Below are 142,584 nucleotides of genomic sequence, written 5' to 3'. Positions count from 1 at the left end.
CCCCTGGATGAGCTCTGGACTCTAAGCTACTTTCTGGAGCTGCTGGAGCCTGCGGGTGGCAGGTGGGTCTCTTGCCTCCAGTCAGCGGGGCTCCACCTGCCCAGCTGCTTGCCCCGGTCCGCTTGGGTCTGATCCAAAGCAGTGGGGCTGCAGAATCAATGGACTGTCCTTGTCAAGTACTTTCCGTGCTTGGCCTTGCACAGCACGTGGGATAGGCAGCGCGGATGAGGAAACTGAGGCTCAGAGAGGCAAAGGGCTTGTCCAACTCAGCATGTACCAGGAGCTAAGCCGGAGCTGGAACCTAGAGCTCCCAGTGCTCTGTCACCCCTCTTAGGCCAGCACCACCCCACAGAACTTTCTGTGATGATGGAAATGTCTGATATCTGCCCTGTCCAATGTTGTAGCCATCATCTACACGTGGCTCTTGAGCACTGGAAGTGTGACTAGTGCAACTGAATAAATGAATTTTTGTCATTTAACAAAATGGACTTTGTTGAATTTCGATTCACTTAAGTTTAAAGGGCCACATGTGGCTGGTGGCTACCATACCGGACAACACAGCTTTAGCCTCTCAGATCCACTAAATCATTGTAAACTCATCAGCTCCTTTGCTGAGCAGGGCAGTGCTGGGGACACGGATCAGTTGGGTGGCTGCAGCCTTGTGTCATGTGCTGCCCCAGAGGTCAGCCAGGGAAGGAGTGTGACTCACCTAGGGGTCGTGAAAGGCTTCCCGGGAGCAGCTGGTTCTCAAAGGATGAATAGGGATTGGTCAGGTGTGAGAGAGGAGCGGCATTGTGGGCCGAAAGAATAGCAAGGACAGAGGTGCAGCCCTGGGAAAGAGCAGGATGTGCTTTGAAGCTGCAGCCTGGGTGGCTGATAAGGCGTGTGCAGTGGGTTGTGAGCAGGTAGGAGGATGGTCAGATCTGTGCTTTAGGGACCCTGTGGGTGGTCAGTGTAGAAGATCCAGAGTGGCGGCAGGGAGAACAGAGAGCCGCAGCCACCCACAGCAGGACACAAGAAGCCTGCGTGGTGAGAGGTGGGGAAGGTTGGTTTGTTGTTTCCACAGAGTCAGAGAGCAGGTTACATCTGAGAGGAGCGAGACTATGGTTCTATGACCCTACGACTTGGAGGCAGGGAGCTCAAAAGAGCCCCCAGCAACCAGGCTTACTCAGCTCTTTCTTTTTCCCAGCATACTTCCCCAACCCACCCATCCATCCCACCACTCTGCTTCTGTCCTTGACAATGCCAGTGCCCCAGGGGAGAGTGTTCTTGAGGCTCTGATGTGTCAGAGTAAAGAGATTTTACATAAATCCTCTGTGAGGAGCAAGCTTTGGCAGAGTGAGGCTAAGGGCCCCAAGATCCCAACCTGGGAAGCTCAGAAAGAGGGTGTGAGTCACCTGATTCAGCGTCACATGCACTCAGCGTTCTGCAGTTTATGTCAAACAGCTGTGCTTTCACATCTGTTGTCCCACTGACCCCTCCTAAGAATCCAGTGTGCAAGGGACAGTCACTCCCATTTTACAGATGAGGAACACTGAGGTCAGAGAAGTGAAGTGATTTGCCCAAGGTAAGGTGGCTATGAGAGAAGTCTAACTGGAATTCCGTCCCAGGCTGTTTGGAGAGCCAGTCCCCGTACCCCATAGCAAGTGAACCCCCGAATACTGCCATGATCACTACCAATAAGCACCACACAGTCCCAGACCATCAGGGCAGGACTCCACCGAGGGGAAATCAGAGGAGGGCCCCACCCCCGTATACCGGGGGGCGGGGAGGTTTGGCTATATGTAATTTCATGTGTTCTCTGATTTAGAGGAGACACAATAAGTCAGGAGAGACTCAGTCTCAGTTATGCAGATGGTGATCTGAAGATAACATCACCTGCCCCTGCCCAGCGCCCACCCCCTTGCCATCCCATGACCAAGTCCCCCAAGACCCCTGCCTTTCCGAGACCCAGTGGAGCTACGGGACCACGTTGGAAAACCCTTTCCCACCCCATGCTTGGTGACAGCCCAGCCAGCTGAGCCCTGGGAGCTCAGGGTCCTCACCCCTTCCCAGCTTACCCTCTGCAGCCTGGGACCCGCCGTGCTCCTGTGTCCCAGGCTCTGCAGGATCTGGGGGCGGGGTGTGGGGGTGCTGGGCCTTCTGCCCTCTGGCCGTTCCCACACAGCCCGTCCAGGCTGCCTCTCTCAGAGCTCCTCCCCTCTCTGGATCAATCCCCCAGGAGCCACCATGTTCAATGGGCTATCGGGCTTCCCATCACTCTCACGCCCCCCTCCATTACCCCTGAATGGGTGAGATCCAGACAGACACGGGCACTCCCAGCCCCAGCCCCTGCCAATCTCTCCCAGGACCGCCTGGGACTTCCCAGCCTGATGTGCTACCTGCCTAACCGCGCTCAGGACTCAAGTCCTGGGAGGCTGGCACTCCATGAGTCTTCCCTTCTATTGTTTGCTAATGCACAATCTAGAGCCGCAGCCTAAACCAGAGCCACACGCTCGGTTTGTCCCGGTCTATGATGCCAAGATTCTGCTCTGTGAGTCTGGCCACAGGTAAAAGTTGAGCTCCCTAAGCCCCTAGCAGTTGCCATGCAGGGGCTGTATGCTTCTCTCGCTCCCTTCAGCTTTTTGGCAGCTACAGCGGCTTCTGGCCACAGCCCGAGCAGAGGCCTGCGGGCGGGGCGGGGTGGGCAGGACAGTCGGTGGTTGCCTGGTGTGTTTTTTTTGGGGGGGGAGGAGGATATTGGCCAGGGGCCCCTTCAGGGTCCACATCTGCTGGGTTGGGGCTGGGCCAAAGCTGGGCTGGCCGGTCCAGTTGCCGGGCTGCGGAGGTGGCGGCAGGAGCCGGCTGGCAGGCTTTCTGTATGATGCTAATGAGGGGAGGAGGCGCCGCTTTTGTCCTGCACTTGTCCTTGCTGGAGGGTCCTCAGAGAGAGACAAGGTCCCTCCTCAGACCCAAGTGGCTGTGATTAGCCTTCCATCACTCATTTTGATGGCTCGCAGTGCTCTGAGGGGTGTGGACAGGGATTCAGGGAGGGAAGGGGAGAATCGTGATCCTGTACTGGCCCGGCGCTTTCCAGGGAGTGTCCTAAATCACACTGGTTCATCGGAGTGAAAAACACTGCTCCATCCTCTCCCCTCCACCCTCCCTTAAGGGCCCATTGAGCTCCCCAAGTGATCCACACCCATCCTCTCTTACTTCCCAGCCCTAAGCCTTTGCTGTGCCTGAGATGCCCTCTCTGAAGATCCCCACCTCCAGGAGCAGTTCTGTCTGGTAGACTTGGTCTTGGATGCTACATCTGCTGGTCCCCAGCCCCGCCCCAGGACTGGGGCCTCTTCTACTTCTGAACACACAAAGCCCCTTGAGCCCTGTCTGGGCGCTGCTCACCATCCACCCATATTTGCGTCCTGGCCTCATCTTCCTGTTTGTGAGCTGCTCAGAGCTGGGCAGTGTGTCACAGGTCACTAGTGGCCCCATCCTTCTCAGTGAGTGGTTGTCCCCATAGGAGGTGCTTAGTGAATATGATCTCATCGGCCCGAGGGTGGACGAGCACAAACGGATCATCACCTTCATTGTACAGATGGGGAAGGATGTGACTTGTGCAAGGTGACAAAGGGCAGTGACTGACTCAGCCTCCCAGCCCCAGGTCCAGACCTCTTCTAGAGCAGGGCATCTCAAACTTGGGTCCAGGGACACCCACGAACTCTGAGGAGAGAATTCAGGCAGGACATAAACCTGAATGGGGAAAAAATAGTACATCTTTATTTTCACCACACTCTAACTGAAACTTAGCTTTTCCTTCCATTGTTAATATAGACAGCAAATCACAGTAGATTAGCAGTGTCTGTGACTTTTGTTACAGACATCCTATTCTGTATGATTCATAGAAATCATATTCTAGTAGTGGTAGATAATCTCGAAGTATCATTTCCAGTCATGACCATTTTGAAATTATGGTAGGTATTAGACCTGTTGCTAGGATGTTGTTATTTAATCCATTAATAAGGAGGCACAGGTATCATTGTATCATAAAAATTTAAAGTATCTTGACAGTTGTATTTTGGTACTACTGGTTTTCATTATAATTGTATGTATTTTATTTTATGCATTTAAGGCATTAATTTTAAAAGGATCATAGACTCTACCACACTGCCCAAGAGGTCTATGGCACACAAAAGGTTAAAATTCCGGCCCAAAGGAGTTCCCTGATTAACCTTTCAGCCCAGAGCTTGCATTTTCCCCCAGCCCAGGCTCTAGTAAGGAAGGGTTTCCTCTAGGCACTTGTGTCCCTATTGTGCAGGGAAGGCTGGGGGAGCTGTCAGGGGCCTGCTTGTGTGACGGGTGGGGGGGGGGTTGGGGTAGTGTCCACTGCTCCGCACTTTTTAAATGTAACCAATACTTGCCGAGCACCTCACGCATGCCAGGCACTGCTCTCAGCAAGAGCAAAGGACAAAATATTCCTCCTCTCATGAGCTTTATATTCTGGTGGAGAGACAGATAATCAGTAAGAAACATGAGTTAAACAAATAGTGGATTCGATGGGGAAAAATAGCAAGGAGAAAAATGAAACAGAGAAAGGGAATGGGGAGAGAGAACGTGTGTGTGTGTGTGGTGTGTGTGTGTGTGTGTGTGTGTGTGTGTTAGGGGGTTATGATTTTAGAAGGGAGGGCCTTCTTTAGAAGTGAGCATGAGGGCATCACTGATGAGGGGACACTGGAGTGGAGACCTAGAGGAGATGCGGCAGCAAGCCATGCAGGTGTTGAGGGAAGAGCATAACGGAGGGGAGAACAGCTAGTGCAAGGGCCCTCGAGGCTGCAGTGTGCCTGACCTGGGCCAGGAGCAGCAAGGGGACAGGTGTGGCTGGAGTACAGAGGAGAGGAATAGGGGGATGGGTCAGGGACGTACCGTGGGGGACTCTAGGCCATTGTAAGGACTTTGGCTGTTACTTCAGGTGGGATGTGAAGCCACTGGAAGATTGTGAGGCAAGAGACATAGTCTGACTTAAGTTTCAGAATAATCACTCTGGCTGCCACGTTGCAAGTAGACTGGACAGGGCTCAGGCAAAATTGGGGAGACCAGTTATGTGACTATGGCAGTAAGTCTGGTGAGAGATGGGGGAGCCTCGGCTATCAGAGCAATGGAGGTGGTAAGAAGTGTTAGAGGTCTGCATATATTTAGGAAGAGCCAAGAGGATCTTTGGATGGAGCCAGTGCGAGGTGTGTCAGAGAGAGAAGTCCAAGTCAACTCTGAAGTCTTTAGTCTGAAGCTGGGAGGATGGAGTGCCACATGCTGAGAGGGGAAGGCTGAGCGAGGGGCCAGGTTTTAGTGGGGTGGACTCAGAAGCTCAGTTTTGGACATCTTATTTTTGCGATGCCTGTTTGGGGACTGGGCTGGGCTGGAATGTAACTCTGTGAGATACCCATGTTTGGATGGAGTATGCCATTCAGTGAGCACCTACTAGTGTCAGGCACGATGCCAAGTGCATTCGAGGCACCGTCTCACCTCACTCTCCCAGCAAACCCAAGAGGAGGGTGCTATTACCATTCCCATTTTACAGATGGATAAACTAAGATCCAAGAGGGCAAGGGACTCATTAAACTCACCCTACCCGGAAAAAGCAGAACTGGGATTCCAACTTGGATCTGTCCCATTTCAGCACTCAAGCTTTTTAACCCATACCATACTAGTTCTTCTTTTTTATTTTATTTTATTTTATTTATACATAATACTTGTACATATTTATGGAGTACATGTGGTATTATGTTACATGCACAGAATGTGTAATGATCAAGTTAGGGGATTGAGGATATATTTCACCTTGAGCATTTATCATTTCTATGTGTTGGAGATATTTCTTCTATTTTGAAATATACAATACATTGTTGTTAACTATAATATGATCACTCTACTCTGCTATCGAACATTAGAACTTATTCCTTCTATCTAACTATATGTTTGTACATACTGACCAACCTTTCTGACGTGTCAACCCCTGCCACACACTCACACTCTTTCCAGCCTCTACCTCCGTGAGATCAATGCGTTTTGTTTTGTTTTTAGCTCCCACATGTGAGTGAGAACATGCATATTTGTCTTTCTATGTCTGGTTTATTCCAGTTAACATAGTGTCCTCCCATTCCATCCATGTTTCTGCAAATGACAGGATTTCATTCTTTTTTATGGCTGAATGGTGTTCCATTGTGTATATATATCATATTTTCTTTATCCATTTATCCATTGATGGACACTTAGGTTGATTCCATATCTGTCTATGTGAATAGTGCTGCAATAAATGTGGGAGTGCAGGTATCCTGTTGATAAACTGATTTCTTTGCCTTTGGATAAATACCCAGCAGGGATTGCTGGATTGTATGGTAGCTCTATTTGTAGTTTTTTGAGAAATCTCCATGCTGTTTTCCATAATGGCTGTACTAATTTACATTCCCACCAGCAGTATGTAGGAGTTCTCTTTTCTCTGCATCCTCACCAGCATCTGTTACTTTTTGTCTTTTTGGTAATAGCCATTCTAACTGGAGTAAGATGATATCTCATTGTGGTTTTGATATGCATATCCTTGATGATTAGGAGTGTTCAGTGTTTTTTCATATACCTGTTAGCCATTTGTATGTCTTCTTTTGAGAAATGTGTATTCAGATCCTTTGCCCCACTTTTTAATGGGATTTTTTGTTTGTTTGTTTTCCTTTTGCTGTTGAGTTGTTTGAATTCCTTGTATATATATTCTGGATATTAGTCCCTTGTTGAAAGAATGATCTGCAAATATTTTCTCTCATCCAACAGGTTGTCTCTTCACTCTGTTGATTGTTTCCTTTGCTGTGCAGAAGCTTTTTAGTATAGTATAGTCCCATTTGTCTATTTTGTTTTTGTTGCCTGTGCTTTTGGGGTCTTAGCCATAAAGTCTTTGCCTAGCTCAATGTCCTGGAGTGTTTCCCTTGTGTTTTCTTCTAGTAGTTTTATGGTTTTGCATCTTATGTTTAAGACCTTAATCCAGGCCGGGCGCGGTGGCTCACGCCTGTAATCCTAGCACTCTGGGAGGCCGAGGTGGGCGGATCGTTTGAGCTCAGGAGTTCGAGACCAGCCTGAGCAAGAGCGAGACCCCATCTCTACTAAAAATAGAAAGAAATTATATGGACAGCTAAAAATATATATAGAAAAAATTAGCCGGGCATGGTGGCACATGCCTGTAGTCCCAGCTACTCGGGAGGCTGAGGCAGTAGGATTGCTTAAGCCCAGGAGTTTGAGGTTGCTGTGAGCTAGGCTGACGCCACGGCACTCACTCTAGCCCGGGCAACAAAGCAAGACTCTGTCTCAAAAAAAAAAAAAAAAGACCTTAATCCATTTTGAGTTGATTTTCATATATGATGATAGAAAGGGGTCCAGTTTCATTCTTCTGCATATAGATATCCAGTTTTCCCAGCACAATTTATTGAAGAGGGTGTCCTTTCCCCAATATGTTCTTGGTGCCTTTGTTGAAAATCCGTTCGCTGTAAATACATGGCTTTATTTCTGGGCTCTCTATTCTGTTCCATGGGTGTATGTGTCTATGTTTATCCCAATACCGTGCTGCTTTGGTTACTATAGCCTTGTAATATATTTTGAAATCTATAGTAGTGTGATGTCTCCGGCTTTGTTCTTTTTGCTGAGCTTTGTTCTCTTTGGCTATTCGGGTTCTTTTCGGGTTCCCTATGAATTTTAGGATTTTTTTCTTTGTATTTCTGTGAAAAATGTCATTGGTATTTTGATGGGGATTGCATTGAATCTGTAGATTGCTTTGGGCAGTGTGGTCATTTTAACAATGTTAACTCTTCTGATCCATGAGCATGGGATGTCTTTCCATTTATTTGTATCCCCTTCGTTTCTTTCATCAGTGTTTTGTAGTTTTCCCTGGAGAGGTCTTTTGCCTCCTTGGTTAAATTTATTCCTATATTTTATTATTTTTGCAGCTATTGTAAATGGGATTGCTTTCTTGATGTAATTTCTTTAATTTCTTCTTTTGAGCTTCATAGTTCATTTGTTTGTTCATTCGTTCCCTCTCTCCCTCCCTTCCTTTCTTTGTCTTTAAGATACTTAACCTTTAGCTTTCTAATATCTTTGCTAGAGGTTAAACTATAGTTAGAATTAATATTCAGCTAATTTAAAATTTTTCTTAAATTTTTTGATTATTGGCATTTTCAAACATATATGAAAATAGAGAGAATAAGATAATAAACAGCATGAATTCATTATCAACTTCAACAATTGCCAACATGTGGGTCGTCTTGGTTCATCTATCCCTCCATCCCTTCCCATACTCCCTGTTTCTACAATGGGTTATTATGAAGCAAATCTTAAGCATCATGTTATTTCATCTGTAAATTTGGTTAATATCTTTATTAGTTTAGTTAATTAAAAAATTTACTAAATATCCATTCTTTCAGGTTGTATGCTACATTCTGATAAATTCCTACTCACCTTTCAAAGCTCAACTCAAATGTCACCTCTTCCTAGAAGCCTTCCCTGGTCTTTCCTTCCCCCAGGAGTTTAATGGCTCCTTCCTGAGGGTTCAGATTGTATACCTCCTTCACAGCATTCACTGTTTTTTAGTAATTGATTTTTTTTTAATGTGAGGAGAAAGTACAATGTAATACTTAAGAAGTTTGGTATCAAATAGACTTAGATTAAAATTCTAGATCCACTTGTTTTCTGAATTTAATTTTTCTGAACCTCAGTGTTCTTGTAAGTAAAATGGGGATACAGTACTCACCTCATATTGTGAGGAATGGATGAGTTATGAATTCAAAGCACCTTGCATAGTGCCTGGCACATGGCCTTGACTCGGCTCTTCTGAGTGCCCCACTCCAGCATCCGTGCAGTCTGCTTATCCTGCCTGCTCTACCCCATAAACTGCTCTTCCATCCTCCAGTTCTCTCCCTGCACTCTGGTAACCCCAGGTGCCGCCATCCTCCTCCTGGATGCCTCCCACAGCCTACTCACTGCCCACAGCTGCCCAGCCCGTTCTTCAAGCTGTGGGTGGAGAGAGCTTGCCCAAATGCAAGACTGCCCAGGTCACATCGTTGCCTGTGATGGCTCTGCATTACCTGTGCAGTAAAGACCACGCCTCTTAACAGGTCCTGCAAGGCTCATGGGACCCCTTTCCCGACCACCCCTTGTTCTGCTCCTCCCACACTCAGCCCCAGTCACTGCAGACCTTCTCTTTCTAGGTCCCAGGGGACTGGGACCCAGGCTGCAGCGACACTTCCTAGAGGTAAACCTCCAGATTCACATACCCAACTTCAAACCAAACTCGCGGATCCTGCGCTCCTGCCCCAAAACGCAGCCTGCTGCTGCACTCTTCCCAATCTCAGTCTGCTCTAGCTGAGCAGACTAAAAACCTCGGAGCCATCCTTGGCTTCTCTCTTTCTGTCACATTGCATATCATGTTGGCCTTACCCTCAGAATATACCCAGACTCAAACCACGGCTTCCCAGCTCCACAGCTCCTCCCCGACCCCAGCGGCTGTCCCCCCTTCAGTGGGGGCTCTTGTTGCCCCCACAGTCTCTTCTGCACATGGCAGCCAGGTCACGTCTTTTGTGCTTAAAACCCTCCAGTAGCTTCCTGGTCTCAGCTGGAGTAAAAGCCAAAGTCCTTACGGTCACCCACAAGGCCCCAAATGAGGGGCCTCCCTGCTTTCCAACCTCTTCCCCTCTCTCTTCCCTCAGCCACAGTGACATCCTCCATGCTCCCTCCTCAGGGCCTTTGCACTTGCTGTTCTCCTTGCCTGGAGTCCTCTCCTCTCTCCCACTGAGCATCTTGCTCCCTCACTTTCAGCTCTCCGCTCAAACGCTCAAATGCACCTTCCCAGATGCATCTATACAAAATAGCACCCCCCCTCCTTGTGGCACCCATTCTCCTGATCCTGTCTGGACTTTCCCATATTGCCATCTGACCTACCTTATCTGTTGGTGTGTTTCCTGGCTGACCCCCCTTAGAATGTCAGCTTCATGAAGGCAGGGGCTTCATTTTGTTCATTGCTGTATCCCTAGCATCTTGAACAGTACCTGGTCCGTAGGAGGCTCTCAATAAATATTTGTTGATAAATGAGTGAATGAATGTTAGACTTAATGCTACCTATTTGTGACTTCCCAGACTAGATGGCATCCTCATTTATATGCTCTTAGCACCCATACATCCCCTCTGAAATATTTAGTGCAACTATAATTACACCATTATATAATGTAAGTGCTGTCTTGTTCATTACAGGTTGAGCATCTCTAATCCAAAAATTCAAAAGCTGAAATGCTCCAAAATCTGAAACTTTTTGAGCACTAACATGATGCCATAAGTGGAAAATTCCACTCCTGACCTCATGTGATAAGTCTCAGGCAAAATGTTGTTTTGTGCACAAAATTATTAAAAATGTTGTGTAAAATTACTTTCAGGCTGTATGTATAAGGTGTATGTGAAACATAAATGAATTTCATGCTCAAGGCTCAGCGCAGTGGCTCGCTCATGCCTGAAATCCCAGCACTTTGGGAGGCCAAGGTGGGATGATACTAGAGCCCAGGAGTTTGAGACCAGCCTAAGCAACATAGTGAGACCTTGTCTCTATAAAAAATAAAAAAATTAGCCGGGCATGGCACACACCTGTAGTTCTGAGGCTCAGGTGGGAGGATCGCTTGAGCCCAGGAATTCGAGGTTATAGTGAGCTATGATCTTGCCACTGCATTCCAGCTGGGGTGACAAAGTGAGATCCTGTCTCTAAAAAAAAAGAAAAAATTATGCTTAGACTTGGGTCCCATCTCCAAAATATCTCATTATGTATATGCAAATGTTAAAAACTCCCAAAAATCTGAAATCTGAGACTTTCTGGTCCTAAGCATTTCAGATAAGAGATATTCAACCTATACTGTATTTCTAGTCCCACAATAGGCACTAAACATGCATTGAGTGATGAATGAAAGGAAGCCAGGTGTTATTTGAGAAACTGACCTATAGCAGGTACTTGACAGAAGGACTGAGCCCTGGGCTGGACACACGGATTTCCGAGGTTTGATCCTATCTCTCCCACTAACTTACTGTGTGACCTTCAGTTGGGGACTTTTGCTTTCTTTTCTTTCTGTCCCTCGCTGAAAAATAAGTAGCAAGATCACACCATTCAGGATGAGCTTTTAGGCCTGGAGAGACTGTGATTCTAGAAACCGGTATGCCCAGCTCGGTTCTACTGCTGGCCTGCAGCTCTGTGTAGGGGACAAGGGTTGTACTGGAACCACTGGGCAAAGATTTGGCCTTGGGACCTCTGCTGGTAGGCTGGGCTCCTGGCACAGGGCCAGCTCTTTAGTTTCTTGGTTGGATGAGTGGGCAGCAGGAGGGTTGATTGATCTTCCCTCACTGGGGGGTCCTGGCCATAAATCTCCCTAGCCCGGTGGGGTCGCCAAGGACCCAGGATTCACAGCCAGTACATTCCTTGGCTTGGCTGGCTCCCGGCTGATGCTTTCTGCCCCTCCCAGCTCCCAGGCACTAGGGCCCTCTGTGGGAGTAAGCACCGTTCGATCTGATCAGAGCCCCAGCTCTGAGTCCCAGAAAGCCTCTGTGCAGAGAGTTGCCAATCGTTCTCCAGGTCTGTTCTTGAGATCACGTGGCATTGCTTTGAGCAGACCCGCCCTAGGCTCCTGGTGAGTCAGGACTTCTTAAGCTCCTGGGAACCCTTGGTCTGGTGAAGCCTATGGACCCCTGCTCAGAGTAATGTTTTTAAGTGCATATAATAAAAGGCATAGTTTGCAAAGGAAACCAATGATACTGAAATATAGTTATCAAAATGTTAAAAATATAAGTTTGTGGTATAGTAATTTATGTATATCTTTATAATGCATTCAAAGACAAGATCTTGTGGAAGATCCAATGACTATTGTACTTCCATAAGGGCGAGCATAAATGATATATCAGATATCTGCAATAATTATATGGTGATATGAAAATATCACAGAGGGACTGTGGGTTATTGCCTTCATTCCTAACAGAAGAAAATGGTAAATTTTAGTTAGAGACTAGTGAAATACAGATGTGTTTTCCCCGTCCAAGTTCATGAGCCACTGCGTTCTGCCCATGGGCCCTTGGGCAGGGCAGGCGGAATGAAGGGGGCCAGGTGGGCGAAGTCTTAGGTCTGAGAGGAGGGGAGCTCCCCACAGTCTTAGTCAACCTGCTTTCTCAGGACCTGACTAAAATGTGAAAACCCCTCGTATTCCGTGAATGGAGTCACAGAAGCATAGGCTTCCAGAGCTGGAAGGGCTATAACCCTGCTTTGGTCTGCATGTATGTCCCTCCAAAATTCCTACGTGGGAACCGAAGCCCCACGGTGATGGTGTTCAGAGCTGGGATGTCTGGGGAAGGGGTAAGTCGGGAGGGCTCCCCACTCAGGACTGCATTAGTGCTCTCATGGAAGAGCTTGGAGGGAGTGCCCAAGTTCCTTTGGCCCTTCCGTCTCTCCTGCCATGTGAGGACACAACAAGATGCACCATCTAGGAACCAGAGAGCAGCTCTCACCAGACACGGAATCTGCCGGTGCCTTGATCTTGAACTTCCCAGCTTCCAGAAATGTGAGAAAATAAATTCTGTTCTTTATAAATTACTCAGTCTAAGGTGTTTTCTTTAAAACAGTACCAACAGACTAAGGCAGATCCCTTCTGCAGACGCCCCCATTGGGTGACCCAGTCCTTGGCCTCTGCTCGTCCTCATCTAGGGATGGGGAGCTCACCCTCTGGACTCCCTCCTTTCGGGGCTGGTCAGCTCCACCTCTCCCAGGCTTTAGCAAGACTTGGAGGATTAGTTCGAGGGGCAGAGCGTTCAAAGCAGAGGGAAGAGGGAGTGAGGAAGAGCGTGGCTATTGTTAGGAAGTGACAGGAAGCACTGGGGCCAGATGAGGCTGGAGAGAGGGGAAGGACAGATTGTCCAGGTTTTCAAGCCCTTGCAGAGAAGTTTACACAGTATTTTAAGTGCTGATGGAAGCCATTAAAGGGTTTAAGCAGGATATGTTAGAATGAGTAAAACAGGGTCTCCGGGAGCTCTCAGGCTTGCAGCAAAGGTATTAATGAGATGAAATACTATAAGAATGAGTGAAGAAACCTTTCATTTCTGTGTTCTAAACACACTTCTTGAACATATGTCCCTTTTTCTCAAGCTCAGCTCTCTGCCTGGATTGCCCATTCCAAGCTGTCTGTCCAGCCCAACAAGCCAGCTAACTTGTTTTCTGATCGCCTCCGCCAGGGCACTTGCCTTGACAGTGCAGGCCTCCACGCTGCCCTGCACTGCAGCCCTGAGCATGCCGTGAGCTCTGTTCCCAGCACCAATGACTATGGACACATCAACGTCCACCTTCGCTTCTCCAAACCACCCCTGCAGGAGGGGTGGAAAGGCGGGCTGGAAGGAGAAGTTGCAGAATCTTCAGCTGCAAACCGGCCCCCTGCCCTCTCCAACCAGTGGGGATTGGAGCTAGACACTGCCACCTGCTGGCAACAACTGGAATGGAATGGCAGACGAGACCAGTGGGGAGGAAGAAACTCCTGGCCACCGTCCAGGCCCACTTTGGCTTTTCTGAACGGTAATCACACGAGGTCTAGTGGGATGGAGGGCTTTTCTAAGGGGCCTGCTGCTTCCGGGTGGCAGAGCTGGGCTGGGAACAGGAAGGAGGAACCGAGTGTTGATGGAACAGCTGCTCAGGACGCAGGGTCCAGCCCTGTGGGGCTGCTGAGACCCGAGTCCAGAGCCTGGACCCAAGCCAGACCAGCAGGGGAGCCACCGCGTTACCATGGGGACTCGGGCTGTGTCCATGCAGCTGGGGAGATGACCCGGTGCCCGAATGAGGACCTCCGGGGAGCAGGAACCAGCCTCAAAGCCAAGTGTCCACCCACACCCCCCTTTTCTGGAACAACTTGTTTTGCTCTAAAGCTTGGGACTTTGACCCTGGAGATGTGTTTTCCTCCTGTTTGTCACCTGATGTCCTTCCTGCTCATCCTCCTCCCCCAGCACTCCCAAAGCACGGCCTAGGGAGTCCTTGCTTTTCCCCAGGTTTTTTGGGGAAGTGAGGGATGCTTGGGTGAGGAAGGCAGAGCCTGGGGTTGAGGGCTGAGGGCAGAGGCTGGGCTGCTCCAGGGGGGCACTGTCTGGAGGGGGTGTCGCAGCAGTGACTTCCCTGCCCACCTCTTCTCAGGTCTCTCCTTCCTTGGCTCTGGGACACCCCACTCTTCTGGAATTTCTTCTTCCTGCTCCATCCTGCCTCCTCTTCCTTTGGAAGACCTTTATGTGTTGGGGCTGTGTCCTGGTCCCTCACTCCTCTCCTCTCTCTGCTCTCCTTTCAACACACACACACACACACACACACACACACACGGACACGCTCACACATGCACGCATACACACGCATGCACACATGCACACGTATGCACACACACCTGCAACCTTCTAGATGTGTCTCTCTGGCTCTTCTGAGGTATTACTACCCACCCAGAGCCCAAGCCAGAGACCTGGGCATCACCTCCACCCCTCGCTGAGCACCCATTCCCAGCTAGTCACTGTGCTCTAGCAACCACGCCCTGGCCTTTCCACCTCCACAACAGGGCTCAGATCCGCTCCCTGCCACTCCCCGATGCAGCCCCATCACCATCACCGGGGCTGTGGCCACTGCAGCAGCCTCCCTGCTCTCCCTTTCTCCAGCCTTTGCAGGCCCTTTTCACTCTCCACCTTGCATGGAGAGGAGTTTTCTGAAACCCAAAACTGACCATGTGACTACTCTACTTAAAACCCTTGGAGAAGGCTTGGGTGGATGTTTGTTAAATTCAACCCCATTCTTTATATTCCAAGCAGTGATTCCCTGGCTCTTCATTAACAGATACAGTGCCTACTCTGGGCTGTGCCAGAAGATTCTGAGGACACAGAGTTGGGGCAGGGAGGGAGAACAGGATCTGCATGTACAGGAGACATCACTCAACTCCAAGCAAAGTTCCCCTGGATCGCCTTGAGATACCCCATTTTTGGATGGCAATGGGTCCCACCACACTCGCATATGAACACACACGCTCACACACACACACAAGAAGCAGGCATGGGGCATCATGTCTGAGTACTCTCACTGGCAGAACCATCCTGCTAGAAAGGGCTGCCCGGGAGGCCCTGCGAGCAACAGTTTGGTGCCTTCCCGACAGGAAGGCTATGGAGGGGCCTTCTGCTCTGGCCCTGGCTTCTGGGGACTGTCCATCCCTGAGACTTTGCTCCTGGTCAGCTGGCTCCTTCTTTCTATGGAGTCAGCATCTTGGCCCCCTGTACTCCCAGGGTGGCGTGGGGCACGGAGACCCAGCATGACCCTTGTTCTGGGGCCTCCACAGGTACTTGGATTGTTCTCAGACCCTGAACTGGAGGGCCAGATGGATGCCATGTGATCCTGGGGGGACTTTCGCCTCTTCTGAGGAGTCTGACTCCAGGGCCTCCCTGCTCCAGGGGACAGGTGTGCCTTCTTCAACGCTGCCCTGGCCATGAGAGCTGAGGGTCCAGGGATTCTGGGCCCCATCTTGGACCTTGCTGCCTGGGGTGTCCTCCCTTTGCCCCCCAGCTGGGCTGCGTTCACATCAAATGATGGGCAGAGATGGCCCTGAGAGTAGGTGCTGAGGCCTCACCAGGCCCAGATCTAGGGAAGCCCTGCCTGGTTCCCAGGGACATGTCTGGGGCCAAGAGGAAGAGTTGAATGGGGCCCGAGCAGCTGGGCGGGGTCAGGGCTTGGCCATGGGCTGAGAAGGGCAGGTAGCCCCCCATGAAGACCCCAGCAGGAGGGGGCAGATTTAGGAAACTACTGGGCTGGGTCAGAGGAGGGGGTGGGCACAGCACTGGGTCCCCTCATTGGAGCCCCAGGGTCTGGCTTGCTGGGGCAGGGATAGGTGAGGGGAGAAGAGGAAATAGGCCAGGCTCTGGGGGCGTTGAGCTTCTGGGGTTTTCCCAGGCTCTGCGGCCAGCCAGCAAATTTCTTAATCCCGCTGTCAGCCTTCCACGAAGCCCCGCCCACTGGTTTCAGTCAAGGCAGGTGTGACAACGTGTCACTCCTTTCCCTAGAGCCCAGCCCCACTGCCAGAAAGGGGGAGCTCAGGGACTTGGAGGCGAGGCTGGGACTCTCCCCACCCCTGCCTGGCCCTGGGACCCGCCCTTTAGCTGGCCCCTGAAAGGTGCCTGAATGAGCCCTGGGCCCAGGCCAGGGGAGGCCAGGCTGGCAGCTCATTACCATGGGAGGGAGGGCAGTTTCCCTCTGCCGCCCACCTTCCCTTCTCCTCCCCTCGCCTTCTTCCCTCCCAGCTCCTTTCCTCCCAGGCCACACAGAGCCCAGGTTGATCTCAGGCCGACACCAACAGACTCCACAGCAGCTCCAGGAGCTGGGACGCCAGCAGCAGGAACAAAGCCCGGGAGCTGCCTGCAGCCATGTCAGCCCTCAGCCTGGTCATTCTGGGCCTGCTGGCAGCCGTGCCACCAGCCAGCTGTCAACAAGGTAGCGCAGGACTGGGCCAGTCCCCGTGGCTGCAGGGAGGAGGGGGCCGGGCTGGGCACTGGTGACCCAGGGGCTGATGGGTGGTGTTCCCTGTAGTTTCGGGGGGAGCAGAGACCAGGCTAGCTGGAAGATCCTCCCAAGGCAGAGACCTCTGAGCCAGGCCTCTGTCTGTAACTTAATTTCCATGGATAATAAACGGGGCAGCAGGGAAGTGTTGGGTTTAGGATCTCAGGGAGGGGCAGGAGTTGGGCCCAAGCCCCAAGAGCGGGCATTGCCCTAGAGATGGCTGGTCCTGAGTGCAGGGCCAGGGGTGGCCGAAGCCACCCCTTGGAGGCAGGTTTGCTCCAGGGAGGGGCAGTGCTGCCAGGGGTTTGCCCATGGCTTTGACCTAAGTCCTCGCTGTCTTGGCTTCCTGGGCTTGGGTAGAGAGCGGTGCCCCAGGGTGGTCCTACCACATATCTGAGCTCTTCCTCTAGCTCTGCCTGTCTTGCTGCATGGCCTTGAGCAAATCACAGCCTCTCTCTGAGACTCAGTTTTCTCACCCATAAAATGAAAACAATAAACCCCACCCTGCCCACCTCCCGGGGCTGCTGCCAAGGTCAGGGTTGTGGAAGGGCTTTGCACTAGATGAAGTACCGCGCCCTAAGATCTGGCATCTGCAGCCAAAGTCTGGTGACAGCAGGTGGGACATAGGTCCAGAGCGGTCCGGCAAAAATGCTTCCAGAGCATCCCCACCCCCTGAGCTCTCACTTACATCTGCTTCAACTCTGTCTCCCAGATCTTGGAAGCCCTCTGGGGAACTGAAGACCAGAGAGGTTGAGTAGCTTACATGGGTCACACAGCAGGGCAAGAAAGGACAGGACTCAGACCACTTTCCTTCTGCCCCTTGCTCTAGGTGCTAGCCCCAGAGCCACATGGGAGGAGGAGCAGGGAAATGCAGTTTCTGTTGTGACAGGAGGGACTTGGCCGCAGGGTCTGGAGCAAGCAGGGAGGGGCCCTCCCAGGGTAGAGCCCTAACTCTCAGTGCTTGAGCAAGCACTGGCCTGAGTGAACAGTGAGTCTGAATCATTGTTTCTCTGGGGGAAGTAATGAATCCAAAGCATTGCATTTTGGCAGGTGTGGAACTCGCAAGGTAACCGAACTGTGTCTCTTCTGCTCCTCCTGGAGACAAACAAGGTCTGATCTGGCCACAGGCCAGAATTCCCAGCCTCCGCTCTCCTTCCCAATACCTGCCAGGCTCAGAGAAGAGGCCAGGACTTCACTGCAGCAGGAGAGCTTTAGGGTAGACTCAAGGTAGGACTTTTTGAGTGGGAGTGAGGCAGTGTAAGGTTTTTGGATGCCCAGCCTGGGCCCTTCAAAATATAGGATGGCTCTAGAGATGCAGGTGTTTTGGCCTGGAGGCAGGACTCCTCACAAGCCTCCTGTAGACCTATGTCCCCTCCTGGGACCTCTACCTTCTGAGTGTCTTTCCTCTGTAGGACTGAGCTCTCTCAGGCTTGTGGATCACAGTGCGGCCAGGCAGAGAGGGGAGACCCTGGGGCTGCCGGTGGCCTGAGGGTCCAGGCTTCTGGGAAATCTTGAGAGTTTGAGTCAGTGTCAAGGGTTGAGAAGAGGAGGAGGGTGCACGTTTGGGGCCTCCACCTGGTCTCTCACCTGAGGCCCCAGGACATCCAGCTGGAGGAGCCAAAAGGGGCTTGGTTTCCTTCCCAGCCCCCAAGACCCAGAGGGGAGCTCGCCCCTCTGGCCAGGCTTTCTAGGGACATCCTGGTCCACTCCTCCCTGGGCAGCCCGGACACCTCCAGCTGCCCGCCCCACACACGCACACCCTTCCCAGCACCAGAGAAACCTCTTGTTACAGAACAGGATCTTCCAGATGCCAGCCTAGTCTTGCCAGCGCTGGGCCCTCCTCGGCCTTCTGGGAGCCCCTCCCAGCTAGCACAGCCTAGGCGGCTGTCCAGGGGGCTGCCCTTTGGTCCCTAGGGCCCAGGCACTCCCTGGGGGGTCCTCCAACTCCTGTCTTTTTTCTGAGCCTCTGTCCTTCCTCCAACTCCACCCTTTTCTTCAGCTCAGTGGGGGTCAGTGAGCCCGCATCCCCACCCCTGCAGCCCCGGAATGCCTCCTCTGGTCCTGGCCACTGCTGATGGCCTCCAACACAGGCCCCAGCCCTTGGGGCATGAGGCCCCTCCCTCGCTGGCCTGCTACAGCCCCCCCGCCTCTTTCCAGGCCTGGGGAATCTTCAGCCCTGGATGCAGGGCCTCATCGCCGTGGCAGTGTTCCTGGTCCTCGTGGCAATCGCCTTTGCTGTCAACCGCTTCTGGTGCCAGGAAGAGCCGTGAGTGCTGCCCGAGGGCCCCAGAGGCTGGGCTGGCCCGAGCAGGCAGGAAGGGCCCCAGAACCACTGCTCTTGCTCTATTTGCTGTGAGAAGGGCCTCAGAAACCCTGGGTCCAGTCCTGTCATTGTGTGGAAGGGAAACTGAGGTTCAAGGTCATGGGGTGAGTTGGTGAACTAGAGCTCAGGCTTTTTGGCTCCCATCCCCGGGCTGTTGGCCCCACAGCTCTCGTGCCCACTCCCCGTGGGTGCTGAGGAAACATCTTCTCTCCTTGGGGTCTCTCAATGTTTCTGTCTGCAGAGTCAGGGCCGTGCCCACCTGTGAGGGGCTGTGAGAACCTCTGGAAAGGGAGGCCCCGTCCTTCTTGAGGGCCAGTGGTGGTAAGAGGGGCCGTGGGACAGAGAGACTGCTGCCCTCACGGGCCCAGCCCGCACGAGCAATCACGGGTTCCAGTGTTGCTGCCACCGGGGAATGCAGACAGCACGGGGGGCCTGGCCCAGGTGGGGGGTCAGTCGGAGGCTTCCCCGTTGCTCATTGATCGGGAAACCTGGAGGACAAGGAGTCAGTCACAGGATACGGTGGCCTGGGAAGAGCCGCAGTGGGGGGAAGAGTACCCCCAGGGCCTGGGCCAGGAGCAGGGGACCAGGGCTGGTGCGGACACACAAAGGGCAAGAACGGGTGGGCTGAAGTCCAGGCCAGGACCTGGGGGCAAGGCTACCTCTGTCCCCAGGGGTGTCTTTTCCCAGCTCTCACAAAGGTGGCTCAGTAGCCTGGGTGCCAGCAGCTGCCTTTTGCGGGCTGCCAAGGCAACCCAAGCAGCTCAGGGGTGTGGAAAGAGATGGAGAGGCCTGAGATGAGGCCGCGAGCAGGCAGGATCCGGGCCAAGCAAGCCCTTGTGCACCAGTGACCTGAACTTTGGCTTTACCTTAGTGCAATGGGAGGCCAGTGACAAGTCTTTTTAAGCCAGTCCCAGGATGGAACCTGCCTCAGAAGAATCACTCTGGCTGCCTCCAGGCGGGCGCATGGCCAAGGGAGGTGGGGCCAGTCAGTCTACAGGTGTGAACCAGGAGGCTGGGCATGAGGTCGGGGGGAGTCCGGGTCTGGCCATCGGGGGACAGGCCCGCGAGCCGTCTAGGAGGGAATCCCTGCGAGCAGCTGGATGGAGACCGGAGCGGGGTGTGAGGGGAGGAGGGCAGGACTGACGCTGGGGTTTCTGACTGGGGGCCACTCACTAAGGCACAGAGCACAGGAGACGAGCAGATCTGGGGCAACTGCTGAGTTTAATTGGGGGCATAGGAGGTCTGAGGTGCCTGTGGGATGTCTGAGGAAAGATGAGCAGGGCTAAGGTCCTGTTGGAGCGGTTTCCCCTGGCCTGGGAGCAGAGCCCACGGCAAGGAGTGTAAATCTGAGTAAGAGGCAGCTTTTGGCTTCACCTTCTCCACTGGCCCAGGGATGTCCTGCTGGGCCTGCTCTGGGGCAGCTGGGGGCGTGGAGAGGGGCTGGCATGTGGAGAAGCCTTTTGCAAATTCCTGGCCCCCATGGTGGAGCCCAGACAGGGGCGTGAGGCCCTATGGGAAGGCCCAGAAGCAGGGCCCGCGGGACAAGGGTGCTCTGGGAAGGGGCTGCCACACCCTTTGGGCTTGTGAGGACCAGGACCTGAGATGGGGTCTGCTGGGATGAGGGGCCCTGCTGATGTGCCCACTGACGAGCCCTGTCCCCAGGGAGCCCATGCACATGGTCATGACCGTTGGAAACAAGGCCGATGGGGTCCTGGTGGGAACGGATGGAAGGTACTCCTCGATGGCGGCCAGCTTCAGGTGAGGCGCCACACAGGGCAGGCAGGTCCCAACAGCCTCCGGGGGACCTCCGGACCAGGTGCTGCTGAGGGGGAGGGGCTGGGGAAGACAGGGACCCATGCAGGGAAGGACCAGTGAGGGTGTGGGGGCTCTGTGAGCTCTGCAGGGCTCTGTGGGGAGAGGTAGCCTCAGTCTGGGGTCGGGGCTCAGCTAGGGCTGGGGACTTGGCAGCGGAGGGTTCAGCAGGCGGACTGGGGCTCACAGGGCAGTGGGCGCTGTGAGGGAAGGGGCTCGATGGGGAAGGGGCTTCCGTGAAGGGATGCATGAGTGGGGGACTCAGTGTGAGGCAGGGCTCAGTAGGGGGCGGCGCTCAGGGGGGATGGGTGCCATGGGGGAGGGTTGCTTAGTGGGACCCAGGGGTAGAGCACCCCATGGAGGATGGAGGTGGGGCTCAGGGGTGCTGAGAGGCTTCCTGTCTCAGGCGCACAAGCCCAGATGGGGTCGGGGAACCCCCTTCTGGGAGTCAATGTTTATTCTGGAAGGTACTATCCTCACATGTGCCAGACGGGCAGGGAGAAGGGGATGGACTGGGAGGTCTGATGACCCACCGGGACCCTGCGATCCACTTTCAGGTCCAGTGAGCATGAGAATGCCTACGAGAACGTTCCTGAGGAGGAAGGCAGGGTCCGCAGCACCCCGATGTGAGCCTGGCTCGTGTGGCCCCTGCCCTGAGGCTCCCGGGCACCTGTGAGGGATGCCCACTGCCACCACCGGAGCCTCTTCCTTCTCTGCGCGGGAATCCACAATATGGGCCGACTCCCTCCATCCCACACCCCCCCCCCCTCCGAATTATCGCCAGCTGAAGCTGGAGCTCAGACTCTGTCCAGGTTGGGGCTTGGCTGCGGCCCTGGGCCCTCCCGCCCCGGTCAGAAGAGCCTTCTGAAGAGGACAGTGAGCGCGGCACCTCCCATCCTGCCTTTTATGTCTTTCCCCGTAACTGTGGAAATGGCCCTTATTTCTGTGAAATAAAGACTTTTTGCACTTCTGGGGCTGAGGCTCAGAAACAGCCCCTCAGGCTTCCAGCGAGGCCCGATCTTGCTTTCTGAATTGTGACAATTGCCTTCCGGAAGCCGCTGTCACAGTGGCTTTGGAGGATCGCCCAGGAAGCCCCGGCACCCACAGGGCAGCTGAAGCCGAGGGGGTCCAGGATGGGAGGAGCAGAAGGTCAGTGTCCTGGGTGGGGGTAAAGGAGGGTCGGTGTCTCTTCTGGTGTCTGAGTGTGAAGCACCCTCCAACGACAGTGTCTGATGAGCTCCCTTGCGTGGAAGAGCTCGGAGGCTGTGAGCCAGGGGCGGGGGCGCATCCCTGCCAATGGGGCAGCCCTTGTCCCCTCAGGCTATCCCCTCCCTTTGACCAGGGTAGTCCGGAGAGGTTTCCCGGGGTAGGGCAGACCCTGGCATGAGCCGGGTGCCTTTAGTCCTGGGCAATTTGAAGATGAGTCCCAGATTCTTTTTCATGTATGAAGGAAGAGTGTCAGAGGGCCCATGGGCCAGGCGCTCACCCACTCTGCCCTTGGTCCCGTCTGCAAGCCCTCGTCCCCCAACCCACCCTGCACACCTGCGATTCTGGGCCCTTCCTTGTGCAGGAGAGATGGTGGGCTTACCATCTCTCACACATCTTACAGATCTAGCTCTATCCCCCTCTACACCTGTCTGTGCTGAGCTTTGGCGTAGGAAGTGCCAGAGTTTAGGGTTGAGACTCAGGAAGCCCAGATGTGTGTCCCCTGCCAACTTGCTGTGTGACCTCGGGAGAGTTGCTGAGCTCAGCTTCTTCCCTGTGGAGGATTCGGCCAGTCTCACCACAGAGCTGGAGTAGAACCCAGTTCCCACCAATTCCCCTGACTCCCAGTCCTGGGGTGGGAGTAGGGGTAAGGATGCTGCGTCCTAGTGGGGGTGAAGCAGGAGGCAGAGGAGAGGGCAGGCATGACTTGCTGGCCAACCCTGGAGGCCCCTCACCTCTGTGACTGTTGGTCTTCTGGGAACAGATTCTGTCTCTCTGCCTGGGGTGATAGCCTGAGACAGCTTACCCAGGAGCAAACCCAGACCCAGAGGAGCGGGGCTAGAGAGCAGGAGGCAGTCCACCTTGACCCACAGATCTTCCTCTGTTGCTGTCTCAGCTCCCTGTAGCCCCAAGCTTCACCATCACAGTCATTCTGTTGCTGTTCCAAAGTTCGTGCAGAAAGCCCATTTTGAATCAGAATTATCCTGCCTCACCTCACTGGGGCTCAGGATGCAGCCTGCAACAGCAGGAAGAGACCTGTCAGGGGCAGCATCTTTGCCCCAGCCTAATCCCTCCCTTGCTGTGTGTCTTGGGGTAAGTTCCCTCCCCTCTCTGGGCTTCAGCTTAATAAATTGTGGCTGTTGCTCTCATGATTTCTTTTCTAGTCTTTTGCTCATGTGGCTTGGCTTTCTGGGGTTCATGCCTTTCTACCCCACCTCTGCCAGTTTAAACTCGGCCTGTTTTTTTTCTTGGCCCAGCCAAGGTTCCTCTTCCTCTGGGAAGACGTCCTTGATTAGACCAGGGTCAAGCCAGGCCACCGGCCCACCAGCTTCTCACTCACTGGAGGACAGGCAAAGGTTCCTGGAGGTGAGGCCTCTGCTAAGGCACAAACACCTTCCTTTCCAGCCTCTGGCCGAATCTGATTCTCCTTGCATGAGGCCACATTCACTCCCACCTCTGTCCCCAGTTGTCCCTGAGGGCATGGGAGTGGGTTCAAGTGTGGTTCTCCCACCAGCCTGCCGGGGTCTGAAGGCAGAACCATCGGCCCCTCTTCCTGCAGCAGGTGAAGCCCAGCCGGTCGCACCTGTGAGGTTTTACCAAGAGGGCCTTCTTCTGCCCGGACTCTTCCGGTTCCCCGGCAGCTGCCTGGGGTGGAGCCTCCGTGAGAGCCCCCTCGGCCCCCTCCCCATTCTGTCTCTCTCAATTTGGGCAGGACTTGGACGGTGGGAGCGTGGGGGCCTCTGCGGGAGCTGGGCCGGCACTGACCTTACAGCCCCTCACCTCCACCCGGTGTTCCTGCCCTGACCGGGGGCTGGGAGCAGGGAGCTGCCGGCCCCAGAACCGCGAGACCCCCAGTCCTTATCACTCGGTCCCACCTGCCAGCCCTGCCGGATCAGGGAGGGAAAGGAGGCTGGGCCCGGGCCAGGACCGCCGCTTAATGACCCTCCGGGGGCCTAATCTCAGACTGGCAGCCGCTGAGTGGCTCAGGCTCGCTCCTGGAGGAGGCTGATAACGCACCAGCTGGGCCCCCAACAATCTATCGGGCCCCCAACCAGCCCCCAGGGGGCGGCCTCGGAAGGCCTGGGGAGGGGGCGCCTCTGGACTGGGCGGGGCTGGGGACGAGCCCTCCGCCGGCCTGGGGGAGGGGACTCTGAGCTTGAGCGACAGAGAGACAGACCCAGCGGCCAGAGGGGTGGGCCAGGCAGGAACCCCGAAGGCCTGCGGTGGCTGTCCTCTCTTCCTGCTGCCTCCCAGCCTTTCCTCCCGCCCAGCCGCTCTCCCTTTGTCTCTTCCAGCCTTTGTCCATCCCTGTCTGCTCCCCCGTCTCCGTCTTTGCCTGTCTCTGTCCGTCTCCGCCTTCTCCTCCGCGGGAGCTCAAACCCCACCTCCCTCCCTCCCCGCTCGCATCTCCTTTCCCTTCCGGCTGCCTCTGCCCCAGCTCACCCTTCCCTTCCAAACTGCCCTCATGCCACCCCTTGGCCGGGCAAGTCCCACGACCTCGTGGGATTGTCACTTCTTTTCGTGGCATCATCTCCCCCTGTCCCCTTCCGCCTCCGGCGGCCACAGCGCTCAGGCTGCCCAGAGCCCTGGCTCCGGGATCCGGACGGTCTTTCACTGTTTAGCACATTCTTGCTCTTCCGGCTTCCTGGAGCAGGACTGGCACCTTTCTTCCCCCTCCTCTACCTAAAGTGTGTCAGTCTCACAGGTGTACATTAGAGGTCGCACCCCAACTCGGACAGGAAAGAAAGGCCTGGGGGGCTGCACGGTGGGAGGGAGATGCAGCGCTGCTTACTTCAGTTTGACTTGAAGAGGAACTTCCAGCCAGGAGTTAGTTTGGAAAAAAGGCTATGGAGTTCTCTCTCCAGAGTGTCACCTGTTCTATGACGGAGGGCCAGGTGGTCACTATGAGTGTCAGGATTACATCCCTCATACTCAGAGTAACATGCGTAGACATACCGTTGGTTTATTGTGCTTCGAGGGCCATCAGGTGAAGACTCCTGCTGGGCAGAGCCCCCTCCCCCAGCCAGAGGCAGACGGTGCCAGGGGGTGAGGCCCAAGTCACACACAGTCTGCCCTGTCCTCTTGGGCCGACTTCGCAGGCAGTTCAGATGGCTGGAGGTGTCAGAACTAGCTCTCGGAGTGGGGGAGCGGTGAGGGTGAGGCTGTCCAGACCTGGCTGGGTGGCTTGACTCCCCAGCTTAGCTCTCCTCCCAGTTTTTTGTCCCTGGCAGCGTGCATAGTGGCCAAAAGCTTGAGCCTGGAACTCATGCAGACTCTGGTTTGAATTCCAGCTCTCTTCCTCTCTGCCTGTGGGACCCCAGCCCTTCAGACCCTCCCTTCCCTTGGCAGTAGTATCTTCCCCGCAGGCTGCTGGGAGGAAACCGAGGTAGCGCACCTGAGACTTGTCAGAAAGCCCGGTAGGGTCAGCGTAGGTGTCACTTCTTCTGGGATGCTCCCCCCACCCCTGGGTCAGGCACGGTGTCTGGGCAACTCCAGCCTCGCTGTCTCCGCACCCCTCACTCCTGCTGTGCTGTCTACTTATCTGTGTCCAGCCCCAGCCTCAGGTCTAGGAGCTCCTCATGAATGGGTCACATCTCTCTTTGTGTCACCACTACCCAGGACAGGGCTGGACAAGGGAAGGGAAGCCCAAGGAGTGGTGAAGAGACCCAAAGGAAGGGGACTAAACTCCAGACATCTGTCCAGCTGTGTGTCTGTCCATACACATGTGCATGGTCTCCTTTCTCCCTCTCTCTCTCCCCCTGTCTCTCTCTCTGCCTCTGTCTCTGCCTCTGTCTCTATCTATCTAATATCTCTCTGTATCTCCCTATCTCTGCCTCCCTCCCTCTGGTTGACGGTCCTGGGAGCTCTCCTGAACATTGCTGGTCTGTCTGGCCTTCATTCAGTTTCACTGGCTGCTCTCCCCGTCTGCTCTCCCCCTGTCTGCTCGCGTCTGCCACCTGGTGGCTGCACACTCTATGGGAAGGGGCGATGATTCAGCAGAGCCTTCAAACTTGACCTTCAGGCAGGGCTCTTCTCCCTTTAGTGCCGGGAGCAGAGGCCTTCCCATGGTGTGGTCCCAGGACCCCCCTTAAGTTGTGCCAGCACCTCCTGGGTCTTCCCGTGGGCTGCAAGGGCATCTGGGCCTCTGTGCCCCTCCTTGCATACCTCATGCTCCATGCACTACCGGTGGGGCCAGCTTTGGGCGCTTGGCCATCTCGATCCCCATGTCACGTCTTCCCTCCTCTCAGAAATGGTCTGGGAGACAATGGCTTCTGCCCTGAGCCCTTTCTCCAGAGAGTGAGAGATGACACCATTTCTGGGACCTTGTTCCCCGAAGACCCTGGCCTTCAGAACGCGCTTGATATGAGACAGAGAGAGAGAAGAGAAAGGAGGAGAGGAGAGGAGAGGAGAGCAGAGGAGAAGAGAGGAGAGGAGTCAAAGATGAATCCCAGTATCTGTCCTGGGCAAGCTGGAAGATGGTGGCGTCAGGAACTCTGTACGGAGTTGTGCAGACTGTGCCTCCACTAACCAGGCCCTGAACCTGGCTTGGGCCTGTGTCACCTGGATGGAGGGGCACCTTTTTCTGATTCAAAGGCACCATATAGGCTTGTGAGTGGCACGGGGTCTGGCAGATGCTCAGGGTCAAGCAGGAGGGTGTGGGGGATGAGGATGGGTCTGTGGACGTCTGCAGGGGGAGTCCCGGAGGGCGGTTGGGTGCACAGTGGAGGTCTGAAGCTCCACTGAGCAGTCTGTAGTTGAGCCAGAGATTTTGCCTTGGAGTTGGATGGCCACTGAGAGGTTAAGAGCTCAGGTGTGGGTGGGGCAGCCTGGAGGCGCACAGCTGGGACACTTGATACCATGTGACTATGGATAAATCAACTGGACTCTTTACAGTCATTTAGCCAATGCAGGCTGCAGGCCGTGCATGCTGGCGGGTACAGAATGTGCCAGACCCATCTGCTCTCCTGGATCTCTCAGGGCACCAGCATAATGGAGCTGGTCACAGCGGGTCGTTCCGCATCGCTGAGGCTGGTGCAGTTCTGTACATGGACTTTGTAAATGAATAACTAGGCCCTCGGCCAGCTCTAGCTGTGAGCTTAGAGGTATGGGATGGGGGTGGTGAGGACAGGTGCTGGAAAAGTGGGGAAAGGGTCAGCAGGCGAGGGAAAGGGGAGAAAAAGGGACGGGGAGAGGCTGGTGGAAGGGAGGACGTTCCGGGCCCCAGGAGCTAGTGCGCTGGACTAAGAGGCCAGGAAGAGACTTTCCCCAAATCCAAACACAATGATGATGGTTGTGGTGTTTTCTGCCTGGACGCCAAGGGCTACTGTGTTGTGTGTAGGACACATTCAGATTGGAGCCTCACGATGATCTTACCAGGTGGTTATAACTGGCTCAGTTTTTAGAGGAAAAATGCAGAGTCTGAGAGAGAGAGGTGATTCACTCTCACAGCCAGTTAGCAGCATCGAACCCTGGTCTTTTGACTTTAAATCCATTGCTAATTCAACCCCAGCATAGGGCTCTCTGGGGGGTGTATGTGTGTGTATGTGTGTGTGCGCGTGTGTGCGTGCGTGAGAGAGAGAAATGGGGAGGAGAAGCAAATAGAGTTTGTGTTGCAGAGCTCACAGTCCAAGGAAAGGTGCATCTGGGCAGTGGAGTGGGGTCCCTTGAAGTATCTAAGAGGAGTGGTTGACATTGCTGTGTCCATCTCCGTGCTTCCCACTCGCCCCTCAATTCCTGTAGCCTCCTTTCCACCCCCAACACTCTGCTGAGACTGCTTTCCCCAAGGACACAGCCCTATCTCCTTGTTGCAAGATGTGATTGTCTCTGTTTCTTCTGCTCTCAGTGTGACAGGACAGTAGCCATTTTTGCTGGGGAGCTGTTCCTGGTCAGCCCCCCCACCCCAGCTCATCAGGCTCCTATGGCCTCGTGGACTCCCCCTGGCCATGGCGTTGCTCTCTGAACTCCGTGAGGCAGAGACCACACCTAATGTCCAAGTGTCTGGCAGCATCCAGAATACAGGAGATCCCCAGGAATTATATTCATGAAATGAGTGACACTGGGACCTTATCCCCTCCACTCACACACTTCCTAAGAAGTATCAACTCCTAAATCAGCACCATCAGCCAGATTCCCTCCTTCACGACTCCATAGGCACCCCAGGTCCAAAAGGAGTTCTTGAACTTTCACTGACTTAAGTCCCCTTCCGGTAAGTCCCCTTCCCTTCCCATTCACCCAGACCAGAGACAGGGAGTCACCCTGAGCCCCCTCCCTCGGCCCCACTGGGTTTTACTTTTCAAGTCTCCCCTTACTCCTAGTTCCTCTGCTTCAGGTCTTGATCTTGCCTGGAGGTTTGCTGCAGCCTCCTCCTCTCTATTCTTGCTTTCACTCTTGCTGCACCCTCAAACCCTCCTCCACACTGCAGCTAGAGAGACCTTTCCAACCGAGATCAGCCCTTCACACCTGGGAGACGAATCTAAACTCAAGACAGGTGTAGCCTAGTGGCTAAGTGCCTGGGCTTGAAGCCAAACTTCCCTGGGCAAATCCCATCCTGCTAATTTTATATTAGTGTGATGTTGGGCATGTTATTACCAAAGGTGCCTTAGCTCCTGAATATGCAAATCAGGGATAAAATGAGGCTCATCTTATGAGGTTGTGACAAAGAGTAAATGAGCTAATAGATGCAAAGTGAATGTTTGGGACTGCTGTCCCAACTTTCCTTTCCCTGCCTGCAATATCTTGAGCAGCCACTAGATGGATGGCTCTGCCTCCTTCTCCCTTTCCAGCCGCTGTCCACACACTTTACCCTCCTGAAGTTCTGCCTCCTCTCCCCCTCTCTTCCTACCCGGTTTCACACCTCAGTGCCTGTGTTGTCCATGTTTTTCCTTCTGCCAGCCTCGCCTCCTGCAGGACGGCTATCTGACCTCTCTTTCCACCCACTTCACCAGGTGGGCTATGCTCTGTGTCTGTGCGCTCCTGGAGGGTGAGACATCCCCAGGACGGCAGGCACAGTGCCCGCATAGAGCAAGCACTCAGTGTTTGTTGAATGAATGAATGTGTGTTAGCCAGTCCCAGCTCATCCACTTACAACAGTTGTGCGACCTCAGGTGATTGACTTAGCCTCTCTGGGTCTCTGGATCTACTCCATAGTTGCAGTGACTGTCCAGTGTAAAGTCCTAGCATAAGACCTGGCATGCTTTGGACCCAGGGCCACCATGCGCAGCCACCTGCCTACCAATCACTGCCCATTCCCATTGCCCACCAGCCATGGTCCACCCTATGCTCACCCCTGTTACCTGGCCCAGCTGAGCATATTAAACATTGCTTTACCTCTTCCCAAAGGTCCTTGTTTACTAGGTAGGTAGGGTATAGGATTAGTCTGCGATTACCCTACCTACCAGGTAGAGTAGGTAGGGCCTAGGATTAGCTTGTAACCCTGCTGGGCTTGGTGGGCTCAGGCTTGCTTGATGGATCAGCTGAGCCCAGGTGGCTCCCATGTGCCTGGGAAGCAGAGGCTCAGCCTCCCCCTTCCCTGAACCCTCATCAAGCCTCCTGGCTGGCTGTGCTCCCGGTGCTCAGAGAAGACTTCTCTACCCCAGTTCCCATCCTGGCTTGGGTGAGGGTGGGGGTTAAAGGTCAGGTTCCTGGCCACTCCCCATGGATCCCTGCTCTCTGACATTGCCTTTCTGGATGACACTGGTCATTGTGCCCCTTACATCAAAGCCCTGTAACAATGATCGTTTCTTAGGACCAACTCCTAGGAGATGGAGATGGAATCACTCCATTAAAGAATGTGAACATTTCTGAGGCTCTTGTAAGGTATGTGCTCTCTACTGTTTCCCCTAAGAGTTGAATCCATTTATACTTAATCAATTCTGCCACAGTGTAAACAGTGGGAGGGGGAGGGGTCTCAATTAGCTTTAAGGCCAAACACTTTCCAAAAGCTTATTCACAAAGTGTGTGCCTTTGCTCTGCCAAATCCTTGTTCCTGTTATCATTTCTCTGTAGCGCTTGCAATATCTTGAACAGCTACCAGATGGCAGAGCTTACACAGGCCGAGGGAAGATCAAAGCTCCACCGGTGTTTACAGGTGCACAGAGGGGAGTCTGCCCAGGCTGGGGTCTGAGTGGAGTGGCCATTGATGGGATCTCTGCAGAGATGTGAGGGTGGATAGAACCCTGGTTGGATATCAGGTATTTGGGATTCTAGAACTTGCCCTGCCCTTTCTCAAGTTAAGCTACCATTTATTTCTTGAGGATTACCTGTATGCTACATTTTGCCCAGCTACCACAGTGGAAGCACCCATCACCAGGGGTTGTGTCTGAGGCAATTGGTTGTTTTATGGATATCTCAGGCAATGCAAAGCTCAAGACAAACCTGTGTGCTCGTGGCCACCTGGCAATGTTTATTAAAATGGAATATCTGGTGGATGAGTTTGTAAACCAGGTCATTATGACACAGGAAAATAGGCTGGCGAAGGTGGATGAGTTTGGTTGTATTAGATACAGCTTCTAGGCAGCACTTGAAGGCACTGGCAGAAAAGAGTGGAACAGCATGCTAATGGATTAAGTGACTGATGGTGAATGAACCTACTTCTTGTCCCTTAGTCACTAACCTGTTCACCTGGGGACTGCCCTGGTGTTATGGACTGACTATATGTGTTTCCCGCCCCCAGTTCATATGTTGAAATTCTAACTCCCAATGTGATGGTATTAGGAGTTGGGGGTTTAGGAGGGAAATTAGGTGATGAGGCTGGAGTACTCATGAATGAGATTGGTGCCCTTATACGACCCCAGAGAGCTCTCATGCCTTCTTTCTGCCACGTGAGGACACAGCAACGAGACAGCCGTCTGCAAACAGTAGTCTGCAGCCCTGAAGAGAGCCATCATCAGAACCTGGCCATGCTGGCACCCTGGGCTCAGACTTCCAGCCTCTAGAACTGTTGAATAATAAATTTCTGTTGTTCATAAGCCACCCAGACTATGGTATTTTGTTATAGCAGCCCAAATTGACTAAGACACCTTGTGACTGAAGGCACAGTTCATAATAGTGTCCAGGTTCATCAGGAAATGTGTTCAAAAGGTTTCAGATATGGGTCTGGGTAATGGCCCTCTCCCATTTGTCCTGGAAAGAGAGATGAAGATGACATCATACAAAGTGCTCATCTCTGTCTATTGGTCCTTTTCCCTACATGTCCCTGACTCTCCAATTTTTATGGGCGCCTTTTAGAACTTCTTTGGGCTCTGAAGTAGAGAGAAATGGTACAAAATAAATGTCCATTATAATTACAAGTACTGTAGAGCAAAGCAACCTGCAAATGTGGGAAGGAAATGCTGTGTCCAGATCACCTCCCTCCCATCCACGGCATCATGAGGCTCTGCCAGTATTCTGTGTGACTGCCAGAAGAAAATATAATCCTCTTTAGCTGCAGATAACACAACCAGAGCCTCGATGATTCATCATACACAATGTTCATGCAGCATCTAATAAAGACTCAGGAGGCATGCCAAGAAACAGTCCAACTGACCAAAAAAGCAAAAGAAAGAACAAAACAGACAATAGTCCCACAGGAGATCCAGATATAGAGTATCCAGACAGAAACATTAAAATAATGATGATTAATGTGTTTTAGAAAATAGAGTGAAAGATGGTGAATCTCATCAAAGAATTTAATCTATGAAAAGGGTGAAATGGAAATTGTGGAATTATTTGGCCATGTTTTGTATAATATAATAGTTTGTGTCTATTGGCTTTGAACATGTTTTTGTAAAATTTATTCATACATATTTTATATTTTTGGCTGCTCTTGTAAATGAAATTGTGTTTTAAAATTTCATTTTCTAGTTGTTAGATACAAATACAATTGATTTTTCTATATTGACATTTGTGTTGGGTGTCCCTGAGATCACCTTTGGGTTTGATTCACTTGAAGGACTCACAGAATTCAGAAAAGCCGTTATATTGATGGTCACAGTTTATTACAGTGAAAAGATACAGATTAAAATCAGCAAAGGAAAAAGGCATATAGGGTGGGGTCCAGGAGAGACTGGTGGGGAGATTCTAGTAGTCCTCTCCCAGTGGAGTTACATGAACAGCACTTAATTCTCCCAGCAATAATGTATGACAACCTATGCAAAGCTTGGCCAACCAGGGAAGCTCCCCTAAGTGTTGGTGTCCAGGGTTTTTGATTGGGAGAAGTCCTATAAGCATGGAGCCCCTGCGTGACTGACTTTAGTTACTCAGCCTCCAGCTCCTCCAGAGATCAAACGAATACAGCAGGCCCAGGGCCTCCACCATACTTGACATTGTTAGAATAAACTCTGTGGTGTGGCCCAAGGCCCCAGGTATGTAGAAACACTCATCAGGCAAGATATACTAAGGCCTTAGAGGTTGCCTCCCAGGAGCCCATCAAAATCCAGTGTACTTTTTGTCCAGTGCAGAGTTCGAACATCTCAATCTTACTGAGTTAACTCTTTACTTCACAACCTTCTATCCTGCATCCTTCATAACTCATTTAATAGTTTTAGTAGGTTATTTTGTAGATCCCTTTGGATTTTTAAATAGACTTTATTTCTTAGAACAGTTGTACAGAAAAATTTAGAAGATAGTTCAGAGTTTCCATACACCCTGCACCCAGTTTCCCCTGTTACTGACATCTCATCCTATGGTACATTTGCTACAATTGATGAACCAATATTGATATTTTACTATTAACTAAAGTCTACAGTTTATTCAGATTTCCTTAGCTTTTACCTAATGTCCTTTTTCTGCTCCAAGATTCCATTCAGGCCATATCATGTTACATTTAGTTGTCACTTCTCTTAGGCTCCTCTTGCCTGTGGCAGTTTCTCAGACTGTCCTTGTCTTTGATGACCTTGATAATTTTGAGGAGTGCTGGTCATTATTTTGTAGAATGCCCATTATTGGAATTTGATGCTTTTCTTATAAGACTAGGGATATGGGTTATTGGGGGGATGACTACGGAGGTAAAGAGACATTTTCATCACATCACATCAGGCACACCTGCTATCAGCATGGCTTATGGATGTTGATGGTGACCTTGATCAACTGGCAGAGGTGGTGCTTGTCAGGTTTCTCCTCTGTAAAGTTACTCTATTTCCCTCTTTGCGTACTGTGCTCTTGGCAAGGACATTTCTAGGCACAGTCTACACCTAAGGAGTGGGGAGTTGTACTTCCTTGCTTGAGGGCAGAGTACCTACATAAACTATTTGGAATTCTTCTGCATGGGGGATCTGTTTCTTTCCCCCATTTATTAATTTATTTGTTCATTTATTCATATCCGTATTGATTCATGGATATTTATTTTATACTTTGGGCTATAATTCAATACTATCTTACTTATTTTATTCAAATTGTTCCCACTTTGGCTATTGAGAGCTCTTTCGGTTGGTGCTTGTGCTTCTTTGACAAGCACCCATCAAGGTGGTGAGTTTTCTTTTGTTTTTTAGCAGTTACTTTCTGACACTACCAGATATTCTAGGTGCATCCTGTATATTTCCTGTCCAGTTCTAGGATCAGCCTTTTCTCCAGGAAACCTTAGTTCCTTTTATTGGAGAAGGGTATTAGAAACCAAGATCTGAGTGCTACTTGTGTTCATTGCTTCTGGGGTATAATTTCTTTTCAGCCCTCTTAGCTGACAGAGCAAAGAAATATATGTGTGTGTGCTAACCTGGGTATATACACGTATCTATAAATATCTATATGTAACCATCTGTATCTATAGTAAATTGAACATGAGTTCATACTGATGTTTCCAACTTTCACCCAACATGGATCCAACTCTAATGATCCGACATGGATCATTCTGGCCTCCTCTCCCTGCTTATCTATAAATTACCACTCTAACAGTGAGAATTCTGGCTCCCACCACTTACTCATTTGTTCAGTTCCAACGCACGTGCATCGCAGTATCAGATTTGTTAACTCACACCAGCATGAGAAAAAGCTTTACCAACTGGTGTCTAGTACTGTGTGCTGTTCCCCTGGCCTTTAGTGTTGCAGACTCCACTCATTTCCAAAGTAGTTAGGTCAGCACTTTCTCCTCCACCTCCTTCACTGAGATTGTTTCATACCCTTAATATTTAAAAAAAAAATGTTTAATTGTGGTAAAAAAAAAAACCCCACATAACATAAAATTTACCTTCTTAACCATTTTTAAGTGTAAAAGTTGGTAGTGTTAAGTATATTTACATTGTTGTGCAACAGATCTCCAGACCTTTTTCATCTTGCAAAACTGAAACAGCCGCTCTCCTTTTCCCTCTCCCCACAGCTGTTGGCAACCACCATTTTACTTTTTGTTGCTTTGAACTGACTGCTCAAGATACCTCATATAAGTGAAATCATGTGGTATTTGCCTTTTTGTGACTGGATTATTTCCTTTAGAATAATATCTTCAAGATTCATTCACATTGTAGCATGTAACAGGATTTCTTTCATTTTTAAGGCTGAATGATATTCCATTGTATGTTCTCTTAGCCTGTTTGTGTTGCTGTAAAGGTATAGCAGAGGCTGGGTCATTTACAAAGATAAGGTTTATTTGGCTCACAATTCTGGAGACTGTGCAAAAAGCATCTGCTTCTGGTAAGGGTCTCAGACTGCTTCCCCTCACAGTGGAAGGTGAAAGGGATCCAGCACGTCACATGGTGAGAGAGGGAGCAAGAGAGAGAGGGATGTGCCAGGCTCTTTTTCACAGTCAGCTCTCAGGAGTACTCTCACAGGAACTAGCAGAGTGAGAACTCATTCATTACATGAGGAGGGCACCAAGCCATTCATGAGGAATCCACCGCCCCCATGACCCAAACACTATGTCTCACCGCCAACATTGGGGATCAAATTTCAACATGAGTTTTGGAAGGGAAAATATGCAAACTATGTTATACGTATATACCACGTTTTGTTTATTCATTCATCTGTTGATGGACATTTGAGTTGCTTCCACCTCTTGGCTATTACGAATAATGCTGCTATGAAACAGCTCTTTGAGATCATGCTTTCAATTCTTTTGGATATAGGCACAGAAGTGGGATTGCTGGATCATATGGTAATTCCATTTTTAATTTTTCTGGAAACTGCCATACTGTTTTTCATAGCAGCTGCACCATTTTACATTCCCACCAACAATGCACAAGGATTTCAATTTGTCCATATTCTTGCCAACACTTGCTATTCTGTGTTTTTTTTTATAATGACCATCCTAATGGTTGTGAGGTACTCTCAGAATTATTAGAAGAACATTTTCTTTATGAAAAAGATAGATGTACATTTTCCTTCTTTATCATATACCTTTTATTATTTTTTTCTTGCCTTTTTTGCAATAGCTAGAACCTGCAATACAAGGTTGGGTACACATGATGAGAGAGGACACCTTATTCCCAATCTTGAGGAGAAAGCACCCAGTCTGCACCATTAAGTAGAATGCTAGCTGTGGATTTTTAATAGATGATATTTATCAGGTTAAGGAAATTCTTTTTTATTCTCAGTTTTCTGAGAATTTTTAAGATTAGTAGGGATTGACTTTTGTCAAATGCTTTTCTGCACCTACTGAGATGAACATATGGTTTTTCTTTTTTAAAATACCAAAGGATTTAAAATGGTAAACCTAGCTTGCTTCTTGAATGAAGTCCACTTGGTCATGGTGTATTCTCCTTTTAATATACTACTGGAACTTATTTGGTAATATTGTGATAATATTTTATGTCTATGTTCATGAACAAAACTGATCAAGGTAGTATTTTTTCTTATAATGTCTTTTTCTGGTTTTGTTATTATAGTAATACTGACCTCATAAAATCAGTGAGTTGAGTTCTCTTCCTCTATTTTCTGAAAGAGTTTGAAAGGATTGGTATTATTTCTTCCTTAAATATTTGATAGACTTTACCAGTGAAGCCATTGGAACCTTGTATTTGTGGGGGGATTTTAAACTATGAATTAATTTTTTTATTAAATATGATGAGTGCAATGCGCACTGTCTGGGGAATGGACACGCTTGAAGCTCTGACTCAGGGGGATGGGGGGGCATGGGCAATATATATAACCTGAACTTTTGTACCCCCATAATAAGCTGAAATAAAAAAATTTTTTTTAGTAAATAAAGAGATATTCAGATATTTTATTTCTTCTGATGCAGTTTGGTAATTTATATTGTTGAATTTACTGACATATGGTTTTTTTGTAACAATTCCTTATTACCGTTTAAAAATCTATAAACTCTATAGTGGTGTTCGTTCTTTAATTCCTGATACTGGTAATTGGTGCCTTCTCTCATTTTTTTTCCTTGATCAATTTAGCTAGAGATTTAACAATTTTATTTATTTTTAAAAAGAACCAGTTTTTGGTTTCATTATTTTTTTTCATTATTTGTCAGCAATTTCATTGATTTCTGCTCATGTCTAGTATTTCCTTCTTTCTATTGGGTTTGGGTCTAATTTGCTCTTTTTTCCCTAATTTTTAAGATGAGAGCTTAGATCTTTCTCAGCCTGGAAATGCTGCAGGTACAGGACTCCAATCCATGACAGCAGGCACGTGGGCTGCAGGCACGTGGGCTGCACCCAGTGAAGCCATGGTTGTGGGGCTGCTAGAGGCTTTGGGGGCCCACACATTGCACTAGTGTGCTCAGGATGTAGGACATGAAGTCCCTTTCTTTTGGCCAGTTTATCCCTTTTGGAATGGGAATGTTTATTCAATGCCTGTACTACCATTGTATCTTAGAAGTAAATCACTTGTTTTTCAATTACAAGCTCATAGGTGGCAGGAACTTGCCTTGAGTCTCAGGTAAGACTTTGGACTTTTGAGTTGACCATATTCCTTAACTCCTCATAAAAGCCCCTACTCTGTGTTAGTCAGGGAGATGGAGTTGAGGCCACTCCCCTCTCAGCCCCACAACCCCCTCTTGGATTACATCATTTGTATTAAAAATTCCTTTCTTCCTTAGCAATCCTTGTTGTCTCAGTCATTGGCTTTCTGTGCTGCAAGCAACAGACCTAGGACAGAACCTCTTGCACTTTTGGTAACATTGCCTGACAATATGAGGCCAGGTCCTAATCCTTATGATTTTCCTTGGGAATTGGTGATATGTGCAGCTATTGTTGGATTTTTTGCTGTTCCCTCTTTCTTGTGGATAAATTTTCAATCAGTTAGAAGCTGGCTTTATGTGGGAAGAGAGAAAAAGCTTGCTGTAAAGCTTTCTAGACTAACTAAAGAAAAATATAAACCACTTGAAAAGTGTAGTCTTGCTCAAATGGAGTGTAAAGGCTTACAGTCATCTTTAAAGGATGCCAGCTTTGAGAAGGAGTCAATAGAAGCACAAAGTATGGAGGTAACCTATGAAAAGCTGAATAGGTCCAAATATAAACTTGAGGATGAAATACTCTGTCTAGAAAAAGAGTTAAAAGAAGAGAAATCTAAACATTCTGAACAAGATGAATTGATGGTGGATATTTCAAAAAGAATACAGTCCCTAGAAGATGAAACAAAATCCCTCAAATCACAAGTAGCTCAAGGCAAAATAACCTTCAAGATACTTCAAATGAATAAAGAACAACTTAGGATAGCAATAAAAGATGCTTTGAATGAAAATTCCTAACTTCAGACAAGCCAGACAAATCTTATACAAGAAGCTGAAGTATGGAAAGAACATATGAGTGAATTTAATAAACAGAAAATAACATTTGAAGACTCCAAAGTACATACAGAACAAGTTCTAAATGATAAAGAAAATCACTTCAGGTCTCTGGCTGAATGCTTGTTAAAGATGAAAGATGGGCTGCTGCACTTGGAGAAGACATAATGGATGATGATAATTTGGAACTGGAAATGAAGAGTGAATGGGATTTAGATAATCAGCCAAAAGGAACTTTGAAGAAGCTCATTCATGCTACTAAGTTAAATACGTCTTTAAAAACCCTAGAAGGAGAAAAAAATCAAATTTACACTCAATTATCTTAAGTAGATAAAACAAAGTAAGAGCTTAAAGAGCATATTAAAAATCCCCAGACTGAGCAAACATCTTTGCAATCAGAAAATACATGGTTTGAAAGTGAGAATCAGAAGCTTCAAGAGAAACTTAAAGATTGAACTGTATTAAGGAAATGAAATGAAACTCCACAGGAAATTAAGAGTAGAGGAAAATTACCAGATAGAGAAAGAGGAAAAAATTTCCAAAGTAGATGAAAAGATCAGCCATGCAGCTGAAGAGCTGGAAGCCTATATAAAGTGAGTCAAAGATCTTGAAGAAGAATTGGAGAGAAACTTTCATTCTTACCAAAGGCAGATTATTTCCCATGATAAAAAAGCACATAATCAGTTGACAACTCAGACTGCTGAAAGAAACCACAATGTTTTGAGGAAAGAAATGCTCATGACAGACAAAAATGAACTGAAACAGTTTAAATTTGAACTTTTAACATCCTCTTTTCTAATTTGGATGCCATTTCTTTCTTTCTTTTCTCTGATAGCTTTGGCCAGGACTTCCAGTACCATGTTGAATAGAAGTGGTGAAAACGGGCATCTTTGTCTTGTTCCACTTCTTAGGGGGAATGCTTTCAAATTTTCCCTCTTGAGTATGATGTTGGCTGTGGCTTTGTCATATATGGCTTTTATTATTTTGAGGTATGTTCCTTCCATGCTGAGTTTGTTGAAGGCTTTTATCATGAAGGGATACTGGATTTTATTTAATGCTTTTCCCACATCAATTGAGATGATCATATGGTTTTTGTTTTTAATTCTGTTTATTTGGTGAATCACATTTATTGACTTGCATATGTTGAACCATCCTTGCATCTCTGGGATGAAACCCATCTGATCATGGTGATCTTTTTGTTGTGCTATTCAGTTCAGTTTGCTAGTATTTTGTTGAGGATTTTTGTGTCCATGTTCAGCGGAGATACTGGTTTGTAGTTTTCTTTTTTTGTTGTGTTGTTTCCAGGCTATGGTATCAGGATGATGCTGTCTGCATGGAATGAATTAGGGAGAATTCCCTCCTTCTTGATCTTTTGGAACAGTTTCAGTACAATTGGCACCAGTTCTTTGTATGTCTGGTAAAATTTGGCTGTGAATCCATCTGGTCCTGAGCCTTTTTTTGTTGGGAGATTTTTATTACTGATTAAACCTCATTACTTATTATTGGTCTATCCAGGAGTTTATGCCAGCACCATGCTGTTTTTGTTACTTTACCCTTATAGTATAATTTTATTTTTTTTATTTTTTTTATTTTTTTTTTGAGACAGAGTCTCACTCTCTTGCCTGGGCTAGAGTGAGTGCCGTGGCGTCAGTCTAGCTCACAGCAACCTCAAACTCCTGGGCTTAAGCGATCCTACTGCCTCAGCCTCCCGAGTAGCTGGGACTACAGACATGCGCCACCATGCCCGGCTAATTTTTTTTGTATATATATATTTTAGTTGTCCATATAATTTCTTTCTATTTTTAGTAGAGACGGGGTCTCACTCTTGCTCAGGCTGGTCTCGAACTCCTGACCTCGAGCGATCCACCCGCCTCGGCCTCCCAGAGTGCTAGGATTACAGGCGTGAGCCACCACGCCCGGCCTATAATTTTAAGTTAGATGGTGTGATGATCCCAGTTTTGTTCTTTTTGCTTAGGATTGCTTTGGCAGGAACTTTTTTGATTTGATGTGAATTTTAGGATTACTTTTTCCAATTATGTGAAAAAATGACATTGGTATTTTGATAGGAATTGCATACAGATGCGTGCCACCATGTCTGGCTAATTTTTCTATCTTTTTGTGGAGACGGGGTCTTGCTCTTGCTCAGGCTGATCTTGAACTCCTGAGCTCAAGCAATCCTCCTGCCTTGGCCTCCCAGAATGCTAGAATTACAGGCATGAGCCACTGTGCCCAGCCTCATTTTAAAATTTTTATTGTTGTTGAGTTCTTCGTATATTCTGGATACTAATCCCTTATCAGATATATGATTTGCAAATATTTTCTCCTATTCTGTCATTTGTCTTTTCACTCTCCTGATAGTGGCTCTTGATGCACAAGAGTTTTTAAATTTGGTGAAGTCCAATTTAACTATTTTTACTTTTGTTTGTGTTTTTAATGTCATAGTTAAGAAACCATTGCCAAATCCAAGATCATGAAGATTTGCTCGTATGTGTTCTTCTAAGAGTTTTATAATTTTAGTTCTTACATTTAAGTTTTTGATCCATTTTGAGTTAATTTTTGTGTATGGTCTGAGGTAAGAGTCCAACTTAATTCTTTTGCATACCCACTAATCTCAGCACAATTTGTTGAAAAGATTGTCTTTCCCCACTGAATAATCTTGTTACCTTTGTGGAATATAAATTAACCATATAGGCAAGACTTTATTTCTGGGTTCTACTTCTATTCCATTGGTCCATATGATTATCCTTATACCAGTACCACACTGTTTTGTTTACTATAGCTTTGTAGTAAGTTTTAAAATCAGGAAGTGCGAGTCCTCCAACTTTTTGTTCTTTTTCAACATTGTTCTGGTTATTCAGGGTCCCTTGAAATTCTTTATGAATTAGGATGAATTTTTCTATTTCTGCAAAAAGCATCATAGGTATTTTGATAAAGATTGCATCAAATGTTCTGGGTAGTACTGATATATTAACAATATTGAGTGTTCCAATCCATGAACATGAGTATCTTTTTATTTATTTATGTCTTCTGTAATTTCTATCTCCAGTGTTTTGTCATTTTTCAGTGTGTTAGTCATTAATATCTTTAGTTAAGTTAATTCCTAGGTGGTGTTTTTTTTTTTTGTTTGTTTTGGTTTTTTTTTTTTTTTTGGTGCTGTTGTAAATGGAATTTTTTTTTTAATTCCCTTTTGGATTGTTCATTGTTAGTGTATAGAAATGCAACAGACTTTTGTGTGTTGACTTTGTATCCTGCTACTTCACTGAATTCGTTTATTAGCTCTAACAGGCTTTTTGTGTGGCATATTTAGGGTATTCTACATACAAATAAACCATCTGTGAAGAGATACTTTTAATAGTTCTTTCCAATTTTGATGAAAATTTTATTTCTTTTACTTGCCTAATTGCTCCAGCTAGAACTTCTGGTAGTATACTGAAATAAAATGGTGAAAGTGGGCATCCTTTTCTTGTTCTTCACATTAGAGGAAAAGTTCTCAGTCTTTCACCATTGATTACAATGTTAGCTGTGCATTTTTGGACTTTTAATATCCTTTTAGTGTGCTGTTGAATTTGGTTTGCTAGTATTTTGCCAAGCATTTTTGCATCTATATTTATAAGGGATGTTGACCTGTAGTTTTCTCTTATTGTAGTGTTTATATCTGGTTTTTGGTATTAAGGTAATATTGGCCTTATAGAACGAGTTAGGAAATTTTTATTCCTCTTCAATTTTTTGGAAAAGTTTGAGAACATTGGTGTTAATTCTTCTTCAAATGTTTGCTTGAATTCACCAATGAAGCCATCTTGTCCAGGGCTTTGCTTTGTTGGGAGGTTTTGGATTACTGATTCATTCTCCTAAAGGTTTGTCAATTCTATTGATGTTTTCAAAGGACCAGTATTTGGTTTTATTGATTTTTCTCTATTTATCCAGTTTATTTATTTCTGATTTAATATTTTTATTTTTTACATTAACTTTGGGTTATTTTGTTCTAATTTTCTAGTTCTCTAAGTTGTAATGTTCAGTTACTGATTTGAGATCTTTCTTCTTTTTAATATATGCATTTATAGCATTAAATTTCCCTCTCAGCACTGCTTTCACTGCATCCAATGAATTTCAATATGTTGTGTTTTCATTTTCATTCATCTCAAGTTATTTTCTGATTTCTTATTTGGCCCATTGTTTTTTTTTTAAGAGTGTGTTGTTTAATTTGTACATGTTTGTGAATTTTCCTTTCATTTGTTGATATCTAATTTCATTCCATTGTAATCAGAAAAGATACTTTGTATTATTTCATTTGATCTTTTAAATTTGTTAAGTCTTGGTTTGTGGTCTGTATGGTTTATCATGGAGAATGTTTCATGTCCACTTGAGAAAAATGGATATTCCACTGTTGTTGGATGGAGTTTTCTGCATATGTCTATTAAGTCTAATTGGTTTATACTCCTGACACTGTGTTCCAGGAATAAGCAAATGGGTGGCTGGCTATTTAACTTGGGCCTTTCGGCTGCAGGTCCACTCTTCTATACTCTGTTCTCTGAGGCTGGGGCCAGTGCTCTGCATAACAGATTTCAATACTCCTTTACCAGCTGGCTTCTTGATGGGCCTGAAAATAGGAGGCTCTGGAAAAGTATTGAAAAGGAGGAGGAGGAGAGAAGAGACTTTCTCTCTGCCTTCCACGTTCTTCCAGCAACACTCAGCCTCCAACGTCAGCAGCAGCCATGCAGTGTCCCCTCCTCACGTCTGAGCACAGCTGTGAGTGAAAATAAACTTCTTTTATTATGTTGTGTGAAGCCATTGTACTTTGAGGTTTTATTGGTTACAAAAGCTAGCATAAACTTAACCAATGGATTGATTTATTCATTTACTTTTGTATTGCTTGTGTCCTTTCTACAGTATAACCTCCAAGAGATCACAGTGTCTATTCATTGCTATATTCCTGATGCCTAGAACAGTGCCTAGCACATGGGGTGTTCAATGAATATTTGTGACTGAATGATAAATGCATATTGAATTTTGCCCCCTAAAGAGGGGATGAGCTATGACAAGCCACATACCCTCTCACCAAACCCCAGCTGAGACGGATGTCATGGGTCTGTGAACCAGAGATGAAATGTCTGTTTTTTCAGAAAGTAAATAACTGTTCTTTGGCTAGGGAGTCAAAATAATGGTTGAGAATAAAGCTTGACTTGTGGTCATGGTTCATTTGTTGATTCATTCTTAAATTCATTCACCCATTACACAAATATGTGTTGAGTGCCTATGACACAGCAAGCACTTTGCCAGGCATGGGCACATGGGATTATGGGGTCAACCTGTGGTTATAGTTGGGGGCCAGTCCATAGTTAGATTTAGTTAGGCAGATACAGCTTTGCATTCCACAAACAAATGCCACTGGTCTCACGTGAGAAAGAGAGGAGAGCGTGGGTGGTTCAGTACAGCCTGTTGCTAGCATAGGAGGAGCATCTCAGAGCACTCTTCAGGGACGGAGGCCTCAGGACAGTACCTGGTGGCCACCACAGTAATTCATAAAACAATGGGTGGGAAGGGGAGGAATAAATAAGGAAAAAGTAAGTGTTCTTACTAGATACTGTAGAAAAGATTGCTGGGTGTATGTATACCACATTTTTATTCATCCACTCATGTATTGATGGGCACCACAAAAAACAATGGTGATATAGCACCTCTTGTATTATCCTGGATAAAGCTGGAACTCATTCTATTAAGTGAAGTATCCCAAGAATGGAAAAACAAGCACCACATGTACTCACCATCAAATTGATATTAACTGATCAACACTTAAGTGCACGTATAGTAATAACATTCATCAGGTGTCAGACAGGTGGGACAGGGGAGGAGGGGATGGGTATATATACACCTAATGGGTGTGGTGCGCACCATCTGGGGGATGGACATGCTTGAAGCTCTGACTCGGGTGGGGCAAGGGCAATACACATAATCTAAACATTTGTACCCCCGTAATATGCTGAAATAAAAAAAATTAAAAAAAAAAAAGAAAAGGTTGCTGGGGAAGCCATACTGCTCCACTCAGAGGGGATATTCGTATTGCATTCTATCTGAATTGTGCATTGCTGAAGCTTCAATGCCTGCTGCTCTCAAGGGAGTCTCTGGTTCCTAGAGTGTTGAATAAAGACGAGTTCTGGTTTCATCAGATGTCACTGGTATCTCCACCTGAAGCAGCTTTGAATGCCAGGAGAAGTAAGCTTACAACATTATCCTGGATTGTTTTGTTCATTTCCAGGCATTAAGTTTTAAGGAGGATGGTGTCAAACTGGTTTGAGTTCAAAATAGACAAACCAGAAAGGCGTTAAATATCAGAATGATGATGTATGAGGAAAAGCTTAAAAAACTAGCGGTCTGGATCCTCCTTCAAAAGGGACCAGATGGGGCTGCTTGAAACCCTAACTGGCAACTGGGGCAGAAGTGGGCTGTTGAATGGTTCACAAGACCAGAGGGAAAGTATAATTCAGGCCTCTTCTTTGAGGAGAAAAGGAGAGTCAGGAGTTGGAGAAATAATTCAAAATGCAAATGTCAAGGCCAAGTATCAGAAGTGGAGTTGTAAATGAGAGATAAAACAGAAAGGCAAGAGCCTAAATGGGTACCAGATTGGAGTAGGCACAGAAGACAGTCCCAGGGCAACTGCCACAAAGACCAGCACATCTCCACATGCCAACTCTGTAGATACTGATGTTAGTGTGAGCATTCATCTGACTTGCCAAAACCAGAGAGCCAAAACCCTGAGGACTTGGAAAGTCATGAGAACTGTCTCTAAATAATTAAAGGTTGTTAAGGCTCCAGAGTTCTAGATCTGTTACTCACTGACTGTGATACATTGGGTACGTCACCTGATCTTGCTGACCTTCTCTTTCCTCATCTGGAATTGAGTATAATACTACCACTATTAAATATTTTAATACATACATCACAAAGTAGATGGTACATATCCAATTGTGTAATGATGCTAAAAGGACTCTGAAAACCATCAACTTATAATGAAATTTTGAGTTGTGCCAATGGGTAAAAGTCCTAAGAAAGAAGGTTTTGGTTCAGTGTTCTGAAATGCTTTTGTGAGTGACAGCCACCTAAGGATGAAATGACTTGCCTCCTGAGGTCAGGGGTGCTTCCATTACTAGACATGGCCATTTGCTAAGGTTTTTAATATTTAGGCAGAGGAAGTGCTCTCAACTGAGTCCAGACACGGGCCCATGGTCTACCAGTGCTGTGAAATCATAGACAAACTCTCTGTTGGCACTTGGAGCATGTACACACTTCTAGAGAAGATCCATGATTTTCTTCATATTTGTAAAAAGGTCTATGATTCAGAAAAGGTAAAGAATAAAAGATATTTGCTATAACTTGTAACTTGGTTGGGTGTATTATCCTTTATGGGAAAACATAAGATTAGTGCTTAAGAAACTGAGGACCGTTTTTGTTTGTGTGCCATCTCCCAGTTGAGGGGACAAGAAGAGAGAGTCACAGTATTTTGTTCAGGCCTATGTGGCTCCTTCAAGATGCTTACCCACCCATCCCATTCCTGGCTTGGGACTGTATATTTTGTAATGGAAGCTATCCTTTCCTTTTCTCGCAGCAAAATTATGGCAAGTAGTTGGACGATTTAAGTAGCCCTGAAACAAGCAGTAGAAGTATATTGTCCATGCCAAGTAAAAGGAAACTAATTTGATTATCTAGATGGCTAGCAAATGAAAAGAAATCACTGGTCACATCACTAACAGCCTACTATAGCAAAAAGGCCCCAAATAGAGGGGTTTAAAGAAGATAATGATTTGTTGCTCTCTCACATAAAAGTCTTGAGGAGGTAGGTGGTCTAGAGCCAGTAGAGTAGTTTGCTCTGCAGGGTCATCCAGGGACCGAGGCTCCTTCTGTCATGTTTCCTGCTCTCTTCAATACATGGTTTTCAGTTTATGGATCCTGAATAGTTGCTGTAGCTCCTGCCACCACATCTGTCTTTAAGCAAGTGGGAAGGAGATAAAGGGAAGGGGAAGGCATGCACATTTCCTTTTGAAGATATTGGCTGGACTTCTGCTCACAGCTCTGCCCAAAATCTAGTCTCATTAAAAGTGAGACAGGGAAATGTGGTCTGTAGCTGGTGACCATGTTTTCAGCTAAAACTTCTATTTCTGTAGGAGTGGAGAAAGGATGTTATAGGGATGTTGAGTCCTCTCTGCCACAAACAGCCTATCATTTAAGCATGGACTTGGATGTGTCCCTTAAAATAGAAACATGTACCAAGGACAGGGCTGACCATGAAGGGTGTCCCAACATTTAGAGTTCAGTAATCAAGAGTCTTCCAAATTTCTGGCAGGCCATACCACAGATATAATCACTTATAAAGGAAACAGCCAGGCTCACCACAAATATAATTACTACTGTAAGTTCCAGAATGCCCCAAGCACACATGACCATAGGCGCTGTAATGTGGTAGGCTCCCACTTACCCTTACTTAGTGTTAAAGCACTGGCCATAGGTTACCAATTAAACCAGTGGAGCAGGGAATGCTACCCCCACTTGGTGATCTTCCCCAACAGTGCATATGGACACAGAGAAGGCAACAGGAAAGTAGGAAGTGTGTCAGAGTTATCTGAACCCTACCAGACGTTCTTATATGGGGTATTTAGTGCTACAGCCTGTGAGAGCTAAATCCTCTTTATCCCCTCATACACCCTTGGCAAGATGTGAGTTTTGTTAAATCCAAGATGGCGGATCTTCTATCTAGTTAAGGGAATTCGTGGTTACACAAGCCACTTCCTTCCTCATACTAAGCCTCCCTCCTTATTAGATGCCTTAGGTGTCTACATAGCTTTACTACAGGACTTTACCACAATCAAAATGCCCAGCAAGGCAAAATATTGATGGACACATGGTAAAAGCAGACTGGTCACACTCATTATCTAAAGTGTTCCTATGATGGAATAGGATAATCTTGGTCAGGCTTCACAAACCTTGGATTCCCTCCATCCCTAACTGCCTACTTCCAGTCAATTAATGAGTCCTATCTACTCTACCAAATCCCATCAAAATCTATCTCCCATCCATTTCCCTTCAACTCCACCACCACCACCCTTGGCAGACTACCATCCTTTCTCATGCCTACTGCTGCAATAGCGTCCTAACTGGTCTTCCTGCTTCCACTCTTGTCCCCTCTCATCTATTCATTCTTTATATAGTAGATACAAAACTTTCTTAAAATGTAATTTACCTCATGTCTCACCTCTGGTGAAAGCCCTTCAAAGGCCACCCCCTGCAATTAAAAACAAGTCTAAATTTCTGATTAGGCTCAAATGAGTGATGAATCTGGAAATCATCAAGACATTTCCATTCAGGTTTACCAAGAATGATTAGCACCTGGAAAATATGTAGAATATCTTTATAATATTCCTAATGAAAGCTTTCTCATCCAAGACTCAAAACCCAGAACCATAAAGAAAAATTTATATGTCTGTCTTTATGAAAATTTAAAAGTTCCATATGGTAAAAGATATAAATACAATTTTTTAAAAAGTAAAAGAATGGAAAAAATTACAAAAAAAAGTTATAATTAAGGATTGTTATCCATAATCTATAAAGAACTCATATGAATCAATAAGAAAAAGACCACTTTATAGAAGTTCACAGACATTGTACAGACAACTCACAGAGAACAAAACAAAGATAAACGTAAATGGCCAATAAACATGTTTTTAAAATTACAGATAACTTAAATGTCCAATAAGGAAAATAGTTAAATAAAGCTTTAATGTAATATAGCCATATTACAGAATACCATGAAGCCATGGTGGATTTTTATTAAGTGAAAAAAGCAATAAAAATATAGATATGATCCCATCTATAAGAATACATACATACATACGTACAAATGAAATGTCATACAGGAAAAAGTCTGAAAGAACATACACCAAATTACTCTGTTTTTAGGAAATGCAATAGGATTGGGATGTGAGCTATGTGAAGTGGGATTTAAATTTTTTATTCTACATGCTTTCTAGTGTTGGAAAGTTTTTATAGTGAGCATATAATCACCTATTACTTTTGTAATTCTGAAAACTATTTTTAAAAACAACAGAAAATATATGTAAGTCATCTAGCAAAGTGCTGGGCATAGAATATTAACAGTAGGCAAAATCAAATGGAAAATATGTGAAAATCTTCCAAAGTCATATAGAAACTGATCAAGGAGATACCTTGTGTTACCCAGAAATGTTTCTGGATAATGTGCAGCTTCACAGAGACGCCCCATCTCTCCTACCTCCACCCCTCCCACCACATTTTGATTCCTTTCCATTTACTTGGACCATTAGCTGTAAATTTAACTTAAAAACAAAACATATTTAATCATTGTACCCTGGGATCTAACATTCAGGGAGTTTCTTCAGGTTCAAATAGAGCCCATTCTTGGGTTTGAGGATAACATGCCTGGAGAAGAGATGAGGCCTGGTGGGGTCTTCAGTCAGTTTGAAGCGCAGCAGAATCAAGGCAATGGCCACCTTTAACTCAACCATGGCAAACTGCTGCCCGATGCAGTTTCTGCAGACACCGAGAGGAAGAAAGTGATGTTTGAAGAAATGATGCTTCTGCCTACTCTTTAACGAAATACTAGAATAACAAGTCTGAAGCACACAGTAAAGCAATGTTTTTGCACTAAATGCCATTGAAACTTTTGGACTTTGGACTTATACTGCTTCCTGCATGAATGTGAGCTGGGAGGCTCCAACATGATGCCTTCCCTATAACAAGGTTGCAGTTGGAATAACTCACAAAATTGTCTCCTGCTTTGGAGGCAGACTGCAGTGAGCACCTGAGCAACAGCTCACATCATAGGATAGCTCTCTGGGGCATGGCTATAGAGGATGCGATAGAGAATGCAGTTGTTCTTTGTGAAACTAACCCCTTCAGGGATTCAAATAGGCACCAAGATCTACTTCATGGCCAGATGAGAAGATGGGGTTCCATGGAAGAATTCATAGGGCTGAGGGGTTAAAAGGAGTCAGCTATTCCTAAATAAACATTTTTGTGTATTTTCAACAACTTCAAATTGTCCCCACCTTGGTCCAGCTGAGAATGGTAAGAATGCATGGGGATGTCTCCGATCAGAATTCTCCGGAGAGAACCTCAAGGGGTCAAAGACCTGAAATGAGAGGACAGTTCCGCTACCATCCCCAAAACAACATTAACATATTTCTTAAGTTACTACTTAGCACCAATCAATAGAAATATAATGTGGACCACATATGTAATTTAAAATGTTCTGGTAACCACATTTTTAAAAGGTGAAATTAATTTTAGTAATAGAACTTATTTAACCAAAAATTATCATTCCAACACATAATCAATACAAATAACTTTTAAGGAAATGTTTCACATTTTGGGGGGTATTATGTCTTCAGAATCCACTGTATATTTTACCCTTACAACACATCTTCCAACTAGCCACATTGTATGTGCTCAGTAGCCACATGTGGCTAACGGCTGCCACACGGGACAGTGTACCTGTAGACCTGCAGACTCTGTCTGGCTTCTCAACTGACTGGTTTGCTACCCAGACTTGGGGGAAGCAAAAATACTATGACAAGTGGTATTATTTTTGCTTTGCAAATAAGAGTGCACCCACTTATAAGCCAAGCCAAAATGATTATGTGGTCAATTGTTACCAAGATAGGTTGTCCAGCTTCCTATTACAGGTAATAAATCTTAAGATATTAGCAGCTTATGTGAAAGAGAGCACCAGTACGTGTGATATTTTGAGAACACAGACAATTTTACGTTTTGGGGGAATTTTATCTTTACTTTTGTTTTCTATGTGTTATTTGCTTTAACTATATAGCCATTTCCATGCTTATCTACCAAAAAGTGAGTTGCACAGCATTAGTTCTTTGACGTATTTATGCATAAGAGAGTCATACCTTTGGATTTTTCCAGACAGCAGGGTTGTGGTGAAGACCCCAAATACTGAGAGTCACAGTCATTCCTGAGAAAGTAGGGAAATAAAAGAGATTTCAGGAGAAAGAGTAAGTTGTGGACTACTGTTATACTGCTTTTCAGCTCTTCTTGAAGGAAACAGCTCGCTCCTGGCAGAGCTCTGTGTGCTGTAGCTGAAGTCATCAGTGGCTTGGGTTGGCACCTTAGATTTCAAAGCAATAATTTACTTAATCAATGATTTCATTTTAAGGAGCTGTTGGTATTATATCAAAGTGATAAACTGTGCTTATGTTTCCTGCTATGTTCGGAAATTACTTAAATATCTGTTAATGGACTATCGAACACCTGCTGGCGACAGATTGAGTACATAAGAATAGAACTGTGATTTTATCATGCAGATCCAGTGACAAACTTCTGTTGGTGCTGTTCATACATGGAAGGTGGGAAATTTTGGCAAATATCTATATGGTTGGGGATAAAAAAATAAAAGACAAAGGAGAGAGAATTTGAGGATTATTTGGTTACCAGAAATAATTCTAATAAATCAATTCTGGATCTGTCAACAAGGTTAGTGACAGGCTATAGGTGTTTACGAGCAATCCTGCTGGTTTGTTTCGTAAGGCATGAATTAATAGAACATTGATACAGATAAGCGAAAGGGTGTCTCACATAACCCCACTGCTTTCCACAACCTGCTCAGAAACCTGTGCTGTTTTGAAGACCCTAGGTTCCAGGTTCAGGGCCTCTGTACAAGTTCTAGCTCTGCTCATATCAATTAACCTCACCTGCACATTGAGGTTCCCCTGGTGGGTTTTTGGCTACATTGAAAGTGTTTAGAAACTATAAATCACTGTTTAAGTGTCTGTTAAGTCACTTTCCAAGAGGAAAAATGAGAAAATGTGTTTGAAGGCTCCATATAAACTATTATTTTATTTTATTTTTTTATTTTTTTTGAGACAGAGTCTCACTCTGTTGTCCAGGCTAGAGTGTCGTGGTGTCAGCCTAGCTCACAGCAACCTCAAACTCCTGGGCTCAAGTGATCCTCCTCCTCAGCCTCCCAAGTAGCTGGGACTACAGGCATGTGCCACCATGCCTGGCTAACTTTTTTCTATATATTTTTAGTTGTCTGGTTAATTTCTTTCTATTTTTTAGTAGAGACAGGGGTATCACTCTTGCTCAGGCTGGTCTCGAACTCCTGACCTCGAGCGATCCTCCCGCCTCAGCCTCCCAGAGTGCTAGGATTACAGGCGTGAGCCGCCACGCCCAGCCCATGTAAACTATTAAATGTTGTACATTTCTAAGGGTGATATTATGATGAGGAGGCCAAAGATGCCCCTTGGTCTCTCAGACAGAGATAATGGTGCTCATCTTCCATGAAGTTTCATCTGGGCCTCAAACTCAGTCAAAGAAAGATTATCTTAGAAATAATGTCCCACAATGGAAGAAACCCTGGGAGGGGATTCCAGAGACAAGGGTTCTTGGCTTAGCTTTGCTGCAACTGGCTATGTGTCTTTTCAAAAGTCTCTGAAATTCACAGCTGATCAAGGTATTACCCTCTGAGCTCTTAATAGGTGTCCAACCCTAAGTCAGGTGTCCTTAGGATTATTTTTTGTCTTCTCCAAGTGATAAGAAATTCACCAGTCATTGTCACTGCATGGCCCCCCAGATCCCCCAGTCTCTAGGAACTTCTTAGGAAAAGAATACAAAGACCTGCAGGCAGTGAGCATCCATCTGGGAAGGTAAGGGGCTTGCTGAGTTTTCTGGAAATAGACGGGATTGCAGGAATCAATCGTAACGTCTCCTTGATGCACATCGTAGTGTACGACATCTCACCCAGATGGTCCCTGTGAGGATGAGGGAGGTAGGAGACTCAGACATCATATCCAGTTTGTAAATAATTGACTTTTTCTATTTGATGGTTGTTCCTTGTAATTATTTACCCTCAGATTAAGGCTACTTTGCCATTGGTTTATGTAACAGAATGTTAAACTGGGACTCTTTCTACCTTAGGATCAGCTGACATTCCAGAGGCAGAGGAACCAAACAGATTTCCAATATCCTCATTACAAAGTGAGGTGCCAACTTACCAGTAAAACACTGGCTAAAGATATTTCTGAAAACCAGTTTTGCAAATCATTAGCTTATCATATAAAGTAAACATGTATAAGAAATGCCTAAGGATTGAACAGAGGAGGCTTACGAATTTTGAGAGAGAAAAAAAAAATCTTTTCAAGAGAATTGATGGAATGCCAGTGTGCCAAGCAGAATAGAGGCAGGTGGGTTCCCCCATCATAAAGAGTGGGAGGCTTCAGGAGGGTCACTTAGATCTGAGGTCCCCAACCCCCAGGCTGTGGACCAGTACCAGTCTGTGGCCTGTTAGGAACTGGGCTTTACAGCAGGAGGTGAGCAGTGGGCAAGCGAGGCTTCATCTGTATTTACAGCCACTCCCCATCACTCGCATCACCGCTTGAGCTCTGCCTCCTGTCAGATCAGCAGTGGTATTAGATTCTCATAGGAGCATGAACCCTACTGTAAACTGCACATGCGAGGGATCTGGGTTGTGCACTCCTTATGAGAATCTAATGCCTGATGATCTGAGGTGGAGCTGAGGAGGTGATGCTAGCACTGGGGAGAGGCTGCAAATACAGATTATCACTAGCAGAGAGGTCTGGCTACACAGTACATGTAATGCACTTGAATCATCCTGAAACCATCTCCCCCTGCCACCCCAGGTCCACGGAAAAATTGTCTTCCATGAAACCAGTCCCTGGTGCCAAAAAGTTTAGGGACCACTGACTTAGGATGATCCAAGTTATGCTCTCTGGAGTTTGGGGAGTACAGAACTGATGTGAAAGGCTGTGACTCAGAGCAGAAAGAGAGGCGGGAAAAGCAACAGGGGCAAATTGGCAAAACTTTAGCTAGAATAACCAAGAAAAAAGGAAGACTCAAATACTGTAAATAAAATCAGAAATGAAAAAAGAGACATTACAACTGATGTCACAGAAATACAAAGGATCATAAGAGACTACTCTGAACAATTACATGCCAACAAATTGGATAACCTAAAAGAAATGGATAAATTCCTAATGACATAAAACCTGTCAAGACTGGCTTATGAAGAAATAGAAACTCTGAACATACTAATACTAGGTAAAGAGATTGAATCAGTAATCAAAAATCAGGACCTGATGGCTTCACAGCTGAATTCTGCCAAACATTTAAAGAAGAACTACTATGAATCCTTCTCAAATTCTTCCAAAAAATTGAGGAGAAAATACTTCAAAACTAATTTTACAAGGTGAATTTATCCTGCTACCAAAGCCAGACAGGGATACTTTAAGAAAAGAAAATTACAGGCCAATATCACTGATGAACATAGATGCAAAAATCCTCAACAAAATACTAGCAAACTGAACTCAGAAGTACATTAAAAGGATCATTCACTAAGATAAGTGGTATTTATCCCTGGGATACAAGAATGGTTCAACATACGTAAATTAATAAATGTGATACATCACATTGAAAGAGTGAAGGATAAAACCCATGTGGTCCTATCAACAAATGCAGAGAAAGCATTTGAAAAATTTCAACATCCTTTCATGATAAAGATTATCAGCAAATTAGCTAAAGAAGGAATGTATCTCAACACAATACAGGGCACATATGACAAACCCACAGCTAACTTCATATTCAATGGTAAAAAGCTGAGACCTTTTCATCCTAAGATCAGGAATGAGACAAGGATGCCCACTCTTGCCACTTCTATTCAACATAGTACAGGCAGTCCTAGCCAGAGCAATTAGGCAGGAAAAAGAAATAAAAGGCATGTAAATTAGAAAGGAAAAAGTTAAATTGTCCCCATTTGCAGATTACATGATCATAAGTATAGAAAACTCTAAAGATTCCACCAAAAAACTGTTAAAACTAATAAATAAATTCAGTGTTGCAGGATACAAAATCAACACACAAAAATCAGTTGCATTTCTATACACTAAAAATGAATTATCTGAAGAAGAAATAAAGAAAATCCCATGTACAATAGCTACAAAAATATAAAATACTTGGGAATAAATTTAACCAAGAAGGTGAAAGATCTATACACTGAAAACTATAAAACACTGGTGAAAGAAATTGAAGAAGATACCAATGGAAAGATATCCTGTGTTCATGGATTGGAAGAATTAATATTGTTAAAAATGTCCATACTACCCAAAGTGATCTACAGATTCAATACAATCCCTATCAAAATTTCAATAGCATTATCACAGAAATAGAAAAAACAACACTAAAATTTGTGTGGAACCACAAAAAACCCCAAATAGCCAAAGAAATCTTGAACAAAAAGAACAAAGCTGGAGGCATCATACTACCTGATCTGAAAATCCACCACAAGGTTCTATTCACCAAAACAGCATGGTACTTTCTCACAAAACAGACATATAAGCTAATGAAGCAGGATAAGGAACCCAGAAATACATTTACACATTTATGGTCAACTGATCTTCTACAAAGGTACCAAGAACACACAATCGTGAAAGGATATGCTTTTTAACAAATGGTGTTGAGTAAACTGGATGTTCACATGCAGAAGAATAAAACTGGCCCCTTATCTCATCCCATATACAAAAATTAATTAAAATGGATTAAAGATTTAAACATATGACACGAAACTGTAAAACTACTAGAAAAAATATAGGGTTTTTGACATTGGTTTTGGCAAAAATATGCTGGCTACAACCCCCAAATCACAGGCAACACAAGCAAAAATAGACAAACAGTTTTGCATCAAACCAAAAAGCTTATGCACAACAAGGAAAATAATCGACATAGTGAAGAGACAACACACAGAATGGAAGAATATGTTTGTGAACCATATATCTGACAAGGGGTTAATATCCAAAATATATAAAGAACTCACACAACTCAATAGCAAGAAAACAAATAACCTGATTAAAAAATAGGCAAATCCTGTATAAACATTCTCAAAAGAAGACATACAAATGGCCACTGGTATATTTAAAAAGGCTCAACATCACTAATCATAAGAGAAATGCAAATTAAAACTGTAATGATCTCTCACCTCACATCTGTTAGAATGGCTATGATCAAAAAGACAGGCCAGGCATGGAGGCTCACGCCTGTAATCCTAGCACTTTGGGAGGCCAAGGAGGTAGATTCACTTGAGGTCAGGAGTTGGAGACCAGCCTGAGAGAGACTCTGTCTCCACAAAAAATAGAAAAATTAGCCAGGCATAGTGGCATGCACCTGTAGTTCCAGCTACTTAAGAGGCTGAGGAAGGAGATTGCTTGAGCCCAGGAGTTTGAGGTTGCCGTGAGCTGTGATGAAGCCACTGCACTCTAGCCTGGGTGACAGGATGAGACCCCATCTCAAAAAAAAAAAAAAACAAAAAAAGACAAAAGATAACAAATATTAGTGTGGATGTGGAGAAAAAGGAACACTTGAACACTGTTGGTGGGAATGTAAATTAGTATAACCATTATGAAAAACAGTATGGAGGTTCCTCAAAAAATCAAAAATAGAACCACCATATGATCTATCAATTTTACTTCTGGATATACATCCAAAGGAAACAAAATCAGTATTGAAGAGGTATCTGTACGCACAATAGCCCAGATGTGAAATCAACCTAAATGTCAGTCATTGAATGAATAGCTTAAGAAAATGTGGCATATATACACAAAGGAATACTATTTAACCTTACAAAAGAAGAATACCTTGTCATTTGTGACAACATGGATGAACCTGGAGGACATTACATTAAGTGAAATAAGCCAAGCACAGAGAAACAAATGCCACATGATCTCACTTATATGTGGAATCTAAAAAAAAATCAAACTCACAGAAGCAGAGAGTAAAGTGGTGGTTACCAGGGGCTGGGGGCAACGAGGAATTGGAGAGATGTCACTTAAAGGATACAAAGTTTCAGTTAGACAAGAGGAATAAGTTTAGGAGATGTATTGCACAAAGTATTAGTTAACAATTTATATACCTGAAAATTGCTAGGAGGGTAGCTTTTAAATGTCTCCATCACAAAAAATGATAAGTGTGCGATAAGTGTCCATTGATTGATTGAGTCAGTCATTCCCCAAAATGTATACATATACCAAAACATCATGTTGTATACTACATATATATATATATACACACACACAAACATATACACTCACACATACAATTTTTGTCAGTTAAAAAAAATAATTACTCAACACTGTATTGTGTGCTATATAGATTAAACCTTTAATTTATGGTAGAAAATTATTATTACTTCCTTATAAAAATGAGATCTCTATACTTTATAACTTCAAATTTTGCTTTAGAAATGTTTCAAATGAGCTGACCTTTGCATATGAAATATGATGTTTATTCCTAGTCATGTGGCTGAGTTGCCCTTAGCATTTCTGTCCTTCTGCCCTTTTGACCAGCTAGGGAGAAGGGTGAGATTTATGTTAGGGGCATGTTTTATCTTTGCAAACAGCACATCTGAGTGGCAAATCCATAACCTGGGATTTATTAACAGCAAGATGTGCTTAAAGTCTAACGAAATAGAATTGAGGTTTTCCACCTGGCTAACTTCTACTTATCCTATAAGAGGCAGCTTAAGTGTTGGATCCCCAGAGAAGTCTCCTTGAGCCATGCAGGCCAGGTTAGGTGCCTGTCTTCTATGTCTCTGTGTTAGCCAGCACATATATCTGTCATTGCACTCATCATGGTACACTGTAATTTTCTATAGGGAGGTCTGTCTTCTGTAGTAGACCATGAGTTCATTGAGGGCAGGACCCACATCAAATCTTAGTCAATCTTTTTTAGTGCTTCAGTACTTAAAATGTCCTCAGTCTATATTTGCTAAACTCAACTATAGTATGTATCATCTAACATTATGTTCAAAGTCCAAAATCGATCCTGAGGAATAAAATTGGAGACAAGGGCATGGGAGAGGATGTCTACAATGAGCCTTAAATACTGCAGCTGCTCATTCAGCTCTCTCAGGAGTCCCACATGAGCCCCATGGTTCAAGCTCTAAGTGCAAACCTAGGGATCAAGTCCTCATTTCCAATGCACCAGAGATCGAATGAAAGAATGGAGATGGGATGTTTCACACACCACTGATTAGAAAAATAGTGACAGATAATTTACAGATGACTAACCTTATTTTGCAAAAGACAAGAGGATAAGTTGGGGCTCTCTTAAGAAAGAGTAGAAAAGTAGCCTACCTCTTCTGCTTCCATATACACATATTTTGAGACACTATGGTCACTAAGTTACCAGTGCAAAAAAATAAAGCAAAACCCCAGGAGGAGAACTAGGATGAAATACTTGGGGACGCAGATCTTACCAGGTGATGGAAGACCCGTCCCCTAGGATGGCCTTGATCTCCTCCCGGCATCTGTCCTGATGCTCAGGGTTCTGAGCCAGGCAGTAGAGGAGCCAGGAGAGGCTCGAAGCTGTGGTTTCATGCCCCGCGGCCATGAACGTGTTCACCTCAGATCGGATGTCAGTATCTGAGAAGCACTCTCCGTTTTCAGCCTAGTAAGCATAGTAGAGACATATTTTTATAAAATGTCAGTGGGCATGAATGGTAGGGTGGGATGGTGCTAGAAAGTTAAATTTTTATCGTTTAACATGAGAAATCAATAGATAAGGCCAAAGAGTGAAAAAAATCAACAGAGCAATAACCAAGCAATTTGGAGACATGGAGGTAATAGGAAAAAAAAAAAGACAAGTTGAAAGTGGTTGCCTCTGGATATTTGGGCAAGACAGTCACTGTTTTGAAACAAGCCCCCTAGAAATAATTAACTCTTTTAAACCATGTGCATCAACACTTATATAAACCTATTAATAAGAACTGAACAAAAAGTAGGTTGTAAACATTAAAAGTTTAAAAAAAAAATGTCAGTTTATAGATGTTTGGCTATCCAATCAAAATAATGATTTTAGGGGAAAAACTAGAGTTTCAAATATGGATTTTAATTTTAATTCAGTTCAACGAATATATAGTATAAGCCACATTTTGCCCAGAGCATAAAGGAGAACCAAGGTTAAAAAAGCAGGCCTTGAAAAGAGGCCCCCAATCACCAGGCCCTAGAAATTCTGTTCAAACTCCTAGATATATCCAGATTTTCCAGGACCTCATCATCATCATTTTACATGCTTACCCTGTGACCATTTTCCTGTGATTCCTTGAACTCCATGTAACTATATGATAAGCCCCAAATCCTGTCAAATCTGTAATTTAGTCATTACTGACTCCCTCGAGTAACATGGCTGCAGAATTCTGTCTTTACCCCAAACTGCATGGAACCAACTCACCAATTCAAAGTGTGGTTAAATTTAGTCAATCGGTTTCGTTTTTGTCTCCCCACCTCATCCCCACTTACCTGCCTACCCGCGTAAGTAACTGGCTGGTTGAGCAGGATCATAAACTTGGAAGATTTACCTGGGCAGAAAGGACAATATCCAGAAAATCCTTGTACTTCCTCTTCTGAGTGTTCTTCTGCTGCTCCCTAGCCTTGAAGGATTCCTTTCTGTCCTGGATCATTTTTTCTGGGTAGGATAATAGTTCCCCATCACCAAAGTGACAGCAAAGTAAATCAAAGTCAAATAAATTATAAAGCAAGCCATAGCCCATGAATAGCTCTAAATCTTGCTTAATTTCCAGAAACCAAAGTGAGTACATGATATTTAAATAGATTTAATTTTCACAGAAGGTTCATTTCCCTATTAAATGGACAACTTTTGATGAAAGCTCCAAAAATAAACACAACAGACCCAAACATAGTTTATATCAAGTATGTAGGCAATATAATTAAGATGATTTTAAATTTAGACTCAAACAACCAATTGTTCTTTTCTTCCTCAGTCTAAAATCTTATCTTCATAGAAAAGTTTACCAAATAAAATGGAATGAAATGGAAGACAGAAAAAAAAAATGCCAACATATGTATAATGGAAGGGGCTGAAAGAAAAAAAGAAAACTAAAAATGTGGAATAGAGGTAATATTTAAAACCATAATTCCAGAAAATTTTCTCAAAATAGGAGCAAATTTATATCTATATATTAAAGGACCAATCTTATGCCTGGAAAAATTGGAAAAAAATGGCCAATTCCATTACATACCGTAGTAAAACTATTTGATGTTAAAGACAGAAGAAAAAAATTCTCAGAGACTCCAGACAAAAAGATCGAACCACTTTTTGGGGTGAGAAAGTTGGGCTAGCATCAGACATACCAGCAACAATAAAGAACTCAAGGCAATGGTAGAGCATCTTAAGAAATTCAAGAAAGTATGAGATAAGTATTTTACATCTAGCCAAACTGACCTTATGGAAAAACAGGTTTACATATGCAAGAACTGAAGGGATGCTGTGGTTATGAGCCCTTCCTGAGGACACAGAGGATGGACTTCATCAAATCTAGAGATGACTGCAAGAATGTCATTTAAAGAACTGAGGTGGGCATTTAAGAAATTTATTTCTAGATCTTAGACTAAAACAAAGATAGAGACCTGGGTGGAATAATAACATATGAATTTTAACGTAAGAATAATGCAACTAAAAATATAATATATGGGAGAGTGAAAGGCGAAAGCAGAATAACATCACCAATAGCTGTACAGGTAAGAAATGGAACTCAAAGGACATCATTTGAAACTGATAAACCATGAAATAAGCCAGTAACAAAAGGATGAATACTGTATGATTCCACTTAGATGAGGTACTTAGAGTAGTCAAATTCATAGACAGAAAGTAGAATGGTGGCTGCCAAGGGCTGAGGGGTGGGAAGAATGAGGAGTGATTGTTTAATGGGTGTGGGGTTTCAGTTCTTCATGATGAAAAGAGTTCTGGAGATGGATGGTGTTGACAGTTGCTCAACCGCGTGAACATACTTAATGCCGCTGAACTGTACACATAAAAATGGTTAAGATGGTAAATGCTATATTATATGTATTTTACCACAATAAAAATTAATGACAAACCAGATAGCAAATGGTTAAGTAAGGAAAAGGGGAATTAAGGACTCCATAAAAGGACTAAATACTATGGTAGCTACAGAACAAAAATATAATGTCAAAAGACATTACACTTAAAAAGAACAAAGAAGACATAATACATAGAGAAAGAAACAGTGTGCTAGACTGAAGAACGTGTTCTCAAACTTTATGTCCACTTAGCACCTGTGAATGTGGCCTTATTTTGAAAGATAGTCTTCGTAGAAGCACAGTCACATGTTGCTTAATGATGGGAATACATTCTGATAAATGCATAGTTAGGCAATTTCGTGGCTGTGCAAACATCATAGAGTATACTTATACAAAGCTAGATGATATAGCCTACTACATGGCTGAGCGGTATGGTATAGCTTATTGATCCTAAGCTACAACATGCTAGTAAAGCATGTTACTATACTGAATAAAGCAGGCTATTGCAACACATTGATAAGTATTTGTTTATCTAAACATACCTAAACATAGAACAGGTAAAGTAAAAATATGGTATTATGATCTTATGGGACCACCATCGTATATGCAGCCTGTCATTGACACATTGTTATGTGGCATGTGACTATAATCAAGTTAAGATGAAGTCATATTGGAGTAAGGTGGGCCCTAATTCAGTGATTGGTAATCTTATAAGAAGAAAGAAATTTGGAAAAAGATACATAGAGAGTAGTCAACCACGTGAAGGCAGAAATTAGAGTTATGCAATTGCAAGTGAGGAATTCTAAGGATTACTATCAAACACCGAAGGTAGAAAGAGGAAGGATGGATTCTTCTCTAGAGCCTTCAAGAGGGAACATGGCCCTGCTGATGCCTTGATTTTGTATCTCTAGCCTCTGGAACTGTGATAGAATAAGTTTCTGTTGTTCTAAGTCACTCAGTTTGTAGTTATTTGTTATGGCCTATGTCTACTAAGAAATTAAATCAATAATCAACAACCTTCCAAAACAGAAAAACCAGGCATGGATGATTTCTCTGGTGAAGGTGAACTCTACCAAACATTTAAGAAAGAAATTAAACCAATTTTCTACAATCTCTTCCAGAAATTAGAAGCAGAAGGACTACTTCCTGGCTCATTTTATGAGGCCAGCATTACCCTAATACCAAAACTAGACAAAGATATTACAAGAAAACTACAGACCAATATTCCTCACAAACATAAATGCAAAAATCTTCAACAAAATATTAACAAATTGAATCTAACAATATCTGCAAATAATTATACACCAAGACCAAGTGGGATTCATTTCAGGTATGCAAGGCTAGTTCAATATTCAAAAATCAATTAATGTAAAAAAATATTACATCAACAGACTAAAGGAGAAAAGTCATATGATCATATCAATGGATGCAAAAAAATCATTCAACAAAATCCAACAGTCATTCATAATAATTAGAAAAAGACCTCCCAGCAAACTAGGAATAGAGGAGGAACTTCCTCAACTTGATAAAGAACATCTACAAAAACCGTACAGTTTACATCATACATAATGGTGAGAAACTAGATGTTTTCCTGCTAAGATCAGGAATAAGGCAATGATGTCCTCTCTCACCAATCCTATTCAACATTCTCCTGGACGCCTTAGCTAATACAATAAGACAAGGAAATGAAAGGCAGATTGGGAAGGAAGAAATAAAAATGTTTTTGTGCATAGATGACATGATTGTTGAAAATCCCAAAGAATCAATAAAAACCTCCTGGAACTAATAAGCAATTATAGCAAGGTTGTAGGATACAATGTTAATATATAAAAGTCAATTGATTTCTTATATACTACAAATAAATAACTGCAATTTGAAATTAAAAACACTACAGAATTTATGTTAGCTCTGAAAAATGTAATAGGTCTAAATGTAACAAAATATGTGTAAAACCTGTATGAGTAAAACTATAAAACTCTGATGAAAGAGATTAAAAAAGAGCTAGATAAATGGGAGATATTTCATGGACATGTAGGAAGGCTCAATATTGTCAAGACATCATTTATTTCCAACTTGATCTATAGATTCAATGCAATCACAATCAAAATCCCAACAAGTTATTTTGTGGATATCAATGAACAGATTCTAAATTGTATATAGTATGGGAAAATACCGAGAACAGCCAACACAACATAAAAGGAGAAGAACAAAGCTGGAAGATGGACACTACTTGACTTCAAGATTTACTCTGAACCTTCAGTAATAAAGATAGTGTGGTATTGGAGAAAGAACAGATGAACAGATCAAGAGAACACAATGGAAAGCACAGAAATAGATCCACACAAATACAGCCAACTGATCTCTGATAAAGGAGCAAAGGCAATTCAACAGAGAAAGGATAGCCTTTTTGAAAAATGGTGGTGGAACAACTGGACATCCATTCAAAAAGATTGAATCTAGACACAGATCTTACAGCTTTCACAAAAATTAACTCAAAGTGGATCATAGACATAAATGTAAAATGCAAAAGTGTAAAATTCCTAGAAGATATCATAGGAAAAATCTAGGTGATGGGATTTGGTGATGACATTTTAGATACAACACCAAAAGCACAATTGATGACAGAAAAAAGTTGGTAAGCTGGATTCATTAAAATTAAAAATCTTTTGCTCTGTGAAAGATAGTTTGAAGAGAATGAAAAGACAAGTCACAGACTGGGAGAAATATCTTCACAAAAGACATATTGGATAAAGGACTGGTACCCAAAATATACTGAGAATTCTTAAAACTTACAATAAGAACACAAATGACCCAATTGAAAATGGGCAGAGGATCCGAACAGACACCTTACCATAGAAGATATACAGGCAGCCAATAAGCAAATGAAAAGATGCTCAATATCATATGTCATCAGGGAAATGCAAATTAAAATAACAATGAGATACTACTACATGAATTTCTCTGCAACCTGAGTATATGGCAATGGCTCTCAACTCAGGGCTATTTTGACCCCAGGGGACATTAATCAATGTCTGGAGACATTTTTGTTTGCCACAACTGTCAGAGTTCTACTGGCATTCTATGGGTAGATTTCGGGGATGCAGCTAAGCATCCTACAATGCACAGGTCCCAACAACAAAGACTTAGCCAATCCAAAAGGTCACTAATGCCAAGGGTTCAGAAACTCTGGACTAGAGAAACGCTTTTAATGATTCCTAAAAATCCAGATGCAAGAAAAGAAAATATTGATAAATTTGACTAAATAAAAGTATATGATTTTGAAAAGGTTTTATTTTGAAGTTTTAAAAAAATTTAACATTCAGTGTTTTCCCAAATTCTTTGCATTTTGTTTTTTTTTATCATAATTATATAAAAAAGTGAAAAGAGTTTTTTCACCAAGGTCTATGTAGCTACCCCCCCAAACCCACCCCTGTTTGTTTACTCCTATGAACCATATAAATATTAACATTTTCTGTGTGTGCCATGATGCAAAAAGGTTTAAGGACTATTGCTATTTATAATGCCCATTGGTGTCAAATTGTTTCTATCCTACGTCTCTGAGTGTTTTCCTTACAATAGCTACGTGCATATGTATATATACATATGTGTGAATATGCATGTGTCCGTGTGTCTTGCAAATTTCCTGGGGGCAAAGGTATTTGACATAGTAACTATCCTTTATATTTAGCATTTATTCAGTGCCAGACACTGTCCTAAATGCTTTATATATATTTATATATATATATACACAAACACATTCATCAATATATATGTTTTATATATGTATATTCATCACTACAATAAACCTGTGAGACAGGTTTTTTTTAATCTCCATTTTACAGATGACACCGAGATTAAGTAGTAACTTGTCCAAAGTCACACTGTTAGTAAGTGGTGGAGCTGATGAAGAATTAATTAAGGGCTTGATAAGTATTCCGTATTATGGTGTTCATGAATGGTAATGTTAAATTGCTTAAAAAGCTTAATCTATTTCAATTTTTGTGTTTCTGTTTTGCTAAAACTATTTTTGAATCAAGCTTCTTTTAAATGCATGTCCATGTTTACTGTTCCTATTCACTCCTATGGTGCATGAATGTTTTTAGCTGGTCGTTATCACTGTAATCACTGTACCAAAAGCCATATTCCATGTATGTTTTGAAATTTTAAATGCTCACTGCTATGTTTATATTACTAATAATTGTATATAATAAAAATTATATAATGTATAGAAAAGTTCTGATAAGACTACTACTATGGATGTAGCAAAGTCTTCTAAAGGACGCAAGTTGTATTTTCATTGGAGCAATGTCCTCATAAACGGTCCATGAAGAACAAATACTCTTCCTCTTTTCACACTGAAGCTCTCCATCTAGATAGGCACAATACAATCATGACAGTGTATGGACATGGGCCACCCAAATTCAACAAATACCTGTGTACTGATGCACCACTTGGATTAACTTCTGGAAGTGGTGGCCCTTAGGGCTGAGTTTGAAAATCGTGTCATGGTGATACCAGAAACTGTACATGCGGTTATGTATAATTCTGCCGATTCCAAACGTGGCTTTTACATAAGGATCATGGGTGCTAGAGGAGAAAGTTGGGACAACGTGTTAATAAATGGTTTAGAGAATGGTGAGCAAATATCTTTTTTGCGCTCCTGTCACTGACCTGTTTATCTGGCATTTGGACTCCTGGCTGAAAGCACATTTCATGATTGTATCCAGGGCCAGCAAGTTGATGTGCTCATAAACCTCCACGCTTGTCTCCTGAGTGCTGCACAGCTTCTCCCACTTATCCTGCATAGGAAGACAAGGTAAACATCCTTACCACCATCAAACTGCCTTTGTTTGAAGCCTCCTCCCTGACTCTGCCCTTAGATCTAAAGGAAACCACCCTGACCCAGCAGGAACCAAAGGTCACATGAGGAAATAAGCCGTGTGTTTACATTGGGCACAAGGAAGGGAAATACGCACCCGGCTGAGTAAGAAAGAGCAAACTGCATAGCTGGCAAATGGCTGTGGGAAGGAGCTGTGGCTTTTCCATTATTACCATAACTCTGCTCTCAAACAGACCAGAGTTCCATTAAAACACACAATCACTGATGCAAGACCCATAATTACAAGGGGTTTCCCAGGGCTGCTTCCGCCTTCACTTCCCAGCTCGCTAGATACCACTCTGCTACTCTCAACCACCATAACCACACTTAAACTTGGAACATTTTCAAAAACATTTTAGATCATCCAGAAGCAGGGGACAGAGAGATGCTGTGGAGAGAAGCCGCCGGCAGGAGCTGACTCCTAGCCAAGCACAACCTGTGCCCATCCGACTTCCCCGCAAAAGGAGACCTACTCACACTGCCCTAAAATGCTTGGCCTGACTTTTTAGAACTGCCACAAAGTCCCCAGTTGAAAATGTATTTGTCATAATAAGCATTCTTTGTGTAAAAACGCAAATACGTTGAAATGTTTAAATTCAATTCAACCTACACTTGTTGAGTACCTACCGGGGCACTAAGCTTGGTGCTAAGGACTTGGAAACCACAAATAAAAGGCAAAGAGAGTTTTAAAAAGTTTTACCTAAGTGTCAATTGTTTAGTCAAATAGCTTTCATCAGCACCACGTATGTTTTACTGAGTACAAATGGTGAGTTGAGAAGCAATGAAAGCAAAGGCAAGACTTCCGCGCTTGAGGCACTGAGTCTGGAACAATTCAGCAGAGGACGAGGGAGGGGAAACCTAGGGAAAGGTGAGGCTGAGAAACGAGGAGGGCAGAAATTGCTCCTAAAAGTGGAGAGAAAACTCAACTACAGTCACTGCTGGCTTGAAATTGTGCTGAAGCTGGACAGCAACCAGACTAGAAAGAGGATGCTTTCCTCCTGCCCTGTCTTGTGCCTTGCGGTCTCCAGGTCTCTGCCTTGAGGATTCGCACCATGTTTTTATCGCAATCCCGGCAAACTTCAGTTTGATCAGCTTCTGTGAGCTTGGCTGAGAACCCAGCCAATGAGCTGGCAACGTAGCAGTTCCTCTGAGGACAGGGATGGGCTTGCTGAAGACGAGGGAAGTTTTGGCTTTGGTTTTGGTATTCAAAGCATTTATGATGAAACTGTATTAATGAACTACTTGTATGATTTCAAAATAAATATGATTTACAAATTTAAAACCATTGTACAAGTAGAGTTTTGGAATAGAACTCATGTATAAGTCAGACACTGCCCACAGGAATGTTCCTCTACAATGTCATTTTGCCTCTTTGGAAGGCTCGGGTCAGTGCCTAATGATCCTCCACCACCTACAAGAGGAAACTCACATCTGCAGTTCTAATACAGACATTGTTCTTTGCTCAGTCCTTTAGGGCCATTGGGCAAGTCCATGTAAACCTCCAAGCCTTTGTTCAAGCTGACTTACCCTGCTTCAAATTCGCTCACCCATATTATCTCTGTATTCAAGTCCAGCTTAGATTTCATGATAAATTTGAGTCTCCTCTGAATCTGAAGCTGTAATAGCTGTTCCTGCCTTTCCAACCTGTCACCTACAGCACTTACTGTCTAAAATCTCACCACTTGGTACTTGGTTTATTACCATAGGATCTCAAAATATATCAAAGACAGAGGCCCAGATATATATATTTTTTAATCACCCAAAGAACATAACAAAGGCTTACCAGACACTTATTGCTCAATAGGTACTTGTACATTGGTTAATTTCCAGAAATCATTGACTTGATTTTCACCACCCACTAAACTAATGCCTAATGCAGTGTACATTGGTTAATTTCTAGAAATCATTGACTTGATTTTCACCACCCACTAAACTAATGCCTAATACAGTCCCTGTTGGAAGCATTTTGAGATGCACCAGAGCACACCCTCCCCTCACTCACCAGCATCGTGTTTACAGAATGGGCTATCACCTCAATGTAGGTTTTCAGGATGTTAAAATGGAATCCAGGAGTTAGTAGGCGACGGTGCTGGAACCACTTGGGCCCTTCTAGATTCAACAGTCCTTTTCCTTGAGAAATAAAAGGCACATACCGTTTTATTATTAAACAGATTAGCTGAAGAAAGAGAGATGAGAAGCACAGACAGCATGGAATGACCATGACCACAGGGAGTCATGACATAGTGGAATATCAAAGCAGTGCTCATATATTAAGATGGAGGTGCGTTTAGATGCTTACATGCAGGATGGATGTATTTAACACTGTGAGAGTTTCAAAGGCTGATAAGTTTCAAAGCCTGCTAAGATGAGAGTGTTAATCCTGAAATCACCAATCACTACCTATGTAGTAATTGAGTAAGTAACTTAACCTTCCTTGGTTTTCTCAACAATGAAGTATGATGATAAATACCTACATCACTGTGTTCCTGTGCATATTAAATGAAGCTGCAACCTCCTCCCTAGCTCACACTGGAAACACAACAAATGAATTCATCTCCTCTCCACTCCAAACCCATCCATAAACTACTCTGAACACAAATTCACAAAAAACTAGGCCAGAGTGTCCACTCTGTCCCCAGATGTCCCCTCCTTGAGCCCTGGTCTGTGAATGATATTAATACAAAGTGGAAACACTTATCGAGGCCAGTGTTTCACTATCTTCTATTGCCAGAGTAGCCACTAAGGATTTGACTGTAAAAGGACTTTAAAGTTTATTATTAATAATACATAACTGCTACCATTCATTGAGTGCTTACAACATACCAGGCTTGTGAGGCATGCATGATCTGGTGTTGCTGCAATGCCAGCCATCACATTAAGTGCTGAAAATATGCATTTCTTTTGATCCTCATAACAGCCCAGTGATGTTACTCTCATCCTCATTTTCAAAATTGAGGAAACTGAGGTGTAGAGAGATTAAGTGACTTCCCCAAGATCACATTCAACTAGTCAGTGTGGGAAGGAACAGGATTCAAATCTAAGTGTTCGGAATCCAAGCCTATAGTTTTCATTGAATTCCTTCCTTGTCTAACATAAATACATGTTGTATGATTAAAGAGCTTAATTTATCTGTTCAGAGAATATTGCCAAACTGTACTTTACAGCAAAATTTTACTGGTTTGCATATGTAAATAAAGGAACTCCAAAAAGAAAGGAAAAGATTCAAGAAATCAAAAGAGAAGAAAGGACAGAAAAAGAATAGGGATGGTGAGACTGCAGTTTTACAGAGAGAGATGAGGGATGGATCCCCACATCTGCTATCTTGAGAATGGGACTTTGGAGAGAAAAATGGACAAAGAGACTTTCCAGGATGTTGTGCTCTGTTGACCTTAGAGCTCCCCTAGATAACTTTCAGTGTAGATATTCCTCACCCTTAATGCTTTTGAATTCAGAGTTGAGTTTCTCTGGGATGCTTTACTACGGAAAGGAGACTTTAGACGAGAGTGGGTTACATCACTCATGTACACATACATACCAAGACATGGAACTATGAACTTGTACAGGTACTGGGACTTGGGATCTGCAGAATCAAGCAGAGGAAACAAAAGATGGCATTAGAGGGAGCATTCATTACCAATTAAAGTTGGCACAGTGTTCTCCATTTGCCTGCAGTAACCACAGATAGTGAGCAAGAGGGAACCCAGGGCCCACACCCTGCAGCCCTTGGCAGCCTGGGGAACCGAACGTCTGGGTTCAGGTACCAGAGAACAGCAAGCCCGACCAGGCGGACAGGTACACAAGCCCAGATTCTTCATTTGTTTACACTGCCTTCAACAAAAGCAGATTGCCTGAGGGTTAAAAAGGTGTCAGAAAGGGAGTTGAGACATCATATATCCTTTATGGAAGGCAAATTAACTATTAGAGCAGGGGCCGGCACGCACTAGGTAATAAGGTGCCAATGCCTCTTGGTGTTCTTGTGAACCCTGACATGGAGGTGTTTTATAGCTCTTGTCTTTAAGAGGTGAACATGGAACAAATCAGAGCAGGGACACTGGGAACACAGAATGGTCAGGGAAAGCCCATTTTCTTTTATTAGGTTTTATTAAGGGTGACGGATACAACGGCACAGGAAAGAAGATCAGAATATGAGACCTGGGCTTTGCAAAGTTGACAGAGCAAAAACTGGATGTTTTAGTGTTGCGCTATGAAACAATCCACGGTGAAAGCCTTGAAAAAGGATTGGGTATGGGAGGTAGGCAACTCATGCCCACAAAGGGAACACAGATGAGAAATATGCAGAGAGGAAAACCAAAATTTAGATCCCAATCAAGACGTTCAACTGGTAAATGAATGATCTAGCATTCAGGTCTGCATTGAACCAGCAGAGGCAGAGTTCTTTCTGATTCCCCTGAAGATTTATGCTCAATACAGCGGGTGGGGCTGGGGAGTGTTGCCGATGCTGAAGTCACAAAACCAGGAGAAGCAAAGGAAGCCCATAGTAAGGCTGGTAATGCCAGTGGGCTTTAAGATACACCGTCCTCAAAGGGCCCATGGGGTCCTGAATGAGACAAAGGACTAAGGAGGACATGGGAAGCCCCTTCAGTATTTGTGGGAAATTTGTTGCTCCAGAGTCTCTTTAAGGCCCAATACTAATCTTTGCTTCAGAATCCTGCCTGTGAGTTCTGTGCATTTCACTCCCAGGAGGATTAGGTCCCAGAGATTTGCCCCTTTTCTTACCTGTTCTGCTCAGAAATGTCTTTGCATATTCTGGGTCATAGATGTAGAAAAATGCCTCAAAAGGCCCAATCCAGCAAGGGCAGGCACGAGGGTATTTTTCAACAACCTCCTCTATCTTCTCCATTTTATTGTCTTGAAAAATCTGCAGTGGAAAAAGGAAAGGAGATTCGAGGACCAGTCAGGCTGGACTTGTCTCTTCTTACAGACATAAGCTGCGTTTAGGGCCTGGTTAAGGTTGCACAGGATAAGGTCAGAGCCTGACCCTTTTTCTGGAAGTGAGTGAACATGCTTTCTTTGGGATTTCTAAGCTTGAGGGATAATTTTCTAAATAAGGTTAGTGTATTTATCTTCTCAGTATAAACATATGTTGTACCCCCCGACCGAGTCACTGTCAAATAACTTAAACTGTGAGCTGTTTTCCCAACAGAGGGAGAAGTGAGTTGAGTCACACTTTGCCTTGCCTGCTGACATCACACTCAGATTAGGAGTGGGGTCTGGAGGTTAAAAAGATTTCTTTCCTATGTGGGAAACTAACTGTTAGTAATTGAACATGGCCCACCATTCAGCTCACCAGTCCTTCTCCCTGTTCCAATCAGTGACTCTTTCTCATGACTTAATTGTAAATGCTTCTCTCTAAAAACCTGCCAACCCCATCTACAAAGAAAATCCAAAATTTTCTCCCATAACAGCAGAAGGTTCATTTACCCAGATGTGTAAAGCTTGAGGCAAACTCAAATACAAACAGCCTCCAACATCTGTGAATGAGAGCACAAATACTACTACAAGAGAAGAACTTTTTACTTTTATAAGCAGATTACTAATGGTTCACTTAAACAGTTTCTCTAAGTCACTGAAAATAAGATTCATTTACATTTGCTTCTTATGTAAAGTACGGGGTACCCATATTTGTGTGTTTCAGCGTGCCCATCTATACGCTTAAACAACATTGTGCAGGTCCCTACCTGCAAAGCAACCTTAAGGCTGGCAATTCTTTCTCATGTTCTTAGCTTCAGCAGAGGTAGAAAACTCTGGCTTCCACTTTCCTGTTATCACTTAGCAATCTGAACCCACGAAGTGTTCTTTGGCTAGTAAGCCCACTGAAAGGTTGAGACTCTTGAAATCTATTTCCTGAAATGCTGCAGACTGTTTTTGGCTAACACTACCATAACCAAGCCAGAGACAAGTGTCTACTCACTACCCTGAGTGGTGGTTTCCAACAGTGTGACTATGTTTTCATTTATTCATTCATAAACAATAAACAAACAAGTATTTATTGAGTACCTATTACATGTATCAGGTGATAAAGATACACTGAAATATAAGAAAGGCAAGATCTTTGCTCTCATGGGAATTATAACTTAATATGAGGATTTTTTGTTTAGGTCAAAAATTGTCATGGATACCCCGAGCCGCATGAAAGTATTTGGTCACACTTTTCACAACTCTTAACTGGATAGAAAGGACAGAAAGCTATTTTAAATCCTGTAATATAATTAAGTTCTATTACTTTGTCCCCATAGCAATACCTAAATATATTTAAAAATGGGTATTACACATATTTAGGAAAAACATTGTTCAGAAATGTTCAGAAAATGCATAGTATCCCTAAAATAGTAATAGCTAATATTTATCAAGCACTGCTAAGAGCTAGGTGCTGCTAAGTGCTTTCCATGTTTTATGTTATTTAACATTTACATCAGGACTCTATGAAGTAGATACCACTATAATCCCCATTTTACAGATGAGGAAATTGAGCTTTAGAGACTAGGTTAGGTAATCTGCCCAAGGTCGTACAGTTGGCAGCTGGTAGTAGGACTCAAACTCAGGTTCAACTCTAGAGCCCAAGTGCTTTACCACTTAGCTAGACAGATGTTCCCTGCATTACATCCAAGTATACTCACATACACACACAGAGACACACCTGCATATATACACCCTAGGTCCCACAGGCTGGCTGGGATTCATTGACCTACTGAATAAATGTCAAAGTACCTGGCCTATTCTATGCAGCCAATAGATCTTTGAATGAAGGAATTTACTTAGCATTTAATATATTTATGCATTTGACAAAGTATTTATTGAGCACCTACTATGCACCAGGAACCATTCCAAGCCCTGGGTCTATAGTGGTGAACAAAGACCCTCTCCTCACAGATTTTATATTTTATTGGGGGGGTGGATAATAAACCAACAAGCAAAAGACTACACACCATAGTGTCAGAGAAGGATAAGGGCCAAGATAATAAAAACAGGGTTAGGAGACCAAGAGTACTGTAGGTCCTATTTTGACTTGAGTGGTCAAGACAAGCCTCTTTCAGGAGGTGACATTTGTTCACAGGCCTGAATAAATTGCAGGGGGAGCATTTTAACCAAAGATGAGCATGTTCAAAGCTCTGAGGGAGGAAAATCCTTGGCATGTTTGAGGAACAGTGAAGAGACAAGTATGACTAGAACAGAGAAAGGAATTAAATCCCTCATCTTATAGGGAATCCCCTACCCCCTACTTTTTCCTTCTGGAACCTTATGACTATACTTAAAATGGTATTGTCTTTAGATAGAAGGATTAAGTTTCAGTGCTCAATAGCACAGTAGGATGACTATAATTAATAATTTATTGCATATTTCAAAATAACTAAAAGAGAAGATTTGAAATGTTCCCAAAACAAAGAGATTATAAATGTTTGAGAGATGGATACCCTAAATACCCTGCTTTGATCATTACACGCTGTGTAAATGTATCAAAATATCACATGTGCCTCCATAAATATGCACAATTATTATGTGTCAATAACAATGTTACTGTCTGTGTAAAATAGTTTTGTCCTTTCCTTGTGACTTCCTGAGTGGTGAACCACCAAAAGGAACATGACCTGGTTAAATGGGTTGGTCATATTAGACAGTTTGATATGTCAGCCATTTCTAATCTGCAAAATTCTGATAAAGGCTTCTTTGAAACACATACTCAAAAATAATTTAGTTACAGTCAAGAGGAAATATAGACTTTGCAATAAATAATCTGAAATGAAATTAAGACACAATAGTATCAAAAAGAATAAAACACTCAATAAATTTAACAAAAGAAATGTACAACTCATACTCTGAAAACTACACAATACTATTAAAAATATTAACGAAGATCTAAATAGATGGAAAGGCATCCCATGTTCATGATCAAAAAACTTAATATTGTTAAGATGGCAAAACTCCCTAAACTGATCCACAGATTCAATACAATCCCTATCACAATCCCAGCTGGTTTCTTTGTAGTTGACAGGCTGATCCCAAAATTCATATAGAAACTCAAGAATCCAGAATAGCCAAAATAATCTTGCAGAAGAACAAAGGGGGGGGGATTCACACTTCCTGATTTTAAAGCTTACTACAAAGCTACAGTGTGTTACTGGCATAAGGACAGACATAGATGAATGGATAGAATTGAAAATCCAGAAACAGACCTTCCACGTGTATGGTCAATTGATTTTTTTTTTACACCTCAAGATCATTGGGTATATGGTCAATTGATTTTTGACAAAGATGCCAAACCAATTCAATGGAAACAAAAGAAGACAGTATCCAGGAGACAGGAGATATATATAACACAGGACAGCATCAATGGGAGAGAAGGCTCGGGCAATGTCTGTGTACCAGGCCTAAAAAACAATCAGTCCTCATTTTATTAATCCAGTCATGTATTCATGGGCACTTGGGTTGTTTCCACATCTTTGCAATTGTGAATTGTGCTGCTATATACATTGAGCGCACCGTCTGGGGGATGGACACGCTTGAAGCTCTGATTTGGGGGCGGGGCAAGGGCAATATACATAACCTAAACATTTGTACCCCCATAATAAGCTGAAATAAAAAAAAATCAGTCCTGATTGGAACAGGAGAGGTCTGCGGGGAAAAATACTTCCAGAGAAGCATATGGACTGATGGATTAATTGATATGCTTGAATATTTGGAAAGATTACTGAGATGTGTTTGACAGATCCAATAGAGCATTTGGAAAAAAATAGTGACAGATATTGAAAAACTAAGCAGATGAGAAAAGGAGGAAGTTAACAATACCATGGGGTGGGGGAAAGCTCTATGAGCAAAGGAACAAAATCAAAGGGGACCATTTAGATCAGCAGTAAATAATCAAAATAATACAAATACTAATTTTTCAATTTAATTAAGAAATTCAATATAACTGTATTGGGACAGTGGAAGATGAGGTGTAAGTGGTTCCTTGTCATATAGAAGTTCATAGATGGATGTCTAAAATTAGTAAATTAATGAATGCAATGTAGTAAGATTATTTTACAAGGAAGGATTTAAATACAAGAAGAGATCGATAAAAGAGTTGAAAGCGATTGCTTTAGGGCAGGAGGACTAGGCAGTGGAGGAGCCCAAGGATCCTGCAGTACCTCCTCTGGGAACACCCGCCCACACTGCGGGTCCTCTGAGGTTCTGCTCAGCCCCTCACGGCCTTTCTTTCCTCCCCCAGGCAGACAGGCACACTAGGCCTCTACTAAAGCACTCATCACCCTATATTTTCATTTTCTCTTTGTGGCCTAAGTCCGCACCTGCCTTGGGCCCCTAGAGGGCAGGGATCCACCTTCTTTTTGTAATCCTAGCACCTATCACACAACTGCCCCTCAGAGTTGGCTGAATGAATAAAAAAATGAATCGGGGTGAGAGCAGATTTGAAGAACAGGTGATATCAAAAGGTAACAGTCTTTCTCTACAAATTTCCATCAGTCAATATTTCTTGAGTGGTTGGCTGGGGCCACTCCCTACTTCACAAGAATCTTAAGAAAAGAAAGTTAATTTTCTCTGGTAAGAATGGACTAAGGATGCCAACTATTGTGTTCAATTTTGCATATTTTCTGTAATTAATACGTATTATTTAGAACAGCATGCTATTTTTTAAGCAATACATGTAGAAGGCTTTTTACAATTCACTGTATAAATACAAGAGATTGGTGGAACAATTGGAGGCAGACCTGAGTTACACCTTGTTCTCTTTTTCAATATTCAGGCTCTTTAAATAGCTCTCTCCCAGCCCCCAGAGCTTCCTCACTAGTGATCTTCCCCAGCAGGGCTGCGGGAGAGCAAGTCTAGGGTAATGAAAAGATGCTGAGAGCCACAGGCTGGGCTAGAGAGGGCTGTGCAGGACACAGGGTCCCGAGGGAGGGAAGGCAGCAGCCGCCTTGCCCGCCGCCTTCCTCTGCAGCGCGGTCCTCCGCCCTTCCCTTCCATCTACCTTCTGGTGCCCGTGGAACCAGTGGGTCGGGGGCGCAGGGAAGGCGCGCAGGTCCCGCAGCAGCCGCTGCCTCCGCAGGTAGAGCTTGAGGGCCTGCAGCAGCGCCAGGGCCAGGCAGAACACGAACGCCAGGTAGAAGGGCCGCGCCCAGCGCATCTCCAGCCAGGAGGACTCCATCGCTGGGCGCAGCTGCAGGTGCTGGCGGCCTCCGGGTAGGAGAGCTTTCTCCAGCGGGGATCTGGCGGAGGGTCGATCGGCCAGCTCCCGCCCCTCTGGGCCCTCGGCGACGCTCCGCTTCAAGCGCAGTGGGAGAGGCGGCAGGCGCGTGTCCGCGGATTGCTAACCGGTTACCTCGGGGAGCACGCCTTCATTCAGGACGACTGCTCACAGCCTCCTGAGGTGGCGTATTTTAAGTGGGATAGTCTTCAATCACGGGAGATCTGAATTTATAATTTGACATAATGCCAAGGATGAAGTTATTGCTTTGCTGTCACAAATAAATAATAAGCTGCTATGCAAAAAGATCTTCTTTTCCTCTTTGGCATTCAAAACGCCCAGGGGCGAGGGTGAGGGAGGTGCATGACCATTATACTTACACTGCCCAGCGGTGCTGGTGAATGGTGTGTAACTGCTTCCCACCCTGTTTCAAGCGTGGACCAACGTCCCCCACGGGCTACTTCCAGCTGCAATATGAGGGTACTGGACACTGAATTGGGAAGTGATACATAGTAGCATATCATTACATAGTATTTCCACCACACAGATACAATTAGGGGCTGCTACATAATTTATGAATCCCAGTGCAAAATGGATTAAAAATTTATTAACAATTTTAAGATGGCTACAGCAGAGCTTTAAACCAAGCATATTCCCTTCTGAGTTCAGGGTCTTGTGTGACTGCTTACGTTCATGACCATGAAGCCAGCCCTAGACACAAGAGATATAAACTCCAGAGTGCAGATAATATTAACAGTAAGATGTAGTAAAATAATTAGAAAGTAATGTTTATGGGTATTTATTACCTATAAGTGGCAAACTAGGATCTAACAGGCCTGACTTCCCAAGCTGCTGTTCCCCACTCCCAGGCTTCTTTATAGGCATTGCCCACAATTCATTTATTTATTGAAGTATTTATGCCAAGACAGGCATATGTTAGGTAGAGGATTGGCAGCCCTGAACAGTGAATCCAATCTCTGCTACAACTCCCTATTCTCCTCCCTGCCACTGCCCCCCACCCCACCCCACTCCTCTAACCTCCACCCCAGTCTCTAGAGCCAGATTTTGTCCAGCAGGTAAGTGGCTAAAACAGACACCAGGGCTGGTGACTTCATCTGGACCATGTACCTCCTGGCCCCTCACATGTTCCATTAAGCCACACACAATAAGTGTTTTAGCTCCTTCCTCCCCTTCCTCCATACTTCAGCCAGATATTATTTGACAGTGTCTCAGAACCTTCTGGTTTGCACAGTTTCTTCTGGGTAACTCGGGGCATTTTAGTTTTTCAGATTCTTCCCCTGTGCCCTGCTCCTTCCCCAAATCATGATGGTTGTATGGTGGCCATCATATGACCACATGGTCACAGAGCTAAAGACCTCAGATCTGTGCTCTGCCCTCAGGATCTGAGCTGGTCTCAGCTTCATGGTACCTAGCTTGATCTTGTCCCTGGGTCCTTTGTGCTGACTGAGGAATAATAGGATGTGGCTTTTGAATTTCTAGTGAGTTCTCTTGGCAGAGTCAGAGCCTGGGGACTCTAGCTCACCCAGTCCTATTCAAGCTCTTGCTGGTGGTATGACTTCCCCTGAGGCTTGGGCAGTCCATGTGGTAACCCCTCTGCTCCAGGGCCAACTGCCCCTGTCTGTACCATTCCATGTCCTTCTTTGGGTAACAGAGGAAGTTTTTGCACTGTAGCCAGGAGCCTGAGGGGCTCAGTGCTTCTCTCTGCTTCACTGCCATTTTCACTCTGGTTCTTCCCCAAAAGGACACAAGGCAAGATCCCCTGTGCTCTCAACTTTTCCTTCAATCTATCCAAACTTCCATGCCCAGGATTTTAGCCTAGAGGGGAAAAATCAGATACTCACCTGACCACTGGCTTCCCGACCCCTGCCACTTCTTGCCTTTGTGCACTTGGCTGCAAAGGCAAAGCTTTCCCCAAAACCTATGTTTCATGTGTAGACAATGTCTTTATGTTACTGTCTGTGTTCTCTCTGGCCCTGATTGAGAGTGAAGATCTATGATCTACTCCAACAGAGCATGCTAATGGGAGATAAAGGAATTTAAAAAATTATTTATTCTGGCCAAGGACTGGTTTTCAATACTTAATACAACTCAAAAATCCTATTCCAAAAGTGGAGCAGTGACTCTTTCCTTCTCTTAACATTCTTGCTCAAATGTCCACTGAATTGAATTTTCTTGACTTCACTACAGTGGGTTGGAGACACTGAGAAAACCTGATCAGCGTGGATAGTGGTGCCTCTAGGAGGAAACAAGCCCCGTGAGACTCACAGAAAAAGTTCCGTATCTCTCCCAGTGCGCATCTGATGGCACTTCCACGTCAAACACAGAGACAAGAAGTGAGCAGTATGGAGAAGCGGAATCAACACCACACACAGCCCAAAGAAAACCATACATTTGTCTACAAACAGGGCAGTATAAGGTAACTAACTTTTGACCAAAATTATAACAACTCAGTATGGCGACATATGTCTTCAATCTACTAAATTGTGGAAATGTATTATTACTTAATAATAAATGAATATTAATAAAATATTTCGGAACATGGAACCATGGGGATAGAAATCTAGAGGGTAGTGGAGTTGGATCCCAAGATAGCAATGCAGCCCACCAGTGTGGGATTCCAGAGATTCACTGCTCTCTGATTTACTCCTGCATTTGCTCAGTAAACATGTGCCAAACATTCACTGCGTCCCAGGTCCTGTGCTGGGCACCTGCTGGGAACTTGTAGTGCAGAAGGGAGGCAAGGGTCGCCTAAGTACTATTAAGGCAACTATCATAGAAAGTGGTGCTGATACCCATAGCGGACAAAGGCGAGAGTAATGAACTCTGTCCAGGTTGTGGGGAGGGAATGCAGGTGAGGAGAGAATGAAGAGAAAGTTTCATAGCATAGCAGATGCTTTCATTCATGCCTTCATTTACTGAGTGCCATTGCCCTGAGCACTGGGAATGCACCCTTGAGCAGAACTGACATGGCCCTGCCTTCATGTGGCTTAGGGTCTAGTGGGGCTGTGTCGTAAAATGTCAGAAAATGTCCTCTAGATGTAGACAAGATGGGAAAGGGCATTCTACAGTACAGAGAAGTGTGTGAACAGAGCATAAAACAGCCTGAGCCAACTGGACTGTGGGAGCTGTTCAGCATGGCTGGACCTTCAGGTCTCGGAGAGAAGTGTGGGTGCTGAGACCACATGTAGGGCAAAAATCAGACCGTGAGAGTTTGGTAGGCCCAGTTAAGAAGTTCAGACTTAAAGCTGTGGGAATCCGGCCGGGCGCAGTGGCTCACGCCTGTAATCCTAGCACTCTGGGAGGCTGAGGCGGGTGGATCGCTCAAGGTCAGGAGTTTGAGACCAGCCTGAGCAAGAAGCGAGACCCCGTCTCTACTAAAAATAGAAAGAAATTATATGGACAACTAAAAATATATATAGAAAAATTAGCTGGGCATAGTGGCGCATGCCTGTAGTCCCAGCTACTCGGGAGGCTGAGGCAGTAGGATCGCTTAAGCCAAGGAGTCTGAGGTTGCTGTGAGCTAAGCTGACGCCATGGCACTCACTCTAGCCTGGGCAACAAAGTGAGACTCTGTCTCAAAATAAATAAATAAATAAATAAAGCTGTGGGAATCCACTGAAAGGGTTTAAGATGGAAAATGATGTAATTAGATAGAAGATCACTCCGACAGCTATTTGGAAGATAATAATGGCAGCTAAATATTTACTGTGCCCTTACTAAGTGCCAAGTACTATTCTAAAGTGATCACATAAAATTGCTTAATATTCATAATAAATATTTGAGGTAGGTGTTACCATTATCCTATTATGTGGAAACTGAGATGCAGACAGATTATGCAATTTTCCCAAGGACAACAGGGTCAGTATTTGAATCCAGGCAGTCTTACTCTAGGTCCTGAGAGTTTAACATTTATGAGAATAAATTGGGTGAAGGGGAGGTGGCAGTAAGACTGGAACTAGGGAGGCCAGTCTAATGCTATTGCAATATTCAGATAAGGTATAACAGTGGCCTGGACTTGGGGTTGCAGTGGAACAGAGAAGCCAAAAGGGGTGGGAGAGATATTGGGGTGTGTTTTTGATGGAAGTTGGTGACTGGATGTGGGTATAGTATGGAAGAAGTCTAGGATGATCCCCATGTTTCTACTCACTGAGATAGGAAAAGCAAAAAGAATCTATCCTCTTAAATCCCATCTCATCCTCACCCCTGCCCTACACGTCTTCTGCTCTTACAAAAGTGTTCCTCAAGACTTAATTCTTCCTCAATCCCTTCTCTAACCACCCAGCCCACGGGTATCTACTCTATGAATAATTAAAGTAATTGTGTTTATACCTCTCATTTGACACGTCATTCATTCATGTTTTCATTTGTAATTCATTCCACAAGCAGAAATACTATGTAGCCTCCTTATGTATCTCTTTGTATATTCAATTTATCTTCCTAATTAGGCTTTAAAACTCCATGATGGTTCAAACTTTTTTTGTTCATTTCTTAGGTTCACTTAGAGCCCATCTTTAGGCTGGGCATACAAAAATGTTTTATGAATAGTTACCTAATTCACTCGAACTAGGGAGACTTACTGTGATCAAGGAGATTTAGGAAAGAGCAGGGTGAGAAGTATAGAGCAGTGATCTACAAAGCAAGTGGGCAATGAAGAAGTGGAGACATCCCAGGTCAGGCAGTCTGCCTGCTAAGGGAATAAATAGAAGATAGGTGAACAGAGGAAGAACAAAGTAAAATGATGGTTATTCTTAAGACAGGGAGCCTGACACTCATTCCTCAGAGAGCTGGCACTAATGGAGAGCAAGGATGGAAGGTGCTGAGAGAGGGGCAGTAAGAGAGAAGAAACGGGGCCAGAGAGGCTGAAGGGGATGAACGGGGCATTGAGTAGAATGGATGAGCCGGACGGGTGGGGCACAGAAACTTCATGGACAGCCAGTCCTAGACCTCTGTATGGAGGTATCAAGGCTGGGAAGTGATTACTTTATTCTGCCCTTAACACAGTAGTTAGTTTTGAAGGGGTTCAGTGTGGAAGACCAACACAGAAGCATACGAGGAAGAATGGAGAGGAGGGAATGGGCAGATTAGATCTCTGAAGCCAGATAACCTGTTTTGTTAGAGGATCCTGAGGCATCTTCCACCATGGCAGGGGCAGGGAGGATTGAGTGCCCAAGCAGAGTAGAGAGTTGGAACAGCTGCTCTGGCTATTGCTGGGGGGGCATTGGCAAACTGCTATGAAACTTAGGAACCAGTAGAATTTACATAGTAGGTTCCATGCAAAAGGTCACAGGGACCTAGTTCCATGATTTCCCCTTGCAACAGCCTGGAGGTAAAAGTATGGAAAATTTCAGAAAGGAAGCATAGAGTCAGTCCCCACCCTCACTGTGCCTCACTGTCCCTCTGCTAGTGCTGGGCAATACCAGGATATAAAGATGGATCCATGGTCGGCCTTTTCCTGGGGCAGTTCCCAATCTCTTGGAGGACACGGACGGATAAGCAAACCAGTACAATGCATAAATTCTACAGTTGGAACCATTGGGTTATTTAGACCTAGTCCTGTCTTATGAATAAGAAAATTAATTCCAAAAAATTAAAAGGGCTGACCCTAAGCCCCTTCTCTCCAGACTGAGAATTCCAAGGTCCTTTTCCTTTCTCCTTGTGACCTGTAGGCCACAGCTGTGGTGGTCTCCCCAGTTTCTTTGAAGGACATGGTGAACCAGGGAAACTTTTGAATGTGTCCATTAGTGTTGCTCTGTTACTTTGAGTAATGCCAATATTCTAAAAACTGAGTAGAGAAGTGTGAGCCTCCAGAAGAGAGGGAAAGAAGCAGGCAGAGAGGTATGAAGGAGACCAGGAGCACCAAGTGGAGGAGAGAACATTGCAACATGAAACGAAAGATGAATGATGAGTCAAAAAACAAAGATAAAAGTTTAAAATGTGTTTATTGGACTTAGTATCATGGAAGTCAGTTGTAAACTTGGGAAGAGATGTTAAAATCATAGAAATAGAAACCAAAATAAAGTAGGTTGAGAGGTGAATATGAGGGCAATCAGGAGCTGTGGAGAAAATGTTAAGAGTTTGAAGAGCTCTGAAGAGTCTGAAGAATTGGGCTATGAGAAAGAGGAAAGTTGGGATGTTTCTGAAAGAGGATTTGGGGGATTTGAGAGTGGAAGAAACCCTTGAACTCTCTCTCTTCCCCTACAACCTCTCCTTGCCCCAACCGATTCCTAAAAGAGTGAGGTTGGGATTCATAGAGCAGTCGCTGGCCTTGAATGTAGGAGGAAGAAGAAAAGGTTGGGGCAGATACAGAGTTTCACATTTTGTAGTACTTCAAACCACCACAGAGTATAGCGCAAAAGGCAAATCTCATAAAATCCCATTAAAAATCTCCAGGTCATAGATAGTTTTCGAATTATATTAATATCACTCAATTTTATAATGTCAAGATCCAGTCTCTATTTTCCTATTTTAATATAAATGTAGCAACTCAAAATTATCCAGTTGAAGAGTACATCAAAGTCAACACCAAGCAGTGTATACCTCTTCACATTTCCCTATCTGATAAGAGTATATTTGCATAACATCAAGTTAAATAAATTGCTATTCTCAATAGGAAGTTAAACAAATGCCTTAAGCAATCTTGCACAGTTCCTCGTATTTGTCCAACTTGTGTGAAATTCAAAAAATTATAATTTTGTGTGGGCATCACATAAGTAATGTAACTTAATGGTGTAACAGGCACAACAGCTACTGCCAAGCTAGATGCTCATCTGGAATAATAATAATATAAACAATATATATGCCAGGCATTTGACATACCTTATCTCCATCTCCAAAGTAGGCCTTTCCATTCCCACTTTACAGATGAGCAAGTTGAAGCCTGAGAAATTAACTTGACCTTGGTCACATATGACTCCCAAAGTCTATCCTCTGTACCATTTGGTGCCTTCAATGCATCCTAAGACCTCTCCTTTACCAGTTCCTCTCATTTTATGAACACATATTATGACTCGTAAATTTGCCAAAATTTGCTAAAATTAACTTGCATTCATTTATTGACTAAATATTAACATTTTTTACTCTGGTAAGAGATAAGAGAGGCAAACCAGCCTGAAATGTATATTTTGGAGTATTCAATACTAACAAATTTAGATAATCTATGTCTAAGCATTTTTCCACAGAAACACTACTCGTATTTCCTAAAATTACTTAAATTCCTGAAGCTTAAAGCAGAATTACCTACTCCAGCTAAAATGAATTCGGAACCTAAATCAAAATTAGAAAAACATGTTGAAGTCTCTACACTTTTATACAACAGAATCCAAACTTCTCTATGGAAAACAAAAAGAGCTTATTTTTTCTCTATGTAGCTACTACATAACTTTATTAATAAAGTGGTATCCATTTTGATAAATCAATAAACTAAATAAACAAATATGGAATTTTAAAAATGTAAAGAAAAATTCGACGAAGCATAAAGACAATACTTTGCCTTTATAAGCACATTTAAAAATTTTAATAAACTAAAAATTCTCCTCTTTGTAATTTGACATTAGCAAAATTATAAATAAATGTTACCACTTTCATTTTGTTTGAGCTTCTGTGGTTAATAGCACTAGCTCTATTAATCATTGCTATCCCATTGTGTTGCTTAAATAGTTTTTAATTCATTTTAATATGGAGAAAGACATTCTGCTATAAACACAAAGATGAGAATTGTCAAAATATAATTAATGAAGAACCTATTTTGGAAAACTTGCATATATATTGTATTTATGATAATGATTTCAGCAAATTTTCAGAAGAATTAATTTTTTCAATTTTATTTTTAATGATTTTATTCAAAGCACTAATTGTATTGGTAACAGTTCTGATGGGTCACTTGATTTTTACTTGGCTTTTATTTATTTATTTTTTGAGACTCTCGTTCTGTCACCCCGGCTAGAGTGCAGTGGCACTATCATAGCTCACTGTAACCTCAAACTCCTGGGCTCAAGTGATGCTCCTGCCTCAGCCGCCAGAATAGCTGGGACTGCAGGTAGGTGCATGCTGCCACGCTCGGTTAATTTTTCTATTTTTTTTGTAAAGATGGGGTCTCGCTCTTGCTCAGGCTGGTCTCAAACTCCTGGCCTCAAGCCATCCTCTTGACTTGGCCTCCCAAAGTGTTAGGATTGTAGGCATGAGCCACTATGTCTGGCCCTCCAACTTTTGTATTTTTAATAATAGATTTTCATCCAATTGAAATAATTGGGTTGGAAGAAGAAAAGCAACTATGTCGGCATCTGTAGTTTAGTTCTTGAAATATTATAATTACTAAATAATCACTCTATCAATTACATAACAAAAATGATGCTTTATAACCTTTTTGCCTAAAAATCTGCTTAGGGAACACATCTTCTGGATTTTAACCATTGGAAAAACAAAACGAGAGAAGGAATCTGCCTTTCTGTCCTGCCTTCCCTGCATTAAGCCTTCCTCCAGGCAAGAGAGCACTGAACCAGTCTCTTTAAATAGGAGAAGAACATGGGAAAAGTGGAACATTTCCAAAAATTATCCTGCCTTGTAGATCAAAGGTGCTGACCAACTTCCTGCAATGTGTAGGAATTTCGATATGTGGATAGAATATAACCCTTTGACTCACATGGTACTTGAGCAAGTAGCAACCTCTCTAAGTCTCAGCTAACCCAACTGTAAAATATGGGAATGACAGTAACGACTGTAGCTTATTATGGGAAGAATTATTAATAAGTGAGGTAACAAATGCACAACATTGAGCATTGTACAAGAGCTGTGTTTTTAGATATTGTAACCACCAAAGAAACAAGGACTCTAGACAGGGGGATAAAGAGAAGTGAAGTAGGGGGTTTTCCATGCATTCATCCAATCGTTAAACAAATAATTTGTATATTAAGTACATTCTATCCATAAGCAAATATGCAAAGAACTAGAGATACTGTCCCTTCTGTCATTAAGCTTATCAGGGGAGGCACACGCTAAACATATATTACTCACTTAGTGAATGCTTAATAAGTGAATGAATTAACCTCTGTTCAAACCTCTTCTTAAACACTTTAATCTTTACATTCTCAAAAACTCAGAATGAACCAGCTTCAACAGCCTATCATTGAGAAAATGGGGGCATGGCCTTTTCCCTGGAATGAAGCTCATAGCTGGTAATCACTTCCTTCTGTGTGCTAAAGAACTAAAAAACGTAGCCAAAATATAGCCCCCAAAAGATGTTTAAATGTGTCAAAGCAGCAGGATTAAATAAAGGACTTCAATTATTTTTTGTTAGAAACAATGGAACTCATTTTGGACAAGTTGACTCAGATTCTTGCAATTTTTTTAAAAACTCAAGCTTTAATATAAGGAAATGGAAAGTATAAGAGCTTACTTAAATATGTCACTTTCAGAAATATTTCCTCTCTTGGTCTTCCTGACCACTCTGTGAAATGTAGGGCAACTTAAGCCTCATTTCACAAATAAAGACAAATAAGCTAAATATAAAAGTGAGATGAAAGCCTGGTCCCTGGTCCCTGGTCCCAGCGTGGGCTCTCGGCAGCTGTTGCAAAGGCACTGGCACGTGTATTATTTCACATCTATGCCAACCCTTTTTGGCCAGGATTTCTCAGAACTGGTTGGAGAGCATGCCTAAGCTGCACAGGAAGGGAGCTGTGGGGGAGGAGAGAGTGGAAGCAGCCAGTCTTGAATGGTTCAAGCCGAGCAATCAGACAAAATGCAATGTCTGCAGTAGGAGCTAAGTTCTTTAATTCAGGGAGACACACCTGAAGATCTGCAAGGAATACTAGTCTCTGTGACCAGATGAAGAAGTGGTGGTCAGAGTGTGGATCAAGACCCAGTGCAAAAAGATGGGGGTTAGTAATGAGGATAGATCTAAATCCCCCACATTCCAAGGTAGAACAGACACTCTGTCTCCATGTTCCAAAGGTCCTTGCTTTGAGAGTCAGGGTGGAAGCACCTAAGTCAATTCCCTTTGTTCTGGGGGCTCAGGAAGCCTTTGACTGCCCCCTTCCCCAGTCTGGATGCCTCCTACCTGAGTGTGGCATTTTCAGAGACTTAGGCTCTGCATGTGGACATCTTAATGAGCCTCCTGGGTACCTGTGGAGGCAGCTGACACTTTGGCTCCTCCTAATGCTGATTTCTTTGAAATGTTGACAGGTTCTTCCTCCTCCTGTCTTGCCTAATAAACTGCTGACTCTACCTTTGAGACGTATTTCAAATCTGATTTCTCCTTTCAAGCAACTGCCGCCATGGTTACAGGCCAGACCTTCTAGCTCTAGTCTCTCTAGCACCAGACTATCTCCCACCCAATGGCCTGTGGGAATGCGCCAAATGCCTTGCTTCAAAGCCATCGTGGGTTTTGATTAGGTACCACCTATAAAAAGTACTCTTCCTCATTATGGTGTGCAAGGCCCATCGCAAGCGGCACCCCTACCCTTACTCTCAGCCTTGCCTCGCACTGCCCTCCCCTCTTTTCCCTGTTTCCCTCACCCACACTGAACTTCTCACCATTCCCTAAAACCACCACGCCTCCATGACTTTGCCCTTGCTGTTCCCTCCTCTTTTTTTTTTTTTGAGACAGAGTTTCACTCTTTTGCCCACACGAGTGCTGTGGCATCAGCGAGCTCACAGCAACCTCAAACTCCTGGGCTCAAGCGATTCTCCTGCCTCAGCCTCCGCGTAGCTGGGCCTACAGGCATGTGCCACCACGCCTGGCTAATTTTTTCTATTTTTAGTAGAGGTGGGGTCTCGCTCTTGCTCAGGCTGGTCTTGAACTCCTGAACTCAAGCGATCCTCCCACCTTGGCCTCCTAGAGTGCTCGGATTACAGGCATGAGCCACCGCGCCCTCTATAATGTTTTAGAGTACTGATTCATTTTTCTGCCATTAGCTACTAAATTGTGAGCTCAAAAATATTTGGGGTTTTTGGTAAATAAATGAGTGAATAAATGAATAATTCTATGAGGTATTCACAGAAGTGTTTATTATCCCACTTATTTTAGTTTCCTAGTTCAATTTTAACAAATTACCAGAAACGTGGTGGTTTAAAAAAATAGAAATTTACTCTGTTGGTTCTGGAGGCCAGAGTCTCAAATATCTCCCTCCTCTGCCTTCATGTGGCATTCTCCCACGAGTGTGTCAAATTTTCTTCTGCCTCCCTCTTATGAGGATACAAATGATTTCATTTAGGGCTCACTTTGATAAGCCAGGATAATCTCTCAATCTCAAATTCCTTGATATAATCACATCTTTGAAGATCATTTTTTTCCTAAAAGGTAGCATATACAGGTTCTAAGAAGAACCTGATATCTTCGGGGGTCCTTAGCCTACCATAGTCTGCCCTCTGTTTCCCAAAGATTCATGTCCATCCCTCGTGCAAAATATATTCACCCCTTCTCAACATCCCCAAAGCCTCAATTCTTTATATCGTCAACTCAAGTCCAAAATCTCCTCAGCTCAAAAATCCCAATCTTATCACCTAAACCATCTAAGGTACAGGTGAGACTCTGGGTATAAGCCATCCTTGGATAAAATCCCTCAAAATCTCTGGAGCTGTGAGAGAAAGAAAAAAAAAAACCCATAAGTTACCTGTTCCCTAAATAAACTGTAGGACAGGCATAGTATAACAGTTATAGAAATTCTTATTCCAAAAGGGAGAAAGTGGAAGGGAATAAAAGGAGTCTCTGATCTGTAGAAATTTCAACGTTCCGTGCGGTAAATTGCATTAGGTTTCAAAAACTGTGAGTAATCCTTCGTGGCTTGAGACTCCATCCTTAGGATCCTCTGGGACTGAGCTTTTACCTTCAGGGTTATTCTTCCTTTCTCTCAAAGGATGGCACATATTTGCAAGCTTAGTAGTTTTTTCAGCTTGTTTCTTTCCTGTAGAATTTTGCGAGTCCAGGAGCCTTCTTTCATCTGGCCGTCTCTCTGCTGCTTATAGTACAAGCTAGCTCTGCTGATATCACATTCTGAAAACCTGTGTGAATCTCTCATGGACGTCACAGAGATTCACACTGCTAGACAGGGAAGGCTTCCAAAGATTTTTCCTAGATAATTCCCATCGCTATTCCTGGCTTCTGAGTTCCCTGGGAGCATTTATGAGTCACACACCTAATGTCTTCAGCACTAGCAAAGGTTACCCAACCTCATGCTTGGTCTTCTCACCATAGCACGTTTTCCTAACAGTGATTCTCTTAACTCTATCATTTTCTTTCAATCTAGATAGACTCACAATTTCCCAGATCACCAGCAACTGCTTTATTTTTGTTTAACATTTTTTTCCTCAATTTAATTATCTAGTCTCACATCTTACTATAAACAGCAGAAGCAGCCAGGCAACAGCTTCTACACTCTGCTTAGAAATCTCAGCTAGATCTCTAAGGTCATTGCTTACAAGCCCTGCTTCCCACACAGCTGTAGGATATCATTCAATTAAGTTTCCTGCCACTACATAACGAAGTTTGTTTTTCCTCCGTTTCCAATAACACGTTTCTCATTTCTTTCTGAGCTCTCCTCAGAAGCACCTTTAATGTTCAAATTTCTACTAACACTCTGTTATGGTAATAGAAGTGTTCTCCAAACCAATATGAGCTTTTCCACCCATGCTCCTCGCTTCCTTCTGAGCCCTCATCAGAAGCATTTTAATGTCCGTATTTCTACCAATAGTATTATATTAATATGTTTAAGGCCATCTGGGCTTTTTCTACCCTGCACTACAAAATTCTCCCAACCTTTACTTATTATTCAATTCCAAAGCCGCTTCTACCTTGTTAGGTATTTGTTATAGCATTTCTCACCTCTACTACCAAGTTCCCATGGCTGCTGTAACTAATTACCACAGATGCGATGATTTAAAATGACTTGAGTCAGGTACAGTGGCTTCTGATTGTAATCTCAGCTACTTGGGCAGGCTGAGGTGGGAGAATCACTTGAGCCCAGGATGTTGAGACCAGACTGGGCAACATAGAAAGACCCCATCTCTGAAAAAAAGAAAAGAAAAGAAAAAAGAAAAAACACCCAGAAATTTATTATCTCATAGATCTGGAGGCCAGAAGTCCAAAATCAGTATGCTGGGCCGACACCAAAGTGTCAGCAAGGCCACGCTCCCTCCAGAGGCTCTCGGGGAGAGTCCATTCCCTGCCTCTCCCAGATCTGGTGGCTGCAGAGCATTACTTAGCTTATAGCTGCACCAGTCCAACCTTCAGGGCCAGCATCTTCAAATCCTTCTCTGTTCCATCTTTGTGTGGCCTTCTCTCTGTGTTAAATCTCCCTCTACATTTAGGGCCTACCTTGATAATCCAGGATAATCTCCTCACCTTGATCCTTAACTTCATCCCATCTGCAAAGACTCTTTTCCCAAATAATATAGCATTTACAGGTCCTAAAGATAAGAACTTGATATTTTACTTTGTTGAGGTCATTATTCAGCCTACTATTGTCTTCCCACTGGCCCTCAAAGGATGTCCATCCCCCATGCAAAATGTGTTTGTCCCATCCTAACATTCCAAAAGCGTCAACCTATTACATCATCAATTCGGGTGCAAAGTCTCATCTACATATCATGAGCTTAAAACTAGAATCACACTTCTATGGTTGTGGAGGGGTAAGTGATAGTATAATGGAGAATGAAACATGTCACACATATAGACTATGGTCCTGTCCTTTCTATGGGGAACACAGACAATGGACAAGTAGACAATTAAGTGTAATAATCACAGATGGTAGTAGGTGCTGAGAGGGAAATAAAGACAGTGCTACAAAAGACACTAACAGGGATGACATGCTTAGATAGGGTGATCTGGGAAGGCTTCTTGTTGGGGACAAGATTTAAAGTGAAACTCAAAGGATGATAAGGATCTGGCTGTGTGGGGAGTAAGGGAAAAGCAATCTGAGAGGAAGGAACAGCAAGCACAATGTCTCTGGAGTGGGAAAAATCACGGTGTCTTCCAGGAGCTGCCCTGTGGTAGGACAGTTGCCTGACATGAGGTTGAAGAGATCATCTGGAAGGTGACGTGTGCTCTATAACAGGGTATTTTAAGAATGAAGGAAGATGATATGAAAAAGTACTTGGCTCCATGCCCAGCACATAGCAAGTATTATACTAAATAAATGATAGTCAGGTATTAGTCAAAGTGGAGTTAGAAACTTGAGACGATGGTCCTGACACTGACACTTCCTTGCTTTGTGACTTTGGGAAAGTCTGTTAACATCTCTGGGCCTTAGTTCTCCTGTCTATTAAATAAAGTTAATAACACCTGGTAAGTTGAGGCATGCTCTGATTGTGCTTTGCAAAGATTAAGCACTAGGCAGATACAGAGGAGACATTTTCTGAGACTTTACTGCACGCTGGTATTGTGCAAGGTACTGAGGTAAGAAAACCTCACTTCTCAGACTCACCTCTGCCTCCCATTCCAGGAAGTCATGATACAGAACATTCCCAGCTGAAAACAAATATGAGAGTTCTGTGCGGGACGTCAGACTAGAAAGGCAAGCAAATATTTAAGTTTTAAAGGCTTGCGCTTGGGAAATGCAATCTTTGTAGAGAAGGAAAAGTAAATAAGATATACAAAATTGCACCAATATCAGACAACTTCATCTGAACCTAGAAAACGAGTACCTGGGGTGACCTACCCACAGGAGTAACTGATGCAAGCTGCCGCCACGGGGATCGACTGCCCCTCCTCTGCCGTTGTTTGGCCTAGACACTGAACCAAGAAGCATCCAGCAACAAAAATATCCATTTCCTTTTTAAAATGTGGCATCCAACACCGATCTTAGTCTGTTTACAATGATGATCTAACCACTCCAAAGTTTTCTCATTCTCTCACTCATTTATCAAATCAGCAGGTATTGACTGAGCACCAGCAGTAGGCACAGTCCTCTGTTTCACACTGTGGGAGGCATAAGGGCACAGACCACCTAGTTACAACCTTCCTGGAGTCTTTAGTTGAGGTACCTCAATGTCAAATTAATGGGAAAGATATTTACTTGTTAATAAATCTTGACAATGATGAACACAACCTTCTAAGAACTAAGCTTACACTCTATACACAGTTCTGCTTTCATCACTGTTAGATCCTTCACGCATAGCATTAAAATTCTCATATACATCATTTTCAGTGACTACACTACACCCAGCCACATGGTTTTACATCCACTTTCTCAAGGAGCTGCTCTGGACAGGGAGGTTTGTATGAATGCCAATATGTGGAGTTGATAATCTGACCCATCTTCCTGCTATTTGGAATCACTGGATAAAGCATAACAAACATGAAACGTCCCCTGGAAAGTTTAGGGGCTGCCATTTGGACTGGAGGCTCAGCCCAATCGTCTCCTTTACATGAATGGCTAACAGTGAAGTCTCTGAGCCTGCCTGTCTGGGATAGAATCCTGGCTGCACCTCTTACCAGCTGAGTGACCTCGCACAAGCAGCTACCCTCTTTGTGCCTTAGATTTCCCCTCTACAGTATGAGATGAGATTGGAAACGAAATAACTGTTTTGAAGGGTTTTTGTGAGAGCATGCATGTAAAGTTCTTTGTTCAGTGCCTAGAACACAGTTACGTGCTCACTCAATGACCACATTATGAGTCCACAAGTATAAAGAAGAAACTGAGCACTCAGGGAAAGAAAGAGTCAAAACTGGAATCAAAGCCAAGCTCTGTGACTTCAAAGTTCTTTCCACTACTGCCCCTCACAGTGTTGGTGAAGAGCAGGTGCTGAGCCAAGTAGGGAAAGGGTCAGGGTTCCAAAGTCCCTGGTGGGATGTGGCAGATACAGGGATGGAAAGTAACCACAGAACTAGGGGAAAGTTGAGTGGAATGGGGTGTGAGAACTTACATGACCCTCCACTTTGGTTTGGATAGGAACCCAGGATTCAAGGCAGAAAGAAAAGAACTTTAGCCCCATGGGTTTTGTAATGAATCACTTGTCATGAGGTAAGTCAAAGGAGGAGGGTGTTGGGAGTGAGAGTGTAGATGGGTGACAGGGCAGGAGGAAGTAGGGCCCCTTGGAGAGCTGACTCCAAGGAATGTTTCATGAAATATATTTTGTTTCACTGTCTGAACTGGTGCTCTTTGGTATAACCTTTAGGGAGATAATCATGGAAAAAGTGACAGGAGTGTTAAGTTGAATATGAACTTGTTCCATTTCCTGCTCTTTCATATACAATCTTCATGGATTTGCCAGTGCTATTTCTTTTTTTTCTGGCATTTGCCGACTGGCAAGCTCCTATCCATCCTGAAAGGTCTCTTAATGTTTCCCTGGGTGGATTGAGCCCAGTGTTTATTCCTTCAGTGCATCCTCTATAATGTCTTGGTTTTTCATTTGTTTGTTTGTTTTTTGTTGTTGTTGTCTGGGCTACAGTGCTTTGGCGTCAGTCTAGCTCACAGCAATCTCAGATTCCTGGGCTCAAGCGACCCTCCAGCCTCAGCCTCCCAAGTAACTGGGACTACAGATGCATGCCACCATGCCCGGCTAATTTTTTCTATTTTTTGTAGAGACTGGGTCTCTCTCTTGCTCAGGCTGGTCTCAAACTCCTGACCTCAAGCGATCCTCCTGCCTTGGCCCCCAGAGTGCTAGGATTACAGCCGTGAGCCACCATGCCCTTGATAATGTTTTAGTGTACTGATTTATTTTTCTGCCATTAGCTACTAAACTGTGAGCTCAAAAATATTTGGGTTTTTTGGTAAATAAATGAGTGAATAGATGAATAATTCTATGAGGTATTCACAGAAGTGTTTATTATCCCACTTATTTTACTTTCCTAATTCTATTTTAACAAATTACCAGGAGTAGGAGCATCCCCAGGCGGCAGCGCAACAGTCCCCGCCGTGTCTGAGGCCATGAGGGAGAGATTTGACGGGTTCCTGCATGAGAAGAACTGCATGACTGACGTCTTGGCCAAGGTCGAGGCCAAAACTGACATGAACCAGAGCTTCATCGCGCTTGGTGTCATCGGACTGGTGGCCTTGTACCTGGTGTTCGGTTATGGAGCCTCTCTCCTCTGCAATCTGATAGGATTTGGCTACCCAGCCTACATCTCTATTAAAGCCATAGAGTGCCCCAACAAAGAAGATGATACCCAGTGGCTGACCTACTGGGTACTATATAGTGTGTTCAGCATTACTGAATTCTTCTCTGATCTCTTCCTGTCGTGGTTCCCTTTCTACTACATGCTGAAGTGTGGCTTCCTGCTGTGGTGCACGGCCCCGAGCCTTTCTAACGGGACAGAACTGCTCTACAAGTGCATCATCTGTCCTTTCTTCCTGAAGCATGAGTCCCAGGTGGACGGTGTGGTTAAGGACCTGAAAGACAAAGCCAAAGAGGCTTCAGATGCCATCACTAAAGAAGCCAAGACAGCCTGAGCAAGAGCGAGACCTCGTCTCTACTAAAATTGGAAGGAATTATATGGACAGCTAAAAAATATATATATAGAAAAAAATTAGCCAGGCATAGTGGTGCATGCCTGTAGTCCCAGCTACTCGGGAGGCTGAGGCAGAAGGATTGCTTGAGCCCAGGAGTTTGAGGTTGCTGTGAGCTAGGCTGACGCCATGGCACTCTAGCCTGGGCAAAAGAGTGAGACCCTGTCTCAGAAAAAAAAAAAAAAAAAAAAAAGGAAAGAAAGAAAAAAGAAGAATCCAAGAAAGCCACCGTGAATTTACTGGGTGAAGAAAAGAAGAGCACCTAAACCACTGACTAGATGAAACCTTTCTGCCCTTTCTGTATCTTCCAATTAGAGCTTGATGTTATATTAGAGACTGTGGTATAATCATTTTAATAATGTTGCCTTGGAAACTTTTTTTTTAATTTCAGAATATTACAGGGGTACAAATGGTTTGATTACACGAATTATTTTTGTACAGTTTAAGTCAAACTTTTAAGTGTGTCTGTCACCCAGATAGTGTGTATTGTACCCGTTAGGTGTGAATTTACCCATCTCTCCTCTCCCCGCCACCACCTGCTTGATTTCCGATGAATTTTACTACCATACGCACACATGAGCGTTGATCATTTAGTTTCAAAATAATAGTGAGTACATGTGGTGTTTGTTTTTCCATTCTTGCCATTCTTAGGAGGATGGTCTCCAGTTTGGAAATATTTTTGATATATTAAAAAAAATGGAATGGGTTGTAAGTTTGTTTGCATACTCTAATTTAAACTTAATGCAGTGGGCAGTCTCCAAATTTTTGGAAAATATATTTTGCCCCTGGGTAGGAAAAGATGTGTGCTAATCCTGCAGGAAATATAAACTTAAAACAAAATTATATATCCCACAGGTTATGTACTTTATGGGGCTCACTCTGCATGCATTTTCTCTGTACTTATATTTAGGATAATCTTCATGGTTCTACTTCATGTAATGTATGATTTTATATAATTCTTAAATGTTTTTAATGTATCTGTGCACTATATATAGGGAAATGTTACTGTCTGATTGTAACATGTGTAATGCTTATGGGGAAGGGGACAAGGGAAGGTTGTACATGCTATTTATAACTTTTGTACAATAAGACCAGCTGGAGGTACCATTGTGCTGGTGTGATCTGCTAAGTAATACTTAAGAAAATTAATACAAATGATTAGTATTCAATTAGCCAGGCATGGTGGCACATGCCTATAGTCCCAGCTACTTGGGAGGCTGAGGCAGGAGGATTGCTTGAGCCCAGGAGTTTGAGATTATAGTGAGCTATGATGATGCAACTGCACTCCAGCCAGGGTGACAAAGCAAGATCCTCTCAATCAATCAATCAATCGTATTCAAACAAAGTAAGAGATGATGTTGAATGGAGATTGGCCTGGTTGTTTTCCTAATATAGTAGCACCTGAATACCAGGACAGCTTTCTACAGCACTTAGTCACTCTAGTGATAAATAGGGAAATTTACACACCTATCAGCAGTCTATAGCTAGTTCCCAATTCCCTGTAGAACCAGTAATACTGTCTCATCTCCTTATAAGCTTTATATTTGTCTATTAAGATGCAAAATGGAAACCATTCCTGGTTTTACCTTCAAAGCTGAGTAACATGTTGGTTTAGTCTTGTTTCTTTCCCAATCTTCTTTTTCAAACAAGTTTTAGGAACCTCCAAAGACTTCCCACCTCTGATTACATATATGTTCTTGTTTATATCATTAATGACAATGTGCTAATGATACACCTAGCTCTAAGAGCAATTCTGGGAGAATTAAAGGAAGAATGATATAACCTATAATCCGGGTGGTAGTGGTTACGTCAAACTGCCTTCACCTTTTTCTCTGATCTTTAAGGTCAAACACAAGAGGCCTCCCTAGTTTACAATTCATAATCATTTGTAGTCCATTTAAATGCTTTCATCTTTATTCTTTGTTCTGATAAATTGCTTATGACTACATAGTTTAAATACAGAATAAAGTTAAAATGAATGCCTCCAACTTGAATGGCCAAATAGCTTATAGAGGTCTTGACTTGTTTAGACCATAAAATCTTTACACCATACTGATAGGATTCTTTTGAATTAAATTAAACTAGATTAAAACAAGTGTATAACAAAACTAACAAGATTAAATATCCGGCCAGTAAAATATTTTTCAAGGCAAATAAAAATGATTAGCTCACCTTTAGATGACAATCAGAAAAGATGATAATGATGTCTCGTGATACAAAAAATATTAAAGATATCAAAAATAAGAGACAGTATCACCAAAATATTACCATAATATAGAGCACAGCATTTACTTTTTTCTGGAAAAAATAGTGGTGAATATTAGGCATCTTATTAAAAGAAAAAAAAAACCTCTTTAGAATTGCTATTGGGAGAAAATCAAGCTTTAGATTAAAAAATTATCTCTAGGAGTATTTCAATCCTTTTCCCATAAATAAAAGTACACTTTTCTTGTTGGCAGAAAAATGAAAATTAGCAACTTCTACCATATAGAATCTACAGTCACTTAGTATACAGAATATATTGCCAGACAAGATAGGAGACATAAAATCACTATTGCTCATAATTATAGGCTAATATCCATTTTAAAACTACTTAAGTAAAATATATTCTAAATGCAATTTTTTTGACCTCTTGGTATCACTGCTTTCTCCTACAATGCATTCTACATTAAATTTAACTTACTATTTTTGGCAGGTAAAGTGTAAGTGTTAATGGCAAGAGAAGTTATGAGTTGAACAATTCTGTCTCATATTATTTCCCAAATAAAATACTGCCATGGCTGGAGTATTTGAAGAACTAATTGAGTTTGTGTCTGCCTAGAAGATAAACAATTTATTTTTATGTGAATAGTATTTCAAGGGTATGTAAAGTTACAGAATTCCTGCTAAACAGATTAAATTTTTCAAACCAAGAAAAAAATTCCTGCAGCACTTATTCCCTATCTTGACGGCTTCAATCATTCAGATCAACAAACTTACTGCTATTCTGGGGAGAGTCTTCTACCCATAGCCCGAAGAAAATGGGCATAGCCTTTAAGTAAGTTATTACATGTCCTGAGGGCGTGATATATATTGAATAGAAATGGATGTAAATAAAATTCAGATCTCAAAAAAAAAAAAAAATTACCAGAAACGTGGTGGTTTAAAAAAAATAGAAATTTACTCTCTTGGTTCTGGAGGCCAGAGTCTCAAATATCTCCCTCCTCTGCCTTCACGTGGCATTCTCCCACAAGTGTGTCAAATCTTCTTCTGCCTCCCTCTTATGAGGATACAAATGATTTCATTTAGGGCTCACTTTGATAAGCCAGGATAATCTCTCAATCTCAAATTCCTTAATGTAATCACATCTTTGAAGATCATTTTTTTCTAAAAGGTAGCATATACAGGTTCTAAGTAGAATCTGATATCTTCGGGGGTCCTTAGCCTACCATAGTCTGCCCTTTGTTTCCCAAAGATTCATGTCCATCCCACGTGCAAAATATATTCACCCCTTCTCAACATCCCCAAAGCCTTAATTCTTTATAGCGTCAACTCAAGTCCAAAATCTCCTCAGCTCAAAAATCCCAATCTTATCACCTAAACCATCTAAGGTACAGGTGAGACTCTGGGTATAAGCCATCCTTGGATAAAATCCTTAAAATCTCTGGAGTTGTGAGAGAGAGAGAACAAAACCCCCACAAGTTATTTATTCCCTAAATAAACTGTAGGACAGGCATGGTATAACAGTTATAGAAATTCTTATTCCAAAAGGGAGAAAGTGGAAAGGAATAAAAGGAGTCTCTGATCTGTAGAAATTTCAACGTTCCGTGCGGTAAATTGCATTAGGTTTCAAAAACTGGGAGTAATCCTTCGTGGCTTGAGACTCCATCCTTAGGATCCTCTGGGACTGAGCTTTTACCTTCAGGGTTATTCTTCCTTTCTCTCAAAGGATGGCACATATTTGCAAGCTTAGTAGTTTTTTCAGCTTGTTTCTTTCCTGTAGAATTTTGCGAGTCCAGGAGCCTTCTTTCATCTGGCCGTCTCTCTGCTGCTTACAGTACAAGCTAGCTCTGCTGATATCACATTCTGAAAACCTGCGAATCTCTCATGGACGTCACAGAGATTCACACTGCTAGACAGGGAAGGCTTCCAAAGATTTTTCCTAGATAATTCCCATTGCTATTCCTGGCTTCTGAGTTCCCTGGGAGCATTTATGAGTCACACACCTAATGTCTTCAGCACTAGCAAAAGTTACCCTACCTAAAAATGATACAAGCCATATTTAAAAATGCACAGCCAACATATTACTGAATGGGGAAAAATTGAAAGCATTCCCACTTAGAACTAGAACCAGACAAGGTTGCCCATTGTCCCCACTGCTATTCAACTTAGTGCTGGAAGTCCTTGCAAGAGCAATTAGGCAAGAGAGCAGAATCAAGGGTGTCCAAATGGGGACAGAAGAGATCAAACTCTCACTCTTTGCTGATGATATGATATTATATCTAAAAACCCCAAGGATTCAACCAAGAGACTCTTGGAATTGGTAAGTGAATTCAGTAAAGTCTCAGGATACAAAATCAATACACACAAATCAGAGGCATTCACATATGCCAATAACAGTCAAACTGAGAACAAAATCAAAGACACAATACCCTTCACAATAGCAACAAAGAAAATAAAATATCTAGGAATATATTTAACTAAGGAGGTAAAGGACCTCTAAAGGGAGAACTATGAAACACTGAGGAAGGAAATCGCAGAGCATGTAAACAGGTGGAAAATCATACCATGCTTGTGGATCGGAAGAATCAACATTGTTAAAATGTCTATACTACCCAAAGTGATCTACAGATTCAATGCAATCCCTATTAAATTACCAACATCATTTTTCACAGATATAGAAAAAAAAACTTTACGCTTTGTATGGAACCAGAGAAGACCCCATTTAGCAAAAGCAATTTTAGGCAATAAGAACAAAATGGGAGGTATTAATTTACCAGACTTCCAATTATACTACCAGGCTCTGGTTATTAAATCAGCTTGGTATTGGCACAAGAACAGGAACACAGACCAGTGGAACAGAACTGAGAATCCAGATATAAAACCATCCTCATATAGCCATCTCATCTTTGACAAAGCAGTCAAAAACATACACTGGGGAAAAGAATCCTTATTCAATAAACAGTGCTGGGAAAACTGGATAGCCACATGTAGAAGACCGAAACAGGACCCACACCTTTTCCCTCTCACAAAAATCAAATCACGGTGGATAACAGACTTAAACCTAAGGTGTAAAACTATTAGAATTCTAGAAGAAAATGTGGGAAAAACTCTTACAGACATTGGCCTAGGCAAAGGATTTATGAAGAAGACCCCAAAGGCAATCACAGCAACAACAAAAATAAATAAATGAGACCTGATTAAATTAAAAAGCTTCTGCACAGCCAAAGAAACTGTCACAAGAGCAAACAGACAACCTACAGAATGGGAAAAAATTTTCGCATGCTACACATCCGATAAATGGCTGATAACTAGAATCTATTTAGAACTCAGGAAAATCAGCAAGAAAAAATCAAACAACCCTATAAAAAAGTGGGCAAAGGACACAAATAGAAATTTTTCAAAAGAAGACAGAAGAATGGCCAAGAAACATGAAAAAATGCTCAACATCTCTAATCATTAGGGAAATGCAAACCAAAACCACAATGAGATATCACTTAACTCCAGTGAGAATGGCCTTTATCAAAAAGTCCCAAAACAATAAATGTTGGCGTGGATGCGGAGAGACAGGAACACTCATACACTGCTGGTGGAACTGCAAACTAGTGCAACCTCTGTGGAAAACAAAGTGGAGATACCTTAAACAGATACAAGTAGACCTACCATTTGATCCAGCAATCCCATTATTGGGCATCTAGCCAAAAGAACAAAATACATTTTATAATAAAGACATCTGCACTTGAATGTTTATAGCAGCACAATTCACAATTGCAAAGATGTGGAAACAACCCAAGCGCCCATCAATACATGAGTGGATTAATAAAATGTGGTATATGTATACCACGGAGTACTACTCAGCTGTGAGAAATAATGGTGCTGTAGCTTCTCTTGTATTTTCTGGATAGAGCTGGAACCTATTCTACTAAGGGAAGTATCCCAAGAATGGAAAAATAAGCACCACATGTACTCACCATCAAATTGGTTTCACTGATCATCACCTAAGAGCACATGTAGGAATAACATTAATAGGGTGTCGGGATGAAGTGGGGGGCGGGGGGAGGGGATGTGTGTATACGTACATAATGAGTACGATGCGCACCATCTAGGGGATGGACACGTTGAAGCTCTGATTCCGGGTGGAGTGGGGGCAAGGGCAATATATGTAACCTAAACTTTTGTACCCCCATAATATGCTGAAATAAAAAAAAATTAATCTCAGCTAGATCTCTAAGGTCATTGCTTACAAGCCCTGCTTCCCACACAGCTGTAGGATATCATTCAATTAAGTTTCCTGCCACTACATAACGAAGTTTGTTTTTCCTCCGTTTCCAATAACATGTTTCTCATTTCTTTCTGAGCTCTCCTCAGAAGCACCTTTAACGTTCAAATTTCTACTAACACTCTGTTATGGTAATAGAAGTGTTCTCCAAACCAATATGAGCTTTTCCATCCATGCTCCTCGCTTCCTTCTGAGCCCTCATCAGAAGCATTTTAATGTCCGTATTTCTACCAATAGTATTATATTAATATGTTTAAGGCCATCTGGGCTTTTTCTACCCTGCACTACAAAATTCTCCCAACCTTTACTTATTATTCAATTCCAAAGCCGCTTCTACCTTGTTAGGTATTTGTTATAGCATTTCTCACCTCTACTACCAAGTTCCCATGGTTGCTGTAACTAATTACCACAGATGCGATGATTTAAAATGACTTGAGTCAGGTACAGTGGCTTCTGACTGTAATCTCAGCTACCTGGCAGGCTGAGGTGGGAGAATCACTTGAGCCCAGGATGTTGAGACCAGACTGGGCAACATAGAAAGACCCCATCTCTGAAAAAAAAGAAAAGAAAAGAAAAAAGAAAAAACACCCAGAAATTTATTATCTCATAGATCTGGAGGCCAGAAGTCCAAAATCAGTATGCTGGGCCGACACCAAAGTGTCAGCAAGGCCACGCTCCCTCCAGAGGCTCTTGGGGAGAATCCATTCCCTGCCTCTCCCAGATCTGGTGGCTGCAGAGCATTACTTAGCTTATGGCTGCACCAGTCCAACCTTCAAGGCCAACATCTTCAAATCCTTCTCTGTTCCACCTTTGTGTGGCCTTCTCTCTGTGTTAAATCTCCCTCTACATTTAGGGCCTACCTTGATAATCCAGGATAATCTCCTCACCTTGATCCTTAACTTCATCCCATCTGCAAAGACTCTTTTCCCAAATAATATAGCATTTACAGGTCCTAAAGATAAGAACTTGATATTTTACTTTGTTGAGGTCATTATTCAGCCTACTATTGTCTTCCCACTGGTCTTCAAAGGATGTCCATCCCCCATGCAAAATGTGTATGTCCCATCCTAACATTCCAAAAGCGTCAACCTATTACAGCATCAATTCAGGTGCAAAGTCTCATCTACATAACATGAGCTTAAAACTAGAATCACACTTCTGTGGTTGTGGAGGGGTAAGTGATAGTATAATGGAGAATGAAACATGTCACATACATAGGCCTAAGGCTAGTGGTAGTAAATTCTTTCATAGGAAATGTATGGGTGGGCCATAATGAAATAGTGGGTGTAATGCTTGTACTCACATAAATAACATTGTTAGCAGTAAAGTCTTAATAATAAAATTACTTTTCTGGAATACATGGGTTACAAAATTCTCCTAAAAATAAAATCATTGTAGGAGTAGTTATCATAATAATATTAGCATATTCAGCTAAGAAGAATAGGCAAATTGCTACATATTTAGCACTAAAGCCTGATACAAGTTATGATTCTCCTGCAGTGATATTGAATGGAACACTCAAATAGTTTATTCAAAAGTTAAAATAAATCCTATTATGGTAAGTGGGCATGATGGAAAAATTAATCACAAATATTCTTGGGTAATTATATGGGTAGATAGTGTAAATGACTCCCTTATTAATGTAAGTGTTAATAAAGTGCTAAACTTACTTCATATGAAATTGTGCTGCTGCTCTTAATATGCCAATTAAAGAAGGTGTATTTTAAGTTTGAAGTTCATCCTGATCTTAGCATGAGGTATACAGCTAGGCTTGATACTGGTAGAATAAATAATGTCCCTAAGTTCATATTAATTAATGAATATGGCATTAGGCAAGAGAATTCAGTTGTTAATGTTAAGGTAAGAGATTGAATTGATGCAATGATACATGTTAATATAGAGGAAGGTAATGTTTATAGTGATTCTTGAATAAACAATTTTACAGTCCTGGCAAAGTCCATACGGGAACTTCCAACCTTTTTGAGGTTGTACATGTCTTACAATTTTTGTAAAATGAATATTAAAAATGATATGGCTAACTAAACAGGAATAACTAATAATAGTTGATTAATAATTAATACATTGTTATGAAGAGGAGTTACACTTTTGATTATAAATGTCTAAGTTTTACACAATTACTAGGCTCTGCCACCTTAACAAGGCCAATTTTGGGGTAAAGTTAGCGTTTATTATGTAGATTAAGATGACTTCATCAATTTAATATAAGGTGCTTTTGACAGATTGGCCTTATAGAAGCTGGTTAGGGATGATATGTCTGTGACTGCAAGGCTTCCAATATTTAATGAAGATGTAGTAAAAGACAGAGCTTTACATAGTTCTATTTTTTTAAAGATCTTATTCATCACTTAAATTATAAATAATGAATCTAGAGCCTAAGAATAATAAAGTTTTAAAGAATGCTCATGTAGAGATATGTAAAAATGCCAGGTAGGGTTGATTCATGCCAATAGTTACTTTTATTTTTTTTAATATATTTTTTTATTTCGGAATATGACAGGGGTACAAATGTTTAGGTTACACATATCGCCTTTGCACTGCCCAAGTCAGAGGTACATGTGTGCCCACCCCCCAGACAGTGAAAACCTCACCCATTAGGTGTGAATATACCCATCATTGCCCCCCCCACCTGCCTGACACCCGATGAATGTTACTTCCATATGTGCACATAAGTGTTGATCGATTAGTACCAAATTGATGGTGAGTACATGTGGTGCTTATTTTTCTATTCTTGTGATACTTCACTTAGTAGAATGGGCTCCAGCTCCATCCAGAATATTATAAGAGGTGCTAGTTCACCGTTGTTTTTTGTGGCTGAGTGTACATATATCACATTTCATGAATCCATTCATGTATTGATGGGTACTTGGGTTGTTTCTACATCATTGCAATTGTGAATTGTGCTGCTATAAACATTTGCATGCAGATGTCTTTTTTATATGCCTTTTTTCCCCTAGGGTAGATGCCCAGTAGTGGGATTCCTGGATTAAATGGTAGTTCTTTTAGTAAAACTTTTAGTTCTTTGAGGTATCTCCATATTACTTTCCATAGAGGTTGTACTAGTTTGCAGTCCCACCAGCAGTGTATGAGTGTTCCTATCTCTCAGCATCCATGCCAACATTTGTTGTTTTGGGACTTTTTGATAAAGGCCATTCTCACTGGAGTTAAGTGATAGCTCATTGTGGTTTTGATTTGCATTTCCCTGATGATTAGAGATGTTGAGAATCTTTCTCATATGTTTGTTGACCATTAGTCTATCTTCTTTTGAAAAGATTCTGTTCATGTACTTTGCCCACATTTTAATGGGGTTGCTTGATTTTTTTCTTCCTAATTTTCCTGAGTTCTATATAGATTCTAGTTATCAGCCCTTTATCAGATGTATAGCATGCAAATATTTTCTCTCATTCAGTAGGTTGTGTATTCACTCTAGTGATAGTTTCTTTGGCTGTACAGAAGCTTTTGGATCAGGTCCCATTTATTTATTTTTGTCACTGCTGTGATTGCTTTTGGGGTCTTCTTCATAAATTCCTTACCTAGGCCTATGTCTATAAGAGTTTTTCCAATGTTTTCTTCTAGAATACTTATGATTTCATGCTTTAGGTTTAAATCTGTTATCCATTGTGAGTTGATTTTTGTGAGAGGTAAGAGGTGTGGATCATGTTTTAGTCTCCTGCATGTGGCTATCCAAGTTTACCAGCACCAATTGTTGAATAGGGATTTGCGGGGAGTTAGCTACGCTCCCCGCAAAGGGTGTTTGCATTCGGGTCTCTCAGGCAGTGGTCGTCGCAAAGGATGAAAAAATAGTAGGAAACAGAAATAAAAAAATAATACACAGAGCCAAAGATATAGTTTATAAAGTAAAGTTTTATGAAGATAGACAAGGACGGTGTCTAGAAGATTACAATCTCTCCTGTGGAGAATGTAAGAACTGAAATTTTACACAGGTACTTTATAGGGCAGATACAGGCTCCCGTTGCTAACGGCAACGGGATTTAGGTAATAACAGGCAGTTTGGTTTAGGGTCAAAGTCTTCTAAAAGGCTACAACAGATCCTTTAACTAACTCTATCTAGGTGAACAATGAGTAACAAAATCTTCTTAGGGAAAACTTCTAAATTTTATGATAAGGCTATTACTTTAGCAAAAACAGAGACATCTTGGCTCTCTGGTAAAAAATACAGGGGACCCACTCTGATCTGCCCCTGAAGGCACCCACACCTTGAGAGACTAATTCACAAATATCCCCTCTGTGTCCCTGGGGGATGTGATCAAGACCTGGGTATATAGAATCTGACCTGCCGGTCTGTCCCCCAGGCCTTGGGGATCAAACCCTGACCATGCTAGGGAGAAGGACACTGGTCTCAAGTGTCTCTCACTGGGTGCCCGAGAGAGAGTGTCCTTCCACCTCAGGGTGTGTGCCGCTTTGCTAGAGTCAGCAGGCAAGCAGCACCAGAGAGGGCCAGCAGGGAGGGAGCTCACAGTCTGAGCACCCCTCAGTCTGTTGCAGGACCTCAAAAGGAAAAGTCTGAGCCCCGTTCGCTGTGGAAGCCTCCATGTGGTGATGCAGTGGGTCAATTGTCTCTCTCAGCCAAGAGTCTAGGTGAAGGGAAAGTCCAACCTCTGGTTGTCTCCAACCCCCTCTCTGGGAGGCAGTGCGCCCAAAATCATGGGGCTCTGGAGTCACGCAGATCACCCAGGACCCACTGGATCCCTGTGGCTCCTGCAGTCTGTCCTGGAGTTGGGAAATGTCTGTGTGGGGATGAGCAAGATGGGACCTGTGTGGTTGAGGTCCCCTGGGGAGCAGAAAGGAACCCGGTGGGTAGAGAAGCAATATGGGGCCTGCTGACCAGCTTGGGTCCATGGGGCGGGAGGCACCCCGGGGGGAAGGGGAGAACCAGATGCCCTGTTTGCAAGAAGCTCTCCACTCACTGGTGGCAGCAGTCTCCGGGCTTGCTTTGGCAGAAGGTCTCTCCAGCAGCTCGGGCGGGAGCCCACCAACAGCCTGAGATGCGAGGGAGGGGGATGTCAGCCAACCCACCTACCCTTCTTGCCGGTCTCCGAGCCTCGCTGGCTTAATCCCCATCGGTGCCTTTCTCCTTCCAGTTCTGCTCTGCAACCTCTTCCCGTGGAGTCTCCTGCAGGTGCAGGCACCCTTCCTTCTGACCTTCATCTGCTCTATGTTTGTCTGTTTGTTTTTTCTCTTTCATCTAAAATTTCTCCTTCTTAGAGACACTCTGACTGGTGGTCTTTGGTCCGCCATCTTCAATGGTTACTTTTAGTAAGGCTAGTTGATTTCAGACGGACACAGCAATAATTATTTAAATATCATTTTGTGTTAAAGCACAGATTGCACTAAACAATACAGTAAGGGCTCCTAAACAGAGTGTAAAAGTTTTAATTGTGAAATTATTTTTCTATTATAGGATGAAAGAGAATTAGTAAAAATGCTCCTGCTTGGCCGGGCGCGGTGGCTCACGCCTGTAATCCTAGCACTCTGGGAGGCCGAGGAGGGTGGATCGCTCGAGGTCAGGAGTTCGAGACCAGCCTGAGCAAGAGTGAGATCCCGTCTCTACTAAAAATAGAAAGACATTATATGGACAACTAAAAATCTATATAGAAAAAATTAGCCGGGCATAGTGGTGCATGCCTGTAGTCCCAGCTACTCGGGAGGCTGAGGCAGTAGGATCGCTTAAGCCGAGGAGTCTGAGGTTGCTGTGAGCTAAGCTGACGCCATGGCACTCACTCTAGCCTGGGCAACAAAGTGAGACTCTGTCTCAACAAAAAAAAAAAAAAAAAAAAAAAATGCTCCTGCTACAACTGTAGGACTTGGCTGAAGCAGGACTGAACTTGCCACAGGACCGTCTATGGGCAACAGAAGACAGGAGTATGGTCCAAACGGACCAGATTTTTCTGGCTACAGCCAAAAGTAGACCTAGTAATGGGAAAAGATCATAATGAAGATTAAGTATAGAAATTTGTTGAAATTGTCATGTATTTCAATGGAGAAGGAATCATGCTAATGATAATATAAAGCCAATCTCTTCAACGCAATGACATAAAATTGTGTGAAGGGCTGTGTTCGCATCTCTTTGTCCTTATCATCATCCAGTCAATAGAAAGGACATAGCTCCCACTTCTTCTCACCCAATATATAGTTGAAAGAGGTTGTCATGGTAAACAAAATTAGTATTGGAGTAACACATAAAAGTCATGATTCAAAGACTTCGTTAATATTAGGCTTTGAATGTGCATATCACATTGAGAATTTAATTTGATCATGTACAAAAAAAGTGCTACTGAATGAACATTATTGCAATGTAGTAAAGAAAAATGCGAATTATTTGAAGTCAGATCTCATGTCTGTTTTCCTCCCAGCCATGCCCCCCACCCAGCATACTGGCTGACACAGAGTAGGTGCTCATTAAATATTTGTGAGTAATATGGAAGGGACAATGTGGGTGCTGTGTGGCCATTACCACTGTCAGCTGATGAAGCTTTGCTCTCCCTGCTTCGCCAGCTGGATCATCCACAAGTTAATCAACTCAGAACACTCAGATCTAAGCTCTGTCCTCAACCTTCACCCTCCCCACAGGTGGGTGGGGCATCCCTCCCAGGACTTGGCAGGGGCAGGCAGTGGCAGTCAGAGACAGGCAGAGGCAGTCAGTGGTCCTGCAGGCACTGAACCATGAGTGTCTCTGTGCTGGGCTCCAGCAGACTCCCAGGAGACATCTCCGGGCTCCTCCAAGTGGCCTCCCTGCTCAGCCTGCTTCTGCTGCTGCTCAAGGCAGCCCAGCTCTACCTGCGCAGGCAGTGGCTGCTCAGAGCCCTCCAGCAGTTCCCATGCCCTCCCTCCCACTGGCTCTTTGGGCACAGCCGGGAGGTAAGAAGGAGCTGGACAGGGGAGTGGGAGGGTAGGGAGGGTCGGGGTGCTCAGAGCCTGGTCAGCAAGTCCAGAGGGCAAAGGCTTATGCTAGGCACAGTGGCTCATGCCTGTAATCCTAGCACTTTGGGAGGCCGAGGTGGGGGGATCACTTGAGGCCAGGACTTCCAGACCAGAAGGCAAAGTCTTACTGAGTGATGAGCATGGGGCCTCCGAGAAACACCCTGCCTACCCTCCAGTCTCGGCTCATCCCAGCCACGGGGAGCTCACTCCCTTGCAAGGGAAATCGTTAGTATTTCCTTGGTCTCCCCCTCTCCAGGCTGAGCACCCCCAGCAGCCTTAGCTGGTGTCAAAGAACAAGGCTTCTAGATGCTTCCCTGCCCTGGTCACTCAATGCCATCCTCTCTGCCTGGCACCGAGTCTGCCTGGGAACATCAGTCTGATGGAATCCCTGCCCTGTGGGTTCGTGGTCTGTAGAGACTGTAGGCATGAATCTCAGAAGGGGTCAGGCTGCAGGGAGACAGCTCACTCTGCAGGGGAGGGTGGGTGATGTCAGGCGTAGGGGACCAACTGGCTCTGTTTGCCTGAGACTGAGGGAAGATCCAGCACAGGTGATTTGGGGGCTGAAACCCTGACAGTCATGGGCACACCTGAGAGGGTCAGCCTGCACAATTTCCTCCAGCTGAGGGGTGCTGATGTCTGAGTTGCACCATCGGACAGTGTCTGTTGACCTCCCGGCTCTCCTCCCACACACCTGGACTGTGAACTACTTAGAGCCGAGCATCCCCTCCCTGTGCCCCAGGAGGACCCTGCACCCAGCAAGAGCCTGGCACAATGGGATGGTCAGCCCAGGTGTGTAGAGAGACAGAGGAAGGAGGGAAAGGAGCATCTGGATGGCTGGGGAGGGGCAGTGCCCACCCCCTGCACTGCCAGCACCAGGGGTGGAGGCACCAAGCAAGGTAAGGGGCCACAGGGAAAGGGCTCACCAAGGGCTGTGGATTGAGTGCGCTCAAGAGGAGATATGGGTTGCAGGGAGCTGAAGCCTGTTGTTTCTCAGCAAGGAAGGCAACGTGATCATCAGCAGACTGGAGCCAAAGTGGGGAACTGGAAACATCCAAGCCCTACATGGACTGGTCCCAATCCTCTCTCCCTCCTTCTTTCCCAATCTCCTTCTTTACTCTAAGTCGGATTATCAGATAGATCATGACTTTATCAGATGATCTGACTTCATCAGATCAGATAAAGTCAGATAATTGTCCTCCCTACTTGCTTGTGCATTCCAACCTCTGGGCCTCTGCTCACACTGTGCCATCTCCCTGGAATGACCTTGTTCTACATATGTCCATTGGCCAAGGCCCATCGCCAAGCCACCTCCTCCAAGAAGCCCTCCTGGGTATCCCAGAAGTAGAGGGGGCAATTCTTTTTCCTTTGGTCTGTCCTCAAGGGGGAAGAACGGTGTTAACCTGATTCAGTTATTTTTCTGCAGTGTCATAACTGTGGGCTCCTTCTGGGAGAGACCATCTCTGATTCATCTTTGTAACCCAATAGCCCCTTAATAAATGATGACTCAATCAACGAATGAGCAAGTGAATGATCAAGAGCTTTCTAACATTCTGTTCTGAGCCAGGGCCCCTCTCCAAAGCTTCCCATGGTGCTTGGGCTTCCTTCCACCCCAACATTAATTGTCTTCCACCGTACAGCCTCTAATCTTTCTGTCTCCCCAGCTAGACTGAACACTGCAAACAGGTGCGGATCCATAGTTGTATCCAGTGGCTGAACCAGTGCTTGGCATGTAGTATGTGTTCAGTAAGCATGTGCTGAATGAAGGAACCTGTCCCATAGCAGGGCATGTTGCCTCAGAGCTGGTGAACATTGTTGTCAGAAGGATGTGGGCAGAGCTTCTATACCTCCATAGTAGACAGTTGCTGGGAGTAACGTAGAAGCAGTTAGGATACAGAAGAGTCAACTAAATGGAACAGCTCTAGGACCAAATGTCTATGAGGATTCCAGACAAGACAAAACAAAGCTGAGTCTTGGAAGTTGAGGGCAGGCGGTTGCTCTGTGGCAAAGTGGAAGGGCGTTCCAGGCAGAGGAAGAGCAAGTGCAAAGGCCTGGGAGAGCGAGGGGGTTAGCTGCTGTGAGGGGCAGCAGCAGCACTGGGTCATGGTAGACTTGCCAGCATGGCAGCGGCAAGAATAGAGACACCGGAAGGCAGAGGGCTTTGTGATCCACACCGAAGACTTTTGAAAAACAACTCCAGGAAGCAGGGACCTCACAAAACTTTCTCTTCATTGATGAGTGAAAATGAGAATGAAAAACCTAAATCTCAAAATTAAAGACCAACACCAATTTGATATGTGTTTATCCAGACTTGGTTCTATTAACCCATACACATTCAGCATGTAGAATACTGTTATACACAATTTTGTATTTAATCTTTTTTTCACATACTCATAAGCATCTCAAACACTATTTTATCTTAACAGATACTTACATATATGCAGGGATAATATTGAAAATATAACAACCGTATGGTAATATAAAATTAATGAATAATTAAAAATTTTAAATGTATCTATTTTATTCTCTGAATGAATCATTTTACAAATCTGTTTACTGGGTGATGAAAGTTGTTGTGTAAATTGTCCATGGAAAATGTCATACTTCCGAAGGTTTCGTACAATGTGGAGACGATGCCTGGCTTAAGTTTCTGTGGGCAGTGTTGAGTGAGAACCACAGCTCTGCCCAGTAGGGAAACAGAATTTGGCTTAGGTCAAGGCCTGGGGAGATAGCAAGAATCTGGATAAGAGCCCAGGTCATCAGAAATGGTTTCAAATTCCTAATCTCTACTGATAGATCGAGAACTATGTCCTTATGGTTGTCCTGTCCTTCTGTCCCCTGCAAAGACTAGGACAAAAGTTTTCATTGATTTTTCCTTCTTTATTGACAGTTCCCAAAGGACCAGGAACTGCAGAGGATTCTGAAATGGGTAGAGAAATTCCCAAGTGCCTGTCCTCACTGGCTGTGGGGCAGCCACGCGCGTCTCCGCCTCTATGATCCTGACTACATGAAGGTGATTCTAGGGAGATCAGGTGAGATTGAAACCTGCATTGCAGGTGGAGCAGCTCCTGCCTCTTGAGTATATGCCCCTGGGCTTGTAAAACTGCAGAAGAAAATGGGAGTTCAAACATCAATATCTGAACCTTCTACCAACCATCCACCAAGCCCATAATCCAGCCTATGGCAAAAAATATTTACTGAGCATTGAATGTTCAAAATGGCTGAATTTCCTATTCTTTTCTTTCTTGCTCTTCTAAGCAAATTGAGGTGATCTGTTATGTAAACTGACCTAATCTGAAGCATAAATTTCATGTGGACACTGACTTGGATTTGGAAGTTCTGATTATCTCCTGTCCTGGTTTGGGGAGGCTAAGCCCCCACCTGTGTAGAAACACCCAAGGCTCTGTCTTACTCTTCGGCATGGGGGACGTGGCCTGTGGCTGTGGCCCACTCACCATCCCAGTTCTGTGCGTGCCCTGCTGCTGGCTCCCTGAGTCTGCCTTCCCAGGCCCACGCTGACTTTCAGCAGAGACACAGGAAGAGATGGGAGGCAAGTGGGTGGTGATATGGGACATACTGCCACTGACCCACATCCAGAACTGTTGGCAACCACAGCCTCCTTTGTTTGGTCCTCCAGTTTACTGCTAATGTCCTGCCTCATCTTTCAGATCCAAAGGCTGATAGTTCCTACAGATTCCTGGCTCCCTGGATTGGTAAGTGTGCCTAAACAGGGCTGCTGTCCATGTGCCAGAAGGTTTGCCAAGAGCTATCTCTTTGGCTCGCAGAGAACAACAGGGGACAGGCCACCACTCTCATGACTCCATCCCTAATCAAGCCTCACTTCTCTTCCTCTAACAAGACCACACCCCTTCCTAATCCTGGGGTCAGCTCTCCTGATCTCACCTTCTTCCACTTTACCTCTCAGGCCTCTCCATTCTCGCCTGACGTTCAGTTAATATCTGCCCCAAACACTTTTCCACCTTCGTCTGCTCGCTGCCCTAATAGCATCAATACACCAACCAAATTGGAAAACTCACATTCCTGAAATGCACTGTGCCTTTCCTGCCTTTGCCCATAATGGGACTTTCTTCTGGGTTTCTGCACCCAGGATCCACCTTCTGTCCCTCCCAAATTGTCCCCCGCTGTCCCTCTGGTCCCTCCTGCACATGTGTACACACCTGTCTCTGGTCCAGGGTACGGTTTGCTCCTGTTGAACGGGCAGAAGTGGTTCCAGCACCGGCGGCTGCTGACCCCGGCCTTCCACTATGACATTCTGAAGCCCTACGTGGGGCTCATGGCAGACTCTGTCCGAGTGATGCTGGTGAGCCCGTCTCTCCCTGCCCTCCACACACCCGCTCACGGCACACACTCCCACCAATTGCACTCCAGCACCTGTGCCTGCAGACAGCCCCGACACAGCCGCACCGAGCAGTACTCTCAGGCTGTTCCTGTGAGAGTAGGGTTCCCCTAAGTGGATGGCGTGGGAGAGCACCCAGGCATTCAGCCGGGTCCACACTTTGCTCATGGTCTGAGGAAAAGAGGGTCCCAGTGCATACAAGCCCCTCTCTTCCCACGTTCACATTTCAGCACAGCGGACTGGAGGAGTGACCAGTCCTGCTGGACAGCACCACTACCTGCCCCAGGCTGGCCGGGCCAATGGCAGCTTCAGGGGAAGGGCGGACATGCCAGGGTGTCACTCAGAAAGGCTCTGGCCTGGGGCTCAGGGCTTCTGCGTGGATTGGAGCCACCATGGTGTGCACTGGACACGAGGTCTACGTTCTCAGAGCCATGCCTGCCAAGCCATCACCTCCCATCAGGCCTCTGATTTCTCACCAACTGTGCCCAGCAAACAGTCGATTAATGAAAAGGAATTAAAGTCTTTGATGTCTCTGCATTAGGAACCCATAGTGGTCCTTTAGGCTTCTGTGGCCTTGACACATTTGCTCCCTAATGCTGGCGTCCTCACTGTCCCTCAGGTCTAGCTCTGCTCTCAGAACACTAGTTTTTGTCCCAAACAGAAAATTTTTTTTTTCATGAACCAAAAGGTCACAACCGATTGCCCAAAGTTAAAATGTAATTCAGACTTTAGGAGAAGATACGTTTAATTTTGTAATAAAAGTTTGTGTGAAATAGACATCATTTGAGAAACATTTGCTTCACGGTCCTCGTTCGCTATAATGCCCCTGCTCTCTAACGAGAGGGGTCCCAACAAAGACATCTGCAGATTCAGGGGAAAGCTGAGCCTGATTGGCAGAGAGCTTCTGGGGGAATTGAGAAGTCAGTGCCCCCTTTCACCACAGGACAAGTGGGAGGAGCTCGCCAGCCAGGACTCCCCTCTGGAGGTCTTTCAACACGTCTCCTTGCTGACCCTGGACATCATCATGAAGTGTGGCTTCAGCCACCAGGGCAGCTTCCAGCTGGACAGGTCTGTGATGACCCTTGTTCTTGTCGACTCGAGCGGATGTCCCGGAGAGGCTGGTGGGGCACCGTGGAGGCCCCTGCACACTAACCAACACTCAGCCCCTGGCCCAGCTCTGATTCCAGACCAGAGCACACCGTGCCTCAGCCCAGTTCCCTGATCTCTCTCAGGGGCCAACTCAGGCTGTCACGCCACCTTCTAAAGGCCTGAGGGTCATGGGGCTGTAGGACAGAAGAGACTTCTGCCTCAGTGCTCCCTGTCCCCATTGTTTGAGGCCCTGTCCACCCAGATCCCACTGCACCTCCAGGTGAGGGGGTCCCTGCCACCCTGGTATCTTCTGCATTCTCTCCCTCAGGAAGTCCCAGTCATACATCCAGGCCGTGAAGGACCTCAACAACCTGATCACTTCCCGTATTCTGAATGCCTTTTACCAGAATGACACCATGTACAGCCTGACCCCATCTGGCCGCTGGAACCGGCGCGCCTGCCAGCTCGCCCATGAGCACACAGGTTCGGTCCTCTGGGCTCCCCGCCCCTACCAGCCACAGCCCCAGGCACTGGCCCTGAGCCCTGAGGCAGAGCCAGGCCCCTGGTGTCCCTGAAGAAGCTGGGACTCACCCATGCAGCCGCCTCTGGGGACCTCCCTGGTGCTAGGGCAGGGAGCTGAAATGTTATGGGGCAAGGTGCTGTGCAGGGTCTCCCTGTGTCATCACATGGGTGATGGGTGAAGGAGACCCCATCCCGCAGCATTCAAGCAGGGGATCCATGGGCTGTGCCTCGGATGGGAGGCCTGATCTGCATCACCTGGGGTGAGAGCTCCCACCCCAACCCACACACCCACTCCCACACCCATCTTGAGCTCTACCTGGTACCCAGATTGGGGCAGTGGGGCAGCTGGGGCTACTGGGGGTGCTTTGCTCTTGGCTCTGCCAGTAAGTGCTGTTCCGGGACAGACCGAGTGATCCAGTGGAGGAAGGCTCAGCTGCAGGTGGACGGAGAGCTGGAGAAGGTCAGGAGGAAGAAGCACTTGGACTTCCTGGACATCCTCCTCTTGCTCAACGTGAGTGTGTGTAGGAAAAGCCTGAGGCTTTGCTCAAAGCAGAGAGCAAAACCCAACTGTGCCCTCTCACCGTGGCCTCCCCAGATGGAGAATGGCAACAGCTTGTCAGACAGGGACCTCCGTGCTGAAGTGGACACGTTCATGTTCGAGGGCCACGACACCACAGCCAGCGGCATCTCCTGGATCCTCTATGCTCTGGCCACACACCCCGAGCATCAGCAGAGGTGCCGGGAGGAGATCCAGAGCCTCCTGGGGGATGGAGCCCCCATCACCTGGTGAGTGAGCGGTCAGGTGAGGAGAGAGCCCTGCCCTCCGTACAGGGGGAGCCCCTGGTCTGCCAGCCCTGCCTGCTCTTCGAGATGGGCTTCATTTCAGGGACCACCTAGACCAGATGCCCTACACCACCATGTGCATCAAGGAGGCCCTGAGACTCTATCCACCGGTGACAGGCGTTGCTAGAGAGCTCAGCAAACCCGTCACCTTCCCTGATGGACGCTCCTTGCCCAAAGGTATGAGCTTCCCCACACTCACTGACCTAAACCCTGCACAGGCACACATGGAGAATCAGATATCCACGTGCACTTCAGCACTTCTGAACCTCTCTGTCTCCCTTTCCTCATCGGCTAAACTGAAACTTACTTTGTAGTTAGGATTAAGTCTGTAAAATGCTTGGCACCGATCTTGAACCCACCAAAAGTTCAATAAACACATGTTAGCCTTTGGGCATGTCCCTGGGATGACAGCCCTAACATTCTATTCCCCGAGATGTGCAGGGCTGCAGGGAGAACTCGACAGGGACGGAGAGAGCTGAGGGTCCTTTCCTGTCAGTTCAGGGCAAATGAGGGAGGTCAGGAATCCAGGGTCCTGGATCAGATGGGGTCCAGTCGCTGAGGAGCCCCAAGGTTGAGGGCAGAGAGCAGCTGATGACCAGGTCTTAGACCCCTACCATGGTCAGAGGCCACCAAGCTCAATCCCCAGTGGGGCCTGCTCCCAGTTCTGCCACATCCTAGCTGTGCGATCTGAGGCAAGACAATCAGCCTCTCTGAGACTCAGGCACCTTGTCCAAAAAATGAGAGTAACAGACTGTGTTCCTTGGAGGGTGGCGGTGAGCACTGGGTGAGTTCAGGTATCTTCCCCAACGGCTCATGGGTGCGTTGGTAAATGTGAGTTGTGCCAGGACTTATTACAGACAGCAGCCTCCAATTCTTTCGTGCTTCTCCTTCCTGCATTCGGGGTTTTCTCTCCCCATCTGCGCTTACGTGACTAGGCAAGCCCACGCCACCTGCATAGTGACAGGCTCATCCCACTCAAAGTGGTGATTTGTGGCACATTGGCATTTTGTGCATGCCCGTGCCCCTTGTTGGCTGACGGACCAGGTGCCCACTCAGTGGGTGTAACCTTGACCACTCTTCTGTCTCACACCTGCCCCACAGGTGTCATAGTCATACTTTCTATTTATGGCCTTCACCATAACCCGAAGGTGTGGCCCAACCCAGAGGTAAGAGGGTCCTGGGAAGAGGGTGGGGTGACCCCTCAGGACCAACACCATCACCTGCTCCTACCTCTGGACGTCCTGTCCCCTTATGGGTGGGAAGCAGGGGCTTGACCGGTACCTGCCCTGGCCCTGGTGCTCTCTCTGCAGACGTTCGACCCTTCCCGGTTTGCACCAGGTTCTCTTCCACATAGCCACGCTTTCCTGCCCTTCTCAGGAGGATCAAGGTGAGGCATCCTGTGAGGTCATGGAGCTGGGGAGATAGGAGGTGTCTCTGGGCACATACCAGATGTGCGTCAGCCCTATGCTCATATGTGGCACCTTCAGTTACTTCCTTGAACGTTGGTGTCTGTGGGAAGGAGGCCTGATGTGGCTGTCTCTGTGTACTAAAGGAAGGTGGCATTTCAGGACACATCATGGGGACTTTTCTTCTTTGCTCTTGCTCCACAGCCAGCCAAAAATCCCTCCCAACTTCAGTGTGCTCTGGTGTTTTCCACATTTTAGGAATATGAATTTTCAGAGTTAGATTTTCTCCAGTAAATTAAACTTCATATGTTTGTTTTTCTCAATTATCAGGTTATTAGTCAATTTCTCTCTTCCCAGACATTCTCATATCACCACATCACCTTTCCACTTAATTCATCAGTCTGCCATAAAGTGCAGTCATTGAAATGTTTCCATATGTTTAGAATTCATACGCCTTGCTAGTCCTACCATTCAAGCCCAGTATGTGAATATTCAAGGTAGCCCTTTGTGGAAAGTTTTACACCCCTGTTTGTTGTCTCACATATTTTGCTGTCTTTTTTTTCTTTTTTCTTTCTTTCTTTTTCTTTTTTTTTTTTTTGAGACAGAGTCTGGCTCTGTTGCCTGGACGAGAGTGCCGTGGCGTCAGCCTAGCTCACAGCAACCTCAAACTGCTGGGCTCAAGCGATCCTTCTGCCTCAGCCTCCCGAGTAGCTGGGACTACAAGCATGTGCCACCATGCCCGGCTATTTTTTCTTTATTTTTTTAGTTGTCTGGCTAAGTTTTTTCTATTTTTTAATAGACACAGGGTATAGCTCTTGCTGAGGCTGGTCTCAAACTCCTGACCTCGAGCAATCCTCCCGCCTCGGCCTCCCAGAGTGCTAGGATTACAGGCGTGAGCCACCGGGCCCGGTCTATTTTGCTGTCTTGATCAATGAAGTTTTCAGTGCATTATAAAGTTCATATATTTATGTCTAGCTTCCCACTTGTCTAAATTCCGTATGTGCAGTGGGATCTCTATACCATAGTCCCATAGTCTACATGGTACAATGCGGCAACAACATAAAAACGAGAACGATAAACTGTCATTGAGAGAAAACCCACTATCAAGCATATAACACATACCTTTTGAAAAGTTCCTGGTATGTAAAATGTAAAACATGCTTGAAAGAGCCATTGAGCTGGGCAAGCACACTCCCAATGACAGCTGCAAAAATACTCAAAAGATTGCAGGAATCGTCCTGTGAAATACAAATGGCTAAAAATGATGTAAATAGTTAGGAGAAATACGGTTTTTCTGAATGCATAATTCTGTGAATTCACAGAACAGACTTTGAGAAAATTGTTCCTCTAGGAAATAGTTTTCCACCATTGGTTCATCCCAGGATGAGTCTTTTCTCCTGAGCAAAGTGCGCAAATCATGTTGCTGCCACTAGAGGACAGGAGAGTATTAGGTACTTTAATTTCTAGCTCAAAAATAATACTTCATCTCGGTGTTTTCCACTCTATTCTCTTTTTAAAATTAATTAACTTCATTTAAATACAAAAGTATCTATTAAGCCGATCACTGTGGGTCAAATGCTCTGCAGTATGATGGGGAAACACAGATAAAGCATATCGTCCCTGCCTCTTGGAGCTGAACGTCAAGGACAGAAATGAGTTGTACAAACCATGTACCTACACTGCAGACATGCCTCATTCCTGCTCTCGCTCACGTTGAGTTTTCCATGCTCCTGGCACTGTCCTGGCACTGGACTGTGATTGTCCTTGAATAAAGCACTAGAGCTGCCTTAGACTGGGGGAGGGAGAGGTACAGCCAGCAGAGGGGTGAGGCCAGCTGGTCACCGGCCTTAGCTTAGGGGATGTGGTAGGCAGAGGTGGAGGGAAGACACTCTCAATGACCTCCACATGACCTGGGCTAGGAATGGGGCTGGACGGGCAAGAGGTGGGTGAGACAACCAGCCGCAGAGGGCTTTGATGCCAGCGGGGGGTGGGGGGGACAGGGGGCGTTGGGCCACTGCCCCACCTGTGAAGAAGAGCGGGGCAGGGACTGAGCTGGGCCGTGTGGAGGGAGGGGAAGCAGGGAGACCCGAATCTGCCAGGAGGGAGGACTGAAGGATGAAAGGAGGGACATTTCTGGAGTAGAATCAGAAGGCTACAGGTGCTGGCGCACTGAGGGGGTGAGGGCAAGGCAGGAGCCTGGACCACAGAGTGGGAGAATGATGGGGCAACAGCTGATGACAGGTAGGATCTGGGCCCCTGAATGTCCCCCTAGGTGGTGAGCACCCGAGAGTGTGGTCCACCCTCACCCTCCAGTGATCTGAACTGGCCTCCTCACTGGGGAACCAGAAACTCTCTGTGGAAGGAGTGAGCAAACTGATGATTAACTCCTTAAAGGATTCATGAGATTAGACTCTGCCTTGGAGCACTGGCCCTCTCCTAATGCAGGGTTTCCTGCCTGCTCAGAGCAGAGGTAGCAGTTGGGAGCTAGCCCTGAAGCTGGTAGGCTTGTCAAAGGCCAGGGGAGAGTGCACCCTGTGAGGAGAGGGGGCAGGGCTGGGCACGTGCAGGAGGGTCTGAACGCCCAGCTCTGGGCTGGAGCTCGGGGCCAGTCCCTGCCCATCTCAGAAGGGGGCCTGATGCCGCTTCTCCTTTCACTGTCCCTGCCCCACCCAGGAACTGCATCGGGAAACAATTTGCCATGAACGAGCTGAAGGTGGCCATGGCCCTGACCCTGCTCCGCTTTGAGCTGCTGCCTGATCTCACCAAGGTCCCCATCCCCGCAGCACATATTGTGCTGAAGTCCAAGAATGGGATCCACCTGCATCTCAGGAAGCTCCCCAACACTTATGGGGACCAGCATGGGCTCTGAGGGCCTCCACCTGCCGTCCTGCTGTCTTGCTGTCCTGACCCCTGCTCCTGTCCCCTGCCTGTCTGCCCACATCCTGCTTTTTATCTGCCACCTGCCATTCCTCCTGCAGCTGTCCTGCCTCCTGTCCCCTCATCTGTGTGCCTTTGTCTCTGTCACTGACTCCAGGCTCACTACCTGTTTGTCCACCTGTCTCCTACCCACCTGCATCACTGCATGTCCACCTGACCCCTGACCTCCTGCCTGCCCTCCCGCCTGTCTGGCCCATACCTGTCCTTTTCCTTTCTGTCTGCTTGTCTTGCCCTGGATGAGTTTCCTATCACTATAATAAACTAGCACAACCTTACCGGCTTTAAATAATAGAACTTTATTATTTATGCTTCTGGAGGACAGAAATATGAAAAGGTTTGGGCTGGGACACAATGAAGGTATTGGCAGGGCCACACTACCTCCAGGGCTCTAGGAGACACTTCCCTTCTCTGCTCTATTCATTATCTCGTGTTGCTAACTTTGGCTTCTGGATGCTTCTACCATATTCAAATCCAGCAGCGTCCACAAATCTCCCTGCTTCTGTCTTCACACAGCTTCTCTTTTCTAAGGACCATGGTGATGACATCAGGTACACTCAGATACTACCGGACATATTCACAGTTTCCAGGGATCAGGACACGTGCATCTTGGGAAGCCATTATTCAGCCTTACACCATTCCTATTTGATTGTCACCCGATCTGTCCATCTGAATCTCTCCTCTATGGTACCTGTCTACCTGATTGTCATTCACACAACCCCCGTGTCTTCCCTACTTCCTGAAACAAAGTCCACAAGGTTGCACATGTGTCTGCTTTCCTTTGGAGGAGATGGAGGGAGGAGCAGAGAGACAGAGGGGGTGGGAGACAGAGGAGACAACTCCCTCCTGAGGAGGGAGAGTGGGGGTGATGTCTGCCCTATGGTGCCAGGACCCCAGCAGTACCTGACATGGCCCAGCCCCTTCCACACAGCCTCATGCTGTGTGATCCTTGATGCCACATACCCCGCCCAGCTCCCGAGGCTCCTGTGGTAGCTGAGTTTAGACAAAGGGCTATTCTCTGGGCGCTCAGAGGGAGAAGCTTGCACCTGGCATGGAAGAGACCAGACCTCTGTTTTATTCTGAAGTTAGCTTTTCTCACACTAGACTTCTCAGAGCAGGGCTGACCTGAGGATGTGTCTTAGCTCATTTTGTATTGCTGTAACAGAATACCTGAGGCTGAGTAATTTAGAAAGCAGTGGTTTATTTGGCTCCAATTCTGGGGGCTGGAAAGTCCAAGTTTTGGCAGTTGCATGTGGTCAGCACCTCATGCAGCTTCCACTCATAACAGAAAGCAGAAGAGGATCAAGCATGTGCAGAGATCACATGGGCAGAGAGGAAACAAGAAAGAAAGACCAAAGAAGCCAGACTTTTGTAAAAACCCACTCTCTTGGGAATCAATCCATTCTAGCTAGAGAAAGAACTCATTCGTCCCTGGTGGAGGGGATTAATCTATTCATGAGGGATCTGCTCTCGTGACCCAAACACCTCCCACTAGGCCCCAGCTCCCAACATTGCCACATTGTAGTTTCAATTTCAAAATGAGTTTGGGCAGGGACAAACCATATCCCAATCATAGCAGGGCAGTCTTGAGCTGAGCCAAAAAGCCTTATAGGCCTGGTCTAGCATAATGACCTTGGGGACACTGCTCTTCACAGTCCCAGTGAGACATGAGAAGGAGGCCACATCACCATGACATGTCAGCTTGCCTCATGATGGGGCCTGCAGGCTCCTCAGGCAATGGATAGCTGTCCAGCACAGGCTAGAGGAGCCCACATAGGCAGATGGGCGTGGTTGGTGGCAGAGGGTGTCAGACTCCAAGCAGCTCCTCCCCCAGGACAGCATCTCAGTTGTCCCCCACCTCCCTGGCTAGCCACCCCAAGGGAGCAGGGGCATTATCCACCCTGCCCACACTTGGTCACTGCCTGGTGCTGGTGCTCCTGCCCCTGGGCCCTATTCCAGCAGCCAGCCTGTGTTGACTCCCCTAGCTTTCCTGGGCTGGTGTCTGTGCTTCCACCAGCCTCTCTCAGCCAAGACCCTTCTTCTTCCACTGGATATAAGCACAGGTGTCTGGCTGACCTCTCCCTCCTTCCTAGCCCAGGGCCCTGGGTGCCATGGACGGACCTCACGGGAGTCCTCTGCCAGAGGTGTGACGACTCGTTCTGCTTCCCCAAAGGACTCTCTCCCAGGATATCCCTCTCAGTCCCCTGGCCTCCCAGGCCACTGGGCTAGTTCCTCCTGCTCTGAGAAGGGGCAGGAAAGGAGCAGGCTGGCCACTCAGTGCTTGGCCGGGGCAGAGGTTTGTGTCAGGAGAACGACCTGGGCAGTCCTGAGTACTGTGTTTGGCAGCTCCCCCAGCATTGCAGAGTGCAGGAGGGCTGGATCCTCCACACAGGACACTGGGGCTCACAGTTCTGTGCAGCCAGCAGGGAATGGTGCTGTAACCACAGGTCCATGAGGTGTGGATGCGTGGCCAAAGAGTGACCCCACTTGCTCCAGGCAATGGGTAAGATCCAGGCTGAGTGCACATCCCCGTGATGCCACACACAGCCACATCTGAATATGCCTATGGCACACTTCGCACTCTGCCCCCACACACATGCACAGAGTGTGTTTGGAGAGCCAGAAGGATGATGTGGAATCCATCTTTGGTGTCCAACCGTCCCCAGTCCCCACCCTCCCCTCCCACAGGGACCTGCCTACCCCTTCCCACACCAGAGCACTCAGCGCCATTTCTCAACAACGCACACCCTCAGACAGCCTCAATACTAATGACAGAATGTTGGTCAAAAGAGCCCAGAGTCAGAGGCCTCAGCTCAAGCTCCTCCCAGACGAGTGTCTTGCAGGTTCCTCCCCTTCATACTGAAGTGGGAGAACAGCCTCCGTGCACCAGGCCTCCCAGGCCTCCTCAAGATCCAAAGGGTTAAAGGAAGTGGGTGCATTTTAGACTCAAGTGCCACCAGGGTCACGAGGTGGTTATGGCCACTGGGCTCAGCCTCCAGGTGATGGCTGTTGAAAACTTATCTTTACTGGTGCAGAGAGCAGTCTGTCCAGGTGCCAGGACAGAAGAGGAAGTTGGCATAAGGTGCAGGGCAGACAGCTGGGGGGCACACCTATGCGGGGACCTCTGCCTCCCAGCGCCACGTGGGCAAGGAGGTCTGGGGCTTGACAGGGCTTTGCAGGAGTGAGCAGGTGGCCTATGGCAGACCTGAGCCTTCTTCTAAGAGGTGAAGCACCAATGGCAGGGGGGAAGATATCTCCAGATGGCACATCCCCAAGGGCACCACTGAGACATCACCACATCCCAGGACTGGAACTCCTCTTTCTTGCCCTCCACCCCCAATCCTGTCCAGTCTCCACTGCCCTTCCTTCCATACTGTCTAGTACCTGGATTGGAGCCCACCAGTGCCCTTAGGCTCTGAACCCAGAGGCATGTGCCCCCAGGCCTCAGGCAGCTGCTGCAGACACTGCCAGGAAAGACCTCTGAGTCCTCTTGTGGCTCCCAGCCCAGGGCCTTCCCCAGAAGTCCTTTGCACCTTCATTCCTCACCTACATCTCAAGGCCCAATTAAGTTGATTCAAGGGGGGCTTCCTTACTTCCAGTAATGCCTGGAAGTCTCCCTGTAATGCCACTCTGCTATCTTCCCCAGCCAAAGCCCAAATGCCCAGAGCATAGTGTGACTGGGACACACAGATGCTGACAATGGCAGAGGTACCAGACCCATCTCAGGAGGGGTGGAGACACCGGTGACACCATATTCCATAGTCCTTGACTTCATTGGTGGCTATAAGGGAGGTTGCTTTAGGATTACTCATTATTTTGTAAAGTCTTGGTTTAGGCAAGTTTTCCTTATGTCTGTTATATTACACACACACACACACACACACACAACACACACACACACACGGGGTTAGAGAAGCTCATCTCAGTGAAGAGGCAGTCCCCAGACATTCCTCTATCATGTAGTACCTGGTCATAACCATGCCTCCCAAGGCAATGCTTCCATTGCATTCGCTGAGTCACTAAGGCTAGAATGTAAGTTTCTGCTATGTTTTAGAGAGTATTCCAATCATAAGAACTAAATGAAGTTTCTTGAAGCAAGTAGGTGCCCACCAAATGTTTGTTAAGTGAATGAATGAGCTCTGGAATACATGCATAATAAACAGACCCGCACATTTACGTGGCACTGTCCTGCAGATGATTGTTATGGCACTGCCTACTCCCCTTCTAAACTACAAGCCTCCCGAAGGGAGGATGCCACAACTCCACAGCCAGCCAGGGGGGGCGGTGCCCAGGGAGAGGCCACAGCCTGGGCTGTCTGGGGCCCTACTCTCGCCAGAGCTACTTCCCAGAGCCAGGGCTCAGCGACTTCAGGCGGAGGTGGATACCATTCTTGGAGCGCAGGATCAGCTGGAGGTCCTTGATGGGCGGCCGCGAGGGGTCCAGAGAGAACTCAAAGCGGAGCAAGCAGAGGGCCGTGACCACCTTAGTCTCATTCATGGCAAACTGCTGCCCGATGCAGTTCCTGTGGTGAGCAGCACAAAGAGGCATTGGGCATGGGGTGCCCAGAGTGATGAAACCCAGGCTCTTAGTGGCCAAAAAAATCAATGACTTGTTGGATGAATAACAGGCTGATAGACTGATTGACCCACGCTTAAGAAACAGACCTTGGGAGCGTGGTGAGGGCCCCAGACCGAGTAGATTCACACTGGGGCTTCTGGCTTGGGGGTCTTTCCCGGAATGACTCACCCATCACACCCACTGCCCGGGGACAAGATATGATGCTGGCGAGAAGGTCCTTGGAGGCTACCTGCATTAGGATCACCACAAGCCCAGCCTGGGTCCCGCTTACACAGAGTACCCCTCAATGACGCCTCCCCATGATGTCCTGAGGGCTGGGGATGCTGGGCCTCTCCCTACCTGGGCCCCGCGGAGAAGGGCATGAAGGCGAAGGGGTGGCGTCCAGACGCATTCTCAGGGGAAAAGCGCAGGGGGTCAAAGACCTGAGGGGACAGGCCTTGCTTAAATACCCACCACGTCCTGGCAGACGGTGACCCTCACAGCCCCCTACCCTGTCTGAGCCCCGGACCCAGGGAAGGGGTACCTCAGGGTCGGGCCACACAGCGCTGTTCCTATGGAGGGCATAGATGTGCAGAGAGATCAGGCTGCCTGTGGGCAGAGCAGAGGCCTGGTGACCAGGTGGTCCTGGCAGCCTGGCCCACCAGCACCTGAGGCCAGAATCCGTTAGTGTCCCGCTAATGGGGGCACTGGCCCCTGCCAGTGATGGAGAGCTCATGGCCATACTCAACTCATCAAAAGTACTTTTGGTCATCATCACACCAGTTCCTGTAACCCCAGCACTGGGCACAGCACTGACACAGACATTTGTGGACTGGGAAGAAGGAGGAATGCACTCTCTGCATCATTCTGCTTTCAGTTCACTGACTCCTAGGAAGTTACTATACATAACATGATGCTATTAATAGTAATAGCTACCATTTATCAGGCGCTTGCTGCACGCCAGGTACAGGGTTAGCACTCTTTATGAAGCCACCACATACAGTTGTGCAGGCTGCACACTGCACAGCATCATAGTCTGTGTGAATGATGCTCTCTGACGTTGTTCAGGCTACAACCTGCGTAGTGGTACATGACCGCCATGATGAATATTGTCTCTTGTTGCTTTAATCTTGACAACAACCTTAAAAGCTAGGTACTCTTCTCACCACCATTTTACGGAAGAGGAAATGGAGGCTTAAAGTTAGAGGAATTTACCAATATGTGTGCAGCCAGGATTTGGAGCCTGGACTCTCTGAACACAAAGCCTGAGCTCTTTCCCATCAGTGCAAAGATTTGCCTAAAGGCACAAAGGGTGTGAGAGGAGCATTCAGAGGGCTCCAGTCCCACCCCCAAATCCTCCATATCCCACCTGCAGGTAGAGATCGGCCGTCCACAAAGGTGACAGGCTTGCTGAGCTGGCGGTACACCTGGGGCACTGGCGGGTAGAGGCGGAAACTCTCCTTGATACACATAGTCAGATAAGTCATCTTGCTCAGATCATCCCTGCCGGCAACAGAACCAGGACATACTGGGAATGGGGAGCAACAGGGTCCTGGGAGAAGACAGGCCCCAGCCCCCACTCTCCCCTCTCCACCGCCACACACTCTGGAGTCAGAGGACACAAGGGCTCCAAGTGTCCAGACCAGACACGAGGTGGCCACTCAGACCCAAGGGATCTGGTTCCACTTTCCTCCGTCCCCTTCTCATCTTCACTGCTAGGAGGGGAAGGCACAGGCCCCTAGAGATGTGTGTGCCCCCAGCCATCAAAGACAAGGTCACTCTTGTGTCTCTAGGGGCTGCATGGAAGCCCATAAGGAACAGTTCTCTACACTCTGCTTGGTGTCCCCCAGGTAGCTGGAATGAGAACGAACAGGAGCTGAGACACGTTGGTTGAATGAACCAACCAATCTTCTTGCATTGTTCAATGTGTGGACAATGACAAGCTCAACTAAATTGTGTGTGTGTGTTTGTGTGCTCGACAGGTGTGCGTGTCTTTTCCTTTTGGCCACCAGGAAGCTCAGACACAAATGTGAGGTCCAACTATCACTACTGTGTAATATTTTATTATGGAGCCCCGACCTTCAGGTCCTTTTTCCCCCTGGCCCTGATATTTCATTTGTGTTTTACTATTTTATTAAATAAGTGCCTCTAAGTGGATTCAAGTGCTAGATGGAATGAAGCGAAGACAAAAAAAAAAAAAAATTCAATTCCCTGCCTCAGGCTGTGTTTACATCGTTGCCCAGCCTAGACCGTCCAGCTCTCTCTCTTTGCCTAAATTTTAACCCTCCCTGGAAAGCCCCAATTCAGTCTCCATCCCGCCCTCTGCCCTCAACGTTCGGGCTCCTCAATCCTCTAATTTCCTCTAGCTTTTTGGTTATGTGAGTTTGTCTCTCTAAAAACTCCCCATGGACAGCAACTGGGCCTCTCTTCCTCTTCACACCGGCACTCCTGACAGCGTCTGACCTGCAGTTGGACACCCCGGGGAATCCCACATCCGACCAATAAAAGTGGTTAATGGCGACTTCACCCTCCATGTCTCAGACCTGCAATGGTCCCTGTCCCTGTCAAGTGACGCTCAAGTTCCTCCACCGACTGAGCATTTTCTGCGCCCCCCGTCATGTGCCCAGCCCTGTGCGGGGGCAGCTCAGGAGCCCAGAGAGAAGGCGAAGTGTCTGACCAGAAGCGAAGCCCTAAGTGGAGCAGGCATCGGGGAGCAGGGTGTGCAGGCAGAGGGGAGAGGAGCCTGGGAGAGAGTCCCAGAGATCATGCTGCAGAGAGAGATTAGAGTCGGCCATTTTTGTGTTCAGGAGTTCAGTCTTGAGCCAAGACACAGGGAGGAACACAGGAGGAGCAGGTTTTAGGTGACAGAGTTTGGGAACAGTCTTTTCTCCTTCACCAGCGGGAGGAGTCTGGAAGCTGAGTACTGCCACCCAAAGGCAGGCGGCAAGGGACTGGCTCTCCTGGCTGTCCCAGCTCTGTGCATGCTCTGTGTCCAGCGCTTTGTCTCCCAGCCCTCCCTGCTCTAGGCAGGAACCCAGAAGGGTAGTCAGGTTCTGCCATCAAAGGAAGTCAGCACGTTGACAATCAGCCTCTTGTTGACAACTTTTTCTATGTGACACATCTGAAAAGACTCCTCTGGGAGAATGGGCTCAAGGGCATGTCTGCACCTCCCCAAAGCTACAGCACAGCTGAGAGCAAGACAGCTGCCGCCACCCTCACCTGGTTTCCAGGATGGCCCAGGACAAGATAGGCACAGCCCTCCCTAGGGCTCAGCAGGACAGACTGGGCTCACCCTCAGCCTCGCTTACCACTGGAAGGAGTCCCGGTCTCCTAGGATCTCGCGGGCCTCCTCCCGGCAACGATGCTGGTGCTCGGGATACCGCGCCATGCAATAGAGAAACCAGCAGATGCCACTGGTGGTGGTGTCATGGCCTTCAAACATGAACGTGTCCACTTCAGCCCGGAGGTCTGCGTCTGACAGCTTGATCCCATCTCCATCCTGGGTTAGGGAAGGCATGATATGACAGCTCAAGGTACTTGGGGGGGCGGGGGTGCGTACCAAGAAGAATTGCAATAGTAGTTCAATGAAGTTCATTTGAAGTTCATTCAAAAGCAGGTCTGAGGGAGGGAGTGAAAGCTCTTTTTCAGACTGGGGGCTACGACTTTCCCGAGGTTCTGATCTTTCTCCCAGCTCCGTCTGGACGCCTCCTACTACACAAAACCCTCCCTGATCCCTCTGGCCAAGTGACTTGCCACCTTATCGATCACCAGCTATTAGCTCTGCTGACTTGGCACACAGAATGCCACCTGGCAGAGGAAGATATCTTTGTAAACATCCACCTACTGTCTCCTTGGTGTGACTGTAAGTGTCTGGAGGCCAGAGCCAGATCTTCCCATCTCTGCCTCCGAGCACGGCAGTGACCCACGGTAGGAGCTCAGTGGGTTTCTGGGGCAGATGAGTAAAGGATCAACTGGATGAATGAATGAGCGAATGAATGAAGTCTAAGATTCCAAGATTCTGTGGTGCCAAGACTCTTGGTGATCTTAGAAGTCTAGAAATGTCTTCAGGCTGCTATCATGTGGCTGGGCTCCCAGCCACACCTCTCCTGATGCCACAACCCAGCCACAAACGCTCTGCACCTGCCCACCTGGACCTGGGCTGATACGTGTCATGGGACAGGGAGCAGGTTGGATTTGCTGAGCAAAGAGGGGCAAATGCTCCACAGCCTCCCCTGCTGCCCAGTGAGCCCTGTCTTAGGAGGACGGTCTGAGGGCCCCTCTGGGCCCACTTCCCAGGTGGGGGTGGGCAATGGTGGACTCACCCGAGCACCCAGGAGAATGTCCAGGAAGTCCAGGTGCCTCCGGTTCTGGATCTTCCTCTGCTCTTTCTCATCCTGCAGGGCTGCCTTCCGCTCCCTAATGACCTGGTCTGGGCCAAGAGCACAGGGTGTCACTGCCTGGGAGCCCATCCTCTGCCCAAATGGCAACAGAGATCCTACAGATCCTACAATGGGAGGGAGCACAGCGGGGTGGGGAGAGGAACCCAGGCTTCCTCGGGGTGGGCCCTGCGGGGAAGGCCCACCTGTGTGGTCGTGGGCCACCCGGCAGGCCCGCAGGAAGCGGCGGCCGTGGGGGGTGAGCCAGTAGACGAAGTCATTATAGTACTGGAAGGACCGTATGCGCTGCTGCATCAGCAGAGTGAGATCGCTGACTGCCAGGTAGTAGCTGCTGCCCCTACATGGCAGAGGGTAGCAGGGAAGGACAGCTCAGACGCTGACCCAGGGGCAGAGTCCAGAGCAGTTCCATCCCAGGAATCCACCCCAACCACAGAGCTTCCTGCCCTTCCTCTCCCTGCTCTTACGCCTCCTTGCTAAAGCCAAATGTGTCTCCCCACCATGGGCAAGGCCTGGCTCCCCCTGAACTGAGGCTCCCTAGAGCACGATCCTATCCCTCACAGACCAGGGCCCAGGAGTCCTGCTAACTCTCCCCTCTAAGCTGGCTTTGGGGGAAGAGTGTGGTCAGCCCCGGGGTCCCCTGACCTTTGGCTCAGGCCGCTGTCTCCTTTGCCAAAGGTGCACTTCATGAGTGTGTCCAGTGCCATGTGGCCCACATCGGAGAAGATGTCAAAGCACTTGTCCTCACGAGCCTTTTCCTCCCACTTGTCCTGGAGCCCAGAGACAGGAAGTAATGTGGGGCCAGTGGGCTAGATGCCCCACTCTGCCCTCCAGCACCCTGAGCCTGTCCTCCACCACCAGGCCCTCCACACGCAACCGTCCCTCCCTGCCCTCCATCCTGCAAGAATGTGTGGGTGGAGTGAGTAGGAGTTTGGCAGCCTCTGAGCGTCATGCTCAGAGGGCAAAACCAGGAGGCAGATCTTGCAGAGCACAAAGACATGTTTTCCCATTCAGGGCAGCCTGTAAGGGAACAGGAGGGCCAAGAGATGCTCCCCAGCACCATTTTTGCGTGAGTCAGGCCTGCAGTAACTTGGAGCAGAGCTTGCTGCGAGGGGAAAGACCAGCCTGGGTAAGCCCTGGGGATTATCCAGCCCTGAGACTCTAAGGCTGCCCTCGGACATCCCTCTTAGAGATGAGTTGTAACGACGTTATTTTAGGCAGTGGTGGAAGGCAAAGAATGAGGCAGAGAGACTTTTTCGATGTGAAAGCCTTTCCCGATGCTTTCAGATACGGGTGGTCTTGAATCTGCGGCAGTAGGAGCTTTTTGAAGGCCTCACAGAGCCCCTTGGTGTAGGAAGACAGAGGGCTGGCTGATCTGGTGGAGGCAAGGACCAAGACTGCCTGGACACTCGCAGCTGCGGCCCCTGTGCGCCGTGGCACAGGGCACATGCCAGCAGAGCAGAGCTTTGGGGCTGCTGTTGCAGGCAGATGGGGCCTCAGAAACTCCTCCCTCTGGGAGCACCACCTGCCCTCCCCCCGGGCAAAGTCAGGGTGGAGAGGGGATGGCCTGGCAGCCGACGGCCTCCAGGAGCCTGGCACAGGGGGCTCACCAGCATGGCGCTCACAGACTCGGCAAACACAGCCACATAGGGCTTCAGCACATCATAATGGAAGCCAGGGGTGAGTAGCTTGCGGTGCTGGAACCACTTGGGCCCATCAAGAACCAGCAGGCCTTTCCCTGGGGAAGGGATGGGAGCGGAGGTGGGGGGAGGGGGTTGCTCAGTCCAGGAAATATGGCCCCACCCCTGGCAGTCTGGGGCCGAGCCTGTCCCGCCCCACCCCATCCCAGAGCCTGCAACCCTCCAAAGGTAGGCTACTAAGAGACCCAGTACTGCCCTCTGCGCCCAGCCCCAGACTGCCAGGACCTCAGGACACAGAAGTGGCAGCAGTTCTTGGCTGAATGAGCTCCTTCCTCAGGACAGGATGACTCAGTTTCTGCCTCTCAGCTGCACCCACAGTCTGGGCTCCAGGAACTCATGTCAGACGACACTGTGTCAGATCTCAAAGGAGATACATCTCCCTGGGGACAGCCAGCAGGAGGGAAGTCTGCTGGGCCTTGACTCTCAGCTGCTGAGACCGTGGCCACAGCTTCAGGACTTGGGCAACAATGTGCCATGTTTGTGTTTCGTGGCTCCAAAGGGACCTATCTTCCTTACCCGCCAACAAGTACCCCGTGTTGGAAATGCATTTCTGTCTTCAAAACTGCCTCTTCGTTTCCTAAGCCTTTTCCATCTGTCTTTTCGTTGTACCCTCCCTTTGATAATTGAGGAGAGAGTTAGAATCACAAAAAGACTTCCCTGTGGTACTGGGTGAGTAAATAGGTTTGGGAATGTTTGCTTCCCCTTGGCCCCTTGCTTTCTCAGCTCCCAGGAAAATGCTTAAGATACCGTAGGCTCATAAGTAAAAGAAGGGCTTTGGAGAAGTATGTGGCCTTGGCTCAAGAATCTTCAGTGGCTCCCACCTATCCTCAGCATCAAACCATCTCCTCATCCTGGCATCCAGTCCTTTCTACCAGCTCCATCTCCCAGCCAGTCTCTGCCTTGCAGCCACCCAGACAGCCTCATGGCTTCTGGCGACCAGCTGTGGTCCTACCACACACCTTTCCTCAGGCCCTTGCACTGGACAGCACCTCTATCAATGTCTCCTGTAGGATGGACTGTAGCACCACCTCCTCCAGGACGCCGCTCTTTATACTCACGCATCCTCCAGAGCCCTTGCCCTGCCTGTCTAGGGAAGAAGGCCCAGCAACAGAAGGTACCTGGGGCCCACCTCCTGGCCAGCTGGGAGCACTCCTGCTCCTCCCCTGTCTGCCTACTGAGCAGCCAGGCTTAAGATGAGCACCTGGGGACCAGGATGTCTGGGATAACTGAGTGGGGCAGGGCAGAATCCTGGTCACCCAGCACCAAGGTCTGGGATGGGCCAGGCAGGGAAAGCAGGTGCCCACTCACCAATCCACGGGAGGAAGAAGTCATACACGTCTGCGGCCTTAGGGTCTGCAGGAGAAGGGAAAGATCAGGTCGAGCAGTGACAGGGGTCTCCCAGAAGAGGCTCGTCAATAAGTAGGAAGAAGATCTCGGCGGCACACAGGCCGCACACAGGCCCAGGCCTCCTGCCCACATGGCGCCCTGAGCCTTCTGCTCTCAGGAAGCCCCACCCTTCCCCAAGAGCACCTCACCTCCGCGGCTGTACACAGCTTTGGCATAGTCTGGCTCATAGATGTTCAGGAAGCCTATGAACTGTCCAAACCAGAGTGGGTGGGCATAGGGGAACTGGTGGGCCCAGGACACCACTTTGTCCAGGTTCCCTGTCTGCTGCATCTGAAATAATGACAGAATCCAGCATCACCATCCAGGCCCCAAGTTCCTAGGAGGCGAAGGGAAGAGGAGGGGAGATTCCCTCCCTCCCCCCAGAACTCCCTCTCCTAAGCATCTCTGGGCTCAGTGCCCTCTCCAGCCCCATCACCACTGCTCTAAGTGCCAGCCGCCCTCTTCTCACCCTGAGATTAGCTCAACAACCCCAAAGTCACCAGCCCGTTTCCACCTGGCACCTGCCACCCACTCTGTGTCTTCACGGAAGCCAGAAAGCACTTTCTTCTCCACATTAAAGCATCATTAGAAAGTTAATATCCGCTTGTTGTGCAATAGAGAAACCACCTCAATTCCACCCTGTTGTGTCATTCCACATATTTTTCTTGAGGACCTACATGTGCAGGGATCTGTTCTAGACATCTCAGGGGAATGAGACAGACGTGGCCCTGCCCTTTCATCCTATGGGGAAGACGGATAATAGACAAGTAGACAATTAAGTGAAATAATCACAGATGGTAGAAAGTGTTGAGAGGGAAATACAGACAGTGCTATGAGAGACACTAATAGAGAGAAGCTGCTTAGATAGGGTGATCTGGGAAGGCTTCTTACTGGAGATGACATTTAAGATATGGCCGCATGAAGCGCGTTAAGGGAAGAGCGTTCCAGGTGGAGGGAATGGTAAGCACAAAGGCTCTGGAGTGGGAGAAATCACGGCGTCCTCCAGGAGCCGCTCCATAGGGGCACAGTCACCTGAGATGAGGTTGGAGAGATCATCTGGAGGGTGGTATGTGCTCTTTGGGGAGTTTTCTAGCCACATCTTCTCCACCCAGAGGTATTTTATGTAAGTGAAGTTATACTATAAATACTTTTGCAAAACCAGCCTTTCTTCATTTAACATATCTGGTCCTCCTTTCCAAGCTAGTGCATTTAACTGTCTCTCAATGTTTTTAACTGCTACATAGTATTTCACTCTAGGGATGTGCCATAATGTATTTATTCATTTTTCCCCACTTGGAGGGAGTCTTTTGAAGATACACTTAACACTGGTCAGTGGCCTGCCCATGGGCCTCAGAATACTGTCTGAGCCCTGGAGTTTGCGAGGAAGTATGTGACTAACAGCTAATCTTTACTGATCACTTGCTGTGTGCCAGGCCTTGTTCTAAGCACCTTACATCTTGGCCTGATAGAATTCTCACAACAATTCTGGGAAGCCCCATTTTAGGCAAGAGCTGCCTAAGGTATAGAGAGGTGAGGTTGCTTGCCAAGAACCATATAGCCTGGGAGTGGAGCTGGGATGTGAAGCAAGGAAAGGAGACCCTGTTGCCCACAACTATGAAGCCTGGCAGACCTAGGTTTGAATCTCGATTGCCCCTATTTTCTAGCTGTGTGAACTTGGGCACCTACTTTCCTTAAGCTCTCTGAATCTTACTCTCCTCATCTGTAAAATGGACATAATAATGCATCCCTTATAGAGTTGCTTTGACATTGATGAAATCATTCAGGGCATGTGCGTGTGTGTGTGTGTGTGTGTGTGTGTGTGTGTGTGTTACCTATTGTTAGTTGAGGTCATGTGGCATTCAAGGCCCTTAACTGAGATAATGTGTGAAAGGACCTAGCACTGGATCCTGCCCAGGGTAAGCCTTCAGCACATAGTTCCCTCCCCTTCAAGCCTACCTTTGCCTAATACATGTCCTCCAAGTTTCCTCCCTGCACCTCCTGCCGCGTCCCGCTCCCAAGTGGCCCCCAAACTGCACTAGGGAACACGCTGTGAACATGCCCTGGGACACTCCCACCCATGAGTAAAATGTAGCCAATGTTTCCCCATCACATGGGAACCTGACCTTGGGTTATACTCTCCAACTCTGTTCCCCTGGAAACCTAACTAGAAGATGTTAACTGTGTTGCTAGGCAACATGGCTACCACAAAAATGACCCCTGATTGGTAATTGACATCTGGACTGGGAAGAACTACAAATGAACAATAACCACCTGATGGGAACACTATGATTTGGGCTTCCTCGAATTTGGTGACTCTTGTAAGGTGCATGGCCCTTGCAGGAGTCCGGAGACTGTCAGTGGACACAGGGGTTCTGTGGGGCATAAAGATTCTAACACAAGGTAGACTCACACCCTCTGATGTGGGTCTCATCTCCTTGCACCTGGCCCTCCCCTGAGGAGAAGACAGATCACCGATGGCTTTGTGGATGTTGCAGGGAACAGCTGGTGCTGCCTTGCTGGCAGTCTGTGGTTCCTACTCATATCCTCGGAGTAGACTGATGCTAACTGTGCCTGTGCTCATCTTGTGAGTCCAACTGTTTAGAACTAAGACAACCTCCTGGGGTATGGCATCATCTCCTTGCCTTTGCTTATACCATTCCCTCCTCCTTACACACCTTCTGCCCAAGAACACCTGTTGATGCTCTGCCTGTTCCTCCACATCTAGTGTGAATGCCCTTCTCCAGCAACCTCCGTAATCCCTCAGTGACTGAAATTTCTGACTCCTCTGGGCCTCTCCAGCACTGTTAATGCCTTGTCCACATTTCACTTTGTATTATAATGTACCCAGGGGTTTTTTTTTGTTTTTTGAGAGAGAGAGAGAGAGTCTCACTCTATCACCCCAGATAGAGTGTAGTGGCATCATCATAGCTCACAGCAACCTCAAACTCCTGCACTCAAGTGATCCTCCTGCCTCAGCCTCCTGAGTAGCTGGGACTACAGGCATGCCCCACCACACCCAGTTAATTTTCTATTTTTTCTAGTGATGGGGGTCTCACTCTTGCTCAGGCTGGTCTTGAACTCCTGTCCCCAAGCGATCTTCCTGCCTCGGCCTCCCAGAGTTCTGAGATTACAGGCATGAGCCACCTTGCCTGGCCTACCCAAGATTTTTTTTTAAAAATTAATATTAGTATTGACATTCATTGAGCATTTAACGTGTCAGATACTACAATAAGCATGCTACCCCCACACTTGCATTTAATCCTCCAAAAATTCTATAAGACAGGCACTATCATAATTCCTACTTCATAGGTGAGGAAATTGAAGCCCACAGGGTTTGTCAGCAATGGAGCTGGGATTCACACCCAGGACCCCTGACCCCACCTCTAGGCTGTGAATTTCCTGAGTGCGCAGACCACATCCTGCGGAGGTCAGCACAGGGCCTTGGGAACACACTATATGCTTGATGCAGTGTGTATTGAATCAATGAAATTAAAACATGAGATAGAGGAAGACCAGAAATGAGGAGACAAAGCATAGAAAACATCTGACTAATCTAAAAATTAGCCAGAGATGGTCAATCTCATGAGAAACCAACCAAAGGTCTTGCTCAATTTCAGGGAGACATAGAGGAGCCACTACCAGCACTTCCTGTGTGGTAAACAGCATTGCAGATTTCTATTTGTTTTTCCCAGCTGGCCCAGGCATGCCTGCTCGGGCTAATATCCAAATCCACTGCTCAGTTCCACATTCTATTTCTCAACATAGAAAATGGAAGGGAACAGATATGTATTGAGTGTCTATTATTAATATGTGCCAGGTACTACCTGAGTGAATTCACAGATTGTTTCGTGTACCTAATGTGGAACAGATAATTACTCCTGTTCTACAGATGAGAGAACTGAGGCTTGGTTAAGTGAACTGATATGCACATTGCTTGTAGATTAGTAGTACTCTAACTCACACTCCCTTCTGCACACTGAAGCCTGTGAGGGCCGCTGTGTTCAGTTGCATATATAGTGCACTGCATCCTAGAGAATGCCATTGATGTTGAGGTCTGTGCATGTGCTGGCTCTGCTTTTCCTGTCTGTAAAGTTCCCTCTCTTAATTTCCACCTATTCAACTAATACATGCTGTATCTTCCAGGGAGCGGCCTTAAAGGACACCAGCGTCTGATAATGTAGACCCCAGGGATCCCAGACTGATCCAAGCCACTATCCCCAGGACCCCTGGGATTGGGCCTACTTTGGTTTCCAGCCACCCCTCTGTGCCTACTCTGGGATCCTCTCCTCCTAGGCCCTCTGCAGAGTCTGGTGTAATCATCCCATAGATCCCTTCCCTCCCTGCCTCTGAACTCAGAATCCTGAGTTCAACTCAAGGGGATTGTAGAGTTTTCACAGCTCTTGAGCACACAATGTCAAGAAGAGCACAAAGTGATAAAAATCATCTCCACCCACTCCAGGTAAGGGGGAATCTTCTGGTGTCCCTGCCTCCTTCCTGGCTAACATGCTAGAAGCACTCCTTTCCCATCCTTCCCAGGTCCAGGGAGCCCAGTTGGACAGGGTGGTAAAAGGCTTAAGTCACCAGAAATCCAGACTCATAGGATCTTAGGATTGGAAGAAGCCCTTGGCTGATCTGGTTCATTCAAGCCCCATTCCTGTCTTTATCAGCCATGTACTTCTGTAGCATCCCCACCAGGGACAGGGACATTGATCTCATGCTGACCTCGGCTTGCCACTATGTTCCCCCCTTTTTTTTTTTAATCAATGTACACAAATCACGCTATGTGCCCTTGATTGCTCCAGGAACTTCGTGAACGTGAGGATGGCTCCTGGCACCTGGCCCGGAGAGGTCTGGGGCGTCCTTCCTCCCAGGTTCACATGACTGCCTGGCCAGCTCCTCTGGGTTACACAACTGGATGACTCAAATGCATCCTCAGATGCCCTGAGTTGTGACACCTACAGGGCTGGGAGTTCAAGGCCAGCTTGGTTTTCTCCAGAAGGAAGGAAGCAGGGAAAGGGCAGGGCATGGCGATAACTTGGTGACCCCAGCTCCCCAGCCTGCCCCCCGTCCTCACATTTGCACTCCTTGTTGACCTCACCAGAAATAAACCATAGCAGGAAATTGGAAGAACAAGCCTAAGTCACTACTCTCTTCCTTGCTCCCCAAGAGTCTGAGTAAGCTTTGCTTTAAGGATCAGATGGGAGAGGGACTTCAACATTGCCCAGTCGCACCATGACCTCTCTTGATAGGTGGGAAAAGTGCATCCCAAAGACCACAGGGAATGGTCCCACGTAAGTTAGGGAAGGCCGGGAATCCTGACCGGCCCTTTCTGTGGTCCCTCCCGTTCACCAGCCTGCTCAAGCCACCTGCCAGTTGACCTGCAGCTCCGTTGACCAGTGCCCAAGAAACAAGCTACCTGCTTGGCCAGTCTGCTGCAGCCGAAGCTCCCAGGGCGTTGCTTGAGAACAAAACACCTGCTCACAAAATGGGGGTGGGAGTTTAGAAAAACAAATAGGGAGGGGGAAGGACGAGGATTTCCTCTTCCCCAGCATGCTGCGCTTCCCTCGAGGCAGGTCCTGTTGATTTCAGACTCCCAGGACCCAGGCAGCCTGGTCCAGGACTTCAACTTGTGAGAACCCCTGCCCCGGAGCTCAAGCATCACTAGCGACAGGAAACTTACTGCTTTTCCAAAGACTTCTCAGTCACCAAACGGAAAGCCACCTGTCTGTAGCCTTTCTCGTGGGTCCCCACTCTGCTCTCTGGGGCCACACAGGCTCCCACTGCCCAGGGAAGTCCTGAGGGATTGGGAGTCGGGGCCAGACCCCCCGGGCTGCCCTCCTCCAGGATGGATGCTCTTGGGTCCAGTCATCTCCCACGTGGGTACCCCCGCACACACACAAGATTGTCAGGGCTCCATGTGTGCATGAGCCAAGCCACTGTCACAGTTTTAAACAAAGCTAGAGTCAGGAGCGCCTGCCCATGAGAACCATCCGGAAGTGAGAAGAGGCAGCATCTCTGAAACAACAGTAAAAGTCAGTGAAAAAGTGGACTCGATTTACACAAACCCTCTGGGGATTGAACTAGGGAGTTGAGGAGAGTGCCATGGAGAGCCCCGACAGAGGGGGTATGATGCATAATGCCCCAGGGAGCAGAGAAGTGACTTCTCCCCATGCTGGTGACAAATAGGTGGCTTCATCCTCCATCTTCCCTTTCAGAGACAAATGGACTCCTACGCCTGTACATGTGAACCTGTGTGAACACACCAGATACAGGAAGAGCCCCTAGCTCACCAGAAGGAGCCAAGTGACTTTGAGTGAGATCAGCGTGGCCACCGCATATTGGGTAGGAAGTGACGAGGGGTCTGGTTAGTCACTCAACTAGCATCATGCCCCTGTCTTCAGATTCCAACGCCTGTGCTCTGCCTCCAACACCTCTCCCATCTTCAGCATCCAAAGAGGAACTCCAGCCCCAGAATGGCCAGATTGGAGGGGGAACGCAGGAAAGCATCCAAACGCTTAAGAAGACAGGAGGGCAGGGGCCCAAGAAATGCCCAGGTGTCCAGGGGGATGCAGTCATTGGTCCCCAGCCTGTGTGGGTGGTTTGCTGCCCGAAGTTGGGTCCCCCAGGGATTTATTCACTCATTCAACACAGGAACATTGAGCATCCAACTGTGTGCCAGGCACGGTGCTTTCCTGGGGTCACAGTGGTGAGCAAGACAAAGCCCTGTCCCCTCCGGAGCTTACACTCCACGTGGGAGAAAGGAAACGAGCAAGAATCCAATGCACCAATAATACAGTTTCAGATAGCAATGACTCTGAGACGAAAAATAAAGCAGAGTAACAGGCAGGGCTGCTACAGACAGGGGTCAGGTGGGATCAGGGGGGTCAGGTGTCGCTCTGATGTGACGCTTGAGCAGAAATCAGCAGAAATGCCTTCTGGAAAGCCACATAGCATTGTATTGGCTACAATCTGCTTCTCAAGAACATCTCTCTTTCCTCAACTGTCCCCTCTGCCTCTCCCTCCTCACTCCCAGCAGGAGAGCCTTGCTTTACTTCCCAGAGAAAATAGAAGCCATCAGGTAAGACACCCCTAAAAGTCAGCCACCAGACCTGAAGAGCCACCTGCCTGCACCAGCCTCTCGCCTCTCCTGTTCCCGGCCAGGGCCAATCTCTCTGGATTCCTGTCCTCCACTCCTGCATCAGTCAGCCCTTCTCTCTCCCATGTCACTCTCTCTACAGCTCGTTCACACCTGCGTTTAAAACATATTCAAGTCTCTCCCACTTAAAAAAAAAAAAAAAAAGAAAGAAAAGAAAGAAAGAAAGAAAACAAAGCCTCCCTTGGTTCAGCTTCCTCCTCTAGCTAACACCCTAACCCCCTCCTCCCTTCACAGCCTGACTTCTCAGAAGAGCCATTTCCACTGTCTCCCTTCCTCCCGGCCTCTCTTGCAAAGGGTCCCAGAGGATGGCCACTACGCCAATTCCCCTGCTCTTGCACTCTGTCCCGGATGACCTCCCCTGCCTGGCAGCCCCTCTCAGCAGCTCCTCACTGCTGTTGCTCCCCAAGGATGGATGCTCCCCCAAGTCCCATCCTTGGCCTCTTCCCAAGCTGTGCCTCCTCCCTGGAGGCTCTTACCTACTCCTGTGGCTGCCTTTGCCACCTATCCACCAGTGATTTCTCTCTCTCTGTGGCATACCTTTCACCTGAGGTCAGGGCCTCTCTGAATGACACCTTCCAAGCCCCTGAGACACAGCATTTTCAAACTCATATGCACACGTATGTATTCATACACATTTGCCCCCTAAATCTGCCCCTTCTCCCGTACCTAAGAGCGGAACCACCACTTGCCCCGACACTAGCCAGGAATATGGAATGTGGTTTTCTCCATGGTTTATAGTGATGCAAAGGGGGTGCCCTATGGAGGAGGCTCCGCCCCTTGCAGGCCCAGCAGGTGACTTTCACATAGAAATCAGCAAACCTGGCTCAAAGAGCTGGGTGTAGCAGCTCACCAGAGGAAGAGTCCTCTGCAGTCTCAGGGAATCACATTTCCCTAGGCTGGGAGCTGGCATTCTCCCTGCTATACACACACACACACACACACACACACACATGGAGGGCACAATTGTCAGCCCCTCCCAGAGGTTCCAACCCCAGGCCAACAACATGGCTAAACACCTACTATGAGCAAAGTCCTCCCTGGTCCCCACAGTGGAATGAGGGGGAGCCTAGAAGAATAGGACATGCCCCTGCCTCAAGAAGACATATTCTGAGAAGTGAGGAGGATGACAGGTAGATGCTACCAAGGCCTCCAGACTGTAACTGGAGACCAAGAAGGGTCTCCAATTAATCCTGATGGCCAGCTCTTCCCTGCCCCCAGGCCCTTCATCCACCAGCCCTCCTCCTTCCCTTCTCACTCCCTTCATTGCTGGGCCTAAGAATCGAACTTGCAGTTACATGTTACGGACTGATCGTGTCCTGAATGAAAAGGCAGGAGTCCTGGGCCCAGCCTAGACTCAATTCCTGAGCTATTATGCAAACTTAGGCAAATATGTTGCCCCCTCTCAATCTCAATTTCCTCATTTTTACATTAGAGAACATAATCCCTACTCCACCCTCCCCATTACTCAGATTCAGGTGTGTATCCAAGCAAGAGCAGAGGAGCCAAGCCCTGGAGGAACACAGAGGTGTGCTCGTGATGGTTGCCCAAAAAGCCTTTGTAGTGCCCAAGAGCGGGCACCCCTTCAACCATTGCCTGCCCTACCCAGCCAAGAGCCAAGAGAAGACCCTTCAGCAGTTGTGTAAAAGCAAAGAAGCCAGAGCTCAGATGTGTTCCAGGCCCTCTGCACACTCTCAAGGTGGGGTGGGGGCAGTTGGGGAGAAGCAGCAGCCAGTTCTAACATGGGGTGGGGGCACAAGGTTCCCACCCTAAGAAAATCCACTGGTCAAGGGCAAACCTAACTTTATGGAGATGAGCAGAAGTGGAGGGAGCATGAGAGGAAAGGAATGAAGTGCTCCCTAAATGCTTCTCCTACCCCATTAGAACTCAACCTTCCCATGACCCTCCTTTTGTACTTAGCAAAGACCCTCCCAAATGCTCGTGTCCCTCTGCCTTTCTTCTCCATCACTCTCTCCTCTGTGGATACCCCTCCCTACTCTCCCACATTTAATGTTGGTTCACTTGGTGATGCCTACTCTGTGTCAGGCTTTGTGCTGGACCCTGAAGGTACAGGGATGAAGCAGACCAAATTGCCATCCTCCGGGGCTCACAGTCTAGCAGGGAAAATGAACAAGTAAACAGAAGATGACAACCCAATGGGACAAGGGCTGAGATTAAAAGGATGACCCTGAGGCAGAATCCTGGGGAGGCTCCTCGCCCTGCTTAGGGATAGGGATGGCTCTGGTGTCTGTTTCCCTTCCAGACAGCAAGTCCCTTGAGAGCCTGGGCCTGGGTCCGATTCATCTCCCTGATCCACCCTTTCTTTCCTGGATGTCTTCAGGATGCATGAGGGTTACTGGGCCATCCCGAGAGGTTCATCTGTAGGGGCAAGAATAAGCCTAGTGGTCAAGCTCGTTTCTAGTGTCAATCAAGGAACAGAGGCAATGCCCCAGTCTGAGAATGAGGAAGGTGGATTCAGGAGGCAGGAGAAGGAACTAAGCCTCTCTCTGAGCCTTAATCTCTGGCATCCCAAACCTGGTTGCAGATCAAAACACTTGGAGAGGTTTCTAAATTTAGACCCCTAGTTCCAATCTGACAATTTGGAACCTCCATGGGCTGGCATCCCAGGTATCTGCTTCTCCCAGTTGATTCCAATTCCTTGCCCAGGGAACAAGAGGTGTTCCTGAGAGTGGGTGCTGAGGTGGTCCCTACCGCCCTCGGGTAACAAAAGGCAAGCCGGGATCTGGACCTGGGCAGGCGCCATGGCTCCAGAGCCACCCACAGGTGTGGCAACCTCCCCACTTGGACTCTGTGAGGACTCCCACGTGACAGAACTCTTCTCCACCCTTGGAAGTGGAAACATTTATGCTGCACAAACAAAGAGGACCCTGATTAAGCTCTAAGCGTGATTGCCGAATTCCATCAGACTATCCAGAGGCTTTGGTTCTCCCCCGTGCCATTGTTGAGCCTTTAGCAGAGCCTTATCTGAACTTTGGGACTCAGAATAATTGGATGGAGTCTGTGGCCTGCTTGGGCCCCAAATTTGAAGTGCCCCCCACCCCTTCCGAAGCCAGCTTGAAAGGCAGGAGTGAGGGAGAGATCCCGGGGTGAAAGCTGAAAGGGAACTGTGGCTCCCAGGACCTTATCCCCCTGCCCAAGTCTGAGGTCTCCACCCACGGTCCCCTGTGGCTCCTGGGGGATTAGGACTGATTCTCTGAGGAAGGGAGGTCATTTCTTTCTCCTTCTCTGCCTCTCCCCACATACCTCGCGGGAATGCCCGAAGAGCCAGTGGGTCGGGGGTCCTGGGAAGCTGTCCATAGCTCTGGCCAACTTCTGCCTCCTCAGCAGCAGGCTGATGACCTTGAGGAAACCTAAGACCAAGATCAGTTCGGAAGCCCACAGGCCCAGGCGGGAGAGGCTCAGGGAGAGGAAGCCAGGCAACATGGCTAGAGTTGCAGTCACCCAGGCTCTGACCTGCCTCCAGCTACTCCTGGGTCCCTTTAAACTCTGGAACCAGGCGTCCTGCCAGCTCCAGCCCCAGCCACACCCTACAGCCAGCAGCGGCCCAGGCTGCGCTGAGTTCCATGGGACACAGACAACAACTCCAAAACTCATAGACAACAGAGAAGAGAGCCTACTTGCCTTCTCCCAAAACTTGGCTGAAAACAAACCTAGTGGTACACTACAAAGACACTAAGCCATGGGCATCCCACCTTGGTTCCTTGGAGGAGCAAACAGATGGCAATTCTTGGTGTAATCATTAGCCTCGTAAAAACTGCCTTCTCATACAAGCAGCGTGGCTGCGTAATAAAGGGCATCTTTTGTGGGAGAGCCTGAACAAGCCCCATCTGATCAATGAGCCATGGCCCCTGGAAAGCACCATGTAGGATTCACCTGGGAAGTGAACAGGGCTGGCTTAGAAGGTGTTGAGTGGGGAGAGTGGACTTTGGGTGAATGACTCTCCAGCATCCATTCCTTGCCTCCCACTTCCAGCCAGTATCATGAATTTCCTGGCTTTGAGGTGCATTAGGATTGACCTCACCTCCAACTCCTGTATAGGTCTCTATTTATTTAAGACAGTCTGCATTCATCTTGCCCACAGCGACTGACTGTTTCAAGGATAGTCACATGACCAAAGTCAGGCAAGAATGTACTCAATACCAAGAGAATGCAACTGAAAACTGTACAGAGAGAAACTGAATACCACATTGTTTGCATTCCTGGATCAAGCTTCACCTGAAGCATGGATTAGCTTTGATTATTTTAATTACATAAGCCAACAAATCCTCATTATTGTTTAAATTCAATTGGAGTTGGATTTTCTATTGTTTGAAACCATGATATATTCTACATGATATACCAGAGAAAGCCCGGGAAGATGGGAAAGGATTGGTTAAATTGGGCTGAAACATATTTAAGGGGGTAACCTGGGACAAACTGAATGGAATTAACCTGGGAAGGGACAAGTAGGACTAACGTGATATTAACATGATATATTTTGAGCAGTGGGGCTACCCTGGGAGGTTCACAGAGGAGTTCTAAGTGGGATTAGCCTGGGCAAGGCTCCCCTAAGATGGAAGCAAGCAACGAAGTGGGTATGGTGAAAGAGAGGGGCACAGGTTGGGGAAGAAGCAGATCTCTGAGATGTTATGAAGCAGAAAACACAAAGGGGAGGAATGTGTCAGGAAACTGCAGTGGCAAGAGCAGGGTTAACATGGAGCTTCAAACAGAGGGGTCAGGAGACTAAACATTGTCTTCTATGCTGCAGGGAGTGGGGGAGGGTCTTAAGCAGAGGAACAAGGGTCATCAGGGATGGACTCCAGGAAGGTCACCCCCTCTGTGTGTGTGCAGTGATGTGGGCTGGTGAGGACGGGGACTACGGAAGGCCTGGAAAGGAGAAGCAGCTATCAATGCACTGATCCTGGGGGAGATGACAAACCCCGACAGTGAGGTAGCAGAGGGCATGACTCTGGGCTGGTGGCATGGAAGGGGCAGGGGCTCAGCCTGGGTTGGCAGGCAGGGAGACGAAGTCAGAGGGAGGATGAGCCAGGTAGATGTTGCTTGTGGCCTCAGAGGTCTTTGCATGCCTTCTCCTGCCAGAAACATGGCCCAGCACTCATGGTTTATTTGTCACACACCCTGCTGTCCACTCCTTGGCTGAAATCTGGCAGCCATCCATACTTCTAGGGCAAAAGGCAGGTCACCATGTGGCCAGAGTAGGGACTGGGTGTGGGGAGTTAGCTACGCTCCCAGAAAAAGTTCGGGTCCCTCAGACAGGGGTCATGCAAAGGATGAAAAAATAGTAGGAAACAGAAATAAAAATAATACACAGAGCCAAAGATATAGTTTATAAAGTAAAGATTTATGAAGATAGACATAGGATGGTGCTCGGAAGGTTACATGTCTTCCTGCCGAAATGTAACCAAGACTGAAGTATTACACAGATATTTATAGGGCAGGTACAGTTTTTCGGTTGCCAAGGGTAACAGGATTTACATAATAATAGGTAGTTTGGTTTAGGGTCAAAGTCTTCTAAAAGGCTACTACAGCTCCTTTAACTAACTCTATCTAGGTGAACAATGAGTTATAAAATCTTCTTAGGGTAAACTTTTAAGTTTTATGATAAGGCTGTTACTTTAACAAAAACAGAGACATCGTGGCTCTGGTTATTGTGTATTAGAACAGAGATTTCAGAAGTCAAGCATGAGCTGTCCCTTATGCTATTTACTTTAACCACATGGTTCCATCTGGGCCCGCATCTCTTATTGATCAGCTCTCATCTCCAGGTAGCTCCGGCACCCTGTGGCTCTAGGCAAGACCTGCTTTGTCTTTCAAAACAGGTGAGAGCCATAGGCCCGGATTGCAGCGTTGACTTGGAAAGCAGCTGCTACTGACCATTGAGATGCCCTCCTCAGGCAAGGCAGCTTTTGATATGCGAACTAACATGTTTACATTTTCCTTTAGGGCAAAGCCTTGCAACACTCCTGAAATCATTTCTGTCTCTAAAAATATATGGGGCACTTCTATAAATCAATATTTCTTAGGCTCAACAACTGGGCAGCAGTCAACTCCCAGGTCCTGATCCTACTAGCTACCCACCCCAGCCACCATGGCAGTGTGATTCTTGGAAGCCAAAATGTGCCTCCCTGAATGGTCCACCCACTGGCCTCATTTCTGCCCTCAAGGGCCCCATAGAAAACTTCAGCTGTTTAAAAAAAAAAGGCTTGGGGACAACCCCCAACTGCAGTAATGTGCTAGGACAGGCCAGCATTGGCTCTCCAGAACAGATTGTGTGCATTACTTCCCAACTCTAGGTCCAGCGACATCACATCAGTGGCCTGAAATTGGCCATCAAGGGAGTATTTACACCATGGAAATTGACAAATGCTACAACTCATACTTTTTCCCTCTGTGGAGGCAGTTGTTAAACATTTTCCAATACACCATTGCCCCAACCCCAGGCTACAGAGTGAGCAGCTCTCCTTCACCAGTGATACTTGCCTGGTGACACCACTCTGCAGGCAGGTAGGACCAGACTGGAAGGCTCCTTTTAATGCTCCTTGGAAAAAAAATCTTTAGGTCTTTAGCAATGATAAATTCCCATTTGTGGGAGGAGGTCCGGGGCCATGGAAGTAGGTAAGGAACGGTGCTAGGGAGATGGAGACAATGAGATTGCCTTTATCAATCCTCCCCACCATTCTTCTCCCAAAAACTTTCCTCCACACCCTTCCACTTCAGAAACACCAATCAGAACCAGTCTTCTAAATCTGCTACCTCATTCTGCAACTTCTCTTGGATGTGTTCACTTTCAACCTTGCCGTAGTCACTTCA

General features: G+C 46.0%; 4 protein-coding genes and 2 pseudogenes across 9 annotated transcripts; 4 read left to right on the top strand and 2 right to left on the bottom strand.

The window, feature by feature from the left end:
• The first annotated feature begins 16,253 nt into the window (after nt 1-16,253).
• Nucleotides 16,254-21,726, top strand: PDZK1IP1 (PDZK1 interacting protein 1). The gene is made up of 4 exons (XM_069477888.1): nt 16,254-16,513; nt 18,737-18,845; nt 20,565-20,660; nt 21,272-21,726. Exons 1-4 carry the CDS (start codon nt 16,447-16,449, stop codon nt 21,342-21,344), a joined length of 345 nt encoding a protein of 114 aa, XP_069333989.1. The 5' UTR covers nt 16,254-16,446; the 3' UTR covers nt 21,345-21,726.
• A 15,234-nt stretch (nt 21,727-36,960) lies between these two features.
• LOC138390278 (melanoma inhibitory activity protein 2-like) lies at nt 36,961-38,324 on the top strand (annotated as a pseudogene).
• A 9,274-nt stretch (nt 38,325-47,598) lies between these two features.
• LOC138389498 (cytochrome P450 4X1-like) lies at nt 47,599-74,479 on the bottom strand. The gene is made up of 12 exons (XM_069477887.1): nt 74,303-74,479; nt 69,055-69,196; nt 67,853-67,897; nt 66,320-66,447; nt 64,110-64,237; nt 63,871-64,025; nt 57,956-58,062; nt 56,855-57,045; nt 51,211-51,344; nt 49,485-49,549; nt 48,627-48,709; nt 47,599-48,108 (listed from the first exon to the last, which is right to left on the bottom strand). Exons 1-12 carry the CDS (start codon nt 74,477-74,479, stop codon nt 47,934-47,936), a joined length of 1,530 nt encoding a protein of 509 aa, XP_069333988.1. The 3' UTR covers nt 47,599-47,933.
• Nucleotides 74,480-90,354: 15,875 nt separating this feature from the next.
• On the top strand, nt 90,355-92,018 carry LOC138389496 (receptor expression-enhancing protein 5 pseudogene; annotated as a pseudogene).
• Nucleotides 92,019-105,103: 13,085 nt separating this feature from the next.
• On the top strand, nt 105,104-116,722 carry LOC138390631 (cytochrome P450 4A11-like). 5 transcript variants are annotated; one of them, XM_069479942.1, is made up of 12 exons: nt 105,106-105,352; nt 108,303-108,444; nt 109,081-109,125; nt 109,606-109,733; nt 110,713-110,837; nt 111,283-111,341; nt 111,785-111,891; nt 111,976-112,166; nt 112,267-112,400; nt 113,325-113,389; nt 113,534-113,610; nt 116,303-116,722. In XM_069479942.1, exons 1-12 carry the CDS (start codon nt 105,158-105,160, stop codon nt 116,496-116,498), a joined length of 1,464 nt encoding a protein of 487 aa, XP_069336043.1. In that variant the 5' UTR covers nt 105,106-105,157; the 3' UTR covers nt 116,499-116,722. The 5 variants fall into 5 exon arrangements, with proteins under 5 accessions (XP_069336044.1, XP_069336043.1, XP_069336041.1 ...); XM_069479940.1 differs by having other exon boundaries at nt 110,713-110,841; nt 111,191-111,341; XM_069479939.1 differs by having other exon boundaries at nt 110,695-110,837; nt 111,187-111,341.
• A 1,033-nt stretch (nt 116,723-117,755) lies between these two features.
• CYP4B1 (cytochrome P450 family 4 subfamily B member 1) lies at nt 117,756-139,229 on the bottom strand. 2 transcript variants are annotated; one of them, XM_069479944.1, is made up of 12 exons: nt 139,018-139,229; nt 128,750-128,891; nt 128,523-128,567; nt 127,125-127,252; nt 126,160-126,284; nt 125,703-125,854; nt 125,443-125,549; nt 124,429-124,619; nt 122,490-122,623; nt 121,665-121,729; nt 121,481-121,563; nt 117,756-121,085 (listed from the first exon to the last, which is right to left on the bottom strand). In XM_069479944.1, the coding sequence occupies exons 1-12, from the start codon at nt 139,195-139,197 to the stop codon at nt 120,902-120,904; spliced, it is 1,536 nt and encodes a 511-aa protein (XP_069336045.1). In that variant the 5' UTR covers nt 139,198-139,229; the 3' UTR covers nt 117,756-120,901. The 2 variants fall into 2 exon arrangements, with proteins under 2 accessions (XP_069336045.1, XP_069336047.1); XM_069479946.1 differs by lacking the exon at nt 128,523-128,567 and having other exon boundaries at nt 139,018-139,227.
• Nucleotides 139,230-142,584: the final 3,355 nt, after the last annotated feature.

This window comes from Eulemur rufifrons, chromosome 8 (assembly GCF_041146395.1).
Source record: "Eulemur rufifrons isolate Redbay chromosome 8, OSU_ERuf_1, whole genome shotgun sequence".
NCBI classification, from domain to species: domain Eukaryota; kingdom Metazoa; phylum Chordata; class Mammalia; order Primates; family Lemuridae; genus Eulemur; species Eulemur rufifrons.
Note: the sequence above shows the minus strand (reverse complement) of the source record. Positions and strands in the feature narration are given on the sequence as shown.

Excerpts from the sequence above, each read along its gene's own strand:
- PDZK1IP1 (XM_069477888.1), top strand. The coding sequence starts at position 16,447 with ATGTCAGCCCTCAGCCTGGTCATTCTGGGCCTGCTGGCAGCCGTGCCA. Across the intron at positions 16,514-18,736 it reads ACCAGCCAGCTGTCAACAAG|GCCTGGGGAATCTTCAGCCC; the intron begins GTAGCGCAGGAC and ends GCCTCTTTCCAG. Across the intron at positions 20,661-21,271 it reads TCGATGGCGGCCAGCTTCAG|GTCCAGTGAGCATGAGAATG; the intron begins GTGAGGCGCCAC and ends ATCCACTTTCAG.
- LOC138389498 (XM_069477887.1), bottom strand. The coding sequence starts at position 74,479 with ATGGAGTCCTCCTGGCTGGAGATGCGCTGGGCGCGGCCCTTCTACCTG. Across the intron at positions 69,197-74,302 it reads GGTTCCACGGGCACCAGAAG|ATTTTTCAAGACAATAAAAT; the intron begins GTAGATGGAAGG and ends TTTCCACTGCAG. Across the intron at positions 48,109-48,626 it reads CCATTCTCAGCTGGACCAAG|AAACTGCATCGGGCAGCAGT; the intron begins GTGGGGACAATT and ends CGGTGTCTGCAG.
- LOC138390631 (XM_069479939.1), top strand. The coding sequence starts at position 105,158 with ATGAGTGTCTCTGTGCTGGGCTCCAGCAGACTCCCAGGAGACATCTCC. Across the intron at positions 108,445-109,080 it reads GGTGATTCTAGGGAGATCAG|ATCCAAAGGCTGATAGTTCC; the intron begins GTGAGATTGAAA and ends CTCATCTTTCAG. Across the intron at positions 113,390-113,533 it reads AGGTGTGGCCCAACCCAGAG|ACGTTCGACCCTTCCCGGTT; the intron begins GTAAGAGGGTCC and ends CTCTCTCTGCAG.
- CYP4B1 (XM_069479944.1), bottom strand. The coding sequence starts at position 139,197 with ATGTTGCCTGGCTTCCTCTCCCTGAGCCTCTCCCGCCTGGGCCTGTGG. Across the intron at positions 128,892-139,017 it reads TCTTCGGGCATTCCCGCGAG|ATGCAGCAGACAGGGAACCT; the intron begins GTATGTGGGGAG and ends TCATTATTTCAG. Across the intron at positions 122,624-124,428 it reads GACCGGGACTCCTTCCAGTG|GGATGATCTGAGCAAGATGA; the intron begins GTAAGCGAGGCT and ends TGTTGCCGGCAG.